The 143,528-nt window shown below is 40.3% G+C and overlaps 4 protein-coding genes across 9 annotated transcripts; 3 read left to right on the forward strand and 1 right to left on the reverse strand.

Annotated features, from left to right (window-relative positions):
- The first annotated feature begins 25,600 nt into the window (after positions 1-25,600).
- Positions 25,601-68,403, forward strand: JADE1 (jade family PHD finger 1). Of its 5 annotated transcripts, none has more exons than XM_039550316.1 (11): positions 25,601-25,621; positions 34,725-34,802; positions 47,984-48,066; positions 51,480-51,637; positions 54,725-54,912; positions 58,068-58,279; positions 58,987-59,154; positions 59,712-59,828; positions 62,090-62,620; positions 64,218-64,335; positions 64,843-68,403. In XM_039550316.1, exons 2-11 carry the CDS (start codon positions 34,751-34,753, stop codon positions 65,742-65,744), a joined length of 2,529 nt encoding a protein of 842 aa, XP_039406250.1. In that variant the 5' UTR covers positions 25,601-25,621; positions 34,725-34,750; the 3' UTR covers positions 65,745-68,403. The 5 variants fall into 5 exon arrangements, with proteins under 5 accessions (XP_039406250.1, XP_039406248.1, XP_039406249.1 ...); XM_039550314.1 differs by lacking the exon at positions 25,601-25,621 and adding an exon at positions 26,657-26,936; XM_039550315.1 differs by lacking the exon at positions 25,601-25,621 and adding an exon at positions 27,976-28,059 and having other exon boundaries at positions 64,843-68,401.
- A 2,347-nt stretch (positions 68,404-70,750) lies between these two features.
- On the reverse strand, positions 70,751-101,777 carry SCLT1 (sodium channel and clathrin linker 1). 2 transcript variants are annotated; one of them, XM_010406467.3, is made up of 21 exons: positions 101,442-101,775; positions 99,529-99,596; positions 98,839-98,891; positions 97,892-97,961; positions 96,986-97,041; positions 96,496-96,628; positions 95,619-95,741; positions 93,952-94,017; positions 92,012-92,082; positions 89,491-89,581; positions 89,231-89,322; positions 88,438-88,615; positions 86,741-86,839; positions 86,169-86,240; positions 85,393-85,467; positions 84,775-84,920; positions 84,295-84,487; positions 82,722-82,918; positions 74,536-74,614; positions 72,892-72,987; positions 70,751-71,002 (listed from the first exon to the last, which is right to left on the reverse strand). In XM_010406467.3, exons 2-21 carry the CDS (start codon positions 99,580-99,582, stop codon positions 70,940-70,942), a joined length of 2,007 nt encoding a protein of 668 aa, XP_010404769.2. In that variant the 5' UTR covers positions 99,583-99,596; positions 101,442-101,775; the 3' UTR covers positions 70,751-70,939. The 2 variants fall into 2 exon arrangements, 1 of the variants encoding a protein (XP_010404769.2); XR_002047096.3 differs by lacking the exons at positions 70,751-71,002; positions 72,892-72,987 and adding an exon at positions 82,229-82,439 and having other exon boundaries at positions 74,535-74,614; positions 101,442-101,777.
- LOC120409891 (basic proline-rich protein-like) lies at positions 101,498-102,155 on the forward strand. The gene is made up of 2 exons (XM_039550879.1): positions 101,498-101,883; positions 101,966-102,155. The coding sequence occupies exons 1-2, from the start codon at positions 101,498-101,500 to the stop codon at positions 102,153-102,155; spliced, it is 576 nt and encodes a 191-aa protein (XP_039406813.1).
- C4H4orf33 (chromosome 4 C4orf33 homolog) lies at positions 101,890-107,722 on the forward strand. The gene is made up of 6 exons (XM_010406470.3): positions 101,890-102,137; positions 102,696-102,885; positions 104,159-104,219; positions 104,409-104,460; positions 104,554-104,753; positions 105,952-107,722. The coding sequence occupies exons 2-6, from the start codon at positions 102,705-102,707 to the stop codon at positions 106,058-106,060; spliced, it is 603 nt and encodes a 200-aa protein (XP_010404772.1). The 5' UTR covers positions 101,890-102,137; positions 102,696-102,704; the 3' UTR covers positions 106,061-107,722.
- The last annotated feature ends 35,806 nt before the right edge of the window (positions 107,723-143,528 follow it).

Consider the following 143,528-nt stretch of genomic DNA (forward strand, 5'->3'; position numbering starts at 1 on the left):
GCAGGGAGGCATAATTCTTTTTTTTTTCCTATGGCTGTTTAGCACAGTAAGTAAATTTAGGTCAAACTCTCAATCGTTTGACCGTATGCCTGGAGATGTAATACATTTTGTCTAATAGCCAGGGGAAACAGCCATTTAACCAAGTAACTGTTTCATTTCTTTAAGTGACTAATTTGATAGACAAGGCACAGTTCATAGGAGAACAATAGATCCTACAATAGGATGTTCTTAGCTTGACCTTTCTGCCCAGCTGGATGCCAGTGGGGTTTGTTAGCATGGAGATGTTTGCCAGCTTGAGGGAAAGGTTTTCAGCATCATATCTATAATACAGTTACATCATGCAGTGCATTGCATCATGTGTCTACTACAAGTAATTTGCCTCTTTTTCTGCCACAAAGTTGCTGAAGTAGGGTACAAAGGAAGAGCATTTAGTTAAAAGAAAAGCAAACAGTTTGCTTTACCTTTAGTTTCAGAAGAGCAAGGGCTTGTGTGTTTTGCACCCTTCTTGATCCCGAAGACGGAATTCAGCACTTTATTGCACAGCTAAAACAGCCGGTGGATTTAAAAAGAAGGGACAGCTGTACAGATGAGCTGCTGTATAAGCAGATTATAAAATATGCAGTTTGTAGAGGTGGAACGTATCTACCCTCAGTAAGGAACTCTCTGCTGGCTGTTATTTGACAAGTTCAGCCATCATCTCTTGAAGATAAATGTTGGTATTGCCGTTGTAGCTCTGACTAATTCCACATTAGTCCTCTTTATCACCATGGTTTTGACTCTTTGGAAAGGTTTAGTTCATAATGGAAATATATTTTGCTCATCTACTTTAATCATTATAAACCACCTATACTTGTAGTTTAGTGCTGTCAACTGAGAATTTCAAATTATTCAGTACATCGTGTTCTTCTCCAGTGACACAATTCCTTTCTGTTTGGTGATGACCCAGGAGAGAGAATCTGCATTTATATCTAAACAGAAAACCACTAGAATTATTGCTAAATCAGATACTTTTATATTCAGATTTAACTGAAAAAAGACTTTCCACTGCGATTTTTAATTCAAATTGGAAAACAAGGCTGCACAGCTAGCTTTGCAAATTGTTGTAGACTTTTGTTCAGGCAGAACAAGCGTGCATCCTTGCTGTTGTAGCACCACACCTTTTATACCAGGCTCTCATTGGTGTGCCACCTTGAGGGAAGGTCTTTATCATACCTTCATCTGGGATGAAAGTTTGCAGCAATTACCTTTCATTCTCTTCTTTCTGTAGAGCATATTATGTGCAGGATTTTGTCAAGTACATACCAGCTAACAAGCATATTTAAAATGATGAGTCCCAAGGACTGGAAAAAAATTTAATGTATACAATTCAGCTTCCAAAAATCTTTGTTTTCAAACTCGAAATTTATTTCACATTCCTTTAATCATATTCCTTTCTTTCACTGCACTTTCTCTTCACAGAGGTTGCTTTAAAAAACTTATTTTATGCTTTTTTTTTAAATTCATGAAGGTGCCATGATCCTATGTGTTAATTTGCCCATGGTTCCAAGTGGTGTGATAGACTGTCTGTTTTATCTTCCTGACTGGTCAAATCCAAAAAGTTGAGCAAATGGGATGTTCTGTACAAGTGACTGCTGGGCAAGTGCAATTTGTATGTGCTATGCACCAGAATGGATTCCTTTCCTTTCCTTTCCTTTCCTTTCCTTTCCTTTCCTTTCCTTTCCTTTCCTTTCCTTTCCTTCCTTTCCTTCCTTTCCTTTCCTTCCTTTCCTTCCTTCCCTTCCTCTCCTCTCCTCTCCTCCCTTCCTCTCCTCTCCTCTCCTTCCTCTCCTCTCTCTCCTCTCCTCTCCTCTTCCTCTCCTCTCTCCTCTCCTCTCCCTCTCCTCTCCTCTCCCTCCTCTCCTTCTCTCCTCTCCTCTCCTCTCCTCTCTCTCCTCTCCTCTCCTCCTCTCCTCTCCTCTCCTCTCCTCTCTCTCCTTCCTCTCCTCTCCTCTCCTCTCCTCTCCTCTCCTCTCCTCTCCTCTCCTCTCTTCTCCTCTCCTCTGTTTCTGATACACTTTGGGATCAGTTTCATACACAGGCTTCTCTGGAGAGTCTTCTCTCTCAGTTTTCCTATTATTAATATCCAAATCACTGCTCTTGGAAGTGAGAATGCAGCCAATTTTATGATTTCTCACCAGGGTCCCCTTAGTCTTCCCCCAGTTAGGGAGAACAAATGGGCCTTTTAGTCTGCCCTGAAAGTCAATAAACTAGAACTAGTTTGTAGGGGGTGGGGGGACAAGTCTCCAAACTAGGGGGGTTGACAGCACAGAGGGCACATCCACCTCTTAGTGGTATTCCTGCCCTAGTGCTCAGCTGCTCACAGTTTGGTACAAAGAAGTTGTTGTTTGGCTTGGTTTTCATAGATGCATGCTTTTCCCAAATACTTTAAGGCAAATTTCCCAAATACTTGAATAACTTAATTGGCAAAAATAAGTGCCTTAAATGCCATGGGCAGAAGAAGATAAAATAAAGGCATCAAAAATATATTTGAAAAGAAATGGGATGCTGATGCTACCTCTCTTTGTAGGTGGTATTTGAATTGGGCATATAGAAGTTCATCTGCAAGGGAGAAACTGTAGCTGAGAGCTGCAAGGTAAACTCTGCCAGTCTAATGGCAGAGAAAAACACTGATTAGGTTCTAGCTGTTAACATATTTCTGGGTTTGGGCAGAAATCCATTGGCTCCTTCTTTTCTATCTTGTAGATGCAAATTTAAAATTGAATACAATATCACAATTTTTTTCCATTTTGTAATTTATTGTTTCTATGTACAAAGTTGTGAGGATTAAAGAGAAAAGGAAATAAATGCGCAAAAATTTATTGGTTTTGGGTGTTACTGGAGGAAAAGGGAAAAAGGAATTGTTCTGATTTCTGAGTGTGAAAATAAAGCAATATTCTTATATCCTTAAAGGAGGTGGAAGGGAGAGAAAGGCAGTAAAGTAGCTTAACAATAAAGACCATGTGTACAGCAAATGTGTTTACTCTTAACAGCTGAGATTGATTAGGCAAGAGTAAATTACTTTGTTGCTTTACAAGCAAACAATGATAAGAACATACATCTACTTCAGAATGGCATGATTACAGTTCTGGAGTGAGATGGATTTCCTCTGAGCTCTGGGAGTTATCAGATCAGGCCTTGAGGATGCTGCTGAGAGCACAAGAGCACGTCAGGGCAGGACAGGCTTGTCTTAGGCAAACAGATGTCAACTGACTTTGTAAAACAAGGCTGCTCCATTTTGTGTCTGGCCAATGGTACCACGAGGATTCTGCCTCACTTCTGGGGTGAATAGTTTTGAGGTGAGGTGTGTTTGGTTTTTGTTTTCCTTTTGAAAGAGAAATTCCTTCTATGCTTGCTTCCTAATAATGTCAAAAGTGATAAGTTTACAAGCTCTGAGGCTTAAGAGCTCTTTCATTTCCTCTAAGTGTGAGTAACAGAGATGTTACACCCATATCACATACACAAAAGGTGTTTGCATCATATTATATTAATATAAAGTTTTAGATGTCTCTTGAGAGCTAAGACAAAGGCCTTGGCTGCATCACCAGTTTTTATGTTGAAGTACATCTGCACTGAGATATCCTTTTCCTTCTACATTTTCTCCAGAAAATTCATTAGAAATTACAAGTTCTCAAGTACAGTCATTACACTGGGGCTTGAATTTGCAGAAAGAAGAGAGGAAAACCCATTTCTATCAGCAGAAATAATGTGTTTTTGGGCTTTGCCTACCTGTGATAGATGAACCACCTACTGTGAAATCCCGAGGGAGGCAGGCTGTTGCTGTCAGGCATTTAAGGTCAGGGTTCACTGTACTCATTTGTTCATGACCGACTATCTGGTTTGTTTAGTGATAAGACTAAGACTCTCTGTAGACTAGAAACTGTCTCTACTAGTGAGTAAACAAAAGAAAACCATTTCTGGCAGTCAAGACAGAGCCATAATGCTCCAGATGGCTCACAGTATTTGAAATAACTCTAATATTAAATAGTTACAGTGTTTCAAAAACTACAAGTGCCTTGTAGGGTTTTTTGTTCCCTTGTCTCTTCTTCTTTTTTTTTTTTAATTTTTTATTTTTAATTTCAGGATTATTTGACAAAGACCATTGCTGGGGTAAAAAATGTGGCATTGACACCCAAAGTTTAGGAGGCTGCAGAATAAACCAGACTTTGTGGTAGTCTCATCACTGGAAGAAACGGCTCAATTCTGGTGTTTGTAAATGATACAGGCTTGTCTTTGTGTCTGTGTGCTTCTCTTACAGTCCCATACCTTTTCCTGTGTGCTGTTCTGAGCATTTTTTCAGAAGGAGCTTAGTAGAAATGCAGCATCTTAAGACAAAAAGTCTGCATTTTGCCAGATACTGTCTTCCTAAGTATCAAGTGTAAATCTGAATTTTCCCTTTAACAGTTATTCAGCAAGAAAGACAAACAGATTAGGAACACAGAAGATGCAGATGACTGGGCAAGTTACAACAATAGTAGTAAAGTCCCAAGCAGTGCTGGAAGCAATGCATTTGCAAAGAAATGTATAGATCCCAAATTAGGAGAGGGTAAGCAAATGGGAGAGTGCAGGAGGGCCAAAAGGTTCATTTGATTGATTCTTTAATTTTTCTTCACATTCCTGGGACTTGCTTAGGTCAATGAAGAAGGTGTATTATTTAAGGTGAGCTGTTGGGAAAAGGTATTAGAACTACCATCAATCTCTCCTTGGCTTTCAACAGAACTTGGAAAATACCGGCTTGAATCTTAATTGTAGCTAGAAATAGATTTTGTCAAAAATTAACTTACTGAACTTGAGTGAACATGAATCTAAATTCTGGACAAAATAATTAGGCAAGACTCACTTAGCATATTTTGGCCTGTACTGTGCTGGTTATGTAAATTAAATTAGACGCCCATATGATGATGAGATGGGGATAACAGGCCACAGCTACTTCTATTTGATTGCATGAATACCATGATTTATTGATGAGAAAAGTAGGAATGACTACAGCTTAGTGAACAGCAGTTAAAAAACTCCCTGTGGGACCAACATCAGTTGGAACTGACCTCGGGTGCAGTTACAGTATCTCAAGGACACTGAAATTTATGTGAGCTTTTCAGCTTTATTAAGAGAATAATTTTGTGTGTGTGTGTGTTCTTATTAGCTGCTGAATTGCAACTCGCTGTTTTCATTTTCCAGAGGCTCCTAAATCCACAGGAAGATCAGTAGTGCTTTGCAATTAAAGGTTTTCTCAGGTGTGCTGTGCACAAGAGCTATAGCCAATAATGTAGTTTGGGGAAGATTTGTACGTTGGCAGGTAAATTCTATGGGGATGGTCCTTCTTTGCTCTTTTTCCAGAACCCTGTGGCCTTGGAAAGCTTTGGAACATTTATGTATGCATACAGGCTGTGACTAGGGAGGTCAAACATTGCATGTGACTCTTCCTAGTTCAACACCACAAAACTGATGACGTACCTTAGACTTCACAGTCCTTAGGATTTATCGTGATTGATTTTGGTTTTTATATAATGAAACTACAAGATGCTTTTTTTCCCCCCCACAAAAGGTGAAATAATCTTAATTTGTGTCTAAAATATGTACAGCACATGCAATGATTTTAGAAGTTTACTTACACTGCCTAATACATTCTCTTCAACCCTGTTTCTAAGAACAAAGTGAAAAACTAATTTGCTCCACCCCCCTCTCCCAGACAATTGCAGGCATTTTTTTATTCTGAAAGCATGGGAACCCTAAGAAATGGATAGCATATTTATCCAATGACTGGTACAAAGGGAGTGTAATCCTTAATTTTAGGCTTTAGCTATTTTCAACAGAAACCATGATTTTTACTTCAGATTCTGTGCCTATTTAATCCTTAGACTATGAGGTTAAACAAGCATTTAGACACCTGTGGTGATGGGGAGGAGGGATGTTTCCTGGCTAGGCAACAGGTGTAGTTCATTTAGTGCTCAGTAAAAACATTTCTAAATGACATATACTGGGTTGTCCAGATATAAGTACAAGAAAATAATTACCTGTTTGTAAATAGAAACAGAAGAGAGAACACACATGGCCAAGGTTTAGAACAGTAATGGGAAGACTAAAACTGTGTCTATATTAGCAGCTGGGTTTTAAATAAGAGTATGGTTTTAAAGTGAAGCTCTTGATTGTCCCAATTTACTGCATATGTATTGAGTTCTTAAAGGGATCTAGAAACAACTAGATTCCTCTAGGAGGGATCTGACCTGGAAGTTCAGGTCCAAATATGCTCCTGTGTTGGTGTTTGTTAGGCTCTATCCTTCAGTTTGGGATTTGCCACCGTGAGGTTATCTTGGAAGACTAAATACAGAAGGGTCAAGATGAAGAGCTCAAATGCTGATGGCTCTCACAGCATCCTGAAGAAACCTTCCTGATTCATCTGTACCTATTTGGAATTGAAATCCTTTTCCTTCTGTAACTGCCCATCTTTCTCTTTTGTCTTCCCTTGCTGAATTCCTATTTCTCTTTGTTTCCACTTTGTATAATGAATGCCTTCTCTGTTTTGTTCACCAACTTTTGCCAAGTCTATAGTTGCCTGGTTTACCTCATGAAATTCAGAAAGCTGCAGCTTTGGGGCTCCAAAGATCTGGCAATCTTTGAACTGTGCAAGAACTGGGATTTTAGTGCCATCAAATACATCTGCTGTTGACCTGGAAATCATTAATATAATGATGGCTGTTGAAAGAGGAGACTGGCAAGCAATGAGGAATTCAACCAGCTAAAAAAGTGAAGGTAGAGGCCTTGAATGGCTCAAGAACAACATCTGACAGAGGCACCATGTAGAAGAATCCAAAGGAGAGTGCCTGTTCTGGAGTTTGCTCCAGATCCCAGTTCCACATAGAAGGCTTCTGCAAGGACAGACCAAGAAATATCTCCTTTCATGTTTCCATCTAGTCCTGGAGTCAGTGACCATTTGTGCCAGTGCCCTGGATCCCCTGGACCCCACAAAGTGAGCTGCTTTATGTTGCTCTAGGAACAGGGGGAAGCCTTTCTGGTAGGCTTACAGCTTCAGGCTCAGAGCCACGAAGAAGCTGTGCGCTGCTGGTCTGATACTTTTAAAACACCTCCTTCAGAGCCATCAGCCGTGGAAAAAATTCCTGTATGGAGCAGCTATCTCAGAAATTTCTTCTCTAGTCCTAACTCTGAGTGAGTACCTAGCTCAGCCCCAGTGTCAGGGAGCTGTGTTTCATGCAAGCTGCAAAAGCACAGCTCTCCAAGGTTCCTGTGCTGACAGCCTACAACGCAGCCCCTTTCTCACTCTCGCTGCCAGGGATTAGCCTGCTCACAGGGCAGTAACTTTGTGGAGCTTGTCCCTGACCCACAAACACAAGATCAAGTACCATTTTTCTGACATACAAAGCAGTTATTGGCTGACGTGCTGGTGGATTACTGGGGAAGTAACCCTTCTCTGCATTTCTCAAAATTCAGGAGTTGCTGCGTCACCCATCCTCTGTCAGCCCCTGAAGGGGAGCCACAAGGATGTGACCATCTGTAATTGTGACAGTCCTTCTGCAGAAATGCTGTGCAGGACAGAGTCATCCCCCTTGTTTTAGGAGGCTGGGAGCTGTGTTGGTTCCTAGTTTCAGCAAAGAGCTTACAGACAGGATAAGTTATAATTCTCTTGGGGTGAGAAAGAGAGAAAGGGCTGTTGGCTTTGTGTGTTGTCAGGCCATTACTCCAAACAAGATGTTGGGTTCATGTAGTACCACAGCATTACCAGTTTGGGATGCAGATGCAGGCAGGCTTGTGCACCAGCAGGAATGCCAGAGTGGGCAGCCCACAGTGTTCTTCAGAGCTCCCTATCTGCAGGGGTTGAGCCGATTTCCAGCAAAAGCTCATAAGAGGCTGCTGATGTGTTGAGATCACTTCTCTGTTATTCTTGGGAAATTGGAGATTTTCTGCCTCCTTTCTCTATGGCCCAGGCCACACAAAGTCAGTGAGTGTGTGTGTGGAGGGGGGTGGTGTCAAATGGGACAGAAATTCATGTCTTAATAAAAGGAGTAAAGAGAAGGGTTTTTTGCTGGGAGGATATTATCCTTCCCACCCAAATTGGCTGCTGCATGATTCCCTGTTACTGATTTTCCCTTTGCTGCGATATGCTGCTGCTTTAACAGCTCTTATCAAGCTTTCCTTCACCTCTCCTTTCTTGTGGCTTGATGATAAAAGCTTTATGACTGTTGTGGGTTGACTTCAGCCAGCAGCTGAGCACCCGCACAGCAGCTCAGTTGGTTCCTCCCTCGGTGGGATAAGGGAGAGATTAGGAAGACCAAAAGCAAAAAAAAAAAAAAAAATAAAAATCATGGAACAAGATAAAGACAGTCTCATAAGTTAACTCCATCCCAGGCAGACCCAGTACAAGAGTCCAGTGTCACAGGGGGTCTATAGCACATCCTGTGGTGCCCATGGGCACCCAAATGCTGCAAATGATCCTCTCTCTTCCTCGTGTCTCCCTGCATTCATAAATGACATTAATGTGGTGCTGAAAGATTTGTAAGAAGTGAGAAGACAACGGGTGCTTGGAGACACCCTTAGTTTAGGCTGTGAAGGCCTGAAGGATAACTGCCCTTCAGAAAGTTTGGAATAATTTTGTGAAGGTGCTTTGGCCTTAGGCCAGGCTATCATCCAATGTGACACCCCTAAACCAAATATGAAGGAAATATGAGGTGTTTCAGCACCAGCCTCATAGAGCTGCTGAACAGCTCATTTTAGACTGAGAAATGATGAGAAATAACTTAAAACCCAAGGTGCTGGCCTCAGTCTTTGGAGCCATTTAATCTTCTTCCTCTAACTTGTTTTGCTTACAAAGAGCATCACCCTGTTTCTGTAGATAAATACTCACAAAGGGATCTGTTATGACTTGTGAAAATGATGCCAGTTTTAATTGAAAAGCTCCATCCCACATCCTGACTGTTCTCTTGATGAAGCAGCTGCACAGCTGTTGGAATCCCATTTATATTGACAGACTGTACTGAAGGGTGGGGGCCACTCAGTTTCCGTTCTCAGGTTTGGTGTGGCAAGTGTTGCTGTAGTGTAATATATCCATCCTGAGCTCCCTGATTCGGTACTGGCCATCAGCTTTGCTTGTCAAGGCTGAGACAGCAGCAAAAACATCATGTCAATGTTTTTAAGGTAAGGGAATTTGGGCAAAGTCACTATATGCATGGGAAATGCCCTCAGAAAAACCAAAAGTGCTGAAGGAAGGTGGTCTGAATTGCTAGACAGTGGTTTTTCCTTGCTACTCAGTACTGCATCACTGGTGTAGTTGAGAGGAGGTTTCTAAGCTCGTATCTTTTAAATGTCAGACTTTTTTAAACTAGATGCGGTAATGCGATACCACGGTGACATTTACCACCAGCAAGGAGCATTAGTCTGGGCATCCTGGCCTACTCCAACAGGCAAGAGGTGAACTTTGAAAACTTGCCTGTTCAGGAGGTGCCAGTGACAACACACATGCTGACACTCCTGTTGCAGCACTGATCTGTTCTAGGATAACATGAGCACGCAGTAGCTTTTATAGCTATCGTTTGTTCTGTAGTCACCTAAGCAAATTTAAACCACAAATCCAGAGTTGACAAAATATTTAAAGTTAGAAACAATGTCAGTAAATCCAACTGTCTTTCTGTGTGGCACTGTAACTTCTTAGACAGCTCTGTGGGATTGCGTCTGTCTTGCCCTGCTGGGTTTGGAGGAGTGTGGGACAGAAAGAGGATGTTTGCAGCTGAAAGGAAAAAAGGGGTATGGCTGAGGATCCAGTACTGTGCAGAGAAATCTAGGTAGAACTAGTAACTCTCCAAAACCTGAAAGAAGGAAGTACATCTCCAAGGACTGAAGTTGAGCTATCTGGAGACATGCTGAAGAGAAACTTAACCCGTTTTAAAGAGAACTGACTTCCAAGAAAACAAAATTAATTTGAGCCATATGCAAGTATTCAGAATTCCTGGAAATAATTAAATAGCAAGACTGTTGCATATTTCTCCTCTATCTAAATATCAAGGATCATTATTAACATATGACCCCTGCATCTGTGACTTTGATTTTTGCACACACTCATTGACCCTCGCAATGCAGGATTTTGCACACCTAATTTGCTCTTTCTTCAATGTTTTGCCCCAGGAGGCACAGCAGAAGTGGACAAGCTCCATATCAAATAATACAACCTGTAACCTACATACCAAAACTTCACATGGCTCTCTGGCCAATATGTAATATCCATAGGAATTGATGCCTCTTAGTATAGCCAGTTATTTAAATTGATTGATGTTGAGGGGTATCAAAGTAAATCGATATCAAAATTCATAGGTATTGGTACTTATCAGTTAGTATTATGTCTACTGATGACTGCCATAACAGTAAGTATCTCTATCAAAAGGTATCAATATTGATAGGTATTATAGGTACCCATTCTTATCTAAATCAGTCTATCAATACTTACCTATCAGTAGGTACTAAAAATTATAAGTATTAACTACTCTTGCTTTTGAAAGGTACCAATATCAATAGGTATAGATGCCTACTGATAGCAAAATCAGCATCAAAGTCAACAGGTAGAGATGACTATTGAAATCAGTAGCTCTTGAAACTGATAGATTTTCATGCCTATCAATGCCTATTGATTTCAAAATCACTACAGAAATTGATAGGTATAAATTCCTATCTTTAGATACCTATTGATATCAGTAAGTATCAATGCCTAATGATATAAAAATCAACACTGAAATTGATAGCTATGGGTGCCTACCAATATTGAGATTAGTTTTGACAGACATTGATATTAAAGGTATTGATTCCCTTAAGTAGGCACCTTAATCTTTGCATGCCTATTGGTATCAAAATTCATCAAAATTGAAATAGGTTTTGATGCATTCTAATATTGAAATTTGGTTTCAAAACTAGGAGGTACTGATAACTTTACTTATCAATGCATTAAGATAGATATTGAGATTGGTATTAAAAAATAAAGGTATGGGTGATATTGATACCAAAAGGTGATGATCTGTATAAATATTAATGCCTGTCAATATCAAAATTTTGAAATTAATAGGCATCAATGGGTAGTGATGCCAATGGATATTGATATCAATAAGTAGCAATGCCTATTGGTATCAAAATAGGTATCAAAATTTATAGTATTAATATCTTTACTATGCCTAGGTCCATGGGCTCTGGTTCAGTTTAGAGAGACGAGATGGCAGGTGCTTAGTATGTCAGAATTCCTGTTTAATTACACTGATTTGTTACACCCTTTAAGTTTGGTAAAGATAAATGTTGACTTACTGGGAGATGTAATGTAGTTAGATGTAATGATGAATGAAATTACAACTTGGAGATCTCCTTGGTGCTTTAGTGATGGTGCACTCATGAAATGAAGAGCAGAATCTGTTTCTCATTCTCCTTGAGACAATCTAGACCCATACAGAGATATGAAGTTCACCTAGTCCTCAGGTATTTGAAAATATCTGTGTCCATACTGCTACAGACAACTTCTTCTCTTTCAAAGAAAAAATGTCTGAGAAATGTAACTTTTTATTCCAACTTTACTCTTTCTACCACTGTCCTGTTTAAGTTTCCTTAAAGTGCTTCAATACTAAATGGACATTGTGGCTTTTTTGCTCTTCCTAAATGGTTAATCCACAGTTAGTAGGCTTTGTAATGTTCCTGAAAAGCTACAAGGTTATTAAATCAAGGAGTGCTTTTAAGGATAGAACCCTCATGGAAAACATGCTCTATCCTTTTCTTCCATGGTTTTCTTCCATGGTTTTCTTAAATGGTTTCTCCCTCAAGTATTTCTGCTGATCATCACAGGGTGCATACAAGTTAATGTGCTAGTTCTGAGAGGGGATGTCCTGTGACTGGAATCTCTTCATCCTCCTTCCCTGCCTTTTGTTGGTTTGTGTTGTCAAATTCTCTTGGAGAGTACAAACTGAGTTCCTCTTAGATTAAACTAAAACAAAAGGCAGGCTATAGGCTTTATGTAGCCTGTGTTTATTTACAGGCTGGATGACCATTAGCTTTAACTGCTATTGGTCATTCAGTGCAAGGTGGAGCCAGTATAAAGCATTTCTCCTTCCCTCCAGTAACACCTGTAAGCATGAGGTTTGAATTTACAGCTACACCTGTTTTGCTATTCAGACTTGCTCTGAGTGTGCTGCACAGCTTGCTAATAAAAGTATAGCCTCAATTATGCTGTATTCTCATCCATCTAAAAGAAAAATATTAAAAGTGTGGTGTGAGTCCTAAAAATAGGCTTAAATATTTGCATTTTGGTGCTGTTTTCAACAGAATAGCATTTTCTACAGAAAAATGCAGGTCCTCAGTACAGTAGTTTGGTGTCTTAGTCTTTAAAGCATCTTTTAATCCTGGTGTTTTCAGATGTATATGACAGAATTTTAGTAGGGAATTCTGTTGATGGTTACCAGAGTGAAATAGAATTCAGTTCTTTCACAGATACTCTTTAGTGAATTAAAAGAGCAGTAGATCTTATTTTCACCACTAAAAGAAGCTCAAGGGACTCTTATCTGTATTGAAGGAACACATTTCTGAAGTGCAGGAGGACTATTTCTTAATGCTGATGACTTTAATGGAACTGTACTTGCAGACCTGAATTTCATTCACTGGCATCATAAAACTCCAGAGAGTTTTTCCAGAGAAAATCCTTCCTGTTTATTTGGGCTTTTTTTTTTTTAATACATGGTGGTTTTTTCTTCTAAACAGCAAGAATATGGATAGCATGACTCTGCTACAGCTCAAACCATGGCATGGATGCTTTCCAAAAAACATGCCATTGTGCTTTTTTGCCAAATGTTTGTTACTAACCAAAATAAACAAAACTGATTTCTGCTGCTTTCTGTCTGGCTCTGCAGATGGCTTTTACAATGGAGGTAGTCCTAAAGTATAAACATCAGTATTTACTGATAAATTAGCAAACTCCATTTACTTTCTGAATTCTCCTTAATTCTCACCAAGAGTACAATAATTGAAAAAATGCACTCAGAGAAATGTCAGCCTTATGATGCAAAGAACAAGGTTGCTTCAGCATTACTTCTATGAAGAGTTCCACAAGTCTAATGTGATTTATGGCAGAAGCAGTGGTCAAACCAAACCTCTAACCATTCTGCCAGGTAAACAGGAAATGGCTCAGCTGGCAGATGGAGGAACTTAAAGGCTTTGATGAGTAATACCATGAAAAGAAATCTGGATTTACAGGTCTTTTGCCAGCTGCATTTGGGATGGTGAAAACAAGTGCACTGAGAAGGGAGGCAGAGCTAATGCTTGGTGTGCCTTCTGTTTCAGAAAGCAGCTCTGTGTAGAATAGGGATAATTGTGTACTCAGAGGACTTTAATCTTAGTCTTTTAGACTCTTTAGAGATCAGGTTGGTATGCACATGTTTAGAATTTAAGAGACTTTTAAAAGCTAAATCTGCAAAATGCTTGTGGACTGCTAAAATGGAGATTTACAAGTGATATGTTGCACACAGAGTTAAGGATGAGTTTGCTTCAGTAACCATGTATTCCCAGAAAAAAATGAGCTGGAAGTTGAAGTGTCCTGAGGCACTGATGTAGAAAATGGCCTATTTTGGGGAAAGTTAGTGTTGGTTGATTTGGAACAGCAATTGGGCTATGGTAAGTTGCATGAAGAAGTGACTGATAGAGAGCTAGTGAGTGCTCTGGACATGTACCAAAGATGCCAAAGAGAGAGAGAGAGAGAGAGAGAGAATACTTGAGCCTGTTCCATACAAGCAAGGCTAGACTGCCTAGACTGTGATGTTTTCGAGTGGCCAAAAGAGTCCAGGTGCCAGGGCAGTTGCTGGGAGGAACAGCCGCCAGGAATGGAAACAAAATAAAGGATATCCATGAGGATCAGGAGAAGAGGAAATAAATATTAAAATGGAAGAAAAAGGCTCAAGACAGGTTCTCCTCAATTAATAGAAGAATTTTGAAGGGGAAACTTTGTATTGATTGAAGCAGAGTAACCTTTGAGGCAGCATAACATACAGGCTGTGTTCTGGCAGACAGATCCAGCCTGTGATTTCTGGTGAAAAGGTATTTTGAGAAGTGCTACATTTATTTTGACTATGTAGATTATGAATATATTGTTGAAATACTGTTATGCTTTAATTATCTGCTCACAGGAAGGGATGGCTCGTCAGAAGCTCGTGCACTTTCCAGAAAAACTTTATAGCCAGCTTCTGCTTTGAAGCAAGAAATCAAATTGCAGATTGTTTTCTTAGACGGTTGGAGCTTGGTATATCTTACAAGGAGTTTTCTCCTGAAAATGTTATTGCTGTGGTTCGTATCAATGGAATTCTTTAGTTAACTGCCTTTGCTGTTTATCAGAGGACTTTCTGTTCGTTCAAGAAGGGTTTACTGTAATTATGGCATAGATTTGGACCTTGAAATAAAACAGCTATAAGGGTCTGGAGGTTATGGAGTGAAAGAGTTCTTTTAGTTGTGTAGGATTTAAGTTGTTTGATTTATTTGACCTTTAATTCAAAGTACAAATGCTGGTATCAAGAAGCGTAGAAGGGCTTTGATCTTCTATCACGGGGCATATTTAAGATTTCACAGAGTACTCCAAGAAGATTCTAAAAATTATGCCCCAAAATTGGGGTTAAAAAAAAATTATGTCTTTTTGTCTTTCAGAACTGCTACTGTAATACTAGAACAGAAGAATTAGTCATTCCTAAGTCTGGCACTTAAAACATCAAAGAGTAAGTTTGCTTCTCCCTATGAAATGAGGCAGTCAGCAGTTCTGCCATAGATTAAAAAAAAGGGAAAAAAAATATTAGGAAATGAGGACATTCCAAACTCTGGATCACACGTTCTGCACACCCACTAAGGGACACACTGTGGTTTATCATTTACCACCAAATAGCTGTGGAATTGCCCGTGTATGTTCCCTTCTGATTTCGATACATTTTGGGTTGGTATGTTTGTTTTTTTTCCTGTATATGAAGATAGAAGACATGTCCTGTGCTCCTCAAATGTCCTGTGCTCTTGTGGTACAGGTAAAAAGAATGCCAGTAATATTTTTTTCAAAAATATAAATAGAGCTCCACAAGTATCAGAAATTATTTTTGGAAGATGATTTTCCTTACCATGAAAAATCAGTATTTTTTAAAATTAACAAAAATGGGTGTGCATTTTAAATAAATGACTGTGGTGATATTTCACTCATTGCTTCTGTTGTCTGTATGACACAAAATATGCATGTGCACACAACAGGCACAACATGGTTCAAGGACTGAACCTGTGTTCATTCCTGCACATGTTTATAAAGTACTTCTCTAGGAGCTATTTCACTAGTTTCAATGCAATAGAAGTCTCTTTTGATTTCTGCTGTACTAGTGAGATCCCTGCTTTCATCCTTTCATGATCCTCTTTGCCACTAAAAGAAAATTGTGAGTGCTTCTGAATGCAAAAGCAGCAAATTGCTGGTGACACAGCCATTGGTTGCCCTGGGAGTACTTGCTGCATCCTTCAGTTTAATTTGCTTAATATATGTAATTAATTAGGCAGCTGCAAAATCATAGGAATGTATTTGTGGATTCAGCCTCTGTAAATTAGCGATAAACAGTTTGATACTGCAGGACGATAGTGCTTTCTCTGTGGGACTAATGATGTCTAATGCCTCAGCAGTCATTTGTGGAGCTCATCATGTTTACCTATTAAAATGAAGTCATTACATTTTGCTGTAGAAATCTTAGAATGCTTTTGGTACTACCTGCTGTGAATTTGGCTGTGAATTTCTGATCATGAATAGGACCTGAATCCAGGTGGGCAGGACCTTGTCCACTAAAAGAAGTATTTTCCATAAAGGCAGAAAAAAGTCTCCTAAAGGATGGCAACCACACAAAATGCTTGGACTGAATAGCTGGAACGTGTCTACTTGTCCGCAGAGAGCTTTAGTGCGGCAGGTGCTGTGCCCACATTGTGTGCAGCTGGGCAGCTACACATGCAGCTCCTGAGTCTGCCTGCACAAATGATAAATCTTTTGTACATGAAAAGCTGCAGGAAAAAAATTTGGAGGCTCAACTGAAAGAATTTTCAAAATCAAGCTCAAGACCAAGCCTTCCTAATTTCCTGTACAGCATTCCTGTTGTTTTTCTTCCCTCAGACTATTTAAGAGAAAGTGATAATTCAGCTGGAGTCCAGGCACATGGTGATGAATGTCATCTGTACCCAAGAGATAAGTGACGTAACCTTAGTGCAAAGAAAAAAACAATTTGCGACTTCAGTTGGTTGCAAAGGTGGTTTTTTTTCCTTGAGGAAATTCATGTGGTTTTTTGGCACTGTCAAGCAGCGTAACGAACTTAGGAACTTAATCATAGAATCAGTAGGGTTGGAAAAGACCTTTAAGATCATCGAGTCCAATCAGGATGGCAATGAGATGGGACTCTGCTGGATGAGCCATTAGGAGCCTGGAGTCTTGACTGTCTCTCTCCCTTGTTTTAACTTGTTCCACCTGCCAAATCTCTTAGAAAATGGATTATTTGTTTATTTTTGCAAGCTGTGGCCTAAATATACAAGAGATTTTCATGTATGTGAAAGAAAATGATTTCTCACTAGGGAATTGTTAAGATGAACACACTGAAATTATTAATAGAGTTTAAACTACAAAAAAGTTAAGATACTTTAGCTGGTGTCTTATGTATGTAGTATGTGTAGCAAAAGTGGTATTTTTCACAGGGTTGAAAGTGTCTATTTTTTTGCTGTGAAGTGTGAACAAGGTTAGGATAAGCAAACACCTTGTTAAGTAGGACTTCATTTGGTGCTTATGTTGGAAATGGCATGCAGCTTTTAAACCCTTTTTCAACTAATTCCTCCCTGGATGTTCAGGTTGAGATGGTGGTGTTCAGGTTGAGATGGTGGTTTTCAGTCAGGGCACGATGTGTTGTGTGTGATACATCAGTTTATTAAGAAATATCATACAGTCTGAATGGCAATGGCTATACAGAATTCTCTGTAATTATAAAACATAGGCTTGGGGAAAAGCCTAGCTCCACAAAAGTTGTGGCATAAACACCCATTCACAAGGAAAAGAGACTTTCAACTTGTGCTTTTGGTTTCACTCGTTGCTTACAAACTGTAAGTACGTGGAAGGAGTTATTAAGCAAGACAAATATCGGTGTCTTCTTTCCTTAGCTGGGCGTGGGGACTTCCAGGCTTTGAGATACATGTGAAAACAAAGCAAGCATGTGTGTCTGGAGCAGCAAAGGATTTTGTGTGTAGGTTGTAGCTTGATTTTCTGGACTGATATTTTTTCATGGAAAAAAACATAGAATTGGGGATATTAGTGGATCTTTGGCAACTTTAAAAGGATTTAAAACATTTAACCAGGTGAGGTTAATTGCATTCTGAAGGACAACCACCTTAGCTGGTAAATGAGGCTCCCTCATTGGGCCAGTATTTTCAATACTTACTCATTCCCTTCACCTGAACTGCCAGGGCTCACCCAACCAGTGATCTTGGGCTCTCTTTACTTTGTTTGAGGTGGAGGACCTTTTTGCTATCCCTGATTTCCTTCACTGCCTTCAAACTCCTGCCAACAAGTGAACTAGGATCTCTGAACCTTGTGTTGGGTATTACTGAGTGCACCATACTTACAACATTTTATTACAGAAGTCATGAAGGATGCTTAATTTCTTTAAAAACAGAGACACCCCAAAGAACCCACAGGAAGAGCTTTTGCAGAAGATAAACATGTAAAGGTAGAGACAAATCGAGGCTCTAGGCTCCAGTGTCAACATGCTGGGAGAGGAAAAATCCCTTTGTTCTCTCTGTGGGCCTGTCCAGCCTGTCAGTCAATATGTGCTTTACTACACACGTTATTGATCCAAAGCACCACACCAGAGTGCCAGTACACTTTGTACTCTGGCATGGGACTGGCTGCTCTGGGGCTGGTGCTCTTTCAGGCTTTCCTGAACTTCTGTAAACTGTGTGCTGTGGCCTGAGACTCTATCTTAAGTAGTCGGGCCCTTTCCCAGAAGAGCTCTGAGACACCGTGGGCTCACCTTCAGCTTTGGCTGAGGGCAGAGGTGCTGCTATGGCTGGCTGAACACTTGAGAAGCTGAGTAGGCTGGGACTGGGTTTTGGCAGTCATGGAAGGATTTGTGTGCCCACTATAGGATGTGCTTGTTGCTCCTTTAGGAACACCAGATTACAGGCAGTTGGCACATTTACTTTGCCCCAGTTCTTACTCTTCCACGTGAAGAAAGTAACCCGCCTCAGACTGCCAGAGACATAAATGTGCAATGGTCAAAAAGCATGTCCTGGATGAAAGACAGAGATAATCTTTTCTGACTTGTGCAATTTGAGGAGCAAACATGGGTGTTTACCCTGTGCCAAAATCTGCCCACATAAGCAGATCAGACTTTTTTTTTTTAATGTTGTTCTGGAAGGTCAGAGACTATTTTTTTTTGTTGTTGTTTTTTTTTGCTTAGTAAAGCAAAGTTCACAGAAGCCAGAGTAATGATCTGATTTCCAATTTTTCTTCATTCTTCCCTGTGTGGTTAGTTAAATATAACTGTGGCAGTCCTGCCTTTGAGCAAAGATGCTGTAACTTCTAAATAAGCAATTAAAAATTTTAACTCCTTTGTCCATTAAAAAAAAAAAAAGTAGCCTCAGAATTACTGATATAAATGCTATGAAATGACTCGAGGGCTGTTTACATCCTGAGCCCTGAAAATTTACTGTGCAGCTGTTTGGGGTTCTGCCTATGGACATCCTCATGCTCAAAACCTGTGACACCTCCTTGTAACCCTCACTGCTCTTGTAGAGTCTGAAGCAATTTGGGGTTTGACACATTCAGTGTGCAAATGCAGTTTTAGGGGTAGCTGACCTCTCCTATTGTGTATGTTTCAAACAGCACTGAAGGATTAGTCTGCTGTAATGTGTTAGGGCTGAATCATGAATTCGAGTCTCTTCGCTTTGCCAGGGGCAGTTTTTATTTGTATCTCTTTACAATTATGTCTCAATATTTAATTTGAAAAAGAGATAATAATTCTCTCCCTGATAAGGTTACTGAGGCTTTTCTTATGTTGGGGGATTTTTTACTCAGTCTGTACTTCTGACAAGCTCCTAGCAAAGTGGAAGTGTAACAGTGAGAACGGTGTTGGTTTGGGTATGTGTTAATGACACAGCTCGGGCCAGTTTCTGCAAGGTTGTGTGGCCCATGGATATATGGCATAAGCTGCTCTCTTTATCCCAATAGCTCCCCACCTTTCTGGGGGAGTGAGAGATGGAGGGGGTTAGATAAGGGCTCAGCTTTCCCCTACTCTGTAAACAATCTTTTGTGCTGAATATTCCAAGCCTCTTCTTCTGAGTCCTGTTTGATACTGTTGAACGTCCGAACATAAACAGTAGTGAAATGTAAGTCCATGAGGTAGCTTTTGTAACATCTATGCTGATCAAAACATCCCAAACCGGTTTTTGTGCTTATTTATACAGTGGAACTTGTAGAAAAGCCCAGCAATCAATATTGCCGCAAGACAAAGATATTTAGTTTAGTTTTCTCAATAATTTTTCCTACTCGTCAAACACTGAATAACTTAATTTCTGGAACATATAATTGGTAAAGTAAAATAGCTAAAATAAACAACAGCTGTCTATTTGACTAGGATTTGCTTTATATTTAGTAGAGATGGCTTCTTTATACCCTTTACCTTTGTGTACTACTGAGCTAAATTACTAATATTTGAAGTAGGTTTCAGGACAACTGCATCTGAAATCAGTGGACCTCTGACTATATAAGGAGAAAATTTCCTCTTTGTTGAAATCACGACTGCCACATCCCCTAAGAGGGATTTCAAGCATGGAAACTGAGGAGAGGGGCTTATTTATACCTCTTGAGGACAATCAGAATATCTCCTATGCATTGTAACTTATGGCTAATTGTCCTAGGTTTGCTTTTTGCCGTGGAGGTGTAGGATTTCTTGGCCCTTGTGGCAGGCGTCAGTTTCATGGCCTGCAGACAGCTTTAAATTCAATGAACTGTGAGTTATTCCATTTGGAAGAAGTTGTCCCACAAATAGAAACAACTCTGTGGCGATTCCATCAAGTACCAAACGGAACCCAAAAGGACCACATGGGAGGTTACTTCCAAGATTTCTGCTCTTTGTAGACATGTTATCAGAAACTGCTCAGAGCAATTTGAACAGCTGATCTTTCTTTTTTGAGTCAATCTTTTTCTGACTCCTAAAGATCCAGAGTTGCAAATTTTTTAAAGTCATTTTGGCACTAAGTTGTTACTGGAAAAAAAAAAATTGATTTTTTTTGTACTCCCCTGAAAAATTGGTACCACTACTCCACTTCTAGCAACCAGTTATCAGGTTGCACTCTGCAATCAGCAAATCTGTAATCAGATTCTTTTGAACTCTTCCACAAGTCTTGTCACAGCACCTTTCTTTCACTACGTGATTTCTGCCTGCACAAACACAATTTAATATTGAAGTTCATTTAGATTAGCTGTTGTAATGTTGCTTGATGAGCTGCCAGATAGGCACGTGTAGATACTTCAGCTGAGATTTGATCTGTTGCTGCTAAACTCTCACTTGCCTGAGGTTTTCATAATCCTTAGGGCATTACCTCGGCCGCTAATTACTTCTCTCATCATGTACAAAGTTGTGTTATTTCCCTTAAAGGTGATGCATCATCTTTATCCAGCTTAACTTGCAGACCTGCAAGGTAACCGTCTGCTTCCAGTTGTTCCATTGAGTTTCTTGTTCTACTGGTTTCCTGTCAGCTTCCACTTTTCAATTACAGTAATTTGGAAACACTGATTTCAGTAGCTATGCTTCTAGATTTTTGAATGTAGTTAATTTTACCTACTGGGCATACCTGTCCCTGCTTCCTTTTCAGATGAATGCACAGTGTCAGCAGTTGCATATCCATGCAATGATTGTGTCTGACTTGCAAAAACATTTTAAGGTATCTATGTGCAAAATGCCATGGAGGTATACTTTGTACTGTGTTATGCACTGTGGAGCAGGCCAAAGGAGAGGACATGGTTTAATCATTAGAAACCTTGGACTGAGAGGCGTTACTTTAGGTTTCTATTCTTGGTTTTAATGCTGACTTAACATGTGACTTGTGTGAGTGATATAACCTTTGTATGCCCCTGCCGACCCACAGATAAAATTAGTATTATAATCTCTACTTCTCAAGTTTTGTCATTAAAAAGAGTACACTGGTCTGTCTGCTGCAAGCCCCGTCTGAAAGCCTGCTAAATATAAAGTTCAGCTCTGAGGATTCATTTTCATCCCTTCCCATCCTCATCCTTCACTGGCACAGCTTCTCCTTACTGGGGTACTGGCCCATACACCCAGTTAGTGATCTCTCACAACTACATTTCAATAAGCCAAAGGAACTATAAACCAGAAGAATGAGGGTTGTGAGCACGGGAGAAATCACATCTTTGGTGTATGGCCTATGAATAAACGAATCACTCTCACAAGCAATCCTGGTAGCTGTAAACCTCAGCTTCAGAGTCAAAGGAAATAATTCACTACCTGACCTTAGCCTTTTTGACCTGCCTAATCCAGACAAACAAATTTTGGTAGTTGTAGATAATGAGAAGGTTGAAAAAGCCAGAGCACCAATTAGTGGGGGGCTTTGTGCATAATTCTGTGAGGCAGCCAGGTGCCATGTTGCCATAAATGATGTATTTGGGTTGGATAAAACTGACAGCTATGTTCCTCCATGGCCCATAGATGAGCCATGTTGAGTATGTTTTATTTCTGCAGGAGTTAAAAATATTGCACTTATGCAGCTTGTAAGTGGTACAGATTTACATATGCATGAGTCAAAATCTTTTTTTTTCCCTTGCTCTTGTGAGTAGATCAGACAGAGACAAAATGGACCTCAACAGGAATTGGCCCAAATGTGTGTCTGTCTTATGGCTCTGCTCTACAAAATACCTCTCACAGGAGATATGAAAGATCTTTGGAAAAACCTACTCTTTAAGTACAATCTACTGCTGACAGTGCTGATTTGGATCTGTGCTACTCTTCTCCTCAAGTTTGTAATCTTCAAAATAAAAAAAATGAGAAAATGGAAGTTCCTGAAAGCTGGAGCCCAAAGAGCAAAAGAACAATTTAGAGTTTTAAGTGATACTCTTGGGCCAAATTTAACAGTGAGGAGAAACTCAACTTTGTTAGCTCCACCTTCATGTGTGGGGACTGCAAGAATTAGTGGAAGATTCCAACTGTAAAAGGAGTATTACCAAATTAGGAAAAAAAGGAATGGGAGGAAGGGAAGGAAGGAAGGGAAGGAAGGATGGAAGGATGGATGGATGGATGGACAGATGGATGGATGGATGGATTTTAATAGCCACTGCTGCAGCAACAGATTTCCACAAAAGGGTGGAAAAGAGTGCTGAAAAGCCACATATTCTATCCTTGAATTTGTGCATCTGCTAAAAAAATAATCAAGCCAAGAGGGAGACATTAAAAAATGAATCAATTACAAAAATTGAAATAAAATGTAATGTATGAGTGATTATATCTGATGAAACAACTTGGAGAAGGGACCAGAAGTTCTGTGTGTTAGCACAAAGCCTAACTCTTAAGCCTGATACATATCCTCTGAGTGTTCCTGGAATGAGTGATAACACTGATAGAAAGATAAGTGAGAGAGGCACAAAGCCTTAAGACATTATTTATTATAACAAAGTACCTCCTTTGCTGAGAGGGTAAATATTTATTAGAGACAAGGGCTGATGTCAAAACTTCTACTGACTCCACTTACAGCAGAATTTTCCTCATCACCCTGACGTTTAGCCAGTGCAGATAGCAGAAGACTACTCTCTCTTGTTTGACCACAGCTATACTGGTATTCAACTTCATACCTGTAGTGCTGAAGCAGTACAGGAAGTAACCTTTCCCTTTTGTTTCCCAATCATTCCCAAAGTTATTTTTCTAACTACTAGTCCTTTGATTTTTTAATATTTCCTTTTTAAACATAGAAGTGTATTATTCCAGAGGAGTCTCTGTGGATACACTGTACTCAGAGACAAAATAGCATCTTTGTTCCAGTTGTGTTACCTTCCTGTAAAGACTAGGCTAGCTGCTTGTAGAGCACACAGGACTCACATTTGGGGAGTTTTCTACAGTAATCCAGATAGTCGCTATTTTTTTGAAACACAGCCCATCATTCATGTTACCATGAAAACATTCATGTTATCTTAAATGTATGGCCTCACATGGCTTCCAAGAGAAACACTTCCTAAAATACAAGGTGTAATATAAACTTGGCTGCATATGCAAAGGAAAACTAAGTACCAAAAAACAAAAATACTGCCTCAAATCCAAGGAGCTTGAGACAGGAAAGTTTCTGTCATTCCTCTTGAGAAATTAGAGCCCATTCACATTTAAGCTCTTCTCAGAAGCTTGTTCTGAACTTCTTGGAAAGAATTCAGGAAAGTGGAACAAATAGCATTTCTTGTAATTCTTCAGTCTTTTACAATGGACAATATTATTTAAAATTATTTAGAAGAAAAGCCATCATATTAATCCAGTAGAACTGCATACTTCTATAATAAATGCCAATTGACAGTAGCTTTTCTCATCTTGATTACTTTTTATGAACTCATGAGAAGTAGTCCCTGAGCTCCTGAGGGGCCTGCAAACCACTGAGGGGAAAAACTCTGACCTACTCTGTTCTGAGGTTTATACCATAGCCCAGCAGCAGGCATATGCTGTTTAGAAAATACAGAACAACTAAGTCTCTAGCCAGTATTGAAAATTAACACCCCTGGAAGTTCAGCGGTAAGGCGATGAGGGTGTGGCAGTAAGTTTATTATAATTATCAGGTACTACGGTGGGGTGTGTTGCATGGATGACCATGGATGTTCCTAATTAGGCTGATGTACAGAAAGCTATGCCAACAGGTATCTTTACAGGTCTGGATGGCAAGGCAAGTGCAGGAGAATGTAGGGAATACATGCATTTTTGTATTTTCATGAAGTAGAAAACAAGGGAATCAAAGTCTTAGGCTCTAAAATATGAAGGTTCTTCAGGGTGTTCCATGAATAAAACCACAACTGTCTGATTTTCACAGTGAAAAAATATCTCGGGGGGGGGGGGGGGGGGGGGGAAGGATGTTTTGTAGTAAAGTACAACTTTTTAGGATGTGCAGATTCAATGTCAGTACTGTTTCATTATTGGGTAGGTGGGTGGGTGAGACGGCAGAATAAATTACTCGGTTTGCACGGATGAGTAACGACCCAATTCCTGTGCTGAACTAAGGTGTGATTCTTTGGCAGACTAATATTGCTGTGGAGGCTGCATTAATTTGTATTTGCATACTATGGGGATTACTTTGCACAGATCGCCTTAATTCTGTGTCTGAGCTTATGTTGAATTTTCTCTGTGGTGTTTATTACCTCAGACTATATCTGCTCAGGAATTCTGCTCAGAAGGGGGAGTTTTTCACTCAGGGAGCACAGGTGTATGGCGTGAGGTAAAGCGATTTATGTGGAAAAATAAGGAAATCTGCATTCAAACACGCTTTTTAGGTAATGGGAAGTTTAGTATGTCATTTGGTGCCAATTTAAGATAATTTCCACTCCTGCTAGAAAGATGTGAACTGAGCCGCAGATTGTGTTGGCTCTTTCTAGTCTTTGAGAAGTATCAAAGTTAACGAGCCAGAGGGATAACGCTGGGGGCTGAGAATAGGGAGCGTGCAGTTTTATTCTTGCCCCGGCAATTATGCGCTACGCATGTGGCCACAGCGTTTAACTCTTGGTACCTCAGTTTCTCAGCCTGACAAATAGTGACTCATGCGTTCTGCACAGGGAGCCAGTGCAGCGCTAGAATTCCTGCTTGCGAAATCGGCTTAAATCTTTTGGAGAGAAGCGTTAATGGTTGCAGGGTAAGGCCAGCAGTGCCGCGGGCGGGATGCGGGTGCAGACACGTATCATTTCCCAGCTGCCAGCCGCACAGCGTTGCCTCCCATCTGCATTTTCCAGCCCGCTCGAACACAAGCGGGAGGCGGCGGGAGCCGGGCGGCCGCGCTCCCCCGGGCTCCGGCGGCGGGGGGCGGCGGGAGCCCCGCGCGGTGCGGCCAGGCCCGCCAAGAGTTAACGGCGGCTCCCCCGGGGCCGCGCCGCCGCCTCCCCACCCCGGCGCTGCATTATTATTATTATTTCTCCCCCCTTCCCTCGCCTTCCAGTTTTGGCAGGGGATTAAAGCAGCTCCCCCCTGTGGCAGCAGTGACCCAGAAACGAGTTTGATTCACGGAGTCCTTCCTCCATAACAAGTACAAACGTCAGTCAGAGGGAATCTGTGTGTGTGAGAGAGAGTGTGTGTGGCGCAGCGAGCCGCTCTCCGTGCCCGCTGCCCGGCGCCGCGTCGAACTCATGCGGCGGCCCCGAGCCCTCCGCGCAGGGGGAGCCCGGCCGCGCCGCCCGCCCTCGCCGCCGCCGCGCCGCCGCCAGCAGGTAACCGTGCCCGCCGCAGCGCCAGCCGCGGAGCCGCCAGCACAGCCATATTTGATGGGGTTTTTTTGTCGCTCCGGAGGCGGCGGGAGAGCAGTTTCGTGCCGAAGGTCGCTGCCTAGTGGAAATAAGATAGTACGTCATTAACATGGCGCCAAGAGCCGCGCCGCTCGGTACGGGGGCGAGGGGAGGCGGCCGAGTTGCGGCTCCGCTATCCCACCAGCAACTTGTGCGGGGCTGGGGCGGGCGGAGGCGGCAGGGGAGGCTGCGCTGCCGCCCGGCGCGACCGGCCGGTGTCGGCAGCGGCGGCGGCTCCCTTTTTGTTCCGCTGCGGGCGAGTGGGCACCGCGCAGCTCCCCAGGTGCAGCGGCCAAGTGAGCTGCCGGTGTTCCGTGCCATTCCGTGCCGCGCATTGCCGTGCCGCCGGCCCTGCGCCCCAGGCGTCGCTGCAGGCTGCGCCGCGGGGGCAGCGCCGGGTATCGCCCGCCGCGGAAAGTAGGAAGCGTTGGAGCAACTTGGTAGCCAGATGGCAATGGCAGAGCGCAAGTCCTGCTCGGCTACTGATGTGTAGGAAGGGGGTGGGGGAGAGTCATGGCCACTGTGTGTCACAGTGTTACCCAGATGCCCACGAGACCCGTCGCCTCTCGCCGCGGGCGAGGAGCAGTGTGCGTGGGAGAGGAGGTGTTTCGTGTGCAGGAGCAGCTTTGTTTCCCCCCCACAACCCCCAGTCGCACTTGGATTTGGCTCGTGGGGAAAAAAAAAAATGCTTGGAAAGCATAAAACCTGCTCATCGGTGAAATTAAACAGAAGTTGCCTTTCGGAGCGGGAGAGCCGCAGCCGGTCAGCCGCCTGCTTGATGGGCGCCGGTGGGTGCTCCGCTGGAGGCGGGGAGCGCCGGGCTGTCAGAGGTGGCCCTGTCGCCTCTGGCGGGAGCGCGGTGTCTCCCGCTGGAGAACAACTTGCCCGAGCCCCGAAGTGCACGTGTCTGAGAGTGGGAAAAGGCGGGGAAATGTGTGCGGCGCTGCCCGGCCCCGCCGGGGCGCGGGGCGGCATCGGGGCTGCGGCCGGCAGGTGCACGGCGACCCCGCCGCGCCCGACCCCCGCCCCGGCTGCGGGAGGCGAAGCGGGAGCGGGGCGGGGGGCGCGGAGCGAACTTGGGCAGGACGCGGGGGGGCCCGGCCCCCTCCCGCCGCTCGGCCCGTGCCCGGCGCAGGCCGAGGGGCGAATCCGCGTGGCCGGGCCGGAGTTTGTGGGCGAGGGAGCGGAGAGGCGGCCGGCGGTGTTGGGGCGCGAACGTAACATCACAGGGGGACAGCGGGGAGCGCCCGCCCCAACTTGCGCGGGCGGCGGTCGGGGTAGCTCCGTGATCTGGCTCTTGCCCCGGTGCCTGGCGAGCGGGACGGAGCGGGGCTGCGGCATTTCTGTGTAACGGGCCGCTCTTCCCGGGGAGGTGAGTGCGGCTCCAGCCATCATTCCACTTGTTCCAGTTAGACAAAGCCACCCTGCCCGGCCCTGGGCTCGCGTAGTCCGCCTGCTTCGAGGAGAATTTTGGTGGCGTTTGGTTTTTTTTTTTTTTTTCTTCTGGGGGGGGGAGGGGGAAGGGGGGCGGAATGTTTTGTTGTTTTGGTTTTATTTGTGGGGGTGTTTTTTTTATTTTTTTTTATTTGCTTTTCCCTTCCCGTTCGCGCCCGCCCGTTCGTCCCCGATAGGATGATTTTGGGAAGGGTGGAGGCAAAGGGTGTTTGTTTGTTTGCACCGCCTGCTGGTTGGTTTCCTGTGACAAGAGGTGATAACACAGTTTCCAGAACTGTCTGGGAGTGGGAGGAGAGACAGACACAAGACACAGAAAATGAGCTCGTCTCCGAGCTGCCGCTCGATCCGCCGTCCCGTCCACCCCCTCCATGGCAGTGCGGCCGCGGGGGCGGGCGGGGAAGGTGCCTTGGCCGTTTTCGGCAGTGACAGGGCTTTGAGGGAGAGGCGGCGGAGCCGGGGGCACCAAGTTTGATTTGCAGCCGTGGCCGAGCGGATTGGTGCGGCCGGCGGCGGGGAGGAGCGGGAGCCGGGAGGGAGGAGAAGGAGGGGGCGAGCCGGGCTGTTTCTCATGGAAGCCGGCGGCCGTGCAGCTGGCCGGGAAGGTGCCACCCCCGCGGGGGAGGTGTAGCCCGGCGGCGCCCGGGCCAGGAGGCTGCTCCGTGACCTCAGCCGGCCGCCGGCCGTGCCCTGGCGGGTCCGGCGCCGCTGCCGCGAGCCCTGGGCGGGCACGGTGCGGAGCCGGAGCGGAGATGGGATCGCTGCGGGAGGAGGCGGATGAGAGCTGCCCTGAGCGGCACCCGGCCGGGCTGGGCTCGGCGGTCGGGGTGAGCGCGAGTGCCGCTTTGGAAGCGACTCCCGAAGCCTCGGCTCTCACCCTGCGGGAAGGTGGCCCCGAGCCCGCAGCCGTGGGCGCGGCGGGGCGGCCGAGGCTCAGCGCACCTGCGAGCAGCGCCTGCCGCCGGCCGACTTCTCCTCCCGGCTCTCCCCGGCTCCTCAGCTGACCGCCTTGTTCTGAGAAAGTTTATTAGGTTCACCCGCAGGTGAGATCCGGGGTGTCCTGAGGTCTGTCAGCCCCCCAGTAACACAGACCGTGGTGACCTGGTCTGAGTAGGTGCCTGTAGCTGTGAGGGAGTACTAGAAATTCCAGTAGGATTTAGCAACACATTTTAGTTGACGTTTTAATGTAAAAGGCTGAAGGTGCTTTTATGCCAGCCCCATTTATTTAGAGGAAGATTTAGCTGTTATTTGGAATAACTTCCTTTTTAAGCAGATGTTGTCTTTTAGCTAAGTCAGAAGCTGCCCACACTTGCAAACCAAAAACCTTCATAAAACACCAAAATATGCTTGTTATGATTCTATTTCTAGAGGTTTCTCACACTCAGTGGGATATTGTTGAAACAGCAAGGATTGTATGTTTTAGTGGCAAGATTTTCCCTCTGGCTTCATATACCACTTGCTCCCTGCTTTTGAGCTATGTTTAATACATATGTTTAAAATAAAGTAATAATAATAAACTCCCCTTTCCTCTCACAGCTGCAGATTTCCCTTCCAGCTTCTCTGGTTTCATTCCCCATTCACAGAACCTAGAAAAAAAAAAACTTTCAGTCTTTCCTCAAATGTTTTCTCCATGTGGTTAGTACTGCTGCTTCGTGCTCCTGTTTTCAGCTGGAGATGACCAAGCTGGCACCATTTCCTAGGTGGAAGACATGAACTGCAATGGTTGCATTAAGTCATGGAGCCCAGTTTGTGCATTGCTCCAGATTTTGGGCGGTCAGTTTCACCACCACAGTCTGGGAATAATTTGTTGCCCCTGCCCAAGTAGTAAGGTAACATTATGAGTTGGCTTCCACAGGTGCATAAATGAGCATCTGGATTCCTGAGAAGTGTTGGGTTGATAACGGCCAAATTGTGCTTCTCTCTTGCCTTGTGAAATTTTGAATAGGTGTGCTGAATTCAGTAGAAATATCCCTTGTGGAGAACACTCTTGGCCTTGTTTGGCCAAGTACTTCTTTGTTTTGTGAGATTTGGAGGATTTTTTTTTCCTCCAGATTTAAGGTCTCTGGCTCATTGCACCGCGGACTGTGCTCCATAATACTGTAATATTTCATTTAAGAGCTCTGCTTGTACCTCTGTGACTATAAAATGTTGCTATGAAAACTTTCATGGAATTTTAAAATTTTAGGTAGATTTTAATAATACAATTTTTTTCTGATGTGCTTCCTTTTTTTCTGTTTTAGGTCTAGGATAGAAGCAGAAAAGCTTCTTGTGATGTCAGGTGTCAGTGAAGAAGGTGTGGTGTTACAAACAAGCTATTTAAAAAGAGTCCAGTAGTAGAAGCCAAATGTCTCTATCTTCTATGCATTTTATTAAGCTGTGTCACACTTCACTTCCATTTGTACAATAGGTGTTTTGAAGCAATTTCTTGTGTACTAGAGATAATTAGGTCTTCGTTTCATTGCAGTTAGTGGGTTACTTTCAGGAAAAGCCAGTTTTTCAGTTTGTCTTCAGGGTGTACATCTGTCATAACTCTGCTTTCTTCCCATTCTGTCTCTGCAGCTGTTCAGTGCAGTTTGTTATAGTGACACCCGTTAACATGGTTACAGTTAATTGTCTGTCAGAGTTTGAATTATACACTCTTTTACCCAGGGGTTTATACGGCCCTTGAAAATACTTCAGTAAGAATTGTGCTGTGGAAAACCCTTGACCTGAGGATGTAGATTTTTCCATGTATAATTATTTTTTACAATCTGGTTCTGTTTAGCTATTTGCATAACAAGGACTGACACGCTTTACATCTTTCTCTTTGATTGCCTCTCCACTTGAGGTCAAACTGAGTGAAGAACAATGTGGGGTTCTTAACTGTGCACGTGGTATGTGGCACATGGGTGTATGTGTGTGCACGCTGTTGTCCCAGTTTTATGGGGTAGTGTCTGGATTTCTGCTCTTTGCATTTTTTACACTCTTACCAGTGCAACTCCTGGGACTCCAGTGTGGGAGAAAAAAAGGAAAGGTCTTGACATTGCTGTCCAGTGGGGTCTTTGGGTTTTTGCTGCTTAGTTTATCTCTTGGAGAGGTAAGAATGGAGTAGCATGGTAATGCACGCTGCTAAAAATAGTGAATTTGCTGTACTGTGTCATGTTGCTGAGTCTAACCCGTTGCACTGCACCTGCCATCAAATACTGAGAAGTGGACAGCAAAGTCTGTGTGCCTACCTGCATACAGTTATTTGTATAGACTTAGGTGTTTGTTGCTCAGCTCCACAAGGATATGTAAATTCAAATGCTGTTTTGTGGCCTGACATTGATTGTATTGGATTATTGTCTAGTCATTTCATTTGTATAGCATTTGCAAGTACTTTGAAAAAGGCTTCCCACGTTCTCCAAAATGCAGAAGCCAGTTTCAGGTGGTGTAATCTTGCCTTTAAAAACACTTTGAGCAAATGCACCATCAAAGTTCAGAATTGCATTTATATGTTTAGAGTTTGTACCTAATCAATGAGCAAAACCCAGAGCTTAACTTCCAGAGCAAGCATGATGGAAAAGCAACTGGTGATGTGTTTCTGTAAAGCAGAGCAGCACCTTCAGCCTCTGGAGCAGCGCAGGAGAGTGTGTTGCAGGCTGTGCTGGCCTCACCAGTGCTGCCCTGGTGTGGCCAGCTCATCTGAGGACGATGGGGGCTAAAAAGACGTGGTCTCTGTCCCATCTATGCCGTTAATCACGGTGGTGTGATTGCATGAAGTGCTCTTGGATGCTTTGCTGCCTGTGATATTGGAGTAACACTGCCTGCAGAGCTGTGGCTGTTTCTCAAAAGCTGTGTTTGGTTGAAGGCTGGCATTAGACTGAGTCCACTTGGGTTTCTCCCTGGTAAATGTTATGCTGGAGTGTTCAGGAGAAAACACGATCAGCATGCTGTGTATTGGTCTGACTGATTCCTGAAAGGATGGTTTTAACACAAAGAAACAATCTTCTTTCAAGGAAACGAAACTGAAAGTTTGCATACAAAAGTTGCTGAGTTATTAAGAATTCACAGGTGTCACTGAAAACTGATAGAGAGTGTGGCTTGGTGGTGCAGCCTTCGTCAGCTTAGGGTTGTTGGACTCTGTGGCAGCTTCTGAAGTGCTGGGCTTTCTCTTCAGGTGAACAGTGTGTTGTGCAAATGCCCTTTTGGGGCTGGTGAAATAATTTGAGAAAAACAGCCATAAAAATGTTTGATAGAAGATCCAGGGTTCACAGGCACTGTTTGGCTGACTGCTTCCTTGCTTCAGAGCACTGTTGGTCCTGCGAAGGGAGTTGGGAGGTCACTCTGTGCCATGTGTGGGTTGCTGTGAATGTTTTGTGGAAACTTCTGGGCTGGACAGCAATTACGTGATTGCACACACTTGGGAATTGAGCTCAGTCATCTGGGTGTCTCTTCCTGCCCTGCAAGAGTTGCAGGCTGGGGTGCATAGCTTTTACTCTGGTATTAAAGCCAGCATCAAATGTTTTACCCTTTTTATGCTTACATGTGAATTCTCTTTGCTTAGAGGCATGGTGATCATAGTGTATGTCTGCTGGAACAGGGAGAAAACTTGCAGCATCAATCTGCATCTAACCATCACTATCCATAATCCATGCTTATTTCTAATGTGCACTTTTTAATGAGTTTCTTGTGTGACTTTGAGTCACCCACTGCCTGACAGAAACTGGTAGCCTTTGAGGCAGAGGCACCACAATACGCTGAAAACCATTTCAATCTGCCTGGTTATAAGTCTTATTAGCTGTTCCAGTGTTACCTCTGGAACATGTGTTCTGAGCTGTGGATATGAACATCTGGTGGGAGCAGTTTAAAATGATTTTAGAAGTTGAAAAAAGCTGTTCTCCTAATGACACAAGTTCCAGGGGGTTATTCTTACTGGATTTGAGTCTTACTCTGAGAAGCCAAATGCTGCTTTTTGATCTGTGATTTAGCTCCCTGTAAACTCAGGTTAGGTTCAAAGATGGCAAAATGAGAACTCTGAGTTTTAACTCTTCCCCCCCCTCCCCATGCATCTATAAAACAATTTCACATGAGCTTCATCAAATGGGATATTTCTTTTAATGTTACTATTGAGAACACAGGCTTTTCAGTGTGGCCAACTTCAGACACCTGACTAGAGTGGACAAGAAAATTAGCTGCCTTATTTCATACTCTGTACTCAGGAAAAGTGGCTTCTGTTCTGGCTTATTTCCTGAAAAACTCTGGAGAGTGCTTGAACTGGGAGGTGTGAATACCATTCTTTCCTTTAAACAGCAACCAAAAAGGCGGTGTTCAGTTTGTTTTTTAAAGACACATGATAGGAGGAAGAAGGTTTCTTCTCTTTCCTTATTTTTTTGAATTTGCGGAAAGTGTGCTAGGAGAAGATCCATTCAAAATGCACTTGTCCAGAAAGCTGTGAAGGAGCAGAATTCCAGATTTTCTTGTTTGTTGCAAGTTCACAGGTGTGTCTCAGTGTACATACGCTCTGTTACTTTGCTTTACAGTGTATCATGCCTTTCAGACCATGTGGGAAACAAACCAGGAAGTGAGGATTTTCACCAGGAATATACGAATTACACTTGTGAGATAGGACAATTTTCCTTTATTTTCTTCCAGTTTTTCTTTACTTTGTTTATGGGAGGTTCTTGCTGAGTGAATATCTTCTTTTACATTGCTGTTATTAATATGTGAACTAATAGAAAAAGTACCTTACAGAATAGATATTCATCGCCCTAGTTTTGGCCTTGTAAGAACTAACTGATTTTTCAGTTCTGTCTTAGCCTGTTTTGGATCTGAATGTTGGCTCTCTGTCTTCATAAGTGACTGTATAGGAACTTGGCTCTGGATCTCCTGCATTTACACCAGATCTGTATTCAGTGGGTTTTGATGGTCCTGGCTGGTCTGTGTATTTATCCACTGACAGCATTTCCGTCTCCCATACACACAAAGTTCTGGCCTGCCTCAGAGCAATTTTTGGAGAGAATTCTTCTAGCCCTGTAAGAGGCTGCCATTTATGATTCTTTATTCTCTGGCATCAGACATTGTATGTGTACTTTTACTCTGTGAAACGATGCCAAAAGGTCTTGGTAAGGTGAACCATTCAGCTTCTCTTTAGTGAATAAAGTTTGCAGTTCAAAACTGTTACATGTTTCAATGACAGATGTATTAAATACCACTCTGAAAAGTCAGTCTGTGGGAGAGAGGCTTCCCCCCAACTCTGTTTGCCCATATAATACGAAAAAGGAGGCAATCCTGCAATGCTCAGGCTCTTAGAACTGTATTCACCGGAAGTGTAAAATAGAGTCTCAGGTTCAGTTGCTTGTGACTTGCTAGTAGGGACAAAATGAATTCCCTCAAAAATGCTAATTTCTTTTGACATGAAGCACTTCTGGAAGAGCAGATATTTTTGTGCTCTTTTGGAAGTAGTGTCAGGCTTTGGTTAGGCATTTTGGGAATCAGTCTTACAAAAGTTGAAGGCATTATTGAATTTCCTACAATGAGCCGTGTTCTCAGTGAACAAAGTTGAAGCAGTTAATTCTTACACTGAAGGGCCAATGGAAGGAGTTTTGTTGAGAGGTTTTGAGGAAGTCTGAACTCTCATGGAAATAAGGGTAGATTTTCTGCACTTAACTAGAAGCAAGAAAATATTTTTGGCATCTGATCTCCAAATCTGTGTGCAGAGGTGTGAGGGATTTGCTGCTAGCAGAGTGCCCAGACCTTGTTGATACCACGATTGATACGTGGTAAGCGAAGACTCAGGGGTTTTGATGTGCATCTAGAGTCCTTGTCAGTTTAACTTATGGTGGATATGCCTTTCTGGACTTGTCTTGTCATGTTTTTTTCTGCTCTTCAACTTGCACTTTTTAATAGCTTTTTACATGCAAATACTGACTAGCTATTTACAGCTTCCTTGTTTTTTCTGAATTTTGTTTCGTTCCACAAGGAATACACATGAAAATAGCAGTGCCCTGAGAATAGCAGTTAAAAAGATTTGGAATTTTTGGCCTTTTTATCACAGGCTCATGTGCCCATGAACTTGGTTTTGGTAGACATCTGGCGGTTTGGAGTAACCTCTGAATAATCATCTGAATAATCTTACTCTCAAAGAACAGTTAGTGTTAGGCATGGCACTAGAAATGTGGCTGCAGGAGGAAGTAACTCTCTCATCTTAGAGGGTGGTGCTTTCCAGGGTATAGATGATGCATGTTTAGTTAATCTGGGGAAACTGGGCTTGCTACTGCTGATGCTTCATTTTTTATGTGTAAGTGGATGACTTTAATCTCTGATTTCATAAATCTGGCACTTTAAACAGGAATAAAATTGCTCCAAAAATATATTAGCCAAAGTAAATATTTACACAAGCAGTAAAAATATTGTTGTATTGCAAATCTAGTGCCAGAATAGGGAGGGGAAGTTAAGCACATTGGCTGCAGATATTTAGTGATTTTAACACCTCTCAGGACAAAACACAGTTTTGTGGTGGGGTGAAAGCATTGGTGGGATTGTCATTGCCACTCTCCAGTGTTGTCCACCTGTTCATATGATAACAGCCTAATTAAGCAGCCTTGAGAGGTTCACTGTTCATATTTCAGCTGCTGCTGAAGTTGTTTGTTTTCCTTTGTGTGCTGTAAATGCTCGCATGCCATCAGAAGCACAAGTTGATGACTGTGTGTTATTACCTGGGGTTAAGTGCTGTCTCATTGCTTCCCAGGCTGCCTGCTGTTTCCCGGGGAGATCATGAAACGACATCGGCTTCCTAGCAGCAGTGAGGACTCTGACGACAATGGCAGTAAGTGCTCCTTTGTTGTAGAGTGCAGGAGGTTATGAGTTGGAAAACGTGTTCTAATGCAGTGTTTCATGTGCCAGAGGCATTTTGCATGTTGGTTGAACTGGTAGAAATGTGTGTTGTAAGGATCTAGTTTTGAACTCAAGTCATTCTGAGCACAGGTAGACAGTAGATCCAGGATGCCCCCATTGAACTGGCACGTGGTTTTAGTTAATATAAAACAAGAGGAAAAAGTCAGTGGTCATCTTTGAAATCTTATCAAACAACATAATTTATCATTCTAAGGACAGAATGAGCATGGAGACGTCTGCTGACATTGCCCATAGAAGTTTGCATAAGGATTTTAAATTTGCCTCAGTGTTCCTGCACCCTCTTACGCAGTGGAAAAGTCTAGCGCTTGAAGCTTAAGCAGAAAAGATTAAGGGAGCATAAAAGTTGTTCCTCACTGCATTTGAAGATTTTCTTTGAGGAATTACAAGAATTTGAATTCAGAAAATCACTAATTTGGATACAGAATGTATTTATGGTTTTTAACTGCTTCTATACTGATGGAACTAGCACACACTGTGGTATCTCTCTGTCTTGTGTTTGGATTCCAGTGGCTGATAATCTTTCATTTAAGCAGAAAAAAGAAGAGGGGCGGGGGAGAGAGACAAAATGTCAGTTTGGGGAATGTGCCAAGGTGTCTTATTTGCCCAAAGAAGCAAGTAGATTGTACTTGACAATACTGCAGCTTAGCCAGTTGTCAGAGAGGTTTTTGTGGTTTTAATTTGATCTATCTGGGTGCACGCCTTCACACCTGAGGTCTTTTGTAAAACTTCAGTCTAAAAATGATCGGGGTGGTTTCCCAGGTGCTTTTGGAAGCTTCACTCTGAGAACTTATCCCTGTGATACACTGTGGCTCCACGTAGGTGACTGCTTCACCTGCATGCATTTCTTAGGTGTGTCTGTGCTGCCTGGGAATCCACTCTGGTATGGCCAAATCTGCCTCTTAAAACAACCCTAGGCAAACTGTTGCTGAAATGAAGTAGTAAAGGTGAAAGGATTAGGGAAGGTAAGAACAAGCAGGCTAATTAGCAGTTAATCCAAATAAGGATTGAGCAAAATCTGCTAGAGGTGAGGAATTTGGCTTGGTTTTGGGGACCTAACTGCAGCTGGGGGATTTCAGAAGAAAAAACCCCAAACAAATCAGACATGTTTTTCTTGGTTTGAAGTTTACTTGAGGTTATTAAAATTGCAGTGTACTTCCTCAAAGGTGATGTGTACTTCCCAGAAAAAAAGGTGTGTTTTTACTTGTAAGATAGACAAGTGGCAGCAAACAGGATGTCTTCCATTAGAATTTAGCGTAATCCTTTTCTCGTTCCCTAGCAGCTTTATAAAATAGTGTTTCATATAAATAATAGTCTTTATTTTCACTCTCTTTGCTGTCTTTTTTTTTAAGCCCTTGATCTCTTCATGTGCCTTGTGTAGCAGCTTTTACCAAATAAAATATGAAGCAGTTAATCTTGGAATTGAAGTTGTGAAACAGACACAATTGACTGACCTGTTGCTGATTACAGCACATGTTTGTAATGTCATTTGATGTATGACTATTTGGAATGGAGTTATCGACTTAGTGGATTATATTTTCCACAGAATCTGTTCCACAGATCAAGATATAAGAAGATGAGTTTGGAAAATAAAAGGAAACCTCTTGCCCCTTTATGATCTGTCTATTTTAAAGCCTGGTTATTGCAAATGACTTTACTGAATAAATTGCATGGCAAAGGTAGTGAACTTTTAAAAGTACTTTCAAGTATTATTTGAAATATATACCACTTCCTTTGCATTACACTTGTTTTTTTCTTGATTATGGGTTTTTTTTGTTATTGTTTTTTTTTTTTCCTCTTGTGAAGTTACTGGGCAAATTCAGATACAGGTTCCTGTGTATCCATTCTATTTCTACATACATGTTCAGAAAGATTAAGGGTTATCAATCAGAAGCCCAGATAACATTTAGTGTGGGGTCAGCACTTCCAAGGCTTTTTGTCATTCAGACTTCACTGAAAAGAATGACTGACTTAGCTTAGGTCCTTTCCAGTTTCCCTGTTACAGGAGATACCAGTGGCTCCTTGCAACTATGTTTGAATGTCAAGGGTGTCCCCTTACAGGTTTCACCTTCACAGGATCTCTCTTGCCTTTAGTAGAATTACTGATTAGTCCTCACGATGTTTGTTTCTGTATTCTTACTTTACCAGTAGTATTCTGTATTCTTACTTTACCAGACTGATCAGTAGTCTTGAAGGGTAAGCAAGTTTTTTTTCCCCCTCCCCCCCCCCCCCCCGAAAAAAGATAAAAATTTCTATTAAGTGTTTGTGGTCTGTATTGAAGGCTTCAAGTCTTTCACTAGCTATTTTTCCTTCTCAGAGTTTCCAGAGGCTGACAACAATTACATTTGACTATTCTGGGCGTTTCAAGCAGACATCTTCTAATTGAAAAGTTGAAATTTAAATCAACGCCTAGTTGGAATCCTGTTGGCAAACACCTGCTTCCCTTTCAGTCAGTGGTGTCTCTTGACCCTCCAGTGGACTTGTTGCATCATTATGAGCTCTATGGCCTCTGAGCTTAGGGCTCAGCACTGCTCTCCCTCATCCCACAAAGTGAGGATTCAGCCTCCAGCTGCAGCAGTTCTGCAGCTGAGTTTTCATACTGTGCTTTACTAGGCTGCGATCAGGCATCTCAGGTTCATCATGAGGGTAGCTGAGTAAATGTGTTTGGATTAACCTGAATGATGGTGCTTTTTGGGGTAGGCTCTAGCACGTAGCCTAGTGCAACCTGGAAAATATTTTGGCATTAAAAAAATCTGCATTTTATTCTGTTGAGCTCAGGAACCTGAATATTTGGAATGTAGTAATAATGATGTCACTAATAATGGAATTTATTTTAAAAAAAATTGTTGTTTTCCATTGGATCACTGAACTGAATCAGTTTCCTTGGTAGTCACAAGCAAACAAAGCTCGTACCCAAGTGCTAAAAATACATTGTGCTGGAGATATAGCAGTTCTTCAGGAGAAAAAGGTGCTCTCATTTTGTTAGATGAAAGAAGGGAGAATGGCTTTCATTTAGGAGTGAAATACCGAAGAGAAGTAAGCTTAACAGCATGGCTGCAGTCCTAGAGTATATACGTGTATTTACTGACTCATGTAAGGTACTTTAGTGTAGGTGGTTATGTGTTATTTGCAGTATTTTAAAGCCTCTCAGCTTAAAGTCAGCACCCTTGCTTTCCTCATCACTTCTTTGCCCTCAAGACTTGATTCTTTCCCTAAAGCTAAGCTTCCAAGAGTATTTATTTCATGTACTTCAACCTAACTACTGGAAATTGTTAAGCTGTGTCCCCTTAGAATCAAAATTCTAAATCCTCATTTCAGCACAAAGCCAAAATAGCATATTTGAAGCACTAGGCAAGAGGTGTCAGTGCCAGTTGTGCCTGGCAGTTCTGCAGTTAGTCCCTGGGTATCCGAGCGTGTTCTCAGGGATTTCGTTTTCTGAAATTAGAGGTCACTTTTGAACATCTTATCCATGAAATATAATTGAATGAAAAATGGCTGCAGGCATCGCTCTGGATTTTGAACTTTTGTCTAAATACAGAGGAATGGTATTGAGAGAGGCTTGGGGAAGTGCTTAAGAGTGTTTGCTCCTGACAGCTTTTCTTCTTTGGTCACCTGGCAGAGCTTGTTTGTTTCTGTGGCCTTCCAGATAGCGTAGTACAGCAGCTGTAATGGACATTCATATTAGCCAGGCCCATGGTAAAAGCCTTGTGATGTACGTGCTGCATGCTACAAAGCCTGTAGGAAGGAAATCACTAATGTTTACCTGAAATCAATTACGCTCCTGTTTTCTGGTGGCTGGCTAGAGTCTTGATAGTTTTTAAGCAAATTTTGTTACATTCCATTTCAGCTTGCCCCTCTGTTGCTAAACCTTCTCTTTATGGTTCTGGGTCTCACGCTAATTAAGTGCTTGATACTGAAGCAGTTTTAGCTTTCCTGCTCAGTGTTTGACACATGTCTTTTTAGCCTCGTTGGTCTGTAAATCTGCAAAGGTGGCTTGTGCCGAATATTCCATATGCTGTTTCCTGGTGAGATCAAGTTGTGCAGTGGAGGAGTTCCCATTTATTGCTTCAAGGCATTCCTTTTAGCATAAATTGGTTGGACATGTGGACAGCTTGTTTTTGAGAAAGGTCTGAAGCTCATGGACATTTGTATAAGGGAAATTGTGTGAAATCCAGGCACTTCTGGGTGTCAGAGTTTTCGTGCTGTTTTCCGTGAGCGAGGAATTCAAAGCATGATTTTATTCAGACTTTACTTGCTCCCATGAGGCTTTTTCATTTATTCTTGGAGGGCTTATCAATTTATCATACTCCTACATGCAGAGTGTCCGAGACAAGAGCTGAAGACACTTGCAGATGAAAAATACTTTCAAGATTTACAGAGTTTCACGTGAGTTCTGAGAAATGAAAGATTTAATACCTATGGATTATGGAATAGAGTTCTGTAATTTAAGCAGACCCTTATTCTATCATTGCTAAACAAATGTTATTTTAAAGTTAAACGAATTTTGCCAATATCCATTGCACTGACTGAATGACGGGGATCTTGGATTTAGAAAGGGCTTTGAATCCCAGTGGATTCCTGCAGTGTTTGAGATGGATCCCAGAGTGCCTTCACAAAGGTTACCGAGTACATAACCTTGGGGGTGTGTGTCATTTACTGTAGAATTGTAGCTGCTGCTGGCCTGAAATGAGGTGATTGCATGTGCAGAGCTTTGTGAAAAGGAAGTGAGGAACATTTCTTTGTTTTCCATTTGAACTGGCTGGGAGGTGAGGGATGGTGATTAAACAACAGAACTTATAATGTAGTTACAGTGCTCAGAATTTGGGCAAAGCAGCAAGTGTAGTGGTCACTACTGTGACTTTGAAAAAGGGTTGGAGAGTGATGACAGATGGTAAGAACGAGCGTCTTACCTGGAGGTTAATCTCAGAGTGGGGCAGAGTGGCTTGTGGTGAAGTTGCTGGAGCAATCTGGAATAGTGATTTGAAAGGCCTATCTTGGCTGATAGGGTATCACGTCTGAGGAAGGGACTTCCCATAATCATCACCGTCATTTGACAGGAGTAAAAGTGCCGGGAAAACCGCAGCTCTGGACTGAGGAGAGCAGAGATCAGACTGCTCAGAGGACTAGTAAGTAAAGTCCCTTGGGAAAAATTTTTTGCAGGTGCTGGGGTCCATCAGCGCTTTAAACACCAGCTCCTAAGGGCATAAGAGCAGGCAATTCCTAAATGTTGCAAGTCAAGCAGGCGAGGCAGAAGGCTGGCTGGGCTGAATAGGGATGTGCTCTTGGATGTGAGGAGAAAAAGGAAGGTGTATGAACAAGCAAGGTCAGGTGATAAGGGAAGAACACAGAGATGCTGCTTGCCACTGTAGGGAGAAATTCATGTGGCCAAAGCTCAGCTGGGAGTTGAAGGTGGCCAGAAATGTGGGGGACAATAAAAAGAGTTTTATCAAATACGTTAATGGCAAAAGGTAGCATTGAAATAGCCTGTTACAGGATGAGAGTGGTCACCTCACAAACAGGGACATGGACAAGGCAGAGGTGTTTAATGCATTCTTTGCCTCTGCTTTCAACGTGGACGATGGACCAAGAGGGTCTCAGTGCCCTGAGCTGGAGGATCGTGATGGTGAGATTGATCAGCTCTCAGCTGACCCTGAACTTGATCATGATGGTGAGATTGATCAACTCTCAGCTGACCCTGAACTTGTGCAGGATCTGCTGCTGCAGATCCCTACAGATCTATAGGGCTTGATGGGATTCATCAGAGATTCCTCAAGGAGCTGCTGATGACATCACAAAACCTCTCTTGATGATTTTTGAGCAGTTTCAGGAATCCTGAGACATCCCATCTGACTGGAAGCTGGAAAACATTGACAATTTTCAAGAAGGGCAAGAAAGAGTACCCCAGAAACTACAGATTTGTCAGTGTCACTTTTACCAATGCCTGGTAAAATCATGGAAAAGATTATTGAAAAACAGCTGTAGGATAATGCAACCAGCACTGGTCACAGCCAGCACAGCTTCGTGAGGGGAAAGTCCTGCTTGTCTAGTCCTTCTACAACAGGGTGACCACCTAGCTGATCTAAGAAAAGCAGTAGATGTAATCTTTTTGGACTTCAGCAAAGCTTTGGCTACTGTCTCCTAAGATCCTTCTGGACAAGGTATCCAGTACACAGCTGGACAATCATGTTTTGTGATGGGTGAGCAACTGGCTCATGGGTTGGGCACAAAGGGTTATAGGGAATGGGATGACATCAGGCTGGTGTCCAGTCACTAGTGGGATTCTGCAGGGCTCCGTCCTTGCCCTGTGCTCTTCAACCCCTTCATAAATGACTTGGACACAGAACTGGAAGGGATACTAAGTAAGTTTGCTGAGGACACTTAACTGGGCAGTGCTGTCGACTCCCTTGAGGGCAAAGAGGCCCTGCAGAGACCCCAGCAAATTCGAGGGCTGGGCAATCACCAACCATATGAAGCTCAACAAGGACAAGATTCTGCACCTGGGATGGGACAACCCTGGGTGTACGGACAGACTGAGGAATGAGAGGCTGTGAAAAGGGACCTGGTTGATTGTAGGTTGAACATGAGTCAGCGGTGCCCTGGCAGCCAGGAGGAACAACCCTGTCCTGGGGGGCATCAGGCACAGCATCGCCAGCTGGGCAAGGGAAGGGATTGTCCTGCTCTGCTCTGCACTGGGGCAGCCTCACCTCCAGTGCTGGGAGCAGTTTTGGGTGCCACAGTATAAAAAAGACATTGAGCCATTGGAGAGGGTCCAAAGGAGGGCCTCGAGGATGGTGAAGGGGCTTGAGGGAAAGGTGTGTGAGGAGTGGCTGAGGTCACTTGGTCTGTCCAGCCTGGAGAAGAGGAGACTGAGGGAGAGTGTCACAGTGAGGAGTGTCACTGCAGACTTCAACATCCTCACAAGGGGAAGTGGAGGGGCAGGCACTGATCTCTTCACTCTCATGACCAGGGACAGGACTCAAGGAAATGGCATGAAGCTGAACCAGGGAGGTTCCTGATATTCAGGTTGAATATCAGGAAAAGGTTTTTACATAGAGGGTGGTTGGGAACTGGAACAGACTCCCCAGGGAAGTGGTCACAGCACCAAGCCTGACAGAGCTCACAAAGCTTTGGGACAATGTTCTTGGGCACATAGTGTGACTCTTGGGGCTGGTCCTATGCAGGGCTTGGAGTTGGACTCCCGTGATCCTGATGAGTCCCTTCCAACTCAGCATATTCTGTGATACCATGATTCGTTTTTGGAGAGGTACAATTTTCTTTACAAGACTGCTAGATTGAGTACACCTAAGTCCACTGGACTTTCAAGGCTGGACATCATGTTATCAGCCTATGAATGCTAGCATGGGAGGTGCTCAAATTGGCTTTGATAACCTATAGTAAACTTGAGTTAAAACTGTTTACTGTTATGGTAAAGCATGGCTACCATGGGAATTGGGCTGGGGAGCTTGAGTGGCACTTGGGTCTTGTGCTGAAAGATAAGATGAGATCTAGGAATTCCTGACTGTTAGAAGAGTGACAGGTACCTGTGAGTGGTTATGTGTGTATTCTTTGAGATGATAAAACTCAATATGAGCTGCTGAGGAAAGGGATGACAGCAGGGAACTTGTGTAAAAGTGCTGTGGTGGGGAGCTGCAAGGATGGTTCATTACGTGTGTCAGAGACTGAGCAGTTATGCTGTGGTGTTGTAAAGCACTGCAGAGATCGTATGGATCGACGCATTGTTCAGCAGCTGCAATTGGGGAGTCATCAACTGACACTAAATTTCAAGTAGCATTGCTGTTGACAAGAGATATAAGGCTATTACTTCTTCTCTTTTGATCTTGAGTGAGATTATTATATGATAATATGCTATAAAGATAAGGAAGATAGAGGGGCAAACCCTCCAGCAACAGAAAGGCAGGAAGTTTGGCTACGTGCGATGGTGTCTTAGGCTGTGTTTGCTTGCATGCTGCTTTCTCTGTGGTAAGGCCTGAAGACTTCTGCCCAGCCAACTCTTCGGTACCTGATATAATGCAAACTGCTTACAGAATAGTTTGCTTCTCTTTGCTTTGTGCTGGAATTTGAATCCAGGCACGGAGATACTTCTAAGTGACATGGTGCCCCTGCTGTAAGGAGTAGTGGGCCAGGCACTAAATGGGGAGACTGAGCACCTCTGTTTTCTCCTCAGGCTGCAGATCTTTCTGACAGCGTTGGCAGCGGCACCTAGTTGGTCTCAGAGTGAGCTGCAGAGCAGCATAGGCATCTGGAAATGCCAGTGTTAAGCAGAAGTGACAGCCAGACATAGATCCGTGTCAGGGCTGCTCTGCTCTGTTGTGCTGCGTGGTGTAGCGAGGTAGCAGGAGTGTATTTATGGTGGGAGAAGTGCTTGCAGTCATCTGAGGCTTCCAAGTGTTCAGAGGCTGTAGCAGCAGGTGGTTCTCCAGGGACACAGCTGGGTGCCTTACAGGTGGCTTTACAACAGCCTTGTGCATGATACCTAATAGCTGAGACTTCTCTGCTCATGCTGAGCAGTGTATTAGTTGTGGGGTAGAATTCCCCCAGGACTTGAATTGTTTTATTGGTTCCAAGCAATTTTCTGTTTTGATTGGATTTTTTTTTTTTTTGGAATGAAAACGTGTTCTTGACAGATCATTTAATAAAATGATGCAGTTAAAATTGATTAAGTTTTTCCTTTTGGGAAGCTTGTGTTCTTCACAAATAGGGAAAAAGAATGCACACTCCTTGATTGCTTTCTTTTATTATCAGGAGGCATGTGTGTTACATACACCCTGTGGCGGTATTATAAAAACACTGTATTTACAGTGTGAAGTGTTCATAGCAGCCTTGGGGAACAGAAAAAATTCCTGTTTGAGTCTGAGAAGTCCTTTGCAGCACCCGTGGTGTGTTAGAGCTCTGCCTCCCTTGCTGAGGATTACATCTTTTTAGTGGTTTGGGATTTCTTTTTGCTTTTTGTCCTTAAGTAGATAAAGGCAAAAGGAAAACCGAGAACGTGTAGTAAGAGTGTGATCCCTCTCCCGTTGTTCTCAGTGATGAAATCTTTTTAAAACACACAAACACCTCGGTCATCTGAAAGAATCTGAACTGTAAAAGAATCTAAATGATCTTGGTCTCTGAGAGTGGTGATGCTGACTAGGCTACTGTGTTCATCCTAAACTTGTGTGATTATGTAACACTTAATAAGATACCTTTTATCTTTGATGTCTAACAATGACAGAAATGCATGTTTTGCATGTGTTTATTTGGCTTCATGCCTTGGAGTTGTGTTTTTCATGTTCACTGTTTCTCACATGGCTTATGGTAGCATGGGCTCTCTTAACCTCTCACTATTTTTCCATCTGCTGTGAAACTCATTCTTCCTATGAGGTTTATAATGGTATCTTACAGAACTTTTATATCTTCCAAATCCCAGTGATTCAGACTTGCCTTATGATTTTTTTTAAATTTTAATTTTATTTTACCAAAACTGAGTTTAACTCTTGTCTTGATCTTTAGTTGTTTTTCTAGTCTTGGTGATCCTAATCCAGTTTGAGACTAAGGCTAGTTCTCAGGAAATTTGGTGAATATGGTGATTTTGGATACTTAATAAAAGAGGATAATTGTGGCAAAAAGTGTCTGGAATCTTTCTAAAATAACTGAAATAGCTTCATGTGCTTTTTATAGTACAGAAGAGCTGTTTTGAATCCTGTGTTTTGTTTTGACCACAGCAGATTCTTCCTTTTGTAGAATCCAGGAATGGTTCTTACTTCATGCACTCACGATGTACAAATCAGATCATTAACCACTGAAGTAGGTGTAATGGCCTGTGAATTTTTGCTTTCAGTGAGGTCCCTTTTCTGGATTAGGAATGAAAATATGGGAAAGATGCTTAATAGACAAATAACATCCTTCATTTCCCTCCTGCACTTTTATTGGTGTAGGCAAAGTGGGTGGATGGCTTGTTAATGAGAGCAGCTTTGGGAAATTCAGTGTCCTGGGCTTCGCACTGGTAAAGACAGGGGTATTTTGCCATTAGCTGTGATGGAAGCAGAATTGAAACTCTTGTTTGGGATTTCAAAAGCAGTTAGATGCAATACTGTTATGGGCTGAATATTTTGCTGTCATTTGGCTGGCTCCTTCAATTTCTTACTTTCGTGTCTAAGCAGTGGTGCTGTTTGACTCTATGAATTCAAGGCTTATAGTCTGGCTTTGTTTATTCAGTGAGTAAATGTTTTCCCTATTGACGTGAAGCCCTTGCCAAAGGTCATCTGTTAGCTGCAGTGTCTAGTAAAACCTCAGTCCCATGAGGAATTCTTCCACCGTTTTCTGCTAGTATTATGGAGTTTACACTACTCAGAAAAATCCAACAGCCTCTTCAGTAACAGTGTTTCCACTGTGCATTTACCAATTTTATGTGCAAGGATGTGTCTGTTACAGAACTATCTGAGAAACTTTCTTTTTTTATTCGGTGTAGCGAGGTAGTTGGCATGGAAAAATCACTCATTATAACTGAGGATCCTGAGGAAGGCTGGCTGTGTTTGTCTCTTATGCATGGAAATTTTACACAGTGTGCTTTCATATAGCACTTAAAAAATCATTTGAAGTGAGGCTCTTGTAGTTTTGATGATGAGAGTTACCCTTTTGTGTAACATGGAATAGTTAATTAATCTAGTGACCAAACCCTTGTGTACATGGACATAGAAGTGTGTATTTAAGACACTTGTTCTGATGTGTAAGATGACACAGTGAAGAAATGGAGATGGATGATATGGCAGGGATTGGTTTACTCCTCACCTTTGTAGCTTCTTTGTGGCATGAGAGAGACCTGGAAATCCATCTGATAATACCCCCTATTGAGGGGAAAAAAAAAAAAAAAAAGGCAGCCCATACTCTTTTTAAATTCAATTTATGATAAATTGTCATCAGAGCTGAATTAAAAGACACTGGTAAAGACCCAGAAGTACATCACACTGCCACTACACTAATTTTGCCAGATGCTTGCCTTGGGAACAACTGCCTTAAAGCTGCCAGACTCACCAGCTCATCTCTCACAGAAGCTTGAATCAAACTCTCCTTGCCCATATGGCTTGTTGTTCTTAATTCTTTATCTTGTGTGCAGGATCTCTCTCCCAGGTCCAATACTGTACAAAAACACTCAGATCCACAAAGGAATTAGAAATTTCCAGGTGCTGACTTGCTGGCACAGTAGTTTGACTCGCTGAACACCTCAGTGGCAGCTAGTTGGTCAGATATTAATGTCTTGGCAATGGAAAATATCAGAACCCATGAGAACTGAATGCTAATCTGTGTGGGTATGTATGTGGTCTGTGTCTTCTAGGGAGGCTGTTGATTAAAGAAATCACATCTGTCTGAGTGTTAAAATGTTAATATTTACATTGCTACATTGCAGGGAAAAATTCTGGGGTTTTTTGTCATGCGTTTTAGCTGTATATCTCCCAGTTTTTGTGAGGCATTTTACTTATTCCCTTCTGACCTTAAGTTGAGTTTGGGGATGGGCTGATAGGATCCTCACAAGAAGTTCATACTCCTGCTTGTGTTTCTTCTTCAGTTTTCTAGGGAACATTTAAATGGAATGGTAGTTAAATGATTTTGGGAGTCTGGCTTTTCTCACAGATTAATAAATGGCAGTCAGTCACTATTTTTCTTTCTTTTTCTTCTTTTTTCCCCTTCATATAAAGAAGGAAGAGTACGTATAACTTCACCGTCTTTTATATTAAAACACTAACATTTGCTTAAAATGATCCTCTCTGTATTCTTACCTCAGGAGATAAGATTTTTAGCTATTTGCTGTGAACATTGCTTCAGTTTTGACCATTATGCATATTCTGTGTAATGTTTGTTATTCATTGCTGTGTTCCAGAGAGTTTTTATTGGGGCAGATTCCTTAAAGTATCACTAACTGAAAAGAGAAGACAAACAGATAACTAAAACGTAATGAATTCTTCTGATGACTTCTTATTCAGTCATATCTTTCCAATGAAAGCCTTGAACAGTTACTTCACTTCTAAAATGATTTTTTTTATTTTTTCATAGAGAACTTATCCCATCCTGTGCTTTTGAGCAGTGCTTTCTGATCCTCAAGAGGTTTCTGCTGGCTGCTGTGGGGCGGTGCTGCTCTTACAGACTGTAGCCTTACCCTTTTAACTCCTACCGTGTTTGTGCACAGGCAGTGAAGGAATGAGTGGTGTGGGAAGGTGTTTGTATCAGTTTGCTTCAATCTGTCTACAATTAATGCCCAGATTTTCAAATTCTGATTGCATCCTTCAGAGTTCACAACATAGGTCTTAGCTTCCCTATCAGGTGGACCTAGTACAAGTCCTTCATCTCTGCAACCCAGAAGGATTTATTGTTTTTTTTTTTTTTCCTTTACTGCTGTGTAGTTGGCAGTGGAAAATACCTGCTGTACCTGTAAATCTTCCTGTGTTGAAATTAGTTGATTTTCACAGGTATAATATATTCTGCTGTCAAAGCACGATCTTGTCAAAGGAGTGCAGATTCTTTCTCTTTTTCCTTTCCTCCTGTTACAATATTTCTGAAAGCTGACAGAGACTCTGTCAAACGGTTTCAAGGCAAAAAAGGTATAATTTGTTTGGAATGTCGTGAATAATTATGCAGACAAAAATCGTACAACCACACTGGGAGATTTGCTTGGGAGAAGAGACAACAGCTTCTTCGTTGGGCTCTGCTGTGTGTGTGTGTGTGGCAGTGTGCTTCATTCTGCAGGGGCTTACGCCAGCAGAAATCAGGTAACCGGTGTAGGTATCTAGGACATTAACTTCAAAGAGTACATCCCAGGCTATTGGCAGAGCTCCTGGTCAGTTATTATTCTGCAGTAAGTCATTTATTGATGCTCAGGGGGAAGGATGTTATGAAGTGGCTTTTTTGGAATGCTGGGTGGAAGGCAGGTAATTATTGCAACCAGTACAGGCATACCTCAGTTAGGAAATGAGGAACAAAACAGACCCAGGAGAGTGATCACAGAAGCTTAGGATTGAGTGGCTTTTATTTTCTGGTTCATTTTGAAAGAGTTTCCTGGAGGTTTGTCACAGAAGCCTGCAAATTATCATTTCTGTATCCTAGGTCTGTCTACCTGGTCCCAGCATTCCAGATCTCGGCGTTGTAGGACTTCGTGTTCCAGAGATGAAGACCGGAAACCTTCTGAGGTATTTCTGGAATTTGATTTGCATTTTGTTACATCTGTCGAAGTACCTGTACAAAATATATACATACATGTTTTCTGGTAATGGATCAATTTTTTCTGATTTACTTTTTTTTTTTTTTTTTTTTTAATGCTACATTTTGGCTGGCACATACCTCCCCTCCCTCACCCCTTCTTCCCCACCCCTCTCTCCCCCGAAGATCAGAGAGTTCAGCTGTTGGCACAGCTACTGCCACCACCAGTTTCTATCTGTGAATTTTGTTGTAGTCTGACACCCATTCAGCATAGCTGCAGAGCCTTTCTTGTGCTATTTTAGGCATCAGGGTTTATTTGCAGCTTGATTTGTGAACAGTGGAAATTTACATTAGGCGCATTTATTTCATAGTTTGTATTGGGGCTTGGTGTGTGTGATCTTTGCTAAAGTGCTTGTCAAACTAGAAATCTGCTTCCTGACAGTTCTCTCTCGTCTAGTGCTTTGAAGAAATACTATCAGGGGAGATAAAAATCTTTGAACTTTCCAGGTTGGATCAGCTGTTAGTAACACACAAAATGTGATCCATTTCTTTGGAAATGTTCTTGCTGAATCTTCCTGTCTTCAGGCAAAATACTACACTGTAGACTTGGTAGAAGCTGCAAAGAAACAATTAGCTCTGGGAGATGGAATTTCTCATTTATTGTGCTTGCCCAGTACATGTGTTCCTGACACATTAGTGAGTGGTGTTGAGGAAAAACTGCTTTATTAACCTCCCTAATGACAGTGTACTTAAGTCTCAGAGAAGAGTTCTCACAAGGAGAATCCCATTCTTTGTTCAGAGTGAACTATGCCTGGTACTGGCAGTTTCCAAACTCCTTTGATTGTTGGCTCTTAAAGACCTTTTTTTTGTGAATGTGGAGATCCCTGGTGAATTTATTCTTGTTAGCAATAGGCTTGTTTTCCTTAGTTATCTTTTGAGTTGTGCATCCCTTAGAAGTAGCCCCTTATGCCTGCTTTTGAGAGCTACCTCATGAAAGGCTATCAAGAAATTATCTGAGATAATTAGGAGCCTTGCTGTTGTTTTTTTGCGTGCTTCTGTTTTCTTCTCTCTCTTACCTTGCTTTTGTTGTCAGAATCTTAGCAGTTTTGTGCTGTTCTCTCATGTTTTCTCAGGCTGGATGAACTTCTCTTGTACTTCCCTTTAGCTCTGCTCCACAGCCTTTCCCCCTCTGTGTTGTCCCTGCTCGCCACAGCAGGAGAAGCGCGCTGGCAGGAGAGCGACACTTGGTAAATTCCCCGGGTGAAATCCTGTGCTCATTGAAGTTGGTGGCAAAATTCCCATTGACTTCAGTATGGCCAGGGTTTCACCCTTTAGCTTTGAAGTGTTCAGTGCTTCTGAGAGCCAGCACTTCTGTAAGCTCTGCTTTCCTCCAGGCACTCTGATTGCATCAGCAGCTAGAGCAGAAAGAATGGTGTCACGGGGCCACTGGTCTGGGAAGGAGTTTCTTGGCTGTCAGGTGCTGTGTTAGCTTTGCTTCTGAGGGAGTTTTGTGACAAATTTATCCAAGAGCCTGAGTTATTTTGGCTCTGAGATTGAGCAAGGTTTGTGTCCCATTTTATATTTTTAGTCTTTTAATTTGACTTTTGATTGCTTTAAGTCAAATCACTTAAAAGTGCAGAATCCCCAGGCCAGCTGTGCTTGTTTGTTTTGTGAGCCCGTTTACTTTGTGGCTTACTTTTCATTTCTTGATTAAAGCCTCACAGGACTTGTAATTGAATTGTTTAAAACATTTCATTATATTTCATTACCAGCGTTCACCTTCTTCTTCATATGGTAATATTTTTCTTTACTTTTTAATGTTGGCAGTTTTTCTGAACAAGTCAAGACAAGCGTTAAGAAAAATGTCATGATTTTATGCTATTTTAATGACAAAACCAGAGTGGAAACAGAAACATACACAGACAGAAGTGGGATAGTGTGTGTATGTTGGGAGGGAGGAAAGGCTTCAAGGTGTGCAGTGTGGCAAGGCAAATCACACTTGAAAAGATTCTCAGAAGTGTAATTAGCTATCAGATACACTAAAATCCTTCCCAAAAATCCCGGGGTTTTCAGGTGTGTGAGTAGTGGATGACAGAAGTGGCTGCCCTGGGGAGGCCTGCCTGGTTAGCTCTCTGTGTACATCTGGTTCTGCCTCAGCCACATGCAGCAGCAGGCTGGGGCTGAGGAAACAGCGTGGCCATTGGTTTGGGACTGGGAGGATGGGTCACTTTGCCCCCTTAGCAGCCTCGTCAGGGAGTCTAGGAGCACTGCTCTGAAAACCCAGAATCTTTTCCTCTGTAGCTGCAGCATGGGGCTTGCTGGATGTTGATTCTGACAACCACAGACTGAGAAGTCTGCAGGGAGCTCTACCTGTAGTTTTCTTGTCCTAGTGGTGCTTATTTTCTGTCACCTGGTTGCTTTTTAACCCTTTCCTTTGAATGAGGCATGGAGTAGTTACAAATTAGTGTTGTGGAGGTGAGGAGGGCCTTGCCTTTTGCAGGGAGTGGGGTGGGAAGGGCTGGAACTCACGTCAGCAAGTGCAGGCCTGTAGTTGGGATGCCTGTGATAGCAGCACTCTTGGCTTTCTGCAACACCAGCAGGCTGGAGCTGTCACAGCAGTGCCACAGCAGGCCTGCCACAGGAGTGAATCCCTTTTTATTTCATTCTGTGGCTTGTTGAAGACAGCATGGCTGCTTGTTCATGGCTGCTAGCCCAAAGGTTGCCAAGCATCCTGCTGGCTTTAGAGCTGGATGCCTTTGCAAAGGCAAGGTAAAATAACAGCTGTGACACAGAGGTGTCTGTAGCTGATTGAATAATATCTGTGCTGAACAGGGCACTGCCACCAGAATTCTAGTTTGGGTCTTATTTTTTTGATCTTTTGGGTTATTTTTTTAAGTACTTGCACAAAGAGTCATCTCCTTAGAATTTCCTCTTGCAGCTGGTCATGGTGGAGTCATGCCTTTATTTGTACTACAGGGAATTTCTAGAATGTCTTCGTATGAGTCAGAGCTCCAATAATTTAAAAAAAAAAAAAATCCAAAAAGTCTTGGAGCAAAAATGAATCTTCCTTGTGCTGGTGTTTTACAACTCAGAGCTCCTGCAGCTTTTATTGCAGCCAGTGTGGAGGTAAAAGTGGGTAACACCTTTTAGAACTATGTCTCCAGTGCAGGAGGAGAACCAGTGGAGTTAGAGAAAGTCATCCTGTCAGTATTTGTGCCTTCAGCCACCCCTTTCCCTGCCATGAAGCTAAACTTTATTCTGCAGTGGGCTGGGCTAGTGCACTGGTGGTACAGTGACCCTGTTACACACTGTGCTCCATGGTTACCCTGAAGCTGTGAATCATAGAGTGTCAATATCAAATGTCAGTGTCTCTATTTTTCTCTCTTGGTCACTCTCTTTGCAGGTGTTCAGAACGGACCTGATCACTGCCATGAAGTTACATGACTCCTTCCAGCTGAACCCTGATGAATACTATGTGCTGGCAGATCCCTGGAGGCAGGAGTGGGAAAAGGGAGTTCAGGTGCCAGTTAGCCCAGGGACCATCCCAGAACCAGTAGCCAGGTATAATTTGGAGGAATGTGAACAAATACACACACGTTTGTGCTAGCAGCTTATGTCTACATTGCCTTGGCTTCCTGAGCTTTATTGCACAGTGCCCAGCTAGGAAGGTCTTGATTCTCAGAGATGAAGAGCAACCTGCCTCACCTTTTTGAATGGTCAGAGAGGTCAAGAATCAGGCCTGTTCTGTATGAAATATAAATGTCAGAGGACTGATTTTGGCAATACACTAGCATGGAGTGTGATGACAGAACCTTAAAAATAGCTTCTATTTTTAAGCCAGACTTGAGCTCACTTATCACTGCCGGAAGAGCCCTTGTCTGGTGTTCCCTCTGCTTATTTCCAAGCCTTAGGTTCCTTTCAAGGAACAGCTGGACAAACCAGGCTTAAGGGCTAGAGAAAACACAGCATTTATTTTGTTTTCGTATTATTTTCTTGTGTGATTTCATTTACTAACCCAAGAAATTGATTGTACAACATTTCGTCTGTTTTAAGAACTGTCCAGATGTGCATGTAACTAAATAATGTGAGATTTTCTACCTCGTATCCAAAACCCCCTTATTTTCCTTGCCATGTTTGTTACACGTAGATACTATTTCCTGTTTCAAATTAAACACTGCAGTTCTAAGGGCAGGAGTGTGCTGCAGCCCATTTTATGCTTACTAGGGATTGGAGAAAATAAGAACAAGGATTTTTGCCATTTAATCATTCTAGATCTCTTTGAGTCAGTCCAGGCTGGCCCATAAGTCATTACCAAACGACCCGCCAGTGCTAGTGGGACCACAACAGCTCAGTCCTTAATACATAGCAAAAAATTCATGATGATGGTACACTGACTTCTTCTTTTTAGGTCTGCATCTGTCAGGTCTAACCTTGGATTGGGGGGGGGCTTCAGGAATATTTGTTAGTGTTGTTTTTGTTCTGTGCAGCAACCTGCAGAGTGCCCCCCTAGGTCTGTACGATGAGGAGCTAACCTGCACATGAGGTAAACCCTGTCCTTCCTTCTTCTGAAGGGCTGGACCCAGAGCTCGAAGGACAACCTGGCATTTTGCTCTCTGCTCTGCAGTTTAGAACATGGGAACATAGCCTTTCCCTGCTCCACACTGACCTCTCCCAGTCCCTGCAGAGACAAACACACACACACAGAGTACATGTGCACTCACATTGCCTGCTCCTCACTGATTTCTCTGTTCAGCATCTCCCAAGGCTGTGGGAGGGCCAGGACACCTGTGGACTGGAGCAGAGGAAAAACCTCCCAGAGGATCACTGCCCTGTGGCTGTCAGGGAGGTGGTTTGGTGGTTATAGCAGGTCCAGGAGAGAGCTTTTCTCTGCTAAGGGCCAGTAGAGATGTTGCTCTAAATTTAAGATGTGAAAAGATAGGGAAAGAAGGCATCTACAGTTGTAGGTTTTGGCACAGCAGGCACCACTCCTTGTTAGCTGCTGAGCTATCTTGTGTAGTCCTGCTGCTGAGCACCTGCTGGTCAGAGGGGCCCACTGATGCCTGATTATTTCTTTGCTCCCTCACAGAACACTTGGAGAGCCCTGCCAGGGTGCTGCTGGAGTGTGGAACTGCTCTGTTCCTGACTTTGGGAGGGAAGGGAGGGTGTTCTGTATGTGGAATAAGCAATAGACAGATCATAGCTGGTGTAGGATAGAAGCCAAGGCTGTACAGGGAGCTGATGCAAGGAACATAGCAGCAAATGAAAGGTGTGGCCTGGTAGTGACTGGTGAGGGCAGAGGAGCAGGAGAGAGAAAGGAGTGAGGCTGTGTGGTGATTCACTGTAAACACGAGGTCAGAGGGACAATTCAGCTGAATGGTTTTCAGTGTGTAGTAAGACTTGCCTTTTTTTTTTTTTTTTTTTTCCACTTCTTTCTATCACAGAAATGAAGCCCGGAAAGGGAATTGTTTTGAGGTCAGAGTCACTATGCTTGTTTATTCTGTGCCACTACTGTGGCAGGGTGCTGCCCAGAGGTTATGATTTCCATTGAGAGGTACTCTGGGAGGAATTTATGATAAGGAAGATTTGAAGAGCAGTGCCCAATCTAAAGTACATTCTCTGTGAAGATGCAGTAGTGTCTAACATTTTCATACTGTGCAGTATTACCAGAAACAGGGCAGTGCAGTTAGGCTGGCAAGGTCATTCACATTTGTATTTTTTCACAGCACCTCAGAAGCCCCAAATTCAGCATTTGGCTCTTGCTTATCGTTTCTCATTGTTGTCTGAAATAAGCTAGAAGAGGGAAAGCTTTAGGGATGTGCAGAAGACTGAAAGAGGTAGAGGATTTACTGAGATCTGTTTGTGCAAATACAGCAATGGCAGATCAGGGTTTCTGCTAGGAGGAGTTAACACACGGGACCTCAGATGGGGGCAGAATAGACTGGAGGATGGAGGCTGTCCTGCTCATTGTGGAGCTTAGGCTGTTCCCAGCAGAGAGTTGTGGCAACACAGAGTGGTGCAATCTCCTCCTTTGCAGCACCCCGAAAAATCATCTCCAGTGGTACTGCAGGAGGCACACATTTGGCAGTGTGGCCTGTTGCTCCTGGAGGGACCAGGGTTGTGCTGTGAAGTGAGTGTCATCCAAGTTCAATTTCAGTGTGTGCTGTTAACTAAGAGAAGGGACAATGTCCTTTGCTCCCACAGCTGGAAATATTTCTTTTCTCCTTGAGTGTTCTTGTTGTCAGTATTTTAGTTAAACAGATTTGATTTAAAAAATGTCTTAAACCAGAGTTTAACATCTGTGTATATGGCAGCCACTATGTAAATACAGTGTTCCTGCTTCAGCTTTAAACGAATGGGAATTTCAGGTAAGAGGAAGCACAGCTCTGTCCTCTAATATGTAATTTTGTTTAGAATTCTGGTAATGAACTGAATTTCTAGATGACTCCAGTTAAGTTCTTCTACCACCAGTCTGTTATGGAAGAGCACAGAACTGTTTTCCCATCTCCGTGGTGCCAGGTGATTGCTGGGATGGTTAGGTGGCTGCTGCTGCTGGTTGTTAGTCGCTTAGAGTAAAGCATTTTGAATTCTCTAGAGATGAGCCTCTCAGCAGCCCGGCACACCTCATGTCTGCCTGTGTGTCTGTTTCAGAGTTGTGTCCGAGACAAAAGCCGTCACCTTCACGCGTCCCAGGAAATACATTGTTTCCTCAGGCGCAGAGCCTCCCGAGCTGGGCTACGTTGACATTCGAACCCTGGCAGACAGCATGTGTCGCTATGACCTCAATGATGTGGACGTAGCATGGCTGCAACTTGCCAATGAAGAATTCAAAGAAATGGGTGAGCAATGAGTGATTTGTTGCCTTTTTTCCCTTTAAAGCTGGCAATCTTAAGAATAATTTCGGGGAGGGCAGCAGTGGGAGGAAACAGTAGAGGTATGAGGAGATAGTAATTATGAGTTGGGGTAGCCACGGGAAAGCAGACCTGAATGTGATTAAGCCCTAAGATAGATGCCTTCATAACTCCTGCATTGTATCTGCTTAGACCTGGTCAGAATCTGACCACATGTTTTGGTCTTTTCTCTGCTGCTTTTCATCTCACAAAGTTCCCAGTTTGCCATCTTGGTTCTCAAAGAGAACATCAGATAGACCACTGAGGTAGTTTTTCGAGTTTATTCATTTTTCTCTTCATCACAAATCTGTGTCATCATTTTAGGTAGTGGTGTGCAGTGTGGATAGACAAGATAAGTTGTTCGGCAGGTTTGTGCCAGCTGAGTGGCACAGGGAATGGGACAGTAAGGAATTCCTGCAATGATTTATTGGAGGGAGCTCCCAAATCTCTCTGTGACTGTGTGCTCTAGTTCCAAAGCAGGAGGAGCTGGCACAAGGGGAATAGCTGTTCCCTTTTCTGCAGAATGGGCTGTGTGTGGGAAAGGACAGGGGAGAAGGGTGAACTGGAGTGTTTCTTTGGTGAGTGCTTCAGGAGAGGATTTCCTGAATAGGATGTAAGTCAGCACAGAACTTCTACCACATTGTTTGGGTGAGGGAAATGGTGCTGTGCCAGATAGAAGAGGTTTGGACATGCTGGTGAACACTTCTGGGTTTTGTTTTGGCATTGTGGCAGTTCCCTGCTTTGGGTTGCAGTTTAGTCAAACATGTTTTACCTGGCTGTAGCCCATAGGTGGCATGGCTGAAGAAGTGGTAAACCACAAAATGACCATTTGTAAGTCTATTTCTCCTTTCTAAACCAACACATGAAAGAAACAGATGATGTCTTGACCTGGTCTCTTACCCAGGTGTTTTTTCCAGATTTCACATCAGTCCTGCTCAGGTTTTGTGTTGGGCTTAGAGGATTTCAGTTTACGATTCCAGAGTTTAGGTTACCTTTCCAGTTATCTTCAGGAAAACAGCAGCAGCAAGTTCCCTTAGCTTTCCTCAAGGGAAAAACGCATTTTTTATTGTTTATTTGGTATCCTCCTATCCAGTCTGTCCGTCTTGTGCCAAAACCAAAAGAGGGCTCTTACAGTGGCATGTGAGCAGCACAAGAGGGGAAGATTTGTACCTCTGCAGGAAGCCCTGTGGTAGCCATTCTGCTACACCAGCATAACCTTTAAAAGTACATGCTGCACATGGCACACTGAACAGCTAGGATTTGTTGGATCTTATGTTTTGGTGTAGTTTATTGTAGTTTGTTTGCTCTAAATCATGACCCAGTCAGTTTTGCTGTATGTAAAGGGAAGGAGATGCTCCTGTCAGTGCCAGGCAGCACGTTGGGGCTCTTGAAACATGTACATGGGTGCTTGGTCAGACACTGCACACTACAGATACTACAAATGGGCATTTGAAAAGTGAGCTACTTCCTGATCTGCACCTGGAGCACTTCCTTATGGTGTCCCTGCAGCCATGAATTCCCTGTGTTTTCTTTGATACCTGTTGGACTGCTTCAGGTACTGAGAAGGTACAGTGTGTCCGTAGAAGAATGACTGCAAACCTCTGAACGGGAGCTGCAGCGCCTGCTTCCCATGCTGTGACCCTTGCAAATGCACAGTCAGTCAATCACACGTCCCCAAGGGTCACTTACAAAGTGAGAGCAGTTGTGAGGTCAGAACTCAGTTGCAAGCTGGTGCAAAACCTGCCATCATCTGCTTTGCTGGTGCAGCAGGTCTGGGTTGCAGGGCAAAATTCTTTCATTAGCAGGATGTTGGATGTTCCCTTTTGCTGCCTTTCAGCTGCTCAGTTTGGGTAGTCTGGGATGCATTGATCTCTGCTGCAAGGATTTACCTGTCAGTAAGGGAAGCTTACTTTTGTGGAGGGCTTGTCTTCGGATCTGGAGGAGCTAGAGAGGCTTTTTATTCTTCGTTTGTAGAATTTTTGGCTCAGTTTTTCACAGGAAGGGCCAAAAGGAGAGTTTTCTTGTTAAAACACCCATCCTGAGGTGGCCATCTCCTCTCTGTCTGTCCTGGTTTCAGCAAGGATAGAGATAATTTCTTCTCAGTAGCCGTTACAAGTGCAGTATTTTGGATTTGTAATGAGAATGGTGTTGATAACACACTGATATTTTGGGGTTTGTGTTTATCCTAAGTTAGGGGCTTTTTTTTCCTTGTCTCAAGCTTCGCCAGTGAGGAGGTGACCAAAAGAAACTGGGAGGGAGCATAGGCAGGGCAGGTGACCCAAACTGACCAAAGGGATATTCTACACAATAGAAGGTCATGCCCAGGATATAAACTGGGGGAGTTACCTGGAAGGGGAGGCCTTTCTGTTTCAAAACAAATCTGAATTACACAATACCACAACATAATCAGCCTGTAGCTGTGTGTCATGAATAATTTTCTGATGGATGCTTTTGGAAAAGAGCAAATTCCAGATTAGATATTGCATTTATTTATTGTCCTAGATTTGATGTTGCATTTATTTCAGATACGTTTCTCACTTTTTAAAACAAATTAATTTATTGGTGTAGCAGGGTCTGATGGACACCTCAGCTGGGGTTGCACCCTGTTGGGTTGGAACTTGTGATAAACCAATAACTGTTGTTAGAAACTGCAGATTTGCTTCTAGTATCATAAGAGATTTTGTCATTGATTTTTCTCCCCTTGCTCCATCACTTTTGGTTCAAAATACTTTCAAATCTTTCATCAAAGAGTCAGCATCTGGATGGCAAAATTGGAGCAAAAGCCATACATGGTGGCTGTCCCAGAAGGAAAAGTGAGAACAAGACCAGGAAGCCAGAATCAGTCTTTGAAAGTTTCTCTCAGAATTTGAAAGATTTCGATACTCCACTTTTGTTAGTTTAATACAGTTATAAGACAACTTTGACGTTCTTTTTACAGTTTCCCTGGTGGTTTATGCTGGAATAGACATGATTGTCTAGGAATGAAATGCATCCACGTGGGGATTGGCTGTGTCTGCTCAGCTGTTAAAAAAAAAAGGTGGAGATGTTTGTGGTGATGGTCATCACTCTTTTCTTTAACTAAGTGAACAGCTCCTGTTTTTCAGGGATGCTGGAGCTGGATGAGTACACCATGGAAAGGGTGATGGAGGAGTTTGAACAGCGCTGCTACGATAACATGAACCACGCCATCGAGACGGAAGAAGGGCTTGGGATTGAGTATGATGAGGACGTTGTCTGCGACGTCTGTCAGTCTCCAGATGGAGAGGATGGCAATGAAATGGTGTTCTGTGACAAATGCAATATTTGTGTGCACCAGGTACGGTGGCCCAGGCACAGCAGCAGGGTGTAGGGTGGTAACAGAAACTTCTCCAAAAGGGACTCAGGTAGGGTTTATTACAGGTAACTTAACAGAGAACCTACTGAGCCTTGCTAAGGAAGCACTACTATGTGTCACCTTTCTGTGGTAGTTCAGAAGTTTTCGTAAGGTAAAAGAAGAGATACAATTTTAGCCTATCTGTTTCCATGGGCGCTTCTTACTGTGGCAGGTGCCTTCCTATCAGCCTGTCCTTCCTTCCCAGCTTTAACAAGCTTCTGTTGTCATTCGGTGTTTGGAAAAACTTGTCTGGTGAGCAGGAAACACATTTTCTGGCATGTGTTACTTAACTGCTTTTGTACTAAAGATAAAGAATTGGGTGCTTTATCATTAGTACAGTGATATGCAGCTGTAAGTACAAGTGACTATCCTACAAGATATGCAGAGTAAAGTTGATATTTTCGGACCTGTAGTGTGTCTCCGATCACATCAAACCTGAAACTTACGCATGTTAAAGCTGATAGGAATTTGGACAGAGGGCTCCATAAAGACGCAGTCTTCTGACAAATGGGCTCTTAATTAGTTGCTGTCCTGCACTCTTCCCTCCGAGTAAAAATAACTGTGAGAGTTGAGAGGCTGTGTGTAAAGAGCTGAGAAACAACCTGGTGTTTGCTTTGCTCTCTTTGCCTCTGCTGCCCGCGGGGGTGCAGGCGTGTTATGGGATCCTGAAGGTGCCCGAGGGCAGCTGGCTGTGCCGGACCTGCGCGCTGGGCGTCCAGCCCAAGTGCCTCCTGTGCCCCAAGAAGGGCGGCGCCATGAAGCCCACCCGGAGTGGCACCAAGTGGGTGCACGTCAGCTGTGCTCTCTGGATTCCAGAGGTGGGTGCTGGAATGTGATTCTGGGAGAGAGAAAAAAACCCTCTTTAAAGCATTGTTCAGCTTAGAAATGCAGGATAAAAGATTCTTGGTTAGATAAAAAGCCTGGCTGGGGATGATGCCTCACCTGTAAAGAAACTGATTCCATTCCCTTTTTCAATCAAAATTGGACCTTGGAAAATGAGGCCTTTGCTGCTGGCAAAGCTCATTTCACAAGGACACCAGATACTGTTTCACTTTGTAAACAGAACATTAAAGGTGAATCAGGAAAATTTGAATGTGAAGGTTTGAATTCCTGTGTGCTCTTGTAGTCAGAGTGTTCATTCTGTATGGTAATCTTAAATTGGTGGGCTTCACCTTGAAACTGGTTTGTTTGCTCACAAAGTGAGAAGCTGATTTTTTTTTTTCTAAAAAAGAATTTTAGATCCTTATAAGCTGAGGAATTTGGGACACACGAAGTTGCATAAACACGCAAAGAATTTGACTTCTTTGATAAAATTGTTTCTCTTTTCAGTTAACAGTGTCACAGTCACTCCATTTTTTGACCATTTTTCTCTTAGGTGAGCATCGGAAGCCCCGAAAAAATGGAGCCCATCACAAAAGTTTCCCACATTCCCAGCAGTAGGTGGGCACTGGTGTGCAGCCTTTGTAATGAAAAAGTTGGAGCTTCTATACAGGTAATTTAACAATAAAAATATCCACATGTTTTCTTTTGCCAGTTTTTAGTAGACTGCAAAATGTGTTTACTGGTTGCTACAATGGACTTAACTGACCTGATCTGCACCAGAGCATTTCAGACTGGGCAGTGCTGTTGCACATGCATATTTATATTGGGTTATTAGCTGTAAGGCACCTGTAGATCCTGTACAGTGGAAAATCACCCAGAAATGTTAAATAATCCTTTTAAGAAAAATTTTAAAACCTAGAAAGATTGAGAAAACATTACCAAGCCTCAGATTTTTGAAAGAGGAGATACTTTGTTCCTTGAGACAGCAGACAACACTTGCTCTCCTTTACTTGAGAACAAATGATGAGGGAAGTGTAAGGACAAGTGACCCATTTGGGGCAGTGTTGTTATTGTGTAGAAGAAGACAATAAGACGTAACTTAGCATTGTGGTGATGCTCCTCATCCTTAGAGCACTTCCAGCAGCAAAACAGTCCTGAGGATTGAGACAGAGAGGATGATACTACAGTCTCATAAGGAGGTTCAAGTAGAGCTCTTTCTTTTGGGGCTAGCTTGATGTTACAGGATCCGTGGTGGCCAGACTAGCATTAAGACACAAAAATTGCTCAAGTCCTACACTACTTTGAAATTAGTTTATATCCATTTCCCTTTTCTCCTGTGCTCCAAGTCATTTGACGAGGCTGCCAGGAAAAGCTGTAAGCCAGCAATGCAGCAGTAGTTCAGTGAAACCTATCACAGTCCACTTCCATGAGAGGAATGTATGAAATAGTAAGTGTTAACTAGAGAAAATAAATCTGTCCACAGCATATAAATTTGCAACCATAATCCCTCCTTGCAGAGCCATCCCCTCCCTCTTGGCTGCTGTTACGTTGCTGAAACTGTTTTGTCCATTCTCCAGACCACCTTCTGATATGTGCACAACAATTAGGAAAAGTGGCAGCTGGAAGTGAGTGTCAGGCTGGTCAGGGAGCAGCTGCAATAAGCTGGGAAAAACAAGACTGTGTATTCTCCCAGGTTCAGCAGATTTCCTCCCAGTGAGACAGGCTTTCCCCTCTTCTCCCAATAAAACATGAGCTGCAGTAAGAGCTAATTATGGCTAAAGTACTTCTCTGTGCTGCTCAGTGTTCCAGTTGGGATGCTCCTGGCCTGTTTTTTAGTAGGAGAGGAAAGGGCAAAAGATGCTTTGGTATTTTTTAATTCCTTTTATATGTTGATTTTATTAAAGACTGCTCATTTAAAACATGTGCAGTTTAAACCCCACTGTACCTTCATAAGCCATCTGGCTGCTGAGTCAACCTGAGCAGGAAAACCCAGAGGAGAGAGAGATTTGGCTTCTTTACAAAGCACTGTATAAACATCCCAGTGCAGTGTGTTGCTCTTTCAAGGCCTGTGGCTTGGGTTAAGCATAGTTTTGTTTCCTAGTTAGGAGCACTAATGCTCATTTCCATTTTAAATGCTGTTCACCAAAGGTGTGAGTGGATAAAAACACAAATGTATGTCTGTTTGTGTATATATACATATATATATTTAAACCTCTCACTTGGTGGCTGGTGGTATCTGTGACAGAATTTTGCAAAAGGAAATTAGGTATAATGGAAATGAAGTGCTAAATCAGCTGAACTACTAGTGGCCATGACGGCTGGGTTCACTGAGAGGGAAGAAAAATGACAACATTTGAATTTCCTGTTCTCCTCCTCTCCCAGGCAAAGTGAAGGCTGTACTCAGTGAAGTAATGGTTGACAGTGATTTAATATTTGACGTTATAAAATTGGGGTAACGGGAAAAAAACTCCCCTGGGTTGAGGCCTTTTGGATAGCATGGGTCCAGGTGCTGGGAAAGACTTTAATTAAAAGTCTCAGACTGGCCTGGAGCCACCACGATGTTTTTTTTCCCCCCCTCATGCTGGCACAGTCCAAAGGGGAACACTTTACTTCGGATAATGGTGCTATACACAAGTGGCTCTGGTGTCAGTAGGAATGTTCCTTTTGTGGCTTTTTGGGTCTGGAATAGCGTGGTGGGGCTGGAGGCAGGGTTAAACACTCCTGTCCCTCTGGGCCACTTGATCCTCGCCTGGCCTGAAAGCACTAAGTCAAAACCCTAATGAGAGAGAGCAAGGAAGTACGTGCAGCTTAGAAGCAGAGTGCAGTGACAGGGTTCTTCTTCCAAAGCAGCCCTGACTGCTCGAATAGGTTTAGGCAGTGTGGCTCCTTAACTTTACATTTATTTGATTAATTTCAATTTATTTTCTCCAGTGTTCAGTGAAAAACTGCAGAACAGCCTTTCATGTCACCTGTGCATTCGACCGTGGCTTGGAGATGAAGACCATCTTGGCAGAGAACGACGAGGTGAAGTTCAAGTCGTACTGTCCCAAGCACAGCTCCACCAAGAAAGCAGATGCTGAGACTTTGAGTGAAAGCCCAGGTCAAGAGAACAGGAATGGGATTCAGGACAGCTCTCTTCCTGCCCACATCGACCCTTTCCACAGCATGGATCAAAACCAGGAGGAGGCCCACAGGGTCAGCCTCCGCAAGCAAAAGCTCCAGCAGCTGGAGGACGAGTTCTACACGTTTGTTGAGTCTTTGGAAGTGGCCAAAGTGCTGCGCCTGCCCGAGGAGCCGGTGGAATTCCTTTACCAGTACTGGAAGCTGAAGAGGAAATCCAACTTCAATAAGCCTTTGATTACCCCAAAGAAGGACGAAGAGGACAATCTGGCTAAACGGGAGCAGGATGTTCTGTTCAGGAGGCTGCAGCTCTTCACACACCTCCGGCAGGACCTGGAGCGGGTAAGCCCTGGCACTGCCGGTGCTGGCCACAGTTGGCCGAGTTCCCAAACTATGCTCACCCCGAGCTGCATCTCAGCTCAGAGCTGTGCTGTCAGGCAAGACCACTAACACTAGATTTCTCCAGAGCACAGCAATTACCCTTTGCACACAGAGGTCAGTCACAGGGCCAGCAGGTCTTGGCGTGTAGCATTCAATTGCCTGCAACTGGACTGTCGTGTTTTCACTTGTGCTTTTTTACTGATTAACTCTGATGGCTGTGGACCAGAGTTAATCAGAGACCTGAAGCCTTTTCAGCCTTTAAGGGCTTTCCACGCTCCTTCCTTCTGGTGACAAAGATTATGAAACTTACTTTGATTTGCAGCAGATCTGTGTTTCATTGGCATACCAGAGTAGGATGATGTTTCCCTGGACTATCTGTATAGGTTTGGGAGGTAAATGATGTTTGATTCATTTAGGTTTTGAGTGTTCCAATAACAGTGCAGTAGGATCAGTTTGGTGTTTTAATGAGTACATCTAATCCTAAATTCCTTTCTTTTTGGGTTAACTAGTAGAATTTAAGAGCTCTTAAGAGCCAGAAAGAGCACTGAAATGAGTCTTTTATGTCCTTACAGCATGTGGCTCATGTAGGTCATGGACGAAAGCTGGCCCAGGAGGTCCTACCTCAGTAACCTGTATGTGAACCAGGGCCTTTCTTCCATAACAACTGTCTAATCTTTAAATCAGGACAGCAGGTGCTCATGGATATACTGCATCCTTCATAAAGGATCCTGATGCCTAATCACTCTTGTAATGAATTGCTGCAATTTTTGGTTTTTGTTTTTTTCCTAGTTTCAGCTCCAGCCTGTGGCCCTTCTCTAGCTGTTCAGGTGGCCCAGATCCTAGCTGTTACTTGGGATCTTTTGTTCCTGCTCCAAAGTGCTCAAGCTTTCTTGTCATCTTCTCTTTGATCGGCTAAATAATTAGACTTTGTGACTATGTTCTCTGGATCTTAAATTATTCTGTGTGTATCCATTCCATTCCTAAATGTGATGTCAAAACAGGATACGTGATTTTAGTAGTATTTTTAACATTTTACTACTCTGTTCCCGCTGATTGTACATTCAAGATAATTTGGATTTAAGAAAAGGGACCTTTGCAAAACCAGACACACTTGCTACATTTCTCCAGATCAGCCCACAAGGTTGTAATTCATAGGGCACCATGCTGTACTGAGAGAGGAGCCTTGGAATCGTCCACCAGTACTTCTCAGCGATTCCCTCATCTGGGGAGTATTTAATACTGAGTACATTCAAGGATTTCCAGCATTTGTCTAGATTCTGTGTGTCTGTGACTCAGGTGTTTGTAGAAGTTACTTCTGTGCTGTGGCTCTCCAAATCTGATGAATAATCTGTCAGTTAAATAGCCTGTCAATTAAACAGATAATCTGTCAATTAAATAGACTGTTCTCTACGAATTGTGTTCAAGGTGGTTAAACTTAATGCTCTACTAACTTGTTTAAATGGTGTATAGTACTCCAGCTAAATGAATTCAAAGCACAGATAGGGCAACATCCTAGGAATGCAATCCCTGTAAAACCCATCCCCTCGCTGTCTTCCAGGTGCGTAACCTCACTTACATGGTGACGCGGAGAGAAAAAATCAAGAGATCCATTTGCAAAGTTCAAGAACAGATATTTAACAGCTACACAAAGCAGTTGGAACAAGAAAGAGTTTCAGGTATGCCTCAGTGTTCCTTTTCTCATGTTAGACCACAGGCACAAGGTTTGGTTACAGGCTGGGAAGGACAAACAGGACCTCATTTGTTCTCATTTCATTCCTCAGAAAGATGAATACCTTCAAAATTGACCAGATTACCCTTTAACTATTGAGTAACTAATAAACCATGTATTAGATGGCATCAGTGAGATCCACTTGCTGGTTGCTTTTTGCCTCCCTCTCTGAGGAGTGTCTCTGTCTTAGTGGACAGAGCAGTGCTAGGACTTGTATTTGCTACACCTGTAATTAGGTGCAGGTACAGGAAAATAAAATCACACCAGCATGATGTTGTGAAACCATGACATATCCCCAGAGATGTGACCTAAAAGTGCAGGACAGGCAGCCAAATACCCATTTCTGATATGGACACATCAGGCATGAGGAGCAGAGTTAAAATAGGTACATTGCAAACTGGTATTTACACAGCTATGGAATTGCTTGACTTGAACTTAGTTTGCTTCTCTTCAGGTGTGCCTTCCTCATTCTCCTCCATGGAAAACACGGTGTTGTTCAACAGCCCTTCGCTGGGCCCCAACGCCCCCAAGATCGAGGATCTGAAGTGGCATTCTGCATTCTTCAGGAAGCAGATGGGCACATCCCTGGCCCGCTCCTTGAAAAAGCCTCACAAGAGAGACAGGGTAAGAGACAGGCCTGGGAATGACAGCAAATCCCTGCTGAGGCAGCCCAGCCCGAGGGAAGGAGGTGCAGCTCCAGGCAGCTTTTTAAATTTTGACAAGACCTTTGCTGAGACACGGATTGTATCGGCACAGCAGAAAAATGGCATCGTTATACCAGACCACAGGAAAAGGAGAGACAATCGCCCTCAGTGCGAGGTGGCGAAGGCAGAACTGAAGGAAAAGACTTCTAAACACAACCACAAACCGCTGAGACCCACAGAACTCTCTCAGAGGCAATCAGAAAACAAAAGGGCTATGAACCACTCCAGTGGTAGGTCAGCGCCTGGCACTCGGAGGGATATAGTGCCTAAATGCAACGGGGGTCTCGTCAAAGTAAACTCTAATCAGACAGTAGTTAAAGTGCCTACCACACCCACGAGCCCAGGGAAAAACTGGGGCGGATTCCGAATTCCAAAGAAGGGGGAGAGGCAGCAGCAGGGAGAGAGCCTGGAGGAGGCCTGCCGCCAGAACTCCGGCTACCCCTACCTGGGCGTGGGCAGGGCTCCAGCGAAGGAGCGGACGAAAAGCAAGTTAAAGCCTGACAGCGAGAACGATGGGTACGTCCCCGACGCCGAAATGAGTGACTCGGAGCCTGAAGTGGCTGAAAAGAAGTGCAGGCAGCAGAGGCTCAGTCCGAACAGCACCATCGGCAGGAGGACGGACATTATTCGGAGAAGCATCCTGGCGACCTGACTGGACACAGGGACAGGGTCAGCAGAGTCACTGCCTACAAGCCAACTCCACCTTACCCATCGGTGTGAGAGAGGAGCATTCTTAGAGCTACAGACTGACAAATTGAAAACCCATTTTTTCTGAGTTGTATAAATATGTTTACATGCACTTAAAGCAGTTTTAAGCTCTTTGGTTTTGTTTTGGATTTTTTTTTTCTGCCCCATCCAAATGCCCTCACCCTCCCCCTTTCTGTGAGAAGTTTGAATCTCCCATATTTGCAGCTTTCCTGAGTAAGCAGAGAAGTGACATCAGTACTAAAACAGGAGCTGGGATGCACACAACTCACAAAAATCTTTTTAAAAGGGGCTAGGGTGGGTAGGAGGAATTAGGCTGCATCCATCCCTTCTAGCTAAAAGGCACTGAAAATTTTACTCCCTTCCCCTGACTTCTGGAAAAGCACAAGCTTTTAATTTAACTCGTGTGTATTGAATGGAAGATGGTTGTGAGACCATACTGCACTGCACTGGTAAATCCCATTACAGATGCTCCCTGTCCCTGGGCAGGGGCAGCTCTTTCTCCTCTCTTTGCGGAATGTGTTCTGTTGTGTTCAGTTTGAGCACAGGTGGCAGCTCAAACCCCTCCGGATGCTCCAGAGTTTACATGTAAATGATGACCAGGCATAGCCATGACGTTGTACTGGAGAAGGAGGAAAGGACAGGGCAGGGCTTGAATGATTGGGACTGACACAAAGGATGCTCCCATATGGCTCAGTTCAGAGCAAGGGGCAGGTCTGGGGCTTCCAGCACCCCATGGAATAACCTGTCACCCTTAGTCGGGCACTTGCCTTCGGGAGTGTGATGACAATTCCAGACAGAAGTTTTCTAAGGCACTAGGCAGTAGGATTTCCCAAAGGCCACCACAGATGCACTAATGATATGTACTGGGAGAGTCAGGCTTAGGACACTAAAAGGTTGCTTTAAATGGACATGAATATATATTTTTAAATAGGATAAAAAGCAAAGGCAATACATTGTGATTAGCTCTTTACAGTCAAACAAAGAAAAACTATTTCATTCTATTATGGACTAGATTTGATGGAAGAGGGAACTCGTATTCTGATTGTGTACTTTTTTAATAATTGCAAGTGGCAATAATTAGTAAGCAGTGAGCAATAATTATTAACAGGTTGTGAGGATACTCTTTTGTACCAAGTAGAGTGCACACAGCGCAGTGGAGCCTTAGGAGCCTATAAATTTTGGAATTCTTCATAGAGGTAGGTCGGGTATGTACTGGTGAAAAAGCTTTAGCAGCAATGTGTTAACAGAGAGACAGGCATAAAGAACCTCCTTCTCCTCCCTTTTGCTACTCCCAGCCTGCTGTTACGGCATCCACTCACTTTGGAATGTCTGACCCTTGCCTCCTGAGGAGGGAACACTGACAACACAGAATTCCTCTGCCATAGGACTGAGTCTTCCAGAGGATTCAATCAGAAAATAAAAAAGGCTTAACACCCTACCTTGCTATGCAAGTTACCATTATCAATTATGTATTTCACCAGAATGCATCCCTATTGTTTTAAAACTCAAAAGTCTTAACCTTTTGAGGAAGGGGAATTTTATGTAAGATAGTACACTTTCAAAATCCCTCTGCTGGTCCCAAGAAGTCAGAGTAATTACATGACTTATAGAGGTAAAAGTCAGGCAGGGCACTGGTGACTGAGGTTACAGAGTCACTCTTGGGATGTGTTCAAAGTATAAACAGCAGACAGACAAAAGGTGAAAGCTGGTAAGTTCTACCCAACATCCAGCAGCCTTCCTCAAACAGGCACTGATATTTGCAGAAAGAAAGAAGCTCATGACCACACAGGAATTGCCAAGCCATAGATGGAATACCCTAAATCTGGATTCTGAGTAAACCTTTAACCTCACACCCCTTGGAGAGAGGTACCTTGTTAATTTGCACTATTATGAACACTAATGTTGTGCAGAGTGAATGCCTTAGCTGCTTTGTCCCCTGGCACTGAGGGTAAAAAGCTTTGTGAGGTTTCCAGTCGAGCTGAACCCAAACCAAAAAGGCTGCGGTACGACCGGCTCTGTAGGTTAGTTTTGTCCCCGTGCTTAGCGCTCAGCAGGAGGTGTTGTAGGTACTGCAGTGACAACCCCACCCCTGTGTTTTACTGGGATTTGCTGGATTTCTGTTTCTAAGCGTTACCTTTCCTTGTGCTGACTGACCAAGAGATCTTTGATATGATCGGTGTGTTCTGTCGACTGTAGGCTAGTTGAACGTCTGTAGAGTTGCCCGGAATGCCATTTGTTAGGTTATAAGCTCACACAGATCTAAATGAAGGGTTCATGTTGTGTGCAAATCTTGATTTCAGACATTTGAGACAATTGTGATGACATTTGTAAAACTTGTACAGATTTTTCACTATGTGCCTAGCTTTGGTGTCCATTCAGCTGAAATTAATTAAAAAAAAAGGTGCATGAAGAGAAACAGAAATAAAAAGTATATGTAGAGATGACTATTTTATATTACATGGCCCAACCTGTATTTATTTTCTCCCTTTTTTGAAGTATTTCTAAAGACCTAGTTGAAACAGCTGTATTTTTTTGTTAAAATATTCCGTAGAATTGTGCCTTTTGTCTGTATGTGAATAAATGCTGTACATTTTTGCAGTATCCTTGCCAGCAGTGGTTTAGACCTCCCCGTCTTTGTGTTTGGGTTCTTACACTTCACTGCAATGATCTGAGCAGCTTTCATGGTTAAAACAAGCACTTGATTTGGCTTAGTACAGGTATCACAATGCACACTGCAGCTGCAAGATTTTGTAAATTTGTAAGGTTTTTTTAGGACTGCTTGTTACTGACAGCTGTGCCCATCCCATCAGCAGAACACTGTGTGGTTTGTCCCTTGGGACCCTCAAAGAGATGTTGCTTACCTCAAAACATTTGCATTTGTAGACAGAGGATGTCCTTGCAAAGTCCATAATCTCCATACGTGTTCTGCTGGAAAAGGAACATGAGGTTTGAACCCGTGGCTCTTCGGGATAATTAGGCTGAAAGTTCATTCACTCTCTGAACTGGCTGGGGTCAAGCATTACCGGGAGAAGATTTGCTTCTATGGCAGGATTTCTGGGAGATGAGGATTCCTCTGAACTCCAGATGTAGAAATACAGAATGGAGTTGGTGCAGAGCAGGAAAAGGCAAGGCTGTGAAAGCACATGCTGAGCACTCCATCTTGAAAAAAACAGATCTCCCCATCTGGGAGCAACATGGGAGCAGAGCAGCCTCCTCTAGCCACCTCAGGGAAATGAAAGGAGGTGATAGGTGTATGATGAGTTCCATGTGACCACATTCCTGTTCATGGTTGCATTGACAGACAGGAAGGAAACCTTTTCCTTTCCTTGGTCATCTGCTGGAATTGCTCTCCTGCCCCTTTCCTTCACCATGAGGTGCTTGTGTCATCCCTGCAGTTCCTGTTCTGGCAAACAGCCACCACACAGGAGCTGCACCCCAAGGTGAAAGGAATATACCCATAATTAACAGGGAAGCATGCAGGAGCCCTTCTGTGCCTTCAGGAACAAAGACACAAATACTTGGAACTGCCTGCCCCTTCCAGCCAGGTTTCACTTCACAGCCAGAGCCTGCCTTTGAGGAGTGAAGGGGATTAATAGCTCACACAAAATCTTCCAGGTGGCCTGTCATCATCGCAGCTGCGCATTATGCAAATCAAAACAAGGTGTCTGGTACTTGCCTGCCTCTGTGTCACACACACTGCTGATTGATGAAAATCTCACCCAAACAGACTGCTTGAAGCTTCTGAAAAATGTATCCATGTTGTTTTGGAGAATCTTCAACATCTTTTACCAAAATTGAGATTTAGAGATTGCACTGGATACAGGCATCTATCAAAAAGAAAAAGCAACCACTGTAGGAACTAGTGGCTTTCCCTACAGCAAGCAGAAATTGTTCCTGAGGGTGCATCCATCTTGCAGGCTCTACCTGAACAACCAAGATTTCAGGAGGCAGCACAAAGTCTTGCTTCCATGAGGGGATCAGCCCAGCTCTGTCCACTAAACTGCAAATACGGTGAAGCTCCACTGCCATGGACACGCAGGTTTATTAATCCAAATAAGACATTTCCATCAAGCATTGGGCAAGCACTACCCATCAGCTGAATGACAGGTTAGAAACCAGAATTACACTCTTCACATTTAAGAGGAAGGACAAGCAGTTTTGTCACTTCAGGCCAAGATGTGAGCACTTCAAAATCAGTTAAAACACCTATCAAATGCTTGGAATATATGCTAAAAGAGAAAATGGAGTTTGGCTCTAATTTTAGAATGATAGGTGGGACATGTCTCAAATATCAAAGAAAAAATACGTACATGAGGATTCCCACATCCTGGCATCTGTAGAATTCAATCCCACTATTTCAAAAGGCATAAGAGCTGGATGACTTCACCTTTGTGCAAATTAAAGTAAGAGAATAGAAGTTCCCAGACATGTACAAACCAAGGGTGCAGATCAACAGAAAAGCAAGGAATTGTAAAATCACAGTAAAATAAATAGTAATTAGGAAGAAAAAGCACAGCTGCAGGAAGATTACAGTGTTTAGAAATGAGCTGAGTAGCCATAGCAGCATTTTCATTATTACCTGTTACTCTTAGGGGCACCAGACCAAACTGAACTGAATTCTTTAAACTGGAAGGCAATGGAGGTTTCTTGCAGCTCAAACACCGCCCATCAAAACAGCAACTCTTTGACATTCATGATGTAATGAGTCTAATTATAATTCATAAAGGATCTTCAAGTGGTTCCCAAGTTACCCGCACTATGAAGAAGAATTAAGGTGCACATGAGCAAAGCCGAGATGAATTTCAGTACCTACTGAAGTGTTACCTACTCCCTGTACACAATCCTGTCACAGTTGGAGCTGGTGGATTTTAGACCAAAAAACCCCTGCATGTGCCACAGCACTGTGTCAGATTTTTTCATCTGCTACATTAAAGGACTTTAAGGACAACATTTTGCAGTCTTCTTCCACTCTTTATTGTGCATACAGAGACAGGATCTTCATCCACTCTCTTTCTTACTGGAATAAACCAGAATTTAAGTTTTACAAGCCTTGCTGTGCATTTGACTCTAGTGCTCCAATATGAAGTTTCTCCAGCAATCCTCTTGAATCCCAACATGGTGAATGATAAAAACACGTGTTTAAATATTTTCCAGATCCTTCAGGGAAACAGCTTTTTTATTCTGTGTAGTTATCAGGCTGAGCTGTAATGAAACACAAGCAGATGATAGCTTCTTAATAATTCTTTGTAGGATCAAAGTAACAGCAGAACTTCCATACTGAATGTGTCATGAAGGAGAGGGAACATGCACAGGCAGTGTGAATTTACAATGTACTCTGTACATGACTACTGCTCTTGTCTTATTTCAGATTCCAGAGAATACAAGATGATAGGTACCAGGAACACACTTTAAAAGACACCTACAGAATAGATGTTTTAAACTTGAGCAAACATTATCCTGCATTTTTTGTGTTTCGTACTGAATTGCTATTATTTCAGAATAAGCTAAGATTTACAGTCATTGAAGTGACCAAAATAAAAGTGTAATTTTCCAGGCTCCCTACTAGTCCAGCTCTAGCCTATATTTGATATAATTCTACAATGAAGGTGGATAATGTAGTGAGAATATGCAAGTCAGAAAGCAGCCCTGCGCCTACAGATTAAGAATAGAGAGAATCATCATTCTGCATCTGATCAAATACACACGTGAATGTTCAGCCTTCTGAGGCCTAGAAGAGAATAAATACCCAGATTCATAAGAGTGGACATTGTTGCACTGCTTTTGAAGATCTTTTTCTCCAACTTTTAGCAGGGACAGTACCAGTATGTCTTTTTTTTGGGGTGGAGAAAAAAAAAAGGGGCTTGGCACAGCAGCTCTGAAGTCACTACAGAGCAGCCAGGCCTATGCAGTAACCTCTGCCACGAGGGCAAGGCAGTTCTGAAGTCTAGCAATAAGATCTGGGCAGCATTTGGGCTGCACAACATCAAATCTCTTTGTTATCTTTAAGAGAGAGCCTGGTGAGGTACAGCTAATTACCTGTGTTTTCAGGAATAGCAAGACCTCTTCCTCTATGGGCACTGAGGCCATGAGTTTATTCCCTTGAAACGTGACATGAGTATGTTTGGGTTTTTAAGGGGAGACAGCATCTCAGAAGCATTAGAGCTAAACAGATCCATATAACAAACAGGAGGTTAAAAAAAATAAAATTCCTCTTTCAGAGCAAATCTTCACCAGCTGAATAGACTTTGTCATGACAGAGAGCATTTAGAGCCAGGAACCACAGCTTATGTTAGGACAGCTTGGCAGCTATGCCCATTTATTCACTGCTGTTGGGAAAAAAATGCTATTTGTCCTAACTGAGCACTTTAGGTCAGCCAAACATTTCCTCTCTGCAGCTCACATGGGGTCACCCACATTAACAAGCTGTAATTTGCAAACGGTTTTCCTAAATCAATGTAAAAAAAAAGCAGGAGGCAGAAAGACCATCTTTACTTAATAGGAGGCCAACTTGAGTAATGAACTTCCTTGGCAAAAAAATGAACTCAGTGTATAAACTCCCATGGGATTTGCTTCAAGTTGTACAGCTTAAACAGTATGGAAAATTAAATACTGAGAGGGATACACTATCTCTCCTTTACCTCTCCAATGGTATGGAAGGAAACAAGCAGTTCCTACTCTGTCTGCACAATTTTTATTGTTGCAGGAGTTGCTGCAGCTGTTACACACAGCCGACGGGAACTGCAGTGGGTGCACTCCAACAGACCTGCTCCATGCAAACAGCAGCTGCAGTTATTTCAGGGGTTTTTTGTCTTTGCTAACTTGCCATTTCTAAAGCTGGAAATGCCTCTGCACCTTCATTCACACATTTTGAACTGTGCAGGTTTAATTAGTATCAAACTGGTTTTCACAAACAAACCTACACTGTCACATAAGCATCCTGTCAGAAGGTGACATGTCCAAAATCCAAGCTTGCTAAAATTGTGTTGGTAAAAATGCTCATAAATGATCACCTCTGCCTCAGGAATGATGGAGAGTGAGTACTTTTACATATTCCACGTGCTTGGATAACATGTTTTTTGTGAGCTGGGTACCTGTTGGGATGCTGTGGCTGCTCTCTGTTCTGCCTGGCTCAGTCGCCTCTGAAGCCTGTCAATGTATTCCCGATATTCCATGATCAATGTCTCATCCTGTGGAAACAGAATCGCTCATCACCAATGCCAAATTCTTTTTACTGAATTCACACATTCTTTAGCAAAAAAAAAGCTTAACACAAGAGGAACGTCAGAAGTGGAACTGTTTTCCCCTTACAGTAAAAGCCTGAGGACAAACTCCTGACACATCATAGAGAATTTCCAGCTCAAATGTGACATCATATGACTTTTCCAATCAATCAATCTGCAGGGGAAGTTTTACTCATTTCACCATCTTGAAGCAAGATGCATAAAAGCTGACATTTTAATTCAGGTTATTTAATCCACACAACCTTACAATGTAAATGTTTTAGCTACACTCAGAAGAAAGAGGAATATATTAGATAGTACAAATGGGATGATAAAACTGCTACAGATCTCCTCTGTTCCCTCCAAAGGGTCTGTAAAAAGCCTTTCTTAACCAGCCTTTACTCACAGCGATGCTTTAAGAGGCCCCATAGAAACAGAGACTAGACAGGATTAAGGGAATAAAGATAGGTATTTATTTGAAAGGCCTTCAAAGGTACACCCTGGGGAGCCAGAGGCTATTGCCAAGATGGACCCCAAGATGGATGGCAGGTCAGGAGTTCTCCACACTTTTATAAGTTTGGTTCATTTGCATATCAGGGTTAATTCTCCAGTTAAAGCTTCAGTTAATGATGTAGTTTCCCCCAAGCTTGCCCCTCCCTTTAGAGGCTTTTGGTTTATATTTTTGGGCCTAGGACGGTCTGAATGTCCTTGGAGAGCAGGCCTGGAGAGGCTTTGTTATGGCTGCCTGGCATGAGAGAGCAGAAATTAACAGGCTACAAGAAACTTTTGAGTTACAATCTAGGCAGTACAGGATTTGAAAAATATGAAAGTTAAAACCTAAGGCATCAACAGAAATCTGTTCTCGCATCAGCCCCATTCTTCTCCACTAAATAACGCAGCACTACAGAAAAACAAGACAGAAGGACTTATCCTGGCTAGAACTGGATGTTATCCCACATTTATAAGGCTGACAGGAAAGCCCTTTTCTAAAGTGGCCATTAATTATGGAACAATGCACATTCCAAAACAACTCTGCCCTTAATCTTTAATGGATGATGCTTTTAGCCATATGCAGAGATGGACACAGAATGTAAATTGTGCATACACACAGCATGTACTACTGTGTATCACAGTACACACTTGGTGCCTCTGTATACGCCACATTATCCCAGTGCCTGTTCCTATTTAGAGGCTTGCATGGATTCACAGGCAGAAGTAAGTTCAGAAACATCTCCTGAATTTGTCCAGAATTGCTAGATTAGTCACCTAGAAAGATGATTTCTCCTTTCACTTTTGTAATTTGATGGTAAAGTTCATTTGTGCTCCTGCCATTGGAACATGTCAGTCAGCAAGAAACAGTGAGGCTTTCCAATTATTACTGACTATTCCCATCAAAAATCCTTAATTTTCTCTAAACCAGCAATATATCTCACCTATACAGGTTTCTGATAACATCTTAGTGTACGCACATCAGGTTGTAACTGAAAGTAGCTGTCACATCAGTCATTATCTTACCTCAGTTACCTTCTCATTTGCTAGTTCCAGCTGGGAAATGAGCTCCTGGCTACGGAGTTTTTGTTGACGCAGCTCACTTCTGGGAATCAGAAGAAAAGATGCTGATTAGCAAACAGTAGTACTTCAGTTATTGGAACGTAATTTCATAGATAGTTCAGTGAATTGTGGAGGCTTATGGTGGGTTTTAATTACAGGGTTATTCTTAAAACACCGATTTCAAAAAGCACCACACAGCACTTCTTCATGCTGTGCATTCAGAACTGTAATGGCAAAGGAACAAGATGTATTTGTTGGAATCAGCAAGACTTTGTCAAGAACACTTGACATTTTGCAGGGTTTTCTTCCTGTTTTTTGAATCTTATTTTGGAAGCATGCTATCTAGTATGCAATAAATATAAGCTGCATTTTGCACAGTAAGTTCAATATTGAGATTAACATCCTAATTAGTGTTCCATAACCAGACCTCAACGTGGGCGTTTTTAAAGGTGCTTTGAAGTACCTAAAAATAAATCATTCTGTACTTGTGAGACAGACAACAATGTGACACTTCACGAGGAAAAGGAAAATACCCCCTACTTCAAAGTGGTCTTTTTACTTTGATACTGAATGAGTTTTAGTGATCTTCAATTTACACAGTATTGAAGACAAAAAACAGTTGGGTTATGACAGACATCTCTGAGCTGGTGCTTAAAGGAAGCTGTTCTTGTCTCCTGTCATCTCAAGAAGAGGGATGACTAAAGACACAACTCCAGTAATTTTAGCCAGGGAAGGATGCAAATCTAAGTGAGCTGCTCTAACCTCTGAGCAGTCTCTACTCCACCACCTCACCTTAAATGCTCTACCTACTGCTGGAACTGCATGTGCTGCAAGGGAAGCCAAAGCTTTTATTTTTTTTCAGAGAATGGAGGTAATGTAGGAGATACTCCAGCCTCATTACATCTTAATGTAATGCTCTTTTAATGATGACACTTAGTTCTCAACAATAATTTACTTTTATAAACTTTGAAGCTTAGTATTTAATAAAAGTTTGAAAACTGATCTATGGCACTTGAAATACAAGGTTGCAATGCATCTGTAACATCAGGTCACCCCTACAGCTGGTGAGGAGTTTCCACTCACCTGTTCTCAACCTGCCTTTCACTGGTCCCAGGTAGGTATCACAAAAACAGTTCAACAACTTTAAAGTTTCATAAAAATGAAAGTACATAGGCAGCATTTCAGTGATGTTAACAGTTAAAATTACATACAGATTACACCTGTTACCACATATGAACACTTTTATATAAAAGTAAGAATTAAAGATGGATTAAGATTGCAGGATCAAGACAATATGTTAGTATGTAGCACTATTTTTGTAATTTGTCCTCTGTAATTAGTATTAAGCGTCAAATGAGGCAATTTCAATACAGGAGACCAATTTTTAGGCGCCCTAAAAATTCTTAGTTACTGAAAAGAGCCTGTCTCCTGTGCTTGTCCTGAGGTGTGGAATTAGCATGCTTAGCAGCACAGACCATAAACAGAGTTTACGGGCTCATATACAGCTGTAATCAAGAAATTATTTTTATAATGAGATCACACTGAACACATATTTAAAAGGAAACAGTTTAACCTTGTAAGCATAAGGAAATGTGATGGCTGTTGAGCCAGACAGTTGATTCATTCTGCGTGTTAACCCTCCCCCAAACACACCTCATGAGATCTCAATATTAGAACAGAGCAATAACCCCAACTGCTGGATAATTAAATCAGCCCCCACTGCACATTGTCTTTGCTAAGTGAGTAGGAAACAAAAGGTGAGCTTCTAGCATTTCAGCAGACAGGTGATAAATCCACCAGCTGCAGCAAGTACTTTTCTGCAAAGCTCTCATGACAAATATAGCATGTGCCAGCTGTTTTTTTGGTTGAATTATACTATAATATGCTTCAGTTACTCTTAGTAATTATGAATTTTGTATACTGCCAGTACCTGCAGCTGTCTCTCATCCTGTTAATTTTTTTCTTTAATGAACATCTTAAAATAAGCAGCTATGGCTGCCAAACATTACACAAGTGCAGCCAAGAATAATGTTTTAGAAAAAGAGGCAACTTCTCCATCTCAAGATGCCACACAATTCATTCCATGTACTGTACAGGATGCAGGGAAAACGAGAAAGCAGTCGTGGCCAACGCTTCATATACTGCCACCAGAAAAGGTCACTCCTCAGAGGCAGATTCTTTTCAATCACAGAAAAGATAAAAACTGAGAACACTCCAAACCCCACACATGCCTACTGATGAGTCAGGGACTCTTAACTATGACAAAGAAATGTGTCAGAGGCAGAAATTGGAACAAAGACACCCAAAATAGCTGCAATCAGATGGCTTAAGCTAAGCAAAGTCTTTAAATATAAAAACAATACAGCAAGGATTCCCTTTTGTTAAGTACTGACAATTATAATGCAAGTGACTATTAAGGAAATGAAGCCATCCAGTATAGTTCTTCAAATAAATGGGTTTATGCTACAACAAGTATTTTTTATTTTTTCCCCAAAAAGCTGTATCGTGCTACTAGACCATAATGGCAGATGAACAGGATTATTAATTTATTAGTTTGTTCATACTGTGTATTGTTACTGCATTCTATTACTTCTGTAATTAAAGACTTCAGATTTTTAAAACTCCTCAAATGCAATGTTACATGGAAGCAAACTTACTCTATCATTTAAGCCAATGTTTATACATTGTTGCATGCACTGTTTTGTAGAACAGACCTGTCTATACCTATTTCTACCCCTATTCAGGCTAAACTGTACCTAAACTGAGCAATCACCTACGTGTCTGACAGGCCAAAACAATATCCATGGCAAAGTTGAGAGAACTGTCAATCTCCTATCAGGTTTTCAAGTTAAGAGTATCTACCTTTTTCCCTGTCTGCTGTTGTTCAGACCTAGTCCACTGAAGGGCATTCTGTGATGATTCAATCATTTGATTCAATATAAAACTTTGCTTATCGACGTGAATCTTCTTCTGTTCCCTGCTCCAGCCAGAATCGTGTTCAACAAAAATAAGCTCTTGGTGTTGGCCACTGGTGCTGAGTCTGGAAAGGGTTTATCTGCTCACCTGCAAAATTCTCTATTTACCCCAACTCTTCCTTCTCAGGATAAGGATATAAAAATCTACAAAAAATACTGATATGCCAATGAGATGGGATCAACCATCTTTTGTATTCATGCATTCATCTACAAACCTGTAAAAGTGGGCTTTACAGAACAAATGAATCATCTGCCCCTACTTTTAAAACTTGCATACAGTCTGTCACTTCATTTTCTTTCAGCAAATGCTGGCAGATTGAGTTAATCTGGTTTTGCCTGAATTCTGCTGTCAGAACTGTCTCTCTCACCCCTTCTCATTCTACCCTCTGTTCTGTTGTTACTGAAGTTTGTTTCCTTCCAATTTGCAAATTTCCTGAATGTTCCTTTGGTGTTGCTGATTCCACTTTCTATCTGCTGTCATTTATTCTTCTCAGCTGAAGTCTGAAGAACTACAGAGCTTTACACTGATGCTGTAACAAGAGCAGTCTCAGCCAGCCTCTTCCCCCAAATGTGGCCAGAGGAACCATTCTTTCTTCTGGATTACAGCGCTTCACTGAAAGCAAGAGCTTTTAAAAACTTGTGCATGCTTTCCTCATTTCTTTCAAAAGTAAATTCTTTCAAATGAAGACAAGAAAAGTAAAAAGCTGGAAGCACTTGATACTGATTTTTTTTACCACGGCTGTCAAAGGCAGATGACCTTAAATTTTCAGGACATTCAAACTGACAGTGATCTTAGAGCCTACAACTTTACAACTGGAAGCTCTACACCCTGTAGATAGCAACAATAGTAACATGGATTCTAGTTCTTACCAAATTCTACACCCACTCGTGGAGAATGACACTGAAGATCCAAATAGCTTTTTCAACATTAAGTCTAATTCTGATTCAGTGATTTAGATTACTTGGACAACATTCCAGATATACAGCAGGAGGGGGAAAAATCAAATAGTAACTCAAGTATCAGTTAAACTGATAAACATAAAATACTTAAATTTTTCACTAAGACTTAAAAGCCCTTTTTGTGTTATGAAAGAAATTACATTTTGAAATAAGTTTGATAGTTTTATAAAATTTCTACACTTCTGTTTTCCAATTAAACCCCCATAAAGAATATGAAAGATGACTTTTTTTACAACTTTTAACAGTGATCACTCATTTTATACTATTTTACTACTATTTTATAATTGTAAACATTTGCTGTCTAAGTTCACGTCAGTACCTATCATTAGAATGCAAGGCACATTTAAAATGGATGCAATCAGAGGTCAGAGCAGTTTGGTTTCTGACTCTACCAGAGCAGACACTGTGGGAATAAAGGGAATAAACTTAGCAGTGAGTTGTTAGCCATGCTGCCAAGAGCAAAGGTTTTATTTGGAATGATGACCCATGTCACAAGGGGCACTGACCTTCTTAGTTACCTTCAGGGTTCACTGGCACAAGGATAGTGAAGCAAAACTGGCTCCTTGCCCTTCTGCAAGGTGAAGATGAGGTCTATTACCAATAAATTCTCCTTAAGATGCACACAGCATCCTAAGATGCTTAGAGGGAAGAGGGCTTTTCTCATAAATGAAGACTGTAATACATTTGTATGAAGAAAATGGTGCAATTTAGTCTACAAGCATTCAATGCACTGCCTCCCGTTTCAGCACTGGTTCTGAATTCCAAGTTCAGTTTTATCAGCAACATGTTTAACTTGAATGAGAGCCAAAGGTCTAGAAAAGCACAGAATAATTTTCAATGAAGCCTGGAAGTATCAATTTACTTATCAACACTTCTATCTACAGGTTTTTCACAGATCTACTGGATTCTTATGTTATTTACATTACATTATCTAAAATTACAGGTTGAAAAACTTACTTTTACTTCTTAATTTTTTTTTCAGATCAAAAATCCCCTAACACTCACTGATGTTGCTTCATTCCTTACAATTATTTAATGCTTCCTTCGTGCATATGGATTACACCTCATGAAAAAACCACTGCAGACTTAAGACCATGACAAATGAGCAGCACAGAAAATGGAAGTTAGCAGCTGCTGCTGGTAAGTTTAATAAAGAAGCCGAAGTGTTTCAGACACCCTCACATGGAAAAGGAAACCAATGAGGACAGAACAGGAAAACCATCATGACTTTAAGGCAAAGGAATGGGAAACACCTACACTAACAAATGGGACACTGAGTCAGTGTTTATGAGAGCTGCACTAACAGCAACCTCCTGGTGAAATGCAATCTAAAATGCCTCCCCCATATACATGGATAGGACTTGGTTAGGAAGTTTCTAACTTCCTAAAAAGCCACTCAGCTATAAAACACTTTAGTATGCTGCAGGAGTAATGATTCTAGTTAAAAACTGTATTTTTGTGAAAAAATGAAATTCTGCTACATGTCACCAACACAACCTCTGCATTTGCTCACATATTTACATGAATCCTCCTTTCTCTTGGACCCCAGCATGAGGCTTGGTGAGAACATTTCCTTCATTAGCCTGAAGAGACCTTTCAAACAGAGCCTTTAATTAATAATAGATAAATGAATCTATTACCAGTATCAGTCTGTCATTTTGTGTTCTAACTGACATTTCCCTGATAAGTGCATTTGCTGCAAAATTATTCTGCTTTTTAAATAATCAGCAACTTGATTTTAGTTCACAACACAGTAAGAAGCGATTTGTTGCTCTGTACTTGCACTCAAAATGTTATTGTGATAGATGAAAATAAATATGATAATTATTCATTTATAATATAAGCAAGGACTTTTGTGTTGAGTAACTACTACAGCGTAATTCTAATTTTCATACCAACTGCATTCTGCACTACATCACTGGGTGTCTGGTAATGCATGTAAGGTGAAAAATAAGCTGGTTTTAAAATTTCCAGATACTACTGATAAGGTTCAGTTATACTACTTGCCACCATGGTATCAAAACATGACTGCACAGATTTAACATGAAATTCCTGATGTCAGTCTAAATGACAACCTTCCTGTTTCTATTGCCAGCTTCCTTGCCAGGTAGAGCAAATGCCTGATAAAGACTTCTATTTCTAGCTTATACAGTATGAAAAAGCATAACACACCAAATCATATCATAAAGCAACTGACTTAGCTTTTAGACTTGCACCAAAATATCTACTGAAGTCACATAAATAGGGACATTTTCAAAATTTACTACCCATTTTTTATCCAGGTTCACAAAGCAGACTTCCTTCTATTTTCTATGTCAGCATTTTGCTGCAGATAAATAAGGTCTGAATCTTTTGGTCTGCTGTAACAACATTTTAACACTGAACAGTAAAGGTTTTAAAGGAAAACAGCTGTTTCACAGACAATTTTAATTATTTTCGAAGTCTGCAATTTTTCCCTTTTAATCGGAACTTGCTGAACCACATCCAAGATCTAGTGATGAACCTAGGTGCTCAGCTGTGAGTTTTGTATTTTGATTTACAGAAAATAAGCTACAAGTTTAAGAGCTAAAATTTACCTTAGCATGGAACATTGCAAAATAATTTTCTTCTCCAGTTATTGCATTTACAAAAGATGCTGAAAAAGTATCAGTAAGAGCCAGCTAATTACATACAGTGAAGCTAACACCTCTAAAACTGTCAGTGAATCAGCACAGCTCCCAGTGTCTCACAAAAATGCTCAATACTGATGTCTTCTGAGAGAGACTTTTTCCTTTTTTAAAGAACTGTTTAATAATAATCTTTGCAAAATACAATATATTTTAAGGGAAAATAAAGCCAGCCTGTATCTGAACAGATAAGGTAAAAAACCCCTATAAATGTTTCTCAGGGGAAGTAAAGATGAGCACATACTTCACTGCAAAGATGGATATCCAGGTTAAGAGTAGTGGCAGGGTAGATTTTCCTGGCTTGTGTTTAGAGGTTTGGGTTCTAATTCCACTCACACCACTGGAATTCTGACAGCCAAGAAATGCCAAGCTATGCTTCAGAAACTGTAATTCCAAAATTGCATGGGATACTGGAAATATGATTGAAGCTGAGAGTATGTAAAGCCTTACATTAATAATAAAACATGAAAAAACCCCAAGACAACCCCAAAGGAAATGACAGCTAGAATTCACAGGTTCCCAGTTTTAACAGGGAAAGGTTTTGCTTCAATGTTAACATGATAGTAAAGCAACTTCTAAAATCAGTCTGAGCAAAGAACCACATGAGTGCATCACTTTAAGTGATTAAAGGGTTGCTTCAAATGTATCAGTTTAACACAGCTGCATACCCTGAACTTTTGTTCTCAAACCCACTGAAAGATAATGCAATGTTATATTCCTTTCTAACCACTTTAATTTTAAAGAAATGAGACTTATGAAATCAAGCAGTTTAGCAGTTACTGTGGACCAGTGTGTCAACCTCCTCCAATTTTCAACCAATTTTGAAGAGGAAGAGATCTTGAGGACATACATTTCTATGCAGTTCTGTAAAACCACCAGGCTAATTTAATGTCAAATTAATAGTCTGCTTGAGCTAACTGAAAGTTTCCTGAGCCTAGAAATGAAATGAAGCAAAGGGCAAACTTGTGAAAATGAAAATATTCTTATATTCTGTACTGTAAGCACAAGTATCAGCCTAGAAATATGGATGAATTAAGAGAAAAGTAAAATGTATACCGTATTTTTTCTTAGGACAATCACACAACCCACTTTTATCTTCATTTATGACAGCAAGTGCTCAGAAGAGAACATTGAGATGTACATTCTACGAGGTTTTTGTCCAGTTTATTTTAGAAGTCTGGAGACTCACTCCACAACTGATGCTTTTCTGAAGAGGTAAAGTTCTCATAATCCACAGCTAAAATTCTCTAAATTGAGTGTGCTGTACCTTGAAAGGAAAAGTCAAAAGTAATATATTCCATTTACCTTTTGTCATTACAAAAACTCACACATTATCAACAAGATAATGAAACAGTGTAACTTTTACTTCAGTGCTAACTTCACAGAGAGCATCAAGAGTTCTGTTTACATCATTCTTCTTGGTTTTGCTGCAAGCACATCTTTGACTCTGGATGGTTTGCTCCTCATGGTTTTTCACCACAGGTCTACTGCCATACACAAAATAATATCTGAAACACACTTTGCAGAAGGGGAACAAAACTGCACTTACTTCAGATTACGAATCCTGGCTTCTGTAGTTTCAGTGAGGTTTTTTGTTTCCTCTTTCCACCGGTTTGTTGCTTTTTGCTGAGCTACTAAGAGACGTCTGAGCTCAGCAGTGGACTTGTGACTGGTGTCCTCCATCTCCTTGAGTCGAGCTTCATACCCATGTTCTTTCACTGCATGCTCATGCTCCATTGTGCTTATCTAAAAAAGCCCCACAAATCCGGTACAATCAATCTCTCAATCTCTCACTCTTCACCTTTTTTTTTTTTCAGTTGTTTTACAATGCCTGAGTAAAATTTATAAACATTTGTTGAAAGCATGTAACATACAATAATTAAACTTCTAATTATATACTCAGAGATACATGTTCCCAAAGCCAATTTAAGCAAATAGTACAACTGACAATAAAGGATAATGAGCTGTGTATGCTTATTTTTGTAAGTAATCTTTATTCTTCTCCCTGGTGTTTTCTCCACAGAAACACGTTCTTTCTTTTTCATCTAGCTAAATGTGTTAGGAGTTTCTTAACTGCATCTGAAATCCTTGGTACATCAGAGGGAAATGAAATCAAGCAGTGAATCTTATCTGTGACTATAATGGAAGCCTGTCTGATTAAATATGAGACAGACAAAGATTTAGTATATGCCTTCTGTGCTCCATGTCCACTACCTATCTGTTACAAGATTCTGATCCTTTGTTTAAGCAAAGGGTTCTGGAGTTGGACAAGATTTCCTGGTAAATTTGACAGCTTCCTTTATCTTGTAGTGCAAAGTGGAAGCCAGATTGGAGATGGTCCCCATTCACACCTTGTAAAACTGCTTACTGAGGTTGTCTTCATTGCTCCAGATTCTTAGATCCCTTTTTTGGTATCTTTACACTGCAGAAGGGAAAGTACCAGCTTTGTATATTCAGAAAGCACATCAAGGGTCCAAGCTGTTCCCCCCTCCAGAAGCCAAGGGTACCATGAATCCGGGTACTGACGTTACTACTGATTCCTTACCCCACCGCCAGTCTGCTCAGGGGCATTTAATGGAACATGTTCAAAAAGAACAAACCAGCTTTCAGCCAATAATCTTGTTTGCAAGATTAAGCACAGAGAAGAATTTTTTCTGTCCAGAAAATACAGAGCCCAAGTTTGACAGCCCCACTATTAAATTATTTATTAGTTACACGCTGCCCTGACAACATGGTGCACACACAAGTAGAGGAACACCCTGGGCAGAAAGTCAGACATAGATTTCTAACACATTAGAGACAAAAAATAAATAAAGATCGGGAATTGCAATATTACTTAATGTATTCATCTTATTTTAAGCAAAGAACTTCTGGGGTCTTCTATTCACGGAGAATTTAATACACATTAAAATACAATTTAATTAGCAGAGATTGAGTTACCCCATGGATTCTGAGGACACACAATGCAACAATAAAATTACTTTTAAGCAGCAACCAGGAAGCATCATTGAAACTCTCAATCTTAATTTAAACATTTAATGCTTTTTTCTTAGAATTGCTGCCTTATTAAGCAAATATTAGTCTTACATTACAAAAAAAAAATATATATATATAAAACATACCTTTATTTTAGCTCTTTGCTGAGCCTCCACTGCCAGTTTTCTCAAACCATCCATTTCATTTTGCAATTGTTCATTCTCTTGCTGAAGTTTTAGTCTTTGTTCACTGACAGAGGCACTCTTTTCTCTTTCTGAATCCAGAGTGCTTTGCAATTTAGAGATAACTTCCTGGCAACGAGATTTCTCTTCCTCAGAGCTAAAAGAGAAGGAAAGTCTGGCTGTAGCTGAAGAATTGAACAACTCCTGAACCAAGGGACAAAGGATATAGACCGGGAGCTATGCACAAATCAGCAAAGAATTTTATCATGATGGAATTGATAAAATCAATCTTGGGTTTGAAAATTATGGTATCTTGATATTATGTCTGCTACAGAATAAAAAGATTTCACAAAACCCTAACACACATTCAACAATTGGAAAAGTCTGAAATAATTTCCACTGCTTTCTCTTCTTACTTCTGTAAACATCTGTAACATCACTTACTTCATTTCCAGTTGTTTCAGTTTATTTTGTATCATCTGCAGACTCAGCTGAAGGTCATCTTTGGCAGCTTCTGCAAGTAAATACTTCTGATGCAGCTGCTCGAGCTGTCTACTGTTAGATTCATGCACTCTGTGCTCCCTGTAAACCTGAAGAGTAAACTTATATGTAAGTTTACTCCTCATTGCATCCTATTTTCTCATGATTTAAATTAAAACTGCATTTCTATCACTGTCACTGCAACTTGAAAAAAAAAAGTTTCCAAAGATCTGATCAGACATTTATTTAGTTTCCTGTCTGTTGATCTTAACTGGAATATGTACCAGCACTCCTCTGGATTATATTAAACATCTCTCTTTTGCTGTTTACACTTTTCAGAGAACTTTCTTTTTCAGTTTGGTGTTGCAGCTTTAAAACATTCTCTTGATTAAGAAAAAAAAACCCCAGACAACTAAACAACCTTGAAGTAAATACATGAAAATTTACAATTAAGAAAATCTACTCAAAAATAAAATAAGAAAGTTAAAGGAGAAACACGTGAAAAACAGGAAAAATCTATGTATTTTTTCCTTCTGAAATGAGATCTTAAATGTGATGTAAAAATACAAACAGTTGCCTTACCTTTTCAAGTTCTTCTTCCACTGCTCTCTTTTCTCTAATGGCTCGTTCAATTTGACTCTGTTTTTCTCCACATTCCTTTTTATAAAAGTCATTTTTAAATAAGATTGAATAATTCAAAATAAAAATTCAAGAAGTGCTGAAGCCAAACCCTTCCCAGTGTAAATGCAGTTCTTGCTCCTGCCATGGATGCATTTGATTATATTTACCTGCTCATTATCTTCTCTATAGGATCACTCAATACACAGACTAAGACAATGTAAAATGAAACCTTTTTTAAAAAAAACTAATGCATAAATAGGTGCATAAGCACTGAATTCTTGTGGTCACCTGCATGATTTATTATGTAGTTATTGATGTTTTATGTATTTATTTACAAGTTCCTGGTTCATTCAAAATATGATGACTGTGATTCACAGACTCTCTTAGGATAGTTTATCAGCTTTCATATATTTCATTTCTACACACAACTACAGATAAGCACAGAAGGCTGAGTTTAGCGTATCTCTGAAAAAAACAGGGATTCTTAAGAAAAGCCATCACATGGGAAATATTTTCTAGAGCACAGATCTCACTGTCAAAATGCCTGTGAACCCATCTCTGGAGACATGCAGCATGTAATGCGCTACAAAGTAACAGAGGAATGTCCTACACAATTACTCATTCATCACATTTAGTTGACCTAAAATACTAAATTCTAGCGAAAGTATTTGATCAGTAAAACCCAGAAGTCTCAAATGTTTTGCTACTGAAAATACTTTTATCAGTCAACTCCATACCATCTGAAGAGCTGAAACTTCTTCTGTCAGCCGAGAAACCTGCACATTACATTGCTTCTTTGCAGTGTCTACCTGTGACCAAAACAAAACTACAAAATTAGTCCCACAAACTACTTTTCCATCTTGCTTTTTGACACACATATACACATATAGTCTATATGTGGTGCATGTATATAAAGCATGAAAATACCTGGGACTGCAATAACTGAAAACTCTTACGATATAAATGTTAGAAGAATGATTATTATCAATCCATACTACTTTAACTGAGGGTGTTTAGAAAACACAAAAGCACAAATGAAGACGCCACAACAAGTGTCATTCGTATCTTCACAGTGCAGACCTCTCCATACCAGTGTCTGCAGAGACATCAACAGTTTTGGTTCTTGTTTAGGATACACGTCTAGACAATAAATGCTGAAGAGTATGGTGCTATCAGCAGGCTGCTTTGCCATTTATATTATCCAAACTCTTGTAAGAAAACTGGTCATGATGACTGTGCACCAGCAGTAGCTTTGCACTCTGAGGAAAACCAAAAAATCTTCCTATTCTTTCTAAAGATAGTAACTTACTTCCTTTCTAATCCTTGCAGCAGTGCTTTCTGCAAGTTGAGACATTTCATCCTTCAGTTTTTTGATTTCTTCTTCCTTTTGTTTCTCCTCAAAGAATGCCTAGAAGAAAAATAACAAAATGAAATACGACTGATATTTCAGTGTGATACTAGGAGCACCAATAGAAAAACCCATACTGCTCAAAAGACACCTTTTTTTCCTTTTTACTTTGGAGTAGCTGACACTGAGACTCAACAAGAAAACAAGAACAGTGAAAACATGTACTAAATGCACATTCTTGTAAAACAGAACCACACAAAGAGTTAGTGACAGTAGATGCCTGTTTCTGTTGGGATGGGGAGATTTTGGCTGAGCATGGAATTATACAGAAGAAAGCACAGGAATCCAGAGCAAAAGGCAAAACTACTCTCCAGTGTTCTATCTGGGGCCAGGAAGTCTAATAAGAAAGGTCTCTCTTAGGAAACGGAATACCTTTAGACACACACACTCCTACATATAGCCAAGCATTTTATATTAAATTACTCATCTCCCAGAAAACTAAAAGTAAAGGAATAAAGATTTATAAGTAGCTAAGGAACATGCATGCAGACACTCTCATGCTGGGTAACAGTGAATCGTGAGAATTACAGAAAAAAGTGTAGCAAGGAACCCTTCCTCTGGGGGATGTAAAAAGCTACTGATTTTACAGTGTAACAGGAGAAAAGATTACAGAATACAGGATTTTTGATCTCACCTACCAAGAATCCTAGGTGGCACACAGAGAATGTGTATATGCATAAAGGGAGAAGGACGTAAAAAAGCCCCTAATGGATGAAATAAACTAAACCCATGGAAGGTTACTCACTCCAGGAAGTAACACGCCATTTCATTGGCCATGCTCTCTTTTACTGCTCCCATACAATTCAACTTTGTTTTTTATTACTCAAACTACTCTCAAAATTCTTCAGATGTCTGTTTATAAGCTTAGCTTCGTGTGCTTTATAATGTGAACAGAAGAAGTGTTATTGTAATTTCCACCTCCATCTTCTACAGAGCAGGGAGAAGACAATTTAAAACATAACATATTAACAGATATGTATATAAATGTGCATTTTTCTTCTGTTCATTAATAGAACATTTTTTTCCCTTTGTTCATTAAATTTTCTTCCCAGCTTGAAAAATTCAGGATGTTAGCCAGAGCAGTAAATTAAGAACTATTTGCTTTGTTTTGGCTCCTTGAGCCATATATTCGTATCTATATTTTTGGCATCAACATTATTCTGTGATAGTTTAATCACACATTGTACATAAAAGTTTCTTTTAAGGCCTCTCCACATGTCTAGATTTCTTTGTTGATGACTGCACTTATTTTGTTTCCTATGTCTTGTTGGAAACAGTTATAAATTCATAACAGAACCTTCCTTTTTATTCTGACGCCACCAATTTGTTTGTGAGTACTTGGTAAGAGACTCTGAACTCTTGTCAAAAACTTTGGAAGATTCATGTTTAGGTACAGTGCTATCCCTCAGATCACCTTTGTCCAGGCAACCAACATATGCTTTGAAGTTTATACTGTATGACAAGTCTGAGTGATGTGTGGTCACATCCCAGTTTGCTCTCTATGCACAACTAATTTTAGCACAGCAGACATAAAAGAAGCTAGTTTGTGTATCCTAAACACCCTAATTTCTAGGTAATACCTTCATCCAATGACTTACCTGACTTTTTTCCAGGTTAGCTTCTTCCAAGAGCTGTATGCAATCTTGGACTTTTACAACAGCATCATACCTCTCACTTTCTAGATTGGCAGACTTGGCCTGAAGCTCTCTGATCTGTTCCTCCAGGGCTACTCTTTCTGTTCTCAGCCGTTCAGCATCTTGAATAGTAACACACAATCTACAAGACAGTAGAAATTTAACGATGTGATGGTTAATTAAGACACTGATCCATTCAAACTGAGCTATTAGGAAGTATCTGTTCATAAATTGTCCAAACTGCATTGTTTTCAGCCTGTTTTTGGACAGAGTATTTTGAGTTTGATGGTTAATCAAGTCCTAGAAAGAAACAGAATTAAAGGAGTTAACTCAGATATCTAATCTCAGAAGATCCTTAGAAGAATCCCAGTGATACCCTGGGATACATCACTAAAAATGCTCTATATTAAACCAGAATAGAACAGCCCCAGAAGAAATAAAGTTTTCCTCTGTGGAGGAAATGGAGTAATTGGATGCGGGCAATGAAGTTGCAGCTATAGTATTAGAGACAGAAAACCACTGGTAATTTCACAACAGCTCAGGAATTCTTATTGTTTAACTATGATTGTCAGTATTGGCAGGCACAAGAAAGGACAAGAGAGCCTCAGAGGGATCGTCAAAAACATCTCTTTGTTACTTCCTAACATGTTTGCCACAAACACATACAAAGACAGACAACCCCTCTATTTTGGTAGAGCCAAGGCATAATTTTTGCATGTATCTTGTTTGTTAGTAACACACCATGAGCTCTCTTTACCTTATTTCCAATTGTTTCATACTAGACTGCATTTGCTGCAAGCGTTTGTCAGATGCTGTTTCTCTCTCCTGGGCAGATATCCTGTCTTCTTCCTGGAAAGAACCAAAGTATTATCCAGACATGGTTTGAGCTTCCCTGAACAAAATAAAGATATACTTACATAAAACAAGCTAGATAACAACTTGCAGTTAATTTAACGTCAGCATTCAGAAAATGACTGTCCATTCAACTGCAACAAATTATTTCTTTCTCTACAATACCCTTCTGTCCAATTGGCTCTGAAGCTTCTCTTTCAATGTTGTCATTTCTTCAAGCTTTGCATTTGCTGCCTGTCCATCAATTTTGGCTTGCCTGTGTATCAAGAAAACAATTATTATAGAAGGAAAAAAAGGGCCCATTAAAACTTTGTTGGAACAGCTGTGAAGGGTAGAAAAACCTCACAATATTGTTCTTACAGGGCAGAAGAGGTTTCCCCCTTCTCACTGTGTGGCAGAGAGGGAGAGGAATACCAAATTCCAAAGTCCTGTGGAAATGACTTCTTAAAGACAGGTTAGGAGGAAGGTGTATGCATTTGATTAAAGGAGGAGGACTAGGCAATCAAAAACTTCAAGTGATTCAATAACAAGTATAATTAGTCACAGATATGTAGCAGAGAAGTCTTCTGCAGAATTAGATTTCACTTTTTAGAGCAATAGGACTAGGAATTTAAAAAATCATTATACACTTCTAAAGAATTTAGCTGATGAGCTTTGTAATCTGAGTAATTTTTGTGGGCTGAAGGAGAAGAGGAAAAAAAAAGAAAGGAATTCTTAGTGAATGATGTAAATGACTAGTGGTTCTTCATCCTCAGTAGAAAAGTCTGCTGAAAAAAGCAACCCTCCTCCTCCTCTGACTTGGGAACAGAAAGACACAGAGAGCCTTCACCTGGGGTGTAACCCAATTATTAGGCTAAATTTAAAAACCAATGACTGACTCTATGATAAAGTTAGAAGAGAGAAAACATGTATTACATTAGCTCATGCAAACTGCAGCACCAATAGTCATGAAAAAACCTAGAAAATATTTAATACTTCTAACAATCAACTTCAAACAAAAACTCCTTATAGAAATAATGGTTTTGCATTAAGGGCATAAAAGTCAATACTGTACATACACGAAAATCTTAAGCAAAATATACATAATCCAAGCAATTTTACAGCAAATACTTTACTTCAGCCCAATTAATTGAAAAAGTTAATTTGGTTACAATTTCTTTAACAAGCAAAATCTACAATAAAACCATTATTCCTAAACGCAGGGTCTTCAGTGCAGGTCCAAAACTTTGACCCTTCTCCATCTGAAACGTTGCATCTTTCTCCTACAAGAAGTACTGTAAATTCAGGAGGACACTAAATTGCCTCCTGCCAAATATTTTAAGTGTTGTAAAACAATAAAAACCCAAAAGGCAGCGTAAGAAGGGAAAAATAAGAAAAAAATAAAGACATCATGAAAAATAAGAGGACCTTAAGTATTAAAAATGCATTTGAACACCAAATTCAGATTCAGATTGAATTCAGATGCATGCAAATGCAACAAATTGATTGTAAAGAGGAAGCTTTTATTCTACACTATGCAATCTATCTTTAACCTCATCTTAGCAAGTTATCTCTGTTTGAGAGCTTTAAGATTCTGAAATGCAGATCCATGCCCTAGCAATGCCAAGTTTCTTAAATTTGCGTGTTTTATCCAGGCCATACAAACCTAATTTAAACCTAAATTCTACAACACACGAGTTGGTTTTTTTCAATCTACTTTTGCATTCCTGACTTAGCACTCTATTACCATAAATCATGTAAAACTATTAAAAACATCCAAAAGGATTAGAACTGTCTGCACTATATGCTATATAATCCATGCAGACTATGTCTTCATGTTTACCAGAAGCAACTGGTGAAAATATTCCAGACTTCTTGGAGAACCACTGTAGCACTTTTTAGGGCTAGACAGAGCTAGCTGCTCCTATTAACTTTGGGAGTAAAACCCAGCAGAGTTTTTAGGTGTGCAAGGACTTTAGGCTGATCTGAGAAGGAAGTGAGCATAATCAGTGCCTGTAATTACAGACAGATAATGACTGAATTTCTTGTTTTACCTCAATCCATAAATCTACTGTTGAATGAAAAAAAATTTTAATTTGACCTCAACCATCACTAGTTAGAAGAGAGAACAGACACAGTAAACTGGCATTGAATAGACTTCAGCTGTAAACACAAATCATCACGAAATTGTGTCACAGATATTATTTTGCCTTTTCCTTGATATACTCCAGGTGTAATTAACACTTCTTTTGCCTTTAACTTCCACAGAACCTGTGGTTTAGAGCTGTTTATTGATATGGAGTGAAAGCAAATTTTATTAAAATTATTAAAAATTGGAAGCTTGTTTGAACATTCAAATTTCAGAACTGTGATGAGCAACCATGTAACTGGCATTTGAGCAAACTGTATTCTAATGAAAGCCTATCTTCAGAATCAATTGTGCTGTGATAATGACACTTTTTTTCCTTTTAAATCAAAGGTCAAATGTGGACTATTTCAGGGAAAAGCTGAATGGAATAACACTAACTGGACATATGTTACCATAACACTAATGATGTCCAACAAGCTTCAGAGACAGTTACTGAAACCATTGTAACTACGAGGATGAAATTATCTTGCAGCACAAACAAGGCCCATGACACAGCAGCAGGTTAGGAAAAGCTATAGAAAAGATATTAATTTTTTTTTTAATCTTCCTGGTTTATACCTCAGTTGTTTTCGTAGCTGCTCTAGTTCCACATTTTGTTCTGTCACAGTTTTCAGAAACTGCTGATTGGTCTGCAAAAAAAAAGAGATATTTGCAACATGTTCATTACAGTATTGAAAATCTTATACATTCAGAATTATTATAGGACATTTCCACAGAATATTGTACCATAAATTTAACGCTGTAGCTGGTCTTCAAGTGCCAAGGTTTATGCAGAGTATTTTATAAAGGTGAAAGCAGAGAGATGCTCCTCCCCTTCTTTCCCCATACCTTGGTAATGTAAGAACTTCATGAGACACTAACTGTAGTAGCTGAGACCTGTCATTTGCACTTCCATCTAGTTTAGGAGTTTGGAATCCCTTGTGACACAGTAGACCACGCACTGCTGTGAAGACTTCCTGTGTTTTAGGGACAAGGGACGACGAGCAATTGCTCATCCTTCCTTCTTTTCTATGCAAGCCACAGTACTGGAGGTGTAATTCTCGTTCCACTGTCTTCCTATTTAAGAATAATTTCCTATTTTTATGAAAACTAGCCTTTTCTGAAGTTCACATATACCTTACACTGAGATATTAAAGATGACCACAATGGCAGGCAGCATTCAAAAGGCACAATATTCTCCTTTTCCCCCCTCTCTCCTATTAATTGTTATGTTCTTCTTGCTTTTTTGACTGTTGCTAAGAATTGTTTTCAGGCACTTCCTACTTCTAAAATATCTTTTCTGGGTGGTAACAGTCCATTTCAAGACCATCATGGAGTACCCAAAGCAAAAACCCCATCTTGCCCACAGTTAACATTTTGGTTTTATTAATATCAACAAAATGTCAGATAAAATTAACTCAGATAATCAACAAGATCTTTCTGCAGATTTCTGCAGTTCACATCAGTTTTTTAATATCAGCAGTGAACACTGTTGCTTCAATACTGAATCTCATTTCCAGAACATGCATAAATATGCTGAACAATTCCAACCTGAGCACACCTAGGAAACACAGCTGTTTTACCACAATAAAAAACGTGGCTAATTAATGTGTCTCTTCCTATTTTTCAGTTTGTTAGTTCAAAAAAGGGCTTGATGCTTTATCCCATGACATCTTTATGCCTTTGGTAACAGATGGCACCAAATGTTTTTTGGATCATGCAAACAAATGGATTATCTTTATCTTAAATACTGTCTTAACTCTTTTCTCTGATGTGAGGAAAAAAGGTTTCAGTGAGAAAACAAAAGAGTAGGCTGCTGGAGTAGGTTATGAGTCTTTTTGCACTGCCATTATTCAAAATAAACACTCAAAAAAAATCATACAGGAATCATGACTTTCAAAAACAAAGCTGCTCAATCAAAAACTTAAAAACTTCATCCCCTCCTGCACCTCAATTTTTCTACAAAAAACTACCTGACAGTTTCTCCTAAAACTGTTTGTCCGTTTTGGAAGTCTTAGGCTAAAGCTTAGTGACTAAAAAGCTTCACAGTCTAAGGATGTGAATAAAGCATTGGAAGATTATTAGAGCTCAGAAAAATGTGCAAAAAGGACAAAGACACTGAAGACAGCAGTACCAAAGTAGGAATGGATAAACATGTGCCAGAGGTAGCATATCCAAGAGGGCATAATTAAAAAAAATGTTTCCTTTGTGAAGACGTTTTTGAATGTGTGAAGTACACTAATCACACACTATAATTCTGAGTGTAAGCTTACCACTGAATTATAAAAGAGCTCATATAAAATTAAAAGCTGACCTCTCAATCACCTTGACCTGGTGTTTGGAGTTCAGGAATAAAGATATCACTACTTTCTGGCTGCTGGAGAAGTTTGCAAATTTGATTGGCATTAATTTCTTTTTCAACCATGTATGTATGAAGGACTTTTTGCTTTGGTTTTTTACTTTGGGGGGGTCAAGGAGGAAAATAAATTCTAGTTCACTGCTCAGAAGGTTTTACTCACCAACTCTATCTTCTCCTTGGCCATGTGCAGCTGCCGAGTCAACTGCTGAAAGCTAGTCAGTTGATCCTAAAAAGAGAATTCAGAGTTTCTTATAATCATTATAATCATAAAGAGTGCACAATGAGAAAGCTTCAGAGTCAACTGAAAACATTTGCAACTGCCTCCTTCCAAAAGTCACATGCACTTACTATCAAAACATGAAAGTACAGATGAGCAGTGCCCTTGAAGAGCCACACAGACTGTGAGGCTGCTACAAGCATTTTTGCTAAGCAAAGTAGCAGACATGTACCCCTTAATTCAAAAATGCCTGTTATGGACATTTTAATTTGCTCTTTGCCATACAGGATGTCTTGTGTCCATACCAAATAAGCTCTTGAGTCCCTGAATGTCTATCATCCTAGGAGAACTAGGATAACCCAGAAAAACCATCTACAGCATGCCAGGTGCCTTCAGAGCAGAGAGAGGACTGAAGTCCCTGAGATGAAACACCTTCTAATGGTGCTATCTAACAGTCTCAAGGCCAAGGATATGCTAGAAACCTACTCCTGCTCCTCTCTTACCAACTACATCCAGTCCTTATGACAGCCTCTCTCCTCCTTGCCTTCCATCAATTCTAATTCTACTTGATCTTACCTATTTCTGTTTAGCTCTGACAGCTCTTTGCTGCTCCTTCAGTGAAAGCTAAACCTAAAATAGAAGTTTATTTAACTGAAGAGCTGTTTTCTCTGGGAGACCAGTAGCATTTAAGAATAAAAGGCTGTTTAACCTTGTTCTTGTCACAGTGGCATTAATATCCACCCAAGATTTAGTTACTAATAAAAATGGAATCTGGCAGCCCGAAACCCTCCCACAGCTACCAGTGACTCTCTGTACTCTACTGTTTGAGTATGTTATTAGTAACTGCAATACAACACAAGAAATAATCTAATAGAAGAAACAGGAGCAGAAAGCTGGAACTACACAAAGGTAAGAGTCCTCTTAACTATTCCTTGAAATAATTATGAAACTTGGCAGAGTACAACAGCTGCACAAACACTTACCCTGTTTCTCAGAAAAGATCACATCACTAAGGTGAACTTAATACCACAAAACCCCAAAAATCAGTAAGAAAATATTTGAGGTGAGCTGTAACTGTGCCCATAAGTCAAATGTGTTCAAAACCAGAGATGAAATATTAAAATAATTTTCAGGTTCTCTTTACAGGCCTAGAAATACATGCAGCAAGGTACATGCAGGCACCAAGTTTCTATTAGTTCTTCACACACTGAGCATCTTTACATAGCTCACCAAAGCAGAGCAGCTTTTCTAAGAATTTCCTGAAAGGCCTTCCCCAGGCACAGCAGAAGAGAACCAGGCTGCTAAACACAAGCTAGCATTAGACAAATACTAGAGAACTTGATTTTTCAACTGTTTACACATGATTCTTTACTGAGTAACAGCAGGAAATGGAGACTACTTTTCTAACTATTCAAACAAGAGAACAGATGAAAGACTTTCCCCTCAGGATTCAGAAATCTTAAGCAACTTTTTCAGATGTTTTACTGCACTGAAGATTTCTGACCATTCAATTCAAACACAGGATTATTAATATGCACATGCATATTTTGTGCATATATATATACACACATGGAAAAAACTAAAAATGAACCAAAATGAATGAAAATTACATTCTGCTTTTTCCTTTCAGCCACAAGAATCTGCGTTTCAGTCAGGCGCTCCTGGTACTGCTGCTGAAGTCGATCGTGCTCCTGTAACAGCGTCTGCCAGCGGTCAACTGCTTGGTCTTTTTCCTGAGTTACAGAATAACATTCTATTATAGCACACTTATCTTCCTCTATCATTCTCTAAAAAGACAGGCCTTAACTTCTATTTTGACAAAGTGCCATTACTTATGCTTTTCTCTGCACATATTTTAATTACACAGAGAAAATGCCAAACTCAGGTGCAGAGAAATAGATGCTTGGAAGTTCAAACTCTACTTACAAGTAAATTCCAAGTTTTCTGCTTTTTAATTTTTTTTTTGAAGAGCTCAAACTTTTTTACAGGTCTTTAAGGTAGACCTACACTTGAGATAATATTCAAATACCAAAATTCAGCTGTCGAGTTCAACTTAATCATACAAAACAAGATTGATATATTGTAATAAGCTGAAAAAATTTGCTTATATTTTCAGATTTAGGTATTATTTGCTATATCCCACATACACTTTCCTCCTCGTATCACTTCACAATAGTTTTGATTACAACGACAAGCTACTACAAAAAGCATGAATTGAAGAAAATATTTCATTGAGTTGGTGATCAAGAATTCAACATAAGGATCAAGTCAACTAGGTAAAATTACTAACACAAATCAATATTAAAAAATTATTTCATGAATCTAGGAAAGAAGTTTCTTCAGGTCTTTTAAGTTCAAGAAGGGCTCAAAACAGCCTTAAGGAACTCCAAACACATAATTTCTGAATCAAGAAATAAAATAGCCTCCTCTAATCAGCCGAGGCATAACAAGAGAAATAAAACAATATAAATGTTTAATCTCACACACTTGCTTTGCCAGCCGTAGTTGCTCTTGAAGGGTTCTCACTATGCCTTCATCTGCAGGAATACCAGTTTCCAGATGCACAAAAGGAAGAGCCTCCAGTTGCTTCTCAAGAGACTCTTTCAACTCTGCATGCAGCCTGAAATTCAAAGAATTAAGTTCAGCAAAGTATTTCTTTAACAGGGATTTTTTAAACAAATGAAATACACTGTACCTTGCACCTGTACATTCTACTTCCTTCTAAGTCAAATTTAAATCAGTTATGTTATGTTCTATAAACACAATGGACAGTTTGGAATAGTTTCACATCTAGTTCTTTTAGTGACATGGTAAAATCTCCTATATCTAGTGCTGCAATCTATATTAAGCACTGAAAGACTCTAACATTACTTAGCAGTTGAAGATTTCAGAGATTTCAAGGTCCTAGAAAAAAAACTTTTTAATGTCTAGAAATCATGAGAAACAGTAGTAGTAACATGGCAGTGCAATTATTTACCTTTCATTTTCCTTGGTGATTTCTTCCAATTTTAGCTTCATCTCACTCATTTGTGCCTGACACAAAGACATGCAAGAGTAAGCACTCATTTAAGTTACACAAGCTCTGGTAACACTTTCATCCTGTATTTCTGACTGATACTATAAAAGATGAACAATTAAATTCAGCACAATACAGTAAATGAAAGTCAATTGCTTTTTAAAGGCAAGTCATAGGATACCACTTAAATTTAACAGCTGCCAAGTCCTGTTATACCTCAGCATCTGGAAGTTATCACAGGCATTAAACTTAACCTTTTGAAATTTTTATGGCTCTTACAGATTGATTTTTAATTAAATCAAGTTTTTAGGGGCAGAGTAGATAACTCATCCTTTATACCGCAAGCATTTGAGAAAAGTTTAGGAATTAACTGAGGAGAAACTCCAGTTGTATGAATCACACTGGCTGTTTTGTTTACTAGTGCAAGAAAGCCATAGTGCTTCTGCTGCTTTCTGAAATTGATCAAGCGTGAAGACTATTTGCAAAATCTTTAGGATGGACAGATCAAACAAATTAAGTGCATGAAACCAAAACCAGTGAATAACTTTAGCATGTAGATCACAAGTAAAAATTGCTTTCTGTATGCCAAAGGTCTTTACATCACTTTGCTTTTCAGTCCTGCCACGAAGCACTAAAAAGTTTCATTTCGTGTGGATGAAAGGAGGACAGCTCCGTTCCACCTCAACCCCCACGATAATACACTGCTGCAATTCAGACAATCTCCCAATCTTTTCACAGAAAACTCTCCATTCATCCCCTTGAGGCAGCCTGCAGTCCAGCAGCTTTGTGAAGCATGACAAAAACTAGTGGCCTGCATATTAAGACCACTAAAGAAGATCCAGTTTGAAATGTTAGGAATGCCAGTACCTGATAAAGCTGCAGCTGTTCTTTCATCTCCTCCATGTGTTTATCATACTCTGTGATTAGAGCTGACAAGCTAAGAAGTTGAAAAACATGATTAGAATGAGTTTTGTAAATGCTGAAATGCTCTGATAATGAACTAGTTTTAAAGAAGTCTTAGTCTAGAGAGACCAGAACAAAACAGTCACTTTTCTTGAGTCCCAAGCTCGACATTCCCCAGAATCAAATGAACAAATTTAATCCCTACTTTTAAATAATGATCATTAACAGCAAGGCTCCTATATAACAGAGCATATAATGGGACATTATAAATGACCATTAATACAACATTAATATTTCATATATTCACACAGAATCCCAAATATTAAAAGACTAGACTTCATTGCTGCTTTCACATACAATAGTAGAGTGGCCTATAAGATAATGCAGAACATTGTAGTTCTACTTCTATACTTTCTCCCTCCTAATATTTTCATAATTGATAGCAATTCTCTGAAAATTCTGTATTAAAAGCTAACAAGAAAAACTAGGTTATTTTTGTAAGAGGAAATTACAGTGATCATGAAACCATTTACTGATTAGACAACTGTTAGTTTAAGAGTGTCAAAAATTTTTTTTAAAAACATCCCCCTGATCTCAACAGACAGCAGCTGCCTGTGTTACCTAGATCAGTACAATCTTACCAGAACTTCTGTTTATTCTCTCAAAATTTAGGCTAGAGAATTCCTTCATTCATCTCACATCCTTTATTTTACAGATTGTGGAAGCAAAGTCAGTAATTTAAGTTACTGAATAAACACAATACCACCTAAAAACAACTTTTACAGTAACACCTCTACAGACACATGCACACACAAGAGCTGGTTCACCTGGATATTTACACTCCTATGAGCATATGACGATTTCCTTCCAATACACTGCAGTATTCCCACTTATCACTTGGAATCAGTTACCTTTGGTCTGTCATCCTGGATCCTGATGTGCCATCACCGCCAAGGGCATGTTCCTGTAATGGAATAATTTACTTATTAGTACTTGCATATAACTGTACGGAGTTTTCAACTTTTATATGAAGCCCAAAACTGTCTGTAATCTGTACACCATATGCCACAGAATCACTTTCAGCTTTATTTTCAAAAACCCTTGAGTGCTGGCTCAATATGAAAAAATAATGATTTTTTTTTTCCCCCTGGAGATGTTCTGATCTAAAGCGTAATTGCATCTGAGGGAAAATCAGCTCAATCTTAAAAGAACAATCATAGGTTTGTGTAAGTGCTTGGTTCATTTCCATGCATCTCATCATCAGGAAAGTGCTGAAGCCCTAGCTTCTGCACAAGCTTTCAGACAGGCTTATGGTTACGTCAACACGTGACCAATCTCTTAGGAAAGGGAAGTCTATAAAAGTGAGAAGGTCTACTAAATTACAAATCAAGTGCTCTTTCAGGGATAAAACATTTAAAAATGCACCCAAAATACCCTAATTCACGGCTAGGGCAGTTTTGTTTTGCTGTTGCTGCATTGTATGATGGATCCAAAACAGGGCCAGACAACACTGAAGCGGGCTGTGCTCCATATTTGCAAAGCTGTTTATCACAAATCCTCATCAAAAAATTCTTACGACTTCCATCCCTGAGTTCACATACCTGCTCAGCAGTAACTCTCAGAACCTCATCAGTTTCGTGGTGTCCAAGTGCCATTTTCAGCCGCTGATCTGAAAAACACCACGTTTGAGAAACTCGGCTGTAACATAGGCCTTTATCTACGTAAACGTGACTGGCAGTCAGAAATACGTTTAACACTAGAGTGCTTTGAGGGCAAAAAAAGTACTTCTAAAATTCTTCTATTTAGCACAACTGTTCAGAAAAACCCAGGACTTGAAAAAACCTACAGGAACTGTAAGAATAATAATAATGAATTCCATTCCTTTCAAATTCTGTTTTCTTTAAGAAATATTTTTGTTCTGTTTCGTAAGAATCTGCGTAACAGTTTCGTAACTGGAATGGGTAACAAAGAAGAAAAAGGAAGTCGGGAAGGCAATGGCTATATTTTGATTTAAACAACTTTTTGCCTACTTTTCTTGACACATGCAGTTCTTTTACAAGTTCTAAACTTCTCAAGGAGGATATAGGAAAAAGACAGTGAGAACAGAAAGGAGGTAACAACAGCAAAGGAATGCCAGGGAAGAGGAAGGGGAAAGTTACTGCCCTTACCAGCCAAAGGACGTAAACTTGAGAGCCCACAGGTGCAAAAAGGGACAGATTTTAAACATCACTTATAGAAGCTCACCTTCAACAGTAATGCATTAAATACATCCTGAAAAAAAGCTGCGTGTGTGCAGCAGCGTATCACAAAAATATGTAATGGAATGGAGGATCATGATTTGTAGGTCTCACTACTAAAATTTCAAAAAGAATTCAGGTAAAACTCAACCTTCTTTACAGCTATATATTTAACACAACAAACACTTATTCTACGACACTAAATATAATAGTGCTTAGAGAATCTCTTTTCAGCTGTATTACACACGTTCAGTGTTTTAGAACTTAAGATTCCACATTCATGAAGCAAGAGAAACATCAATCCATGTATCAGACTCAGGGTAGGCCTCAAACAGCTCAGGGCTCAGCTGGCATACAAGACAACTTCAGATCTGTCTTTTAGCACTTGTGAAAATGGATAAATTTTTTTTAAAAAAGAGGATTAAACTCTTTGATAGGAGAGGCAATTCTTATCACTTCACAGAGAATTCAATTTGAGTTTTACTTGGAGTCTAAAGATTTATAAAATAAGAAGCTACAGCCAAAGTAAATACATATGAAAAGGCAAAATTCCAATACTTGAAAAAACCATATTTTGTTCACATCACAATAAATACTCTTGCAAAGCTCAAGAAAGATACAGATTTTTGAACCAGAATGACTCTGTTATCGCAGGCTGAAGCTTTTCTGCAAATGAAATCCTTGGAATCAAAACTTGCTCCTTCACCTTTGGCCACCCAAAGGCACCACAAGAAACCTAGTACCCACTGAAATTCTGAGACCTGAGTGATGCACAGCTGCAAACACTGCATGCACACTGACCAGGTCTTACTGCCAAGTTTGCCTGCAGCAGTAACTAGGGACAGTGACAGTCCTTGGGATGATGCATCTACCCCATCTCCTACTTACAGGAATATAAACTCTGCAGAAGCAATTTTTTTGGCCAGTATTTTGTTGGTATGTAACTGAGATGTACTCTGATCAACTCATATTAAGTTATATTAAACTCATCAATAATGTATCTGATAGCACATAATTAAAAATACCGATTTTCGTCTGTACAGCAAATTTCTCGAATAACTGGCAAGAGAGCTTTCAAGTGTAAATAAAGCACAGGAAACGCCGTGGTTTCATAACTAAAGAGGCATTCACACAAAAATGCATCTGTTTTTAGCTATTACCACCATTAGCAGCTTTTAATTATTAGTGTTTAGCTAAAAGTACTATCCATGCTGCTACTCACTGCAGCGAACACCGGAAAAGCTACGGAACACAAACCCCTCACTACCAACACTCACCTGGCCGTGCCTTGTTCCCAGCTTTCCCCACGCAAACTCCGCGAACCCCCAGTGAAATGCCGCTTCTCCGGCCGCCGGCGGGGAAGAAAGGCGAGACCCGTCCTGGACGAGCGGAGGCGGCAGCTCGCAGGCGCCGGGGCGGGACGCGCTGCCCTCAGCCGCCGCTGCCCTGGGGCGGGGGCAGCGGGCAGAGCCGCCCCTCTGTTCCCTCCCCGCAGCCCGGTGCCAGCACCGCCGCTCGGGAGGGGCACAGCCCTGTGCCACCGAGGCCACCGGAGCCACGGCCACCGCCAGGGCCCCGCGGCGGAGCCGCACAACCGCCGAGGGCCGGGGCGGAGCCGGGGCGGAGGCGGCCGCTCCCGCCCGCCCTCAGCGCCGGGCCGGGCCGCCAGCGCCGCCCCCGTGACGTGGGGAGCAGCGATGGCGCGGCGCTGAGGCGGAGGTGTAGGAAATCCCTCGCTGAACTTTCCTCGAGGGGTTTATGGGTTAAAGATAGGCGCTGGCGCGTTTGAACTTCCCTTCAGGAAATCAGTTTGGCCGGAGTCGCAGAGCGGGGACGGGAAGCGGGAGCGGTGCGGAGCCCTGTGGGAGCTGCTGCCCGTCGGAGGCTGTAGCCAGGCGGGGCTCGGCCGCCCCTCCCGGGGAACCCGCGACGGGAGGAGAGGACAGCCTGAGGCTGCATCCGGGGAGGGCCAGGTTGGACTTCAGGAATAATTCCATTGTAGAAATGCTGATTAGGCTTTCGAACGAGGTGGTGGAGTCAGCGTCCCTGGAGGTGTTTAAGGAAAGGCTGGTTTGCAATGTCTGCAAAGGAAAGCTTTAGCTAGTTGCTTCATTGTCTTGTGTCTCAAACATTAAAGGTTTTTTCCCTCAGTCTGTTTTTCTGATGTTACCAAATCCTTTAAGATTATGTAGTGGAGACTGTTTCTTTATTTGTTCTCTTGATAAACGTTTCTGGTGTTTTTGGAAGGTATTTATTTAGATGTATGGTTGAAAAGCTTTAAGCTTAATAAGATTTCAGAGTCATTTGTAACCTGCAGATATAAAAACCTACGAGAAGAAGCATTTATGTAACTGTTTATTCAGGGTTTTTTTTTCAAAGCTAATTTATTTCAATTATGTCTAAAAACATGATTTGATTAAGGACTTTATACCAAAGTGTGGTGTTTTTTTCCTGGGCAAACAAACGGCAGTTCGTGCTGAGATGGAATCTGAGATCTTCTTTGACGGAACTTTCCTTTTGCATTTGTGTAGTATCTGAAGATGGAATTTAGAATCAAACACACATGGGATGGTTTGCCTGTGAGCCACGAGCCGGTTACGATTGGGCTGAGGCCGGATAATGCAGGACTGCTGATGGAAGTTCATGCTCCTTTCTTTAATGACCCTCCAGCGCCACCCGGAGAGCCAGGGAAACCCTTTGGTGGACTGTGGGACTATGAGGGTAAGTGTAACTCTTCTGCTGCAAATATATCTGATTTCTGCAGACACTGATGTTCCTCTGTATTTAATATGCCTGGTCTTTTTTAAGGGTCTATGGTGGTTGTTTTTTTTAAAAAACGTTGAACTTCAGTGATCTGGGTTGATTTCATTAATGTTGAAGTTGACTTCCTGTCGATAGTATATTAGTTTTTGGGTTACTGATATAACTTGGGCACTATCAGAGGCTTGACATACTTGAATATCAAAATAATTTTGTGGCATATGTATATTAAAATGCCTTTGTGGAAGAGAAGTGAAATTCTAAAGAGAGATTCTACTTTTGCTTTAAGAAGTGTTTTAATCGTTTTTCCAAAGTTCCTTTGAGGAATAGGAAGGTGTGAGACACAGAATTTACACCTGATGAAATGCAATTCAAAATTGCACCCGAATGGAATGGAGAAAATTCTCATAGTAGTGCTGGGTTCTTTCCTCATTTCCTGTCTGTACTGCCACTTTTACCCATTGCTTTGGATAATGCAAGAATTGAGTATTTCCAGAAGTTCTTTACTTCTTGAACATTGAGCTACTCTGATTAAAGCTAAAACAGTAGTAGCAGCTCTTTGATATTATTATAATAAATATGCTTAAGTAAAAATAAATAAGGATATCAGTCATATCATAATTCTCACTAAAGCTTTCTAATAATGTCATCGCTGCGAGAAGCACCATTGTAATTTTACATGAGAAGCACCGTTGTACTTCTACTTTGTGTTCCTGAAATGTGATTCGAATTTAATATGTGGCTTTCAAGTACACCTGGAACAGTAATCCTCTGTCCAAAATACCATCTATAGGGAAAAACCATTTAAGAGCTAAATGCTTTCTTACTCTTTTTGAGATTTAGCGGTTTTAGTTTATGGGGTGTGTGCTCTGCTGAGAGTGTATGGTCCTCTTTCCCTTACTTTCCTGCTGCATCAGAGTGAGCATTTTCAAAACTGGAATTGGTAAAACTAATAAAGTTAGTACAGTACTTTACAAAGCTCTTTGTGATCATAGCAATTAAAAATAAAAAGCTCCTGAAGTTAGAATTATGGCACCACATTTTGAATATTTGGGTTATAGTTACTGTGTACACGTCAGTAGCAAGTCAAACTCTGGCATGGCACAGGCCAAACCCCATGAAAATAGAGTTGTACTAATGGGATATGACGATCTCAGGATATTACAAAATAGTTAATATAAAATACTGACGGCCTGGTGGTTTTTTGTTTGTTTGTTTGGTTGGTTTTTTTCAGTTGTAGAAGCATTCTTTCTGAATGACAGAACTGAGCAGTATTTAGAAGTTGAGCTTTGTCCGTAAGTACAGCACTGGAAACATCACAAGTGTTAATTTACACTTGCAGTTCTAATGCTTGTGAGATATATGGATGAGGGAGACTAGACACAGAATTTGTTTCAGTATGGGGAATGTACATATTTGTGGCGGTATAATGCACTGATTACTTGACGTAATTTTAGGAAAACTGTGCTCTGATTCTTTGACAGCCATGGGCAGTACTTACTGCTGCTGCTTTCTGGCAGAAGAAAAGTATGGAAAGTAAGTGGTCAAGTACATTCATAATGATTTTTATTTGCCTATTTTCCATCAAAACATGGCCAGTGCCTCTTTTTTCCCCCCCTCCTTTAACAGGAAGAACTTCCTTTGGAGTTTGAGGTGACCAGAATGAAAACCAAATGGGAGGGTAAAGCTCTTCTTCCTTGGAGTTACTTTCCACCATGGACTGACAAGTTCAATGCATTTGCAATTCATGGCTCGGGAGAAGAGAGAAAATATGAAGCACTTTATCCTGTGCCTCGACACGAACTACAGGAAGGACAGAAACCAGATTTGTAAGCATAAAATGAGCTCTTCTGTAATACTGCTGCACTATTGTTGGAATACTTAAAACAGCTGATCTGGTTTTTGGGTTGAGTGCCACTAGAACTTTTTATTATGCTGCTTAGCTCTGGGTCCACTGGTGCTGTACTTTGTATAAAGCACTGTGGCAGAGAGCTGTAATTAGTACTTGATTTCCATGTTAGGTGCGTAGCAAATTATGCATTCAATACCATTGGTATCTGCTTTTATCACCTTCCTCATCTAAATAATGGAGAGTTGTTCTGCTTTTTCCTTGACTTCAGCTCCTCCTGAAGTGCCATTTTGTGATAATTTCACCAGATACATTTCCAGTAAATCTCTTCTGCTTCTCCTCTACTGTTCTAAAAGCTTTCACCTCTACAGATGTTTCCATACTATGAAAAAAATTGAAAAGGCTGACTAAACTAAAAAAATATAATTAAAGGATACCTAGTATCAATAGAAAACCAGAGAATTTGGATTTTTGAACTGCGCTTTGGGCCTGTTTATTTTCTTTGGCTGTGAGGCTGAGAGTCTGATGAAACCTCTTACTCCTGGGCATTTTGTATAAATGAACCAGCTCTAGAGGACACACTATAGTTCTTATATAGACTTGTCACACAACATACAGTGGTGTCAGGTAGGGTAAATTTTAGATAAATTACCCTTTATTGCCTTTATTAAAGAAAAGTTTAGCTTCTGCAACTGTATATTTTTAAAAATTCTGAGCTATTGCTAATAAAACACATTATCAATGTTCTGTGTGAAATAGATATTTTTATTTCTCTGTATTAAACTGGAGAATGCCTGTAATACTTTTCAAGAAGTAATTCTATAGTACCTCTTTTAAAAAAATCTTGTCTTTTTCAGATTTTGGTAGCAGATGCAATTATGTGAAGAGGCTGTTCCTTGCTGCTCTTGTTACTCTTAGTTTGTCTTTACTCTTACAAATTACTTCCTAAGAAAAGAATTTCGCCTTTTAAGATGATTAATGTAGGGTCAGATACAAAGTAGTGGTTTTTATTTGTAAACTGAAGTTTTGGAAAATAAACACATGGATTGCTGGTTACATTCCTGGCCAAGAAAATCTGAAAATAAAGATGAATTTAACACATTGAGGATACTGCCTTTATTAAGACACATACTACAAGACTTACAACTGTTTTTTGTTTATTCCTCCTCTCTTTGCAGTCATCGTCTGGAATTTTTCAAAGACTTGAACCTGAAAGAACTAACAGGAGAAGACTGGGAGCAGCCTGAATCAGATATATGGAAATCTCTCACTAAGTGGATGGATTGAGGCATAAATTTTTATAATGTTGAAGTTGGATGAAGCTGTATGGAAACAGCTTCCTCATTCTGAACAGAGGTTGTAAATACCAGATTAGCAAGACTTTCCTTGACACCCAAATCATTGATCAGTCTTAAAATCAACTGTAAAGGATGTGGATCTGTTGATTCTAAATGTATGAATGGCGTGTGTTTCAATTCATCTGGGTATGGGGTTTTTCATCTGTGCAAGAGATGAATCTGCTGCTACGAGTGAAGGAGAAAAAATGTGCTAAAATTACAGCTGTGTTTTCGTGAGAGCTCTGAAATCTGACAAGACCAATACCTGGCTTGCAATCTTTTGATTTCCGGTAGTTGCTGCATTACTTTTGTATTTTCACTGCTGCTTGTTAGTTCCTTGACTGCTGAATGAAATCCTTATGTGCCTAAATTTTTTGCTTACAATGAGGAGGAGGAATGCCTTGTTCAGGAATAGAGAGGAATGTAGCTGTCATGGATTTTGGAGTCTCTGTGCTTGCCCTGCAAGAGGTATAACACTGCCCTATCCTGTATGTTCCTGTACCTGAAGTTTTCCCTTGCTTGATGCTGCTGAAGGTTTTATGTATTTCAGGTAAAGTTTCTGGGACAAATCATGCTTAGTAAAATCTTTTGGTATAGTTGCGAGCATGCCAAAGTGGGTTTGTTCTAAGACTTGTCACATCACTTCAAGGATTCAGCTCAGATGTCTGAGAATATTTTTGCATGCCACCGAAGGCTGGAGATACTCTAGGTGTATGTGCCTATATTTTCTACATATGGGCATGAATAATTTTAACAGTAGTGAGTACTCTTAGATGGTAACACGTAATCTGTAAACCCTCACAAGGTTTACAACTGATGTTCTTGGTTTTTTGTCTAGCATAGCAATTGCTGCTTGATTGTGGCTGCTGATTTAATCCTATATAAATTAACTTAGGAAATGGGAAACTTGCCCACTAACCAGATCCTTGCTTGTTTGCAGTAATAATCACAGTCTGATGGTCCTATTTTCTTTGCTGTCTTTGTTTAGCTGTAGCTGTAAGTTCTGCCTGAGAAGCAAAGAGGGTGGGAATATCCCACCTTCGTGAAGAACATCTCAGTGTGATTTAATACCTGAGATAGAACATTAGCTCAGAGATTTTGTTTGGCTATAGATTCCCTCTTTAAAACTTCCAGTTTTATACAACTATACTCTCAAATTTGAGGATTTTAGGCTTTTTCTGTGGCAGACTTTGGCATGTCAGTGCACTCAGCCATCCAATTGCTCTTGCTCTCTTTCAGTTAGACAATATAGGTTCCTTGCTGTAAAGTGCCATCTGTTGAAAATTCTAAGTATTGTACATTCAGTTGTTTGGCTTCTTTTCTACCTTCATGTACAGTTTTCTAGAGAATAATATGAGTCTGAAATACTGAATAATCCAATAAATGTTGATTAAAATATCATCTAGACATTGATGTCTCAAAGCTGCTTTGAAAATTTCAGTCAAAACCAAAACAGCGTTTCACTAAACTTTTAGCCTTTATTTTAAAAAGTTTGTCAAAAAAGTGTGTGCAAAGATTCAAAATGAGTGTACTGCTTTTCTCACAAAGGTTGTTTCCATATGAGGAACGATACTTTGTATATAAAGGACAGTAAATAAAATTTTTAAATTCATTTCATGTTTATTCCTACTTCAAAATGACTGCTTCAGATTTGACTTTGGATGTAAATGATGAACATAGAGGGAAATAGATTGCTTTCCCTAAGTAAGTATTTTAAAGTAAAATCATTGTCCTTGCAGTACAAAATGCAATGCTGGGTGCTCCTGAAAATGGAAATCCTCATACAGACTTTATTCAAGCCCATGCTACTCCATGCTGCCATTAGTTGGTTCACTTGTATGTTTCTGAGCTTGTGTCTGAAGTGTAAGTGCTGGGGGCCAGTTGTGGGCTATCTCTTCTGCACTGTCTCCTTTTTTTTGGATGACAGGAGTTAAGAACAAGCTCTCTTCTGCATGTTAGTGATAGCATGTTTATTGTGAACTTAAATATGAGAGCCAGAATTGTACCTGACTCAATCTTCCTTACGATGTCAGTGAATCTCTTTAGAGTTGGTGTTTGAAAACAAATCTTAACGTTTGCACTCCCGAAGACCTTGTTCTTTATGCTTCTTGCCACTAGGTGGGAGAAGAAGGTTGTCTAAACTGTGCCTTGGTGCTGCCAGCCTAGTTATCCTTAACCAGATCCATTCCTTCTTGCTGTATCCTTGATTTTAGAAAAAGGATATTTCAATCAAGCTGATGGTGGCTTATTTTGATTTATTTGGGACATCTTTGTTGTACGAAACGCTTGTCATGCGGTGTAGTTACAGTTCTAATGTTCGCTTTCCTGCAGGGCTATTTTCAAAAATAGTTTTTGAGACAAAATCAAACAGAAGATAAATTCCACGAGGTGTCAGTCAATCTGTAGTATAAAAGATAGTTTTGTGATGTTCAAATGATTTAAATGTTATTCTGGATTTTATTTTTTTTGCAGATGTCTTAGATAGTCTTGCAAACTTTCCAAAAAGGCTGTTTTGAATTCTGAAGGAATTATTTTTTTTAATACAGCCTGATTTGTAAGAGATGATGCACCCCTTCAAGAGTGAGGCTTCAATGGTTTGAACAACCTGCAGTGAAGCTTGGTGAAACAATGTGAAAACTGTGGCTTAGGGGGGACAGAAAATTCTTTCTCTCCAATACAAAATAGCAAAAAAAAAAATTTATGTAAAGAAAACTTGAATGTGTGCTACTGCTAGAAGTGATTTGTATATTAAATACAAAGCTGGAGCAACTTAGGTTGTCAGGTAACATCTAGTATTTCTTGTAGTGATCCTGTACAGTGGGTTTTTTTTGATGCTAAAGCTCTTAACAGGAGTAAAATTTTGCTCATGTCTTTGTGTACTTTAAAATATTTTTTTCTGATATGCCAGGTCAGATATTGGAGCTAGAAAGCTCTAATTTCATTCAGGAATATATACATTTTGGCTGCTGTAGCTGATATAACTACTGTATTACCCATTCTAGTTATTAGATACACGAGTCAGTTAATACTTGTATTGCCCAGCACTATGATGATAAGTTACTGCTGAATGTGATGTTAAGTACTATGTTGCTTGTAGTTCCTTTTTTCCAGGTTGTTTTGTGCCTCTGAAAGGCACAGCACAGAATGTTTTGTTGTGTTTTAAATTCTGACCATGTAAAAAATCCTTTCGAAATGTGAATGGCACAGTGCATAATTTGCTGCACGTAAAATTTAAAAGTATTCCTTCTTGCTACCAGGGCAATTCTAAAGCAGAACTCATTGCATTTAATTATGGTACATTTAGAATAATGCTACTGAAATTTGATAGTTAACCTGCATTTATTTTGTTGGTGATCCCTTCCTTTTGCTTTCAGTGAGTGCTTTAGTTTGCTCCAGTGTCTCTGAGCAGTGCTTCAGCAAAAAGTACAGGGAAGTGCTTTAAGCCTGATTTATTTGCACAGGTTGTACAAACAGCTGTGCACGTGCTCATACCAACAGCCTCAGTGAGATCAGTGCAGCACTTACCATAAACTGTACTGCAGTTATGCCTTTCTCCCTCTACTTCTCTTTCTGTCAAAATTAGTATTATCAGGAGAATTCAGTTTGCTGTTTGTTTTCCTTATTCTGTTCTTAAACAAGTAAAAGCCTTGGCTGCAGGGGGTCTGTGGGAGGGTTTCCAGTGATGGCTCAGGAGGCACTGTTAGTGTCTGCACTGGCTATGAACAAACCAAAATATGTTCCTGTTTCATTTTCAGAAATTATTCTGTGGACTATCACTAAGCGTGTGTGTAAATACTCTCTGCCAGTATATTTGCAAATACAAATGTATTTTTACTTGTGATAGACCAGAACTGACTAAATAGTGTTTAAATGGTACTGAAGTAAAATTAGATTACCATGCCCTCACTGCTGTTTTAAAACTAACATAGCCCAGTGGCTTTCTTGGAATATGGAACAGATTCCTGGGGGGGGGGGGGGGGGAGGGGAGGGGAGGGAAGGACTTTTCAGATGTTACGTTTTTTAAATACAAAAATTCTCTCTGTAGAGCACATTTGTTGCCAATTCAATCTTGTCTTTCATTTCATGAGTTAGTTCTCTTGAACTCCGTCTCTGCAGGGAGTGAAGTTTATATTGGTGCCCGTAGTAGCTGTCATAAAATTATTCATCTCTAATTCTAGGCAATGTAATTGGTTCACTTCTTACTGCTGAGTTTGCTTCCTTCAGCAAATGAAGCAGTTTGGAAAGTGGTACTTTCTCTGTGCTTTATAGCTTATACAAGCCATGGCATTTATATTTAATTGTGTTTGGCACTTTAAATAATTGGTTCTTGTTTTAAAATTGCGTATTACTTTCCTAAATGTTAACAGGGTGGGCTGTAACCTCTTGTGCCAAGTATCTGCTTTAAATCTTTTTAATTTCAGCAAAATATTTAGCAGTTTTAGAGGGAGGTAGTTCATGATGTCAGAAGACAAAACTCTGGTCTTGTACCTCCTTAAATTCTTACGGGTTCTGGAATGAAACCTTGAGATTTGGTGAGAGATCCATATTGTCAGGAGTCTTTTGTAATTTCTGTGACACAGCTTTTCAGCAACTTCGGAAGAGCGCAGCTTGAGAGGTGGGTTCTCTGCAGATTCTGCTGGGAGTGGGAATCCACCCCTAGCAGGCAGAATTGCCAGGGTTTCACTTTTTCAGTGGGAAGTGTTCTTTCTGCCTGGCAGTGACAGGTTATGTGATGGGGCATGGTCTTTTATTGTGAGCACCTGCTGCTAAGGCTAGGGATGTCTTTAGCCTGGCTCACAGCAGAGGAAGGAGGTATTTATTTCCCTTAACACTATGTTGCCACTGTGTGCTTGAGGAGTTCCTGTGGACTCAGTGGGAGACTGGGAAAGGTACATGGAAGAAAGATGAAGTGATGGGTTTAAAGTATGAAAATCAGATTAAAGAAATCCTCTCAGCATAAAATAATTGGAGCTTGGGAGTGTAATAGGATAAGCATATGCTCTCAGTTTTACTCTTCTTTAGGCATCTACCTATGTAAAAAGGTCACTGTGCTGGGTGGATTGTTAGCCTGAAACATTGCAGCTATTCTTGTAGCTGGAAACCCAACTGAAGGAATTGTTGTGTAATTCCCTGCAGTGGTTTCTCATTACTTACAAGTAATACTAGAACTGTGTGTTAATAGCTAGGGGCAAAGCAGAGTTCCTTGCTGATGTTCTCAAAAATCTCTTGCTGAGAAAAGGTAATGGGAAGTGGAAGAAGAAAGCTGCCAGAACTCAGGAAATTGGGAAGCTCAGACTTTGCTGTTGTGGGTTAAGTGCGAGCCATGAAATGAAGAGGGCATGGGAAATCTGCAGAAGTCTTACTGGTAACAGATTAATTCTCTTCATGCTCTCTATCATGTGAAGTAAGAGTACAGCATAAAACAGAATTGTTAAGGTTGGAAAAGACCTCTAACATTGAATCCAATTGTTAACTTACACTACTGTGTTCACCACTAACCCATGTCCCCCAATGCCACATTCACACATTTTTTGAACACTTCTAGAGCTGGTGGTGATTCCACCACTTTCCTGGACAGCCTGTTCCAGTTTCTTGACCTGGGCAGACAGTTATGGTTCCTGTCTGATCACCCTTTCAGTGAAGTTCACCTGATAAATGTCATTCAGTGGAGTGTAGGATCATATAATCATAGTCTAGAAACTAAATATAAGATGTATAAGGCTGCAGAGTACTTGGTCATTTCTGAACGCTTGAGTAGTTGATGCAACAATGCCTTTCTGTGCTCCTTCATGTTCTTGGATGGATCCCTTCATTCACCTCTACAGGCTTTTTATTGTCCTGAAGACAATAGGTGAAGTGCTACCAGCCTGTATATCAAAAATCACTGATTGAACTAATGTCAGTTATGTTTCCTTATGTTCTTAAATGGATCTGACTGTCTTGTTTGTATTTTTAAATAGGTGATATAAAATCTGTGTACAGAGGAAGAGAGTCAAGTCTTCCTTTAAGGGATCTCTTGTGTCAAGCTCTGTCAGATTATTGTAGTAATGTTTTTCTTTGAGTAGGAAGTGGGGATTATATTTTATCTGCTCAGATATTATTGATGAGATGGTCCTTAATGAAGTCTTTGGCATGAAAAATGGTTTTGGCAGTGCAGGTTGCTGCTTAAAAGCAGACATCTTTATCTTGCCAGTGCTTTTGACTCGATACGCCTTTTGAGCTCAGAGTGGAATTTTTCGAGTCACAAAGTGTGTCATTATAGACAAGGGGAATTTTTTTATATACTGGAATTTCCTTCAGACCTGAGTCCATTTCCACATGCTGCATCTCTGAAGTGTCAAGACTTATTGAGATTTAACATTCAGGACTGGAAAAGAATGTCTGAGCTAATGAGAAGTGGATTTTTTTTTTCTCTTTTTATTTCTGCACCTGTTTAGTTATAATAGAGAAGTAAATGGACTGCTTTCCATATCAGTTAGTCTGTGTATTTGATGCTTGTGTGAGGCCCTCCAGATTAATTAGCAGGTTTATTAAATGATACAGGAAAGACTAATCACATTCTGCATGTGTTAGCTTCAGAGTGCCAAGTCTTTACTTTCATCCTCCTGAGTCTACAATGCCTGAAGTGCTTAAAATCCTGAGGCCTTGCTTATAAGATGTGTAATTTATTTGTTAAAATGAGGGACCACAAGCACTGACTGACTGCTTTGTGTTCCCTGTAATGCGACATGCTGAGTAAATAACCTCTTTGGTTATTAGCACCTTCTCCCTCTATGATTCATAGACGTATTCTGAAAGTCCTTTACAGTTTTCAACAATGTCTGGGGTTTTTTTTTCTGGTGAAGTGTATTTTTTTCCTGATTAGCAAGACCACAAAAACTTCCTTAGAGAAGATCTTTGTCCAAAGATCTGCGTAACTTCTCTCCTTTCTGTCTTTAGCTTTTGCGTCAACATTTATACCTCAAAATATTGGTTTAGCCACTACAGCCCTTAAAAATTGCATTTTAGTCAGAAGAATTCTCTGCTTCACATAAACTTAATGAAACATCTGGGTTGTTTTATTTTGCTCTACTCATGGAAAGATTATTTAATTAAAATTGATAGTGTTAATTGACAAATGTGATGATTCCTTTATTAAATATACTGCTTTTAAAAATCAGTCATTTTTAAGTACAAATTAATAGCTATTTTATTAGAACTACTAATTGCCCAGTTTTTCAGCAGATGTAATGAATCTAATTATGGTCATAAGGACTGGATTGTTTAAAATAAATTGCAGGTATTATGCAAGATGAGTTTTTTGGTTTTCAGTAGGCCAAACAGCGGGAGACACTAGTGAATGAGTAAAAAGTAAGGAATGTTTTTTCATTGCCACTTCAAAGATAAAGGTTTGAAAGTTAAAGTGTTAAACTGCGTGTGTCTTTTCTCACTTAGCTGTGATGTTCCCTAAGCCATCTCAAGAGTAGAATTAATTGTGGATGATTGTGTGTCTTTTCAGCATCTAATTAGAATGTCGTAATTAAAAGCTGTTTTGTGAAGCCTGGTTTCCACTGGATTTGTGTTCCATGTTCCCTGAACCCTTCTACTGCATTAGAAGTCACTGAAGAATCTCAGGTCTTGTTAGAAGAGTTTGTAATTGCTGTCAGACTCTGATTTTGCCGAGTATCCATCACTTGCTTTACACAAATGGAGACAACAGGACTATGTTGAGATTTTTTTTTTTTAAGAAAGATTAACTTTCTTTGCTTGTGTTCATATTGTCACCTTTCTGTAAGCTCTACGTGCTTGCATTTGACATCTTAGCAGTTTTTTTGAAGCAGAAGATAGTCTGAAGCTTTTCACATTTGCTTAAGCTCCATTAGCACTGGTATTGAAGGCTATTTTCGTATCTCGTGGTGAAAGGTTGGCAGAGTCTCAAGTGATGTGTGGATCTGAAAGGCTGGGTGTTAAAAGACACTGCACACTGGAAGAGGTCTAATTTTGAGAAAACAAATGATGCCACCTGTTACCCAATCTGGAATGCTAATACTTGTGATTAGGTATGTCAGGCCCTAAATTGCAGCGATCAGCCCTGTACAGCACAGCCCTTTGGAATCAAGTTGAATTTGAAAACTGAAACCAGAGAGGTCACACCAAATTTTGCAAGGGGCACAGGAGGGAATCTATGGTAGATGATGAGATCGTAATTTTAAATGTCCATTCCAGTTCTGTTAAATCAGCTTTGTTGTTCCCAGAAAACTCTAAGAATGACCTTGCTATATGATTTGCATATTGATTGGATTTGAAGTCTAGTCTGAATCAAATTTGGGCCAAATTCTGAGCTTTGCAAGCTTGTGATTAGTAAGAAATCCAATCTAGTATTCTAGTAATTGTGGATTTTTTAATGATGTAAAATGAGATGAGAACCATAGTGGTAAAATCAGTTTATCCATATCTCTTTTTTTAGTGTTTTCTCCAGTTTTTCATGTAACAAGAGGTTTTCCAATTGACCATTGTTGTTCTTTTCACCATCTTCCCCTCTGTGATCTTTATTTCCTTCTGGTTACTAAAACCTGTAAATTCCATTTAGTTTGTTTTACTGTGCTAAAATAAAGCATTGAAATGATGCCCTGTGAGTAGTAACAGGATACCTGTGTACCCCCTTGTAAATTGGCTCGGTTATCCAGTAAACCAGAAAACTGTTCTGTGAGTACCTCTTTATATTCAAGTTTACACTTAAGCTCTATGAAATACAGAGCTGATCTTTCCCTGTTCATTGTCAGAAAGTCCAACCTCCCTGTGGCACATTATGCAGAATACAAACACGTTTTTTCACTAGCTCGGATTTTCAGTTAACTGCACACTTAAGTTAATGTTTTTAGAGTAATAGAATGTCTTTCCCAACAAAGTGCTTGATCTCATCTAAACGGGTTTCTTTTGTATCCTTCAACCCTAGATTTTTGTGGAGGTACTTTTATGCATATCTGCAGCATGTTGTGTCTGTGCAAGCATATGAAGTGAACAAAAGTGAAGCCCACTCCTCTCATAAGCACATAAATATTCTTTGTCATCCACCACTTTCTGTCCTAGTGGGCAGCACTTAGGTTGTTGCAGGTATTGTAACACCTAATCATGCAGTAATCAAGGCTAAAGAACAGAGTAATTTTCCTGATTTATCTTAATGTTTTATATTTGTCTGTGGTGAGAGAACATGGTTGGACAACTTCATGATTGTCCTTTATTTTTAATGAGTCTTTGACAGAGTTGTAGAAGAAAAAAGGTATTCCCTTTACCAGCACTGTCCACAGTAAGAGTGAATTAAAAAACACTTAAAACACTTAAAAGCAGTTATCTTTCAGGGTGATAGTGGTTTAGACATGGCTGTCTTGACCCAAAATGTCCACACACACTATTTTATAATACATAGAAAATAATTTATACCCTTGCATCAGTGTTTTACTGAAAAATCAGTGGTCTTCAGTTTGAAAAGTTCAAATGGAAATTAAAAAATGGAAAAACTGATGGGACCACTTAGTGCTTCGATAGAAGGCCTGCACTTTTCAGTGTATATATAGACAGGGCAGATGTAGATTAGATAGAAGGAAGAAATGTTTTACTGAGAGGCGGTGAGGCACTGGAACAGGTTGCCCAGAGAAGTTCTGGATGCCCCAACCCTGGAAGTGTTCAAGGCCATGTGAGACTGGGCTTTGAGAAACCTGGTCTAATGGAAGGTGTGCCTGTCTGTGACAGAGGTGTTGGAACGAGATGGTCTTTAAGATCCCTCACAACCCAAATTGTTCTGTGATTTTATTTTCATTTGTGCATTGAAAGCGTTTGCCACCTAAAAAGACTGAATTTAACATTATTTAAATAAGAGTAGAAGAATATGTAATAATTTTATCCAATACTTAAAGAAGAGATAGAACTGAGTCAGGGGCCTGATTTTGAGTAGGAACAGTTTCTTTTTGTCAATAAAGCAAGATTGGGCTTTAAGGCCAACATAAGTTGTTTTTTTCCTTTTGACTTGAATGTGTTTTGGATTAAATTAACAATGAAATATCATCTGCAATAGGACCTTTCACCTAATGAGAATACAGAGCATCCTGTGTAGGTTGATTATTTGCATACAATTACAAGGAAGGAATGTTTTAGAGGAAATACAGCAGGTATATACAAACAACTGGCAGAGAATATATATTTAGCTGTATTCCTTACATGGGGGAAGACACAGACTTTAAAGGTCCCGGGCTGATTTGTAGTGCCCAGTGGCCCTGATTGCAGAACTTGAGCAGAATGTTGTTAAGAGAAAAAGCTACTGTGGCAGCTTTTCCTTCATTTTAGGCTTGGTGGTTCTGTAATACCTAAGAATTTTCTGGCTTGCTGAAGGGCCTTAGGTGGTCTCTGGTTAACTCTATTAGAACACCATTTCCTACTCAGTCCTGGTCAAAAAACCATATTTATACTGCTTTAAAAAATTTAGTATTTTGATATGTAGCTACCTGATTGGTGGGAATATAATAGCATTCACATTCTTAATGGTATACAATATTAATAAACAATTGTTATTCTACAATACTGGTTCAGTTAAGGCCGATAAACTCTTGATAATTACTTGCTAAACTAACTCAAAACCTCATTGCATTTAAAGCAAAAATGAATTTTGCTGCCCTGAATGTGTGTCCAATACACAGCTGTATCTGACAAGATACATATGAGACCTGGAGTACTGTGTTAGACTTCCAAATGGCTTCATATGAAAGCCAGAGACTGAATTCTGGATCCATAACATCTAAGAGAATTTAATTTTTGAGTGGAAATTGTTCGTGGAACTCATAGCATTTACTTGCACAGTGTTTTCCTGTTCCATATTTTCATCATTAGTTACCATCTGGTGTATTTCAAAACGTTAAGTCCAAAATGGAACCTGGAAGAGATCTGGGACCCAGCTACCCTATTATTGTGGATATAGATAAGTCACTTCCTACTGTCAAGTAATGACTAAAACTACTTGAACAGCTTGTTAAATTGTGTTGTCTTATGTTGAAAATGACAGGCAAATGTACAAGTTCTGTATCTGAGGGGCTACACTTTAGTGCTTCTTGTGTTTTGCATTGATTGTTATAAATTCTGACTGTGGAGGGATAACCAGGGCTTTAAACTTCCCTTCCTGGGCACACAGAGCTTTCCTGAAACATTCCCTTAATGGAAAAATATTTGAAATTATTTTCCTCAGTCTTCTAAGTAGTGATGGTATTAGTATTAAAAAGCTATATTAATCTCTCAAATTCAGAGACTTGGTTGTTCATGTTCTGTTACTACCATCTCTAAACCCACATTTTTTTGTGTCTATTTCGAGCATTTCTTTATGTATAAAATAACTGCTGCCAGCTTACCCTTTCTTCAACTATGGAGTAAAATCATTTTCCAGAACATCAAATCATTTTGCCAAACACAGTTTTTGTTTTTCAGTAGTCAAAAAAGCTGCTAAAACTTCTTCCCTTGTAGGAAGGGACTCAGACCTTTGTAGCAGCTACAGTTTAATTATAGCCACGGTGTACCTGTTCCTTTTTGATACAGATTTTGACTTTGCAGATTTTCATGCAATGTGTTTCAGTGTTGCTCTTGGGAGTGATCTTGCAAGGCTGCTAAAATTGGATTATTTCCAGTGGCTGAAATGGAATTCTCTCTGATGAGATTTTCAGAATCATGGAGAGACTGCATAGATTCCTCACTGTTTGTAACATGCAGGTAGGAATATAACAGAAAATAGGGCAACAGTGTTTATGAACTGTTTATTCTGGACAGTCTTTCCTTATGATTCATGGTAATGAGTTAACTTTTCTCAGATCCATGTAGATTTTACAGGATTATGTATTCTGGAGTGTTTCAACTTTCTTTCCTCTAAATAGAACCTTTAGGATGAAAATCAGTAAAGAATAAGCTGATTCATAAACCATAAAATATTACTCCCTGTTGTGGTTTAGGAATAGTATTCCTCAGTTTAATGCTCCCTCTGAGAGTCTCCACACCACAAGCCACTCACTCCTCACTCCTATCATGTTTTCAGTAACTTGGTTTTAGGGAATGATTTTTGTAGGTGGCTGAAAAGAGTGGCTAATAGCTGGGCTTCTTCCAATTAAAACCAAGAAACCTGTTTAATATCGAGCTTGTTCTTGCTGGATGTTACTCTATGAAAAAATCAGACACTGGTATCATTACAAGTGATGACCCAGCTGATGGTCATCTATTTTTCTATAGTTAGTTGCACCTTTTCACTGTGTCCTTCGATCTTTTCTGCATTTGAGAACCCTGTCCTGGTAATGGAGTTCCTGCAATGTGTAGGTCAGTTCCAAAAAGCCCCCAAAATGGTAACATATTTAGACATGTTACTGCATTATCTTGTGCACTGTGGTTTGGGCCAGACCTTGTTGTTGGTTCAGCACAGCTATTTTCAAGTCAGCTGTGTGACTGAGTGTATCTTGAAGTCTTTGAAAACATTCTCTGAAATTCTGTATAGTGCCACTTTAAATGTAAGTTTAGGAAGTTTAAATGAAAGTGTGTTAAGTTTTCTTTGCAGAGTGTTATTTAACTAGAGGGATTCTGGATTAATTTAGCAGCCAGGTCTGTTCTTTCAGCCATAAGCCATGCTGTCAGGGAAACTTAATTACACTTTAAGTGGGATGCAAATGAGTTGTGACACTACATCATTTCACATGAAAGGTTCATTACTTACATTAACTGCACAATAGTCTCTCCTAAGCATAGGGCTTATTGCAATTTCTCTATTTTTTAACATGGTCACATCTGACTCTGGCTTTTACTTTTAATATGTCTTTTCTGACTACGTGTCCTTACTTTAATCGTTTCAGCTTTAAGCTGTTGAATTTATTAAATGACTTGAACCTGAGTAGCTTAGAAGATACTAAAATAAAGCCTTTAAAGTCTTCCAAAACTCTCACTTTGAAAGTATTTGTCTTCTGAGTTTTCATGTGTGGCATATACCTTGATATGACACATGTCCTTCAGTAGGGACATTTTTTCCTTCTTTCCCAGAAAAATTAGAAGAAAATAGATGCCATTATTCTTAGTACTTCACCATATTTGTCAAGTCACAGTAAATAATGATGATGGAATGAAATGTCTTTTGAATAACTCAAAATTATGGAATTTTGATTCATGGTTGGTCATTCTCAAGTGAGAAGATAAGACATGGTGGCATGTCTTAAACTCCTAGACCTACTCCACCATTCCTTGGGCGGGTTTCTGCCATCCCCCAGTTGTGCCTATACTGGTGAAATAGGTCAGCAGGACAGCAGCTGGAAGGAGTCTTGAGTGGCCTTGGGACTTATTCTATTATCAGTAAACTTGTTTTGTTTGCAAGTTCACACTAAAGTAGATTCTAGTTAAGCCCTTTATTGCTGCTTAGATAGGGTCTTGAAGGCAAGACTCTCAGGTACTATCAACACTTCACTGCTAATTTAATAATTGCCAAATCTTTTAGTAAACCCCATTCCATTTCACTGAATTTAGTGCTTGTGAAAAAGGCTAACATAATACCCTTGAATATATCTGGCCAGCATGTTTCTTGCTAATTCCTGTGGGTTCCTGAGGAGCATACTGTATCCCTGGCTGCAGAGGGTGAACCAATGATTCTATATCAATGTTTAAACAGGCTGTTGTCAAAAGCAGGGCTTTAACTAATCCTTTGGTAGCATCTCTAAAGCAGTAGGGTCACTATGGAATGGAGTGGGACTCTTCCTTGAAATCAGTGGGCCTTCCCTTAGTCTAATTATGACTTTGGGAAAAGTGATACCTGAACAAGTTCTAATGAAAAATTTATTAGGTCTGCAGTCTACCTCAGTCCTAATTTTATGCACCTCTGAAGTATGGCTCATTAAGTGCACTGCTGCAATTTTAAGAAGGGTATCCAAGTTCACAAATGCTGTTTGGCATGCTGCTGTGGCCCTAGCAACAAAATAACTTGCTTTTCCTTAGGGAGAGTTTGGATATCATCATGCAGTCTCTTAATTTCATCTCTTTCCCTTCTGTTAAATTGGAACAGAAGGGAGATCTTATTACCTTCCCACTAAGCTTGAAACAATGTGGTTTTGTGAAACTTGTGAGAATGATTACCCAAAATTAATGTGCTGAATTGTTTTAAAGTATAAATGCACCCAGAACTAATTTCTGGGCTGAAAACTGGTTCATACATAGCTACAACCATACCATCACCAAATGTTGATCTTGCTGCTTCTTTGAAAATTTGTCACTCTATGAATATACCTTTAGTTTTAAAGTGTAGTACATATTAGAAAATGAAAACAAAACTTCTCTGAGATATTTACTCTCTGATTAGGTTATATGTTTGTGGATGTACATATTCCCACACCCAGCAAGAGGACAGACTTGGCAGTCTCAAGTTGAGTGAATGGAAAATATGATGTTATGAACTCAGTACTCATGACTTACAACTGAGTCTTCATGAAAGTCACATGTGATGCAGTCTTGTGTATTATCCAGGCCAAGGCAAGAGCTGGTTCAGGAGAGGTGTTGCAATGTTCCACAGGTTTTATTTGGGTATTATAAGGAGAAATAGAGACCTGGAGCCACAGTCAGCTAAGGCTCAGGACTCGTGACACTAACTCATTCCTGCAGTGCAGTAAAACAGAGTTCATATGGAATCACTGAACAAAACAAAAAAAGAAATAGGATTTTTAGTTCATGGAGAACTTGTTTCACACAATTGCACAATGTTTTGGTATTTGTGGTGAACTGGAGTTTTGAAAGCTTCATTTTTTTTTATAGGTTGATGCATTTTTCAGAAATTTGAAAGCTTACTTAAATAAAATGAAACTTCAGCTTCTTTTAATAACATCCCTTAAGAGCCGAAATATTCTCAAATACCAAAATTTGCATTTTCCAGACATTACCTGTTTTTTTGCAGTGAAAGGGGAACGGTGCTTGAAGGCTATTTAACTTTCTGATGTTATCTAGCATCTTCTTATCTTTAATCAAAGAGTTTGGAACCAGAATGCTGTTTACTGTGCATTCCCATTTTTGGGAGCAACCTGGCTTGAACGGCTGGTACTTAGCAGGCTGGACTGAAGAAGGGGTTGTCCAAAGTCCATTGTTTTCCCCTGAAGTAAGAAGGAAAAGGACAGAAAAGAATTAGAAGGCAGAGGCATAAGGAGTAACTATGATACCTAGGACTTTTGGGGAACATTTTTACTTCCTCTCCCTCTCCCTTCCCATTAAAGTAGTTCAGCTCTTGAATTGTATTTTGTAATAAACTTAGATTTTTTAAAAATTACACACCAGATTATTATTTAATTGTGGTTAAGATAGTAAACATGCCTTTCCAATATCTGTGAGAACAGAATTATTCCAGACAGTGCAACTTGCCCAGTGCATTAACAATACTTGGATGTAAAAACATTTGCCCCATTACTAATAATTTCTGTGCAAATCATTAGAATTTCTGGAATACCGTGGGACAATAATGGCTAAGAACTTTTGAAAAAAACGTTGATAGTTTCAAAAATGACTGGGAAATAGGTTGGAATAATCTTGAATCTCTAAACTTGTTTCAGCTTATATTCAGCTAGATAGTGTCCCAGAGGCCAACTGAGATGTTTTGGCCTGTTTTATATGCTAACCTGCAAAATATTGATAGAGAAGTATTCCAGTCTCATTTGATTGTTTCTAATCTTGAAGGGGGAACAAGACACAAGTAAAACATCTGCTATGTAAAGTGAAACGCAGGACGTGGAGAGCAGCTGAAAAAATATTCCTAAGGAAGCATGTATTGGGGAGAAAATGGACTGTTCTAACGTAACATTACCAAAAAAGGATATCTAGCACTACTGTTCAGACATTGAATTGCACAGAATTAGACATTCAGTAAGTTGTGGAGAAATGTAACACCTAAACAAGTTCTGGGGCATAAAAAGCATGCCAATAACTCACTTGTCATTGTAAATAATAGAATACTGCATCATTTTCTCTCAGCTAAAGTACAGGTTCCACACAACTGCTTTCTCAAACAGTGTAATCTTACTGGAATATTCAGCCTTGACTTCCATGCTTGCTGAGGGCCAGAATGCCAGGGAGAAAGGCATCTTCAGTGCACTTTCCTGTGTGATTCTTTTTCTCAGCTGCCTGTTCCAGCTGTCTCCTGTGTCCATTGCTTTTGCTGAGTGAGGTGAGTTGAGAGAAGTGGGTAATGACACTTAAATTTTAGCTTTTGCTGTGCTGGCCTTTCTAACTCATACTGGGGAGGGTGGGCATGGGGAGGTGGTGGCAAATGGGAAGAATGAACTTGTTACTGATAAAGGTCTCGAGACAAAAGGTAGCAAGGAAATAATTCTAATTATTTCAAGAACCCTGCCTTCAGCACCTCCTAAGGCACAGCAGTTATGAAGTGGCCAATTTATTATTTGCAATGTGCTTTTGAAATTGAAATATTTTTCCTTTTCCTGCAGTTGTTATAATTTCTGAAAAGGATGCCATAGTATTTAGTAGCAATAGTGATAAGAACATTTGAAAGACAATGAATTTTGAACGAATGGAAAAAAAATTACTTTCCTTGAAAAAATAAAATGTTGACTGCAAATATTATTCAAAGTGTTCTGAATAAAGGAAGTGTGGTAAATGAATAGCTTGTCTTGCTTTGAATAGTAAGCTGTTAAAATCACAAATATTTACATTTCAATAGAAGCACTAGGGTACTTCAATGTCTTTACAACTAATTGTCTGTAACTGGAAATGCTATTTTAAAGTAGCCTTTATAACTATTATTTTTCTGCCGTGAAATTGCACAGAAGGTGGGGAACGTTACAGATTAAAAGTAAATTGCAGGAGACAGTTGAGAGTAGATATTGCCACCATTGTATTGAGCGGTATTTTATGCTAAATTAGTTTAAATAGGGCTGTCTTGGGACTCTCAGCTCAATAAGATTTATCCTGAAATAAGAGTCACACTACGCCCAAAGTGGTCACTAATTTAATTTTTCCCTTTGTGGCTTATCTTGATCTGGATTTTTTTCCCGTTTCTTTGACGTCATGAATTTTACGCCTGTGTTCAGAGAATTTAGAGACTCTGACCACCTTTGCTGTGATGGTGTGAAATTATAAATTATACCCCCTTGGGTTTTTTGTATTTGCTGTAATCTTATGAACATTATTTATAAAGCAAGGCTAAAGAAGGATTAACTCCTCCTTTTAGCACAAAGCAGTACTGCTTCCACTCAACCTCATGTGATGAGGAAGAGGTTTAAAGGTGTCATTTGGGATTAATTCTCCACACAGGAGGCTGGAACCCTTTCTCTCATCTGCATTAGCAGTGAAATTAACAGTCCTGTCACAACAGCAGTGTAAACCATAAAAAAAAAGCTGCATTTTTGTATTTTAAAAAATGAGGCAAGGCTTACCTGAAAAAGAGGATATTGATGATACTACATGGTAATGGAGTGTATAAACTCTGTTAGGGACATATATTCCAGAAAGCCTGTTACCCTTTAATCAGGATGGCAAAAGCATCTTTGAGAGCGTAATTGCCTTTTGCTCTTCCAGCCATGGACACTCATCTCATGGTGTGCGTGTTTTGAGCAGTTCACTGCATCTGTGTTGTGAGGTCTCTGACAATATTATCTCCCTCCTAGCTGCACAAGTGGAAGCCCAAGAAATCAATGAAGCTAACAAATAAACAGCATGTGGCTGATGCATGACCTGCCAGTTAGAAAATAGAGTGTGCAGGTCATATTGATGGCTTCTGGTGAAGAACCGCACGCAATATTGACAGCAGGAGTCTGTCTGTGATGAACATCTAATTGGGATTGTGTTTACATGGGAAACTGTAGCCAGTTTACAGTAGAGAGAAAAAAAGTGATCCAGCTCTCTGCTGTGAAAAGAAATGATAAAGTATTGTAACAGTAATGGACTTAATAATGTATTCCAGAAACCTGTTTTAAAACTCAACGGGCTATATGAGCCTTTTATTTCTGTTCTATATAGGAAAAAGAAGTTGTTGTGAATAACAGAATATTGTCTTTTCTTGGGAAGTCTTGGTTTATTTACTATTTTTGTTTTAATTTCTACCTTTTCTTGATTTACAGGGTTTTTTGGTGTAAATTCTAGCATTTACAGCATTTAAAAGGCAAACAAAAAAAAAATCCAGAGGAAAATGATCCCAGAAATCCTTGGTATGACATGGTTTGAATTTCTTTTAGCTGACAGACCCCTTTCCCAATGTGCCTTGTTAATGAGCTACTGATATGATGTGAATTAGCACAGGTTTTCCTTTTGAGTAAAATAAATAAATGTTAAATTTTAGTATCTTCAGGATATGGAAAAGAGTGTCAGTCTCTTTAAAGGGATTTTCAGGAAATAATCATGTTACTCCAAGGTCCCAGAGCAGTATTTCAATATAGGCTACTGTGGATTGGTTTTCCAGGCAGCTGAATCCTTACGCTGAGTGCAGTTCTTTTATTTTGTTATAATTTCTGTAGTAGTTCTGAAATACTCCGAAATGTTGACATATAATGGACTATTTTCTGGATTGAGGGTCAAATTTCATCAGGTTATGTACAAATATTTCACTGAATTTTTTATCTTTTCTTCCTCTCACACTTCTCAACTACCTAGGAATGTTACATCTACTGTGTAAAAATTAATAGCTACTTCAAATTCTGGTCACATTGGAAAGCAAGTGAATTCTATCTAAAATAGAGGAAAAATAATTGAGCCTTTTGACTTCCAAAAGGTAAGCGTAGTTCAGCATTATTGTAAACCCAGTGAGAACCTATTCTATGCATTTTTATGGCTCTGATAAATTTGTAATGATTGGTACAAGAAATCAATGGAAGTCACATTATATACTTTTTCTGGCAGGATTATTGCAAAGCAATTTTAGAAGAACCCAGTGAACACACGCCTCATGTTAAGCAATAGAAGTCTTTATTTAATAAATTTAAAAATAAAGTGAAAATGGAGACAACTTACCCTAAATACGTAATTTTTAAGGATGCTTGGCAAAGCACTTGAGCTACACCATGGAAAGATGCTTGTGTTTGCATTTCAGCTTGCCATCTACACATGCTTTGGAAAAACCCAGGGAAAATGGGGTTTGTGCCAGTAAGGTAGATTCTGCAAAATGAATAAATTATGGACCCTGCTTAAATGTCACCTAACTTGTTTTGTAGCTTCTATGATGTATAGTACCTGTGCTGATCTTCTGTGCAGAGAAAGAGTGTGGCAATGCCTAATCCAGTGAGTGGTAAAGCCCATTTCTGCCAAGGTGTGTGACATGTTCATTTTCCCCTTGCTACCTTTAATCAGGCATGGAAAAACCTGGAATGTAGTTATCAGACAATGGAATTCATCCTATAGTTTTGAGATAGAAAGATTCTTAATAAAAATGAAAGCCCTAGTAGGGTATGACCTAGTTTTCACTGAATCTTATTGTTTAATAAAAATTAATTCATCTCCTTGGTAAGCTTTCCTTCAGTGCTGTAAGTGATTGCTTCAAACTCTTATGCTTTTGAAGATACCAAAAAATGAAGTAGATGGTGTGTCTAGAACCAGAACATACTGCTAGCCTTAGCAAGTCTTGAATAATTTTACATTGCTTATATTAAGCAGATATTACTAATTGTATAGTATCTTAAAGAAATTTCCTCTAGTCTAATATGAGTCTTAATTTTAGGACAAGTTTTCCATAGCCCATGGTGTACAGCTCTGCACTGTGACACCTCATTATGGCTTTTGGAAGAATGAATTTCTTAATGATACCTGATACTCCATCCACTTGAACCTGATCGTCTCATTAATGAAAAAGGAGAAAGATACCACTACTACCTGCTCATTGTGGAGGATTTTGAACCTCTTTTTTATAGCAATTACTGCCTGCTTCTAAGGGGCTAGGAGTGTGCCTTGAATGACCTAACACAGCTTTAAAAAAACCAAAAAACCAACCAAACAAAAACCACCAAAAAACTCAACCTTGTAAAATACTTCCAGCTAAGAACTGTCTGTTTACTTTATATTTTCCTGGAATTAGGTGCAATAATAATCACAAAAGACTCTGGAATGAGTGTATGCCATAAATTTCTTTTTTATAGGGTTTCCTCTGTAATTTAGCATGATGCTAAACAGGCTGTTATTTTAAAGCACCATTTTATTTTTCTAAGGAAGGGGCGTCTGTAAGTTATCCTGACACACGTGCTTGTGAATGGTGTCTGCAAACAGATTTTTGGTTGTTTCCTTTTAAAATGAAACCGAACCCATGCTTGCAATTTGAAATATTGCACCTCAGAGCAAAGTAACTTTTGGTTGGTGAAAAGGTTTTTAAACTTCTAGGCTAAAATCCACTGTATCCTGGAGGTGGCAGCAAAGTACATGCAACAAGGGAAGTAGGAGCCCACTAATGCATAAACAAGTGAGAGATTAATGTTGCTCTGCAGTGCTGATGATGACTTTGAGTAAATGCATCAGCCTCTTCTAGCTTCAAATGACAGCGCAGGTAAATATAGGCTTGATGTATTTATCTATTATTTTTAAAATTATATTGGGTGTACTCCAAGTGCATTGAATTCTTACTTCAACATACCGATTTTTAGCAGAAGATAGAAGTTTGCATATTTTTCCCTTTCTTTTTCAGTATCATTACAAGCAACTAAGACAAAAAGCCCTTTTGATTAGAATTTTTCAGTTTTGTGTGCCAATCTGGCACAGTTCAAAACCTATATTCACTAGTCTGCCTGCATATTTTTAAAGAGCTTTCCTTAATCTGGAAATATAGGTATTTCAATCCCTCTTGGTTTTTTTATGCCTTCAGCATTCATAATGGTGTGATTAACTGGCAAGGTGATTCATACTGTAATAATGGATTGCAAAGGACATCATATTAGACGTCCCGTGAGGCCTCTTTACTCCAAAGTATACACACAATGACGCCCCAGAGACATGAGTTATGGCTGCTGCAGCTGGAATAACAAGAACTGTGAGTGCTGGGCAGAAACATTATTAGAATGAAAGACAGAAAACCCATGGCTGCCAAATTGCAGCTGTTGCTTTCAATGTTAAACTTGTTTGTCAAAATACTGTTTTGTGGAATTGATGAAAGCTGTGGCCAGAATGTTCTACAGGTTAGCAGCCCAAAGCAGGAAAGTTCATTTTAGATCTGTCTAAATGTGTTTGTTTTGTTTTGGTTTGGTTTTTTTTTTTTTGGTAAAGAATATAGTGTAACTTCTTGCAAATGCACAGCTGGCTTTTTTTGGTTAAAAAAAAGGCCTGGCAGCATGGAGCCATTTATTCACAGACACAATGTAGGCAGAGATGGAGCAACTTCCCAGCTCCCACTTCACCTGTGTGTCTAAATTCCAGCTTGTGCAAAAGGCTTCAGGGGATCAGAAGATGTCACGTTCAGGAGCAATTTGATGTTTGGTCTCCATGAAACAATAAGCACACTCAGATTTTGTATTAAGTGGTTACTGGGAGAGGGAAAGAGGCATGCATCTGCCTAACATGAAGAAACAAGCTTTGAGGCCTTGCTTCCCTCCTTTCATTTCAGTGGTGAGAATGCTGGAATAGTAACTTCATGGAAGCAGTGAGAGTGGGGCCAGCACAGCTGTGTGTAACAGGGAAAGGGGATGTGCCCTACAGCTGTGACGTCTTTGCTGGAGCTTCTGTGAAAATCGGTAAGGAAGCCTGAAAGCAGAGCCTGTTCTCTGCAATGTAGGGATTCAGTGTCCTTTTCCAATGTCTATTTTAACATATCCAAAGGTATTCCTAACACTTGTTTGAAGAGGAAGGAAGCAGGAAGCCTGGCAGCTTTCTAAGTTTAGTAGGAATGTGTAATGCAAAGGCTGAGCAGTTGTGGAAGTTATTGCCAGGCAGTGTTTCCTTCCTACTGAGTTAAAGAACGTGCAGCACAGTTAAATGGTGTCTCTGCTCTCTTATCTTCCTGCCGAGTGTGTGTGGCAGCAGCAGTGACAGTGTGATTCTAGACTGTCCCTTTTGTGGCAGGTGTGACTGAAGCAGCATCTCTTCTACTCTACCCATATATAGCTTCATGCACTATTTGCTATTTTATCCACCCACTGTTTCATCCAAAAATGGCTTTTTGTGGAATAAAGGAACCACAAACATTATTAAAACTGTTTTTACATATAATGGTGTGATAGAATAACTACCATAATATAACATGTAAAAATGTTGTAGCTACTGTGCGTGAGCAGTAAGAAATCCCTGTATTTTAAAATACTGAGGTAAAGCCGTTAGAAAAATATTTTAGATCTCCTTAGAAGATTTTAAATGTTATTGTTTAGGTGATGTCACAGGTGGAGTGGAAACTTGAGACAAAGGTTTTAAAGCAGCCCTGCCTCTGAATCATGAAAGCCCCCTTGCTTAAGGGGTTTAAGGTTGCCTAAGTTTTAAGTTTTCAGCTTTGTCCCTCAAGTGTTAGTGATGGGAAGTCAGATATATTTATAAAAGATGAATTGTTTATTAAGACAAGTGAACAGACAGAAGATTTTAATCAGAATTACTTACTACACAGTATAAAAGCTAAAGCCACTATAACATAAGATGGCAAAAAGCCCTTTATTAAAGCAATAACCTTAAAGCAATAATATATTCAAGTTAGCAAAAGAAACACTGAGTAGAAGTTTTGATGTATCTCACCATACTGTTTCATGGAATATTTCTTGATTATGCCATCTTCATAATAAACTGCCAATCTGTATTTAAAAAAACCAAACCAACACTACATGAACTTTTCCTGAAATATGTATTTCAACTGAATTGTTCATCTCAGGGAGACCTCTCCTGAAGTCCTTAAAAGAGTTATTTATAATTACCATTTAGTTTAGCTTATGTGACGTTTAAGATCACCTAGAGCTTTTATATTAAGTGGTTCACATCACTTTTGCTAAACCCACTTGGAAGTAAGATTCAAATTAATCCCACACAATATTTTACTGAAGATTAAAAGGTATTTCCTGTACAGCCTTGAAAAGAGGGAGGGAGAAAATTAACAAATTTGTCTCAGATGTAAAGTCATGCTGTTTAACATTATTAATAAACAGAACTGAGAAATGTGTTCAACACACTAGAAATTTTTGTGCAGGATTTCTCTTTGTTACTAGAGGCTATGCATGTATTCAGGGCTTTTTTTTACATTTGTTTAAAGGTGAACTTAATGGTAGATTTCGGCTTCAAATGCGTTTAAATCCACTGAGTTAACTCACATCTCTTAATATTTGAAGAAGACAGCTTCCGTGTTTTCTCCCTCTTGAAACTTTTGCTGGCAACAATGTCTGCCAGAATTATCTTAACAATTCCCATGCTGGAATTTGAGATGCAGCCCATGAAGTTACTCTGTTACACATACATCTGCATATTACGAAGACCCTGTGACACTGTTCCTTGCTGCTACATCTCATCATTATTTTGAAATCCATTAGATTCAGTTCCTCTCTTAATTTCTCGGCAATGAAAGTTGATTCACTGTAGTTTTATTGCTTATTCTGTTGATATGTCGTGCCACTAAGGAGGCATATTGAGAAGATGGCATGTCCCAGAGCAAATGAGATGCATAAGGAATTCAGATGGCTGCAGCAAATCTCTTTCATTGTGCCAATCACTGGTATTTGTACCATCTTTCTAAGCAACATGGCATGTGGTAAAAATACGTCTCAGTCATAGTTAGGAACATATTATCTACCCAGCTTTCCTTCAAGGAAAGTAAATTCACTCAAAAATTTCATCCTCCAGTTTCCATGGCAGTGCCTATCAATCAAAGTCACTGCCTCTTGATTATCTGTGAACCCTTTGAATAGAGAAATTTTTAATCACTATTAAATGCTTGCCAAGCATGGACATAGGGGGAAAAATTGGTCAGTCAAGGTGTGGTTCTGGTGTAGGCACTGAACTGTAATCAGAGGACACTTTAGAAAAGTAAATGAAATAAAATTATTTAGTTAGAAAAGCAGAGGTTATACACAGGGGGCAAAGAAGATTTGACAGGAGAGCAGAGACTACTTCATGGCCCTGTGTGCAAGCTCCTTTCCACCTTGTGATCTAATATCTGTGCCTGGAATTACACTGATGGTGTGTCGGGAAGGAGGCCTGCTAAAAAAATGTTTTTTAGATTACTTTATTTTGGAGCATTATGGTTACAAATGAACACAAGTCTCGGACTCTGCTTTTCATTAGCATTCTTTGCCCTCTTGTCTTTTCAGGTTGAAGTACCTCGGGATGCCTAAGTAGGACCAGATTGAGGCAAAAGCTGGGTTTAAACCAGAATATAGTTTTAGTGTGTTGGGGTTTAGGTTTTTTTTTGTTTGTTTTTTGTTTTTGTTTTTTTTTTTTTGTTTTTTTTTTGTTTCTTTTTTTTAGCCCCATATTAATTTAATAAGAAATTACAGAGATATTTGGAAATGAGGAAAACAGGTCAAGTTTAGTATTTAAGGTTCTTACAGCTAAAATATATTTGCTACAGCTTTTATCCCTTGAATTGGGATCACAACAGATCCCTATTCTGTAACACAGTTGGATTTTAATCTCCTGTTTGAGAGAAGTTGATTTCCATCCTCTACCTCCTTTGCTGCCATGAGAAAAACCTGTGGAATAGATAGATGGAGACTCTGGGGATGTGTGACATTTCAGCCACAGTTGTGTTTCACGTGCAGGTATAAGGATTTTTTACTTCTTGTTATCTGTGTAACTTCTGCATGTCCAAACACTTAAATGGGATGGTTAGATGCTCAAAATAATTGGAAAAACAAATACTAAACGAAGTTACAGGAAAACAGCAAAAATGGACAACAAGGTGTTTATTGAACACAAAAATACATCATTTCCCCATTCATAGAGTGCTGCTGAAGTAGCTATGAAATGCTACAATTAAGTAAGTTATACTTCTTGTTGAGAAAGAGATATTAAATGTAATTGAAAAATAACTGAGAGGCATTTGAGACTTTGCTTTTTGGAGCAAAATCAGATTTTGAGTTGTAAAATAAGTCCATAAGCATAATTCACTGGTATGAGAGGCTGATAAAAGACATTTTGCTTTCTTTTTTCTAGGATAAATTGCACTCAAATGTACAGGAATGTCCTTTTCTAGTTTGAGAGTAAATGGATTTGTATAATAAACATTTCTGTAACATTCAGCTACTTTAGCCCAGACAGCTCAATTAGGGCTGTGCAGTAAAATACAGCTTCTGTGCACTTTGTGAGCACTTAATGTGACTGAAAGCCTGTTAGCAAGAAATCTCACAGAAAATAGGTCCTGTCAAGTGTTTAAGGAAATTGAATTGCCATATATTTAACTCATAGATCTGGAAAGCAAGAGATTTCTGGATGCTTAGTAATTTAATTACATTGTCATATTTGACTTCTCCCATTAGAGTCTCCTTTATTCATTATTTTTAATATATTAAAAGCTGTGCAAAAGGGGATGGAAGTTACTCACACAAGCTGACAAAGGTAGAAAATAAAAAATTAGGCTTGAAAAAATTTTTTTCCTTTCATAGTCATCCATAAAACCCAGTCTCTCAGGTAAGTGTTGGGCTAATGCTTTTCAGCCAAGGGTTTCAGCCAAGTTTTTGAAAAAGAACGCATTTTCCTTCATAAAGCTTTTAAAAGAGTGTTCTGATGGTAGAGAAAAAAATATTCTGTTACACTGATATGGCATCTTTAGCAGAATGTAAATATGTGTAGCATAGCTATACTTAATGATAACGTATTCTTTATTTTTCTCTAAAACACTCTAGCCATTGAGGTAGAATTAGGCCAGGAATTACTGTTTTGCTGTAGCCACCATTCCACAAATGCAGGCTGAGGGTTGCTTTTATTGATGTATTACATGGTTTGCTTTGGACAGAGACACTCTCTGAGATGATTTCCTCATCTTTAGTTATCTGTAAAAAAGCATCTATCTCATTTATTCAGTGGTGAACAGATAGGTGGCTGCAATTCTGTATCATGACATTTGTTGTAGAATGGGATAGAGTGCCCCCTGAAGATGCCTGTTTCTCAATATTGGCTCCAAGGATGGCCTAGAAGTCTTGCTTAGCCACTTGGTCTAACCTCTGGTAGTCAAAGGGAGAAAAAATCAGCCCTCTCTTTTCACTTTTCACCATGAAAAACTCAAGGTTTGATGTGGAAAAATACAGATAATGCTGAAGAGATGCTTTCAGGCATAACTAAGGATTTGGCTCCTCATTTATAGAGTAAGTATTTCAGAATAAAAGTAAGATTGGACCTTTAAAAGAAAATAAACTATATCACACTAGCAATCCTAGGAAGAGTGCTTTGCCTAGTTCAGTTATTTCCCCGGTGAAGATGAAGCTGAGATTCCTAAATTGCTACCAGTTGCATGCCTGCCAGGTGAGAGGCAGAAAATGAGGTGAATTTTTGTGTTACCTGGTTGAATTAAATAGATATTTAATTCTGAAGAAAGGTTTGGGTGGGCAGACTATTGTTACTATTTTAGATGAGATTTATTCCAAATATTTTGAATGATAAAATGGAGGGATACTTTGGAGCACCCATATCCCTGTGTATGGTGACGGTTTACTATCAAGAGACGACATAGTTAAAGCAATAAGAATCCTGTTATCTGTTTTCCATGGATTTTACACCAGAGAAAATAAAAACCAAGAGGACTCATTTTTGTTATGAATCAAAGAACCACCTGCAAGCAGCCTGTGTCACTCTTATAATTGCCATTGTAGCATAAATGTGCTAGGAACTGTGTCTAACATGAGATGGATGCTCAGCAAGTGCTGATGATGGTTCATGCTGGTATAGTTTGAGTACGCCAGATCTGTCTTGTCACAGTGAGAAATTGCTGTTTGCTTTAGGGCAGAAGGCAGATAGGAAAATCAAAGTTTGAGATGCTGTTTCGAACCAGTAGCACTTCCAAATGTATTTGCAATTTACATTTTCTATTTCACAAACAATAGGAATACAGAGAATATTTTGGCAAATATAATTTTTTAGAAGGAAGGTCAAGTGATTATGAATGCACTTATAATTTCTCTCTTTTATTGCACAGCAGGGAAACCACCAGCAATTCTGAGTGCAAGTAAGTATTGAAATGCTGCAATTTGCTTTTGAAGAACCAGTCAAATATTTACTGTTGTATATAGTGCCCAGTATTCCATTACTTGCCTCATTTATTGAATGCTTCAATTATACATTGAGGAAGGTGATTCTGTGTTACAGTAAGCAGTTTAAATCTTGTACTGTTGGAAATAGTAGTTGAAGTTTTAAAGAAAGGGATTTTAAAACAGGATCAAATAAGATAGCCTGCTGTCTGGTGCTGCTGCTCTGAGTCACTAATACTGCTGTTTTGCTAATGAAGCTTGGTTGATTTGTAATAATCATTCTCTTTCCTTACAAGGGTGTGGATACACCACCACTTTTTCGTCTTAATGAGTCCACTTCACTATGAACATCAAGTGGCATTAATGACTGTAATGATTTTATTACAATTGACTACATTTGATCCTGTTCAGCATGTTCCTGAATAAACACTTGGGCAAGTCATTCTTCCTTTTACGTGCACGTCCTACGGGCAAAGGTTTTAAGGGAAACCTAGGGGGCTATTTTACTGTGGAGTCTTTAAATACCATGCAGGTATTTCAATGAAGTTAGGAACAATTGTATAACATAACAATTGTGTAACTGTTAGGATGAGCTCTGCAAAGGGAAGGGGAGCTCAAGAGAAGGTTAGGATAAACAGTTGTTGGCAGTTGCAGAGTTTGTAGCTCTTTTACATGCAAATGATGTCATTTAGCTGGGTAAGGTCCTCATATTTGATCCCCTGATATGTTTGATGCTGAGAGAGAAATGTGTGTACCCATGTTATTTTTATCTAGTGGAGCAGTATTTGATAGTCAGGAAGAGCTTGGACCTTCCTGCTGCTTAAGTTTCAGCACTTTGGTGACATGCCCAACGAGAGCCTTGTTTTGTCAGCATCTCTCTGTTGTCACTCAAAGGAGGTGAGCACACTCCAAAAGCCATTAATTCCTTTGAAAACCTGAATTGCTTTCTGCCAGTGCTCTCTAAGGGTTATGGAGGGAGCTTATGGTTACTGCACACCTACTTTTGCTACCTTGGTTCAGTGTGATTAATCTCAACCTCAGCGCTGTAGGATTTGCACTGAATGATAGTCTTCTCTCTAAAGGTAACATGAAAATCTCTGGAAATGTGTAGTATTTCCCAGAGCTTGATGTAGATGCTAGGAGAATTTGCAGAGTAGCTTTAATTTGAGACTTAATTTTGCAGATAATCCAGTAAAGGCTCCATACCATTTTAGTAAAGACTCTATACCCTGAGGCATTTCCAGGAAGCCATTTCCAGGATTTTGTAGTTGAGATAGTGTGCATTCCTTGAAGAAGCTGTTAAAGAAATTGGCTGCTAAGAGTCTCAGAATGAAATGAAGGCATTTCTTCTTTTATTTATACACTTATGAATATAAACTGAAGTACAGGTCACTGAAAGGGAAAGAATCCCCTAATTTGTCTAATGGGACTCAGCTTGTAGAGCGCTGGTACCAGAATGAGAGCAATGAAGAAATAAAATTTCACATTTGAAGCAGATAATAATGTGGAAATAGAAAGATAGGGAATTTCTTGAGGAGGAAGATAAAGTTACACAGACACAGGTTTGGTCCATTACTAAAGCAGTGAGAGGAATATTCTGTACAGTGCAGATACCCCTTTCCTGTGCTTACACCGTATTTCTTAAGGTATTCTAAATGTTTAACAAAGTTCACACTGCAATAAAGCTTAAACCCCAAGCACCAAGCATTGTGCCTTCCTAGCAACATTCCCTGTTGACCCTGCAGATTTCTTGGCAGGAAGCTAATGGAGAACTAAAGCTACTTTTGGAATAGCACTGACTGCCCTCACTTGCCCTGCTTTCCTGGAAAACCATGCCAGTGGGGGCTGGGGGATAAGGGAGAGCAGTGGGAGACTGACATGCTTCTGTGCCAACTCCTTTGTGCCACTAGGGCAGAGTTCCTGTTCATAATTCAAGCCCTGCTAAGGTGGCTTCAGGAGCATAAACCCTTCTGGTATCTATTACAGTCACAATGATTTTGCATATAACTGATTTCTCTGATGTTTTTCAAAAGGCAGTGTTCAAGTAAACATACTCATTTCATGGAAACAAGTAGAACAGCCGGGGAGAGACAGTTTTCTGTAAATATGTATGAAGATGGTGCTGCTTGATAATAATACCAGATAACTGATAATTCTGCACATAATCAGTGCTGTCACCGAGCTAAACAAAGCCCTTCAGAAATTAGATGAGCAACTGCTTCATCATATCAGGAAATGTTGCTGAAATGTGAGTGGTACAGGAGGCTGTGATTTTGAAGAGAGTGTTCTATTAGGCCACATATGTAGATGCATTCGAAACCGAACCTTCCAGATGGAGCAGTGTCACTCACAATTGTGTGTTAAAAAGCTTGGTTTTAAAAGCAAACTCCTCTGTTTAAATTAACAATCTTTCCTTAAATGTAATTGTTGAGAAGGAGTGCTTGAGACCGCTTAAAGAATGGCTGGCAAGGGTCTCAGCAGAGAAAGGGATTTAATGTTAAGAGACAGCATGAAAAAGCTCATTGGCAATGTTCACTCTGCTACTTACTAGAGGGTTAAGGCACACTGAAGGAAAAAGCAAGAAATAAAATCCAGTCAATCAATCCAAACCGGAATAAACCGAAAACTATCTCTGTGTGTTTGTTTAGGTGGATGTGACAAAAGGAGAGAAAGGGCAAGGATAAAAAGGCGTATGGCCTGACAGCAGGCTTAGCAGCACTTAACAGTACTTAAATTAACTTGTATCTTAACAACTTAATAGAGGAACAACACTTAACAGCATTTAGCTTAGCTTATAACTTAAATTACACTTACTTACAGGCCTAACTTACTTAGATACCTAAAGAATCTGAGAGAGCAGCATTTCTGCCCTGTTTGCCATAGCAAATGCACACGTGTGTGCACACAGTCAGTGCAAGGTACCTGTGATGCAGCACCACAATAATATACGTGTTTTACACACCTTTGGAATTCATAGTGCTTTAAAAAGCGCTTAAAGTGTCTTTATGAAGTTATGTTAATGGGAAATGAATCTTCTAGATTTCAGACATAAAAATATCTTGTGTACCAGTCAGGTTCAGGACTTTTTTGCATTTTTCTTTAGGAAGACTACTGGCATGTGTAAGTGCATCTGTTTCCAAGGCTTTAGCATCTCAGAACACAGACTGGAAAGGACCTCAAAGCAGGTCTGTCTAAACCATGTTCCTCCTTTCCTAAGTGAGAGCTGGATTCAAGGTAATGTTATTCTGACTGTTGTTGTTATAATTGTGCAGGTTATTTATGGCAATATGTGCTTCATAGTTCTTATGTTCTATGAAACATGAACTTCATTTTTTTGCTTCCTGAAGAACACTTAAATTCATATAGAAGCAATGATTTTTTTTTCCAAAAGCATTTATTTCTTTTCTGAACTGGATGAGCCATTTCTCTTGACATCGCTCAAGCTGATTTGAAATAGAATATTGAAAATAAAACCTCCAGGATCCCATGTGCCAGGATTAGAAGCAAAACAAATAATGCATAGTGCAATCAATATTAGAAGGAAATGTTTCTCTTGAGACTAGGCCAACCGCAGATAGATAGAGTTCAATGTACAGAAATGTAAGCTTATTAAAAGTAGAAGAAATTAAATAATCTGGGGACTACCTGCTAAGTAGAACAATCATCCAGCACACTGATCAAGAAAAAGGCTTAGGGATTATTGTGGAAAAAAAAAAGTTGAAAACATGATCTCACTGAACTCAGTTTCAGTAAAATAGGAAAATTGTATATTAGGTTGTATTAGAAAAATGAGAAGGCAGAAGATCAAGGAAGGTTACTGTGACCACTTAATATAAGCTACCAATGTTGCTGAACACTTTTATTCTCAAACCTCCTTGTGACAGTGAAATACATTTAATAAGGTGGCAGAGCAGGTTGCTGAACCCTCCTTTGGTTAGTCTGTCAGTTTAATTTGTTTTGTCATCCAAACTGGGGATTTGTTCTTTCAGTGACTTGTGCTGCAGGAAAGAACATTAGGCTTGATGCTGTTTTCCACCCATAGCTGTACGAATAAGGATTTCAATGATGTTGTTGATTTTTATTTCTAATTATTAAATTATTCTGCATTTTAAACTGGATGCCAAATTAGGTCTAGCCTGAAAGTGTAATTTCAGTGTTTTACCATTAATGGGTCTGGTTAATTGGTCCTATCTGGTCACTTAGTTCCACTTCTGGAAAATCTCTGCAGGATAATAGTTGCAGAGGAGATGAATGTTCCAAACTGCATTCCTTCTCTGTAAATGTGTCATAGATAAGAGATCCAGAAAAACACCTAATTCTAATTCTCTGTTATGTAGTTACATTAGATATTTGAAAAATTCATGCATGGTACATTTCTTCACTTATTTCAAGCTGGCAGCTCTTACTATATTAGATGTCAAGCCCTCCCTGTTTTTTCCTTATCTCTGTTACAAAATTATTTGACGTTCTGGGATATGGCTCTAGAAGCATTCAGAAATGCATAAACAGATATATCATTTTTATCTTGATATAGATAGCAGCAGTCTTAAGGAAAGGGGAAGCAAGGCAAACAGAACAAATTACAAATTGGCAAGGAAAACAAGAAAAAAAATTACAAATGCTTCCTGAAGTTCCCCAAATACAATGGCTGGGCTGATCCCCAGCAGAGGATGCTCAGCAAGATCTTGCATTCCATCTTCATTTAATCGCTGTTGCCGGTGTCATTCTGCAGAGCAAAACTGGCTTTTGAACCAACTGCAAAACATCACAAATGGATCTCTGACTCAGGGAGGTTTGTGCAGATGTCGCCAGAGAATGTTCTGTGAAGGAAATTAATTACAGGTGTTTAATTTCCCATCTTCCCCTCTCACAAACAGATTTGCATTACTGCCATTGTCATATGGCAAACTCAGTGCTTTCCCATGGCTTTGCAACAGCACCTGCTTCTCTATCAGTCATTAGCAACTGTGAAACTCAGCAGACAGGAGAGGCAAGGTATTTTAGCTTTGTAGCATATTTTTGCATCTCTGATGGAGATGACAATAATGTGTTTTTTTCCACCTTTCCAGGCAAGACATGGCCTAAGTGAGAAAGAAATTTTCTGAGATTTCTTTTGGAAAAAATACTGCAGTTTAAATAAAGGGCTTTGCTTTGTTTTCCTGTGCTTTAATTCTTCCATGGTCTATAGAATGATTTCACTGCTGTGGACTTTAGGACTTAAAAGGACAGAAGTGAATATTCATCTCCTGGAACCTACTCCTGTGCCCTGTTAAGATTTTCTTTATCCCCTAATTATTTCACAAGTGGGGCTGAACACTTCAGAGGGGAGGGAAGAAGAGCGGAAATGTGGGGAAGCTCCAACTGTCAGACTTTCAAGATTTCTGCCCGATGGATAGCTGTTGTAAATTCATATGGTGAAATTCCCTTGATTTCCCTAGAGTTCATCACTGCCCATCTGGAGCAAACAGAACCATCACAGGTAGGTAACGTCACTGTTCTCTGCACCTCTCTTGGCATCTTTGCTGGAACTCAGGGAAAAGAGCCACAGTCAATGATCCATACTTAGAAGGAAGTGTTTACTGGAAGTGACTGTGTACAAGGCTGCATAACTTCCTTTGAAGGAATATAAAATATATTATATTCTTGTATAATTTATATACTAGAAAACTGGTATCAATTTACCTTGCTGAGAGACAGGGAGGATTCCTTGAAAATGTTGAAACAATGCAAAGGAAGACCTAGATTATGTGCAGTCAGCACCATGTGCAAGCAACAATTTCGTATTTTATACTTCAGTATTAAACTGAATTCTCAGAAATTTGGGTAAAACATTATAGGAACAGAATTTATTATTCAGATTTAGACAATGGAAAATGCACTACATTCCCAAACTGGAAAGAACTCTTTGGTGTGAAGCATTAAGGACAAGTTGTTGTAAAATAATTCTTGCCTTTCATAAGCAAATTGGAAAAAAAGAGATTGAGGGAGCAGTGATAGCTGTACTATTTATGCATGGAAGAAACTTTTTATCTGTAAATCTTATACCCAGGAAATTCTGAATTATGCAAGAGAAACTTCAACTGCGGGAGCACTGCCTTAGCCCAGGCTGAATCCAGAGTTTTCTGAAATGATGTTAAGGGCAATGCAGGCCAACATCAAATACAGTTAAAACTCACTCTGTTCCTTCCATCCTCAAAAATTAACATTTTTTCAAGGGGCTGATTCTATTCTAGGCAAATAGTGGCAAACTAATGCAATCAGGACATTACTGTTGCTTTTGTAACACCGGGAATTGTATTGTCCTTTCCAAAGGAGGAAAAATGGTAATGTTCCCTCCTTGAGGGATTGGTTAGGGATAAATATGAAGCTGAATAACAGTAACTTCCTGAAAAAGGATAAAATGTTGAGGACTTATCTGCAGAGGCCGGCCGGCAGCCTGGAATGAAGAGACAGAAAGAAAGATGTTTTCTGTAAGAGCTCAGAGAGATCACTGGAATCAGAGTCACCAAGAGATTTCTGGCTTTTTTTTGGCCTGACCATGGGGCTGAGAGCAGAGCTGAGGATGGGAAAGGAATCTACCAGCCCTCCCTGTGTCTGTCCGTCCTAATACGGGGGTAGCCTTTTGGCATTTTGAAAGCCTGATGTAATTTTTTTTTTAATAAAACCTGTGTTCCTCCTTCAGAGCTCCTGGCTCTGCTAGTCTCAGGAAGAGTAGCCCACACTTGCCCCAGCTTCCTGACGCTGGCCACATCTGCCTCCTGCCACTTTGCAGCTCTGTGCAGGCTCCTTTCAATGGCAAAGTCCTTGGTGTTCCCCTCTGCAGAACCTGGAGTCCTGCGAGGACAGTGCCACAACAAGCACCAGGTAGAAACAAGCACGCTAAGAAATAATGTTTAAATTCCAAACAACGAGGGAGGAAATTCCTAAGGAAATTCCTAAGGAGGAAGAGGGAATGGAAATGTGAGGAATAGGGAATGGAAATGTAAGGAATGGGGAATGGAAAAGGGACAGTGCAGAGACACGTTTTATCCTGGGGTGCTACTGGGATGGAGATTAAGTCTATACTTTTAATAGACACAGCCTCTAACTGCACCCTTATTTACTTGTAATGTTTTATTCAAAGCCATGTTTTCAGGACTTGTCCTGTTGAATCCCAGTGACTGTGCTTGGGGTGAAGGAAAAGCTTCTGTGTTTCCCATATTTCACAAGGGAAGTACTGCCTTTTCAGACATCATTTGTAGGACTTTAAGAACTGCAGAGGCTGGGGGAGCATGGAAATAAAGAAGATGGGCTTTGCCCTTTTAACGTGTATCCAATGCCATGGGTTTTTTTATATTGAGTTTTATAGAAAAACTGGAAATCTCATACTCCATATACCTCCCACTGCTACTAGAATCTGTTTTTTACTGGGTTACATGAGAATGGGGTCATGCCATACTGTGTTTAACAAACCAGGATGCTATTTTGAGAAAATTCTTCCTGACTCTCTCCTAGGATTTGTTTTGTGTAGTGACAGATGGAATTGACACATCCCTATAAATACTGTCTCTTCCTGAGACACAAAAAAATGTGGTAGTACTCAAAATCTATTTTCCTTTAGCTCTGAGTTCTACTGGTTATTCCTGAAACTTCACAGTTTTACTTCCAATGTCCAGTGTGGTTTCACTTAAGTTTGTATAATTTTTTCCTCCTCTGTGGTTTCCATTCATACATCTTAACCAACGCTCCTAATGTCTGCAGTGAATGGGAACTATGTACTTCTTGCAGCAGAATTAGAAGTAATCCCTTAGCATAAAATATCCATTAGTCAAAGGTAATTGTATATAATGCTCTTTTGGTACCAGGCCCTTGACACTTATGAGTTGTTAATGTGATTTAGAAGAGTAGTATCATCCATTTTCAAAATAATTCCTTATTTTTTTATTTTTTTTACTATGGTAATTCATTCCTTGAAAAATCCTTGAGTGTCTGATTAAATATGTTTTGAGCTCTTTTTGTATGTGGAAAGAGTTTTAGTTTCTATAGCAGAGCATGGAATGATTAAAAAGGCAGTGACTTGTTATGTGTTATTATATTATATGCAGAGGCTTAGAAACTATCTTCACCGTTATTTAAAACCATATAATAATGTCATTGTAATGTTTGGTGCTATCAAAAATGGAGTAAGGGAGGAGACTCCCCCTGGGTTTTGTTTGCAGAGAAAAATGGAGAGAGAGGGACTTCAGTAAGATTTGGGTCTTAAAAGTCTGATTCTTCTTCTAGGAAAACCTGAAAATGATAAGGTCACCAACCTTGCATTGGATTTCATGATGTCATTTGCTGTTGTCATGTTTGTGTGGTTTTTTTGGTTGAGATAACACATATGCCATTTACAACTCTGACAGAAGCCAATGGATGTGCCCTTTTTTTAGCTGAAAAGAAATTGCAAGTAGAGTCTGGGACTGATTTCAATATAAATTATTCTTTTTTCTGCTTCTGATTGTACGTTCACATATTGTGTTTCCTCTAGCATGAATTTTTTTTGTCCCTTGTAGACTCAGCTTGTAGTGTAAATGATCTCCCTTCCTACAGGTGCTTGGTTCTAGGTCTGTTTCTGCAGGATTTCTGCAGACATGTGATATGTTGGTAGTGCAGCTGATAACACATGAACACCACCAATTATAATAATCACATTCTTGTCCATGAATTCCCTACTTTTCAGGAAACTGGAGCTTCTGATTTAATTTATAATCGACTTTGTGAACAGTTGTAATTATACATTTGGAAAATGTAGCATTTTTCTTTCCCTCTTTGTTCAAAAGAACAGATGACTGCAGAAAAGGACTACCTTGTAACGGCCCCAAATTACATTTAGGTGTTACTTTCCTGTTTAATTCTTCCTAATCTGGTCTTATTACTTTTATTATTTTTGTATGCTTACTTGGCTTCAGTTTGATGGATTTTATTGCATTGGCATGTCTGATTGTTCTGGCTTCAAATTGCAGTTAATTTATTAACCACTAAATTTTCAGTGCTGTCGTGTAAACATACATGCCATATAAGCCCATATCTTCTTCCATGCCGTGCATGTGGAGCTGAAATGGATTTGATATCTTTATCTTGTGCTTCTGACAGCTTCACTTGCCTTTTAATATCTCTCTCCAGGATTTACAGTGGCATTTCAGTTTCATGAAGCATTGTGAATAACTGCCATTAAAAAAGAATGAGCTGAGAAGAAAACACTCTCTTTTAGGGTCCTCCTCTTTTTCCTCATGAAGCTCTGCTTCAGCCCTAACAGAGAGCTGCTTCTTTTGCCAGACATACTCCATGACTGGAGAAGTCTGTGCTGCAGTGTACTAAATACCTACATTAGGTTAGGGCATGTGTAAGGGCTAAGTTTCAGTAGAGCCCAATGGAGAAATCTCTCTGTAAATTTCTGTTCTGAAGTACAAAAGTAGAGAATGCAGCATAATAGCTGTAATAGATGATGTTAAAACATACCTTTCTGAAGTTCATAAAAGTTTATTTGTTGTTTTTATCAAGTTTTCTTCATAAATCCAGCCTTTGTAGTGCAAAAGTAGCACACATTTATTGTGTGTAGTACACACTTACTGTATGACAATTAATCTCTTCTCTCAAAAGGAATGATTTACAGAAAGAGCTGAGAAAAATGTAGGTATTCCAATATTAATGGTATGATAATTTCATCCCACATCACTGCAGTAGTCCGGGAGATTTTATTTAGAAAATCCAAGTTTTTAAATTTAGTTTCTAGGTTTTTGAGTGAACTATTCATATTTAAAAGGTGCAGGTTAAAGTCCAGAATATGAAGACCACTTCAGGTACAGAGTAGGTGTGACTAAGATTAAAATAATAGCATTTCTCTTTGGGTGCAGCAGCACAAGACCTTAACACTGTGCTGCTTCCAGTAACATAATCAGATCATGAGAATTTTGGAGGGAAGAAATTCTTATTAGAAAATCTAAGATAAATCTATGTATTTAAAATACTGAGAATATTTTCCCCTTTCCTCTTCTAAACCTTTTATTTATGGACTTCAGGTATGGTTCTGAGCTTAATCTTCCTCCATGCACTGGAAGAAATTTGGGCTTATTTAATCCCAAGTCATTTGGGTGTCTATCACAAAGCTAAATGAAGAACTTGTAGTGTTGCATGCTCTCTGCATCGTGTGCAACAGGAAAATGGCAGTGACTATTAGAAGTAAATTAAAGCTGTCAGAAATAACCAAATTAATGTTGTCTCCCACATCTTAAAAATACATTAAATATGCATGGTATATATTAAAAATATAAAATTAAAACTATATAGTTGAATTAGTTTTAAAATTAA

The sequence above is a fragment of the Corvus cornix genome, chromosome 4 (genome assembly GCF_000738735.6).
Source record: "Corvus cornix cornix isolate S_Up_H32 chromosome 4, ASM73873v5, whole genome shotgun sequence".
NCBI lineage: Eukaryota > Metazoa > Chordata > Aves > Passeriformes > Corvidae > Corvus > Corvus cornix.

What these genes read in the sequence shown, in the direction of transcription:
- JADE1 (XM_020584957.2), top strand. Translation starts at nt 29,231, where the DNA reads ATGTGCTTCCTTTTTTTCTGTTTTAGGTCTAGGATAGAAGCAGAAAAG. An exon ending in GTCAGGTGTCAGTGAAGAAG is followed by an intron (nt 29,310 to 34,724) that starts GTGTGGTGTTAC and finishes ATTGCTTCCCAG; the next exon opens with GCTGCCTGCTGTTTCCCGGG. An exon ending in AAGACCGGAAACCTTCTGAG is followed by an intron (nt 48,067 to 51,479) that starts GTATTTCTGGAA and finishes CTCTCTTTGCAG; the next exon opens with GTGTTCAGAACGGACCTGAT.
- SCLT1 (XM_010406467.3), bottom strand. Translation starts at nt 99,582, where the DNA reads ATGGCACTTGGACACCACGAAACTGATGAGGTTCTGAGAGTTACTGCT. An exon ending in CAAATGAGAAGGTAACTGAG is followed by an intron (nt 72,988 to 74,535) that starts GTAAGATAATGA and finishes CTGTTTCCACAG; the next exon opens with GATGAGACATTGATCATGGA. An exon ending in CAGCCACAGCATCCCAACAG is followed by an intron (nt 71,003 to 72,891) that starts GTACCCAGCTCA and finishes GTTTCATTACAG; the next exon opens with CTCAGCCTGATAACTACACA.
- LOC120409891 (XM_039550879.1), top strand. Translation starts at nt 101,498, where the DNA reads ATGCCGCTTCTCCGGCCGCCGGCGGGGAAGAAAGGCGAGACCCGTCCT. An exon ending in GGCGCGGCGCTGAGGCGGAG is followed by an intron (nt 101,884 to 101,965) that starts GTGTAGGAAATC and finishes ACTTCCCTTCAG; the next exon opens with GAAATCAGTTTGGCCGGAGT.
- C4H4orf33 (XM_010406470.3), top strand. Translation starts at nt 102,705, where the DNA reads ATGGAATTTAGAATCAAACACACATGGGATGGTTTGCCTGTGAGCCAC. An exon ending in TGGACTGTGGGACTATGAGG is followed by an intron (nt 102,886 to 104,158) that starts GTAAGTGTAACT and finishes GGTTTTTTTCAG; the next exon opens with TTGTAGAAGCATTCTTTCTG. An exon ending in TTAGAAGTTGAGCTTTGTCC is followed by an intron (nt 104,220 to 104,408) that starts GTAAGTACAGCA and finishes ATTCTTTGACAG; the next exon opens with CCATGGGCAGTACTTACTGC.